General features: G+C 40.9%; 1 protein-coding gene across 6 annotated transcripts; it reads left to right on the top strand.

Moving 5' to 3' along the window:
• Positions 1-41,141: 41,141 nt before the first annotated feature.
• scara5 (scavenger receptor class A, member 5 (putative)) lies at positions 41,142-141,933 on the top strand. Of its 6 annotated transcripts, none has more exons than XM_060850463.1 (11): positions 41,142-41,226; positions 64,191-64,284; positions 76,977-77,196; positions 77,562-77,704; positions 85,775-85,906; positions 104,772-105,446; positions 107,811-107,891; positions 108,725-108,829; positions 112,105-112,158; positions 119,013-119,204; positions 140,269-141,933. In XM_060850463.1, the coding sequence occupies exons 4-11, from the start codon at positions 77,587-77,589 to the stop codon at positions 140,403-140,405; spliced, it is 1,494 nt and encodes a 497-aa protein (XP_060706446.1). In that variant the 5' UTR covers positions 41,142-41,226; positions 64,191-64,284; positions 76,977-77,196; positions 77,562-77,586; the 3' UTR covers positions 140,406-141,933. The 6 variants fall into 6 exon arrangements, with proteins under 6 accessions (XP_060706446.1, XP_060706426.1, XP_060706436.1 ...); XM_060850473.1 differs by lacking the exons at positions 41,142-41,226; positions 64,191-64,284 and adding exons at positions 71,129-71,307; positions 71,553-71,671; XM_060850443.1 differs by lacking the exon at positions 76,977-77,196.
• Positions 141,934-144,179: the final 2,246 nt, after the last annotated feature.

Genomic DNA, 144,179 nt, shown 5'->3' with positions numbered 1-144,179 from the left:
CTGTCCCCTGAATTCTCCTCCACTGACACTTGATCAACTTGGCCCAACTCATTCCCAGCCACCAGGGCTAGCAGTGCCACTTTCTCATTGGACCTGAGCATATGGTGTGAATCTGGCCAGGCCCTGAATACTGTGGGTATGCTTGGAAAACTGGAAGAATCACATGAGAAGTCAACCAAGACCTTTTTTGAGATTGAGAGCAACAAGTTGCTTTTTCCAACACACTTCCAGACCAGTTCCTTGCAAGTGACCAACGGGAGGCTTATTAACATATTTACTGATAATTGTCACCCTCGTTATCACTGAACATCATCTCATTAATTTACAGGTTGCTATTGTAGCTCAACAATGGGAAATCTCAGCATTTAGTTTCCAATGTGGAGGTCAAATTGAGTGCCTGTCCGTGTCATTTGCTCCCTCAGACTACCATCTTGGATACTACCATCAAGGCTTCAGGGGACACCCCATGGGCAGTGCCCACATCCACCACACATCCAAGGATTCTGGCATCCAATGAGTGCTAGTCTCAACATATCAACATGGCACCACACAGATCCACATCAAGTACAGTTCTGCAGTTTAATGCTTACAGAGTAAACATACCACACGTGCTGCAAGTAAATAGTCGTCTCTCATAGTTTAAGGGAAGATGTCCTCACTGAAGTCCATGGCATCAGTCAAGGTGACCCAGCACAGTAAGACCATAAGATCATTTTTGTTTATTCATGGGTGTCACTGGCTAGGCCAGCATTTTATTGCCCTTCCCAGAGGGCGGTTACAAGTCAATCACATTTCTGTGAGCTATATGTAGGCCAGATCAGGTAAGGATGGCAGTTTCCTTCCCAAAGGACATTAATGAACCAGATGGGTTGCTCTGACAATTGACAATGAATTCATTGTCATTGTTAGATTCTTATTTCCAGATTTTTAAAATTCAAATTCCACCATCTGCTGTGGTGGGATTCTAATCTCAGGTCCCTAAAACATTACCTGGATCTCTGGATTAACAGTCCAGCGGTAATACCCCAGGCCATTGCTTCCCCTCTAACACCATAAGAAATAGCGACAGGAGTGGTCTTGAGCATTCAACATGATTGTAGCTGATCCGATACTCCTCAGGCCCACTTTCCTGCCCTTTCCCCATAACCGTCAATTCCTTTACTGAATAAGAATCAATTCATCGCAGCTTTAAATATACACAAGGAATCTACCCCCACAGCTCTCTTTGATATGGAGTTCCAAAGACTCACAACTCTCTGAGATAAGAAACTCCTCCTCATCTCAGTCTTAAATTGGCACCTGTATATTTAATCTGGTCCTATGCTCTCCCATGAAGGGAAAAGTCTCTCAGCATTTACTCTGTCAAGCCCCTTAAGAATCTCCTATGTCTCAATGAGATCCTCTCATTCTTCGAAACTCCAGTGAGCAGTGTCCCAATCTGTTCAGCCTTTATTCATAAGACAACCCCTCTATACTATCCTTGCTTCCTATATCTCCAGTCAGCCTAGATGCTGGCACTTTAGGAGGTATTTTAGTGAACACTTCAATGCCATCCCTCCACACTTGGCCAAGGAGCGGTCACCCCAGATCACTAGCACTACCAGGACTGCTGGGGACCAGGTTCTTGGTCAGCCTTAGGGAGAGAGGAGCCAGTAATGTCATCAAATAGGGACTTCATACACATGCACAGGCATCATCCTTGTGAACTTTATCTGGACTGTCTTTAACAAAATATCTTTCCTTAAATAAGGGGACCAAAACTGTTCATAGTACTCCAGCTGTGGTCTCACTAGCACCTTCTACAGTTGTAATAAGACTTCTCTATTTTTATACTCCAATCCTCTTGAAAATAGGGCCGACATTCAATTAGCTTTCCTGATTACAGACTGCGTGCAGTCCACATCACTTCACTGAGATCCCTGACCAACTCATGTGGGATAATGACAGGAGCCCACTGATGCTTGTGATACATTAGCAATGTTGGTAACCTTGGAAAGATGGAGGCTGGTTCCCAAGGTCAATGTCACCTTACCCATTGCCTGTACATGGTTCAGAAACCACTTACACCTCACCTGGCTCCATGGAACATCCTTTAAGGATAAGGTGGCTTCAGTACCTTCAGCGCTCTCCTCAACCTCTTTCGTCAGGCAGAGGATACAAAAGCTTGAACACATAACAACAGGTTCAAGAACAGCTTCTTCTCTGTTGTCATTCTTTTCTGAATGGATTCTCTAATTTCAAATAATATTAATTTTGATAATGTTGATTTTGCTTTGCACACCTGCTATGCAGCCATATTCTTATATACCTTGCTCTGTCTAAGCGCCCTATAATCTGTGTGTCCTTGTTTGCATTGATCTGCTTATACTGCTTGCAAAACAAAGCTTTTTATTGTAATTAGGTAGATGTCACTACAATAAAACAAATCAAATCAAAATGTTGCATTTGCCGCTACTCAAAGACTAAAGCACACAGATGACAGTAAAGGACAGAATGTATATTTACAAAGTGAAATCTTATTTACAATGAAATGTTGTCTGTACCACCGATGCGCTCTCAAAAGATCTGCTTTCTTTCCCTTCCACTACATCCCAGTTCAGATTCAGCTTCTTCAGAGACTAGAGGCCCTGGAGGTTTGGTCAGCTGACCTGGGAACATCTTTGTCCAAATGGCTGAGAAATGCTGACTCTCTCCTTCTAGAAACAAGTGCTCTTTCCTCAGGGTGGAGCTGAATGACCCAGCCATATCTAGGTTGTTCTGGGAGGACAGTTTGGAGTCCTTTGCTTCTTGATCGTACTGACTGCCTACTGGCACTGCCTGTCTGCTTCCAGAGAAGGGGCACCTCGAGTGAGGTCAAGCTCCCTTGACCTTGCCACCCTGTCATTGATACTGAAGACCATTGACCAGGGCGATGGAAGGTAGGTCCATTCATACATTCAGCAGACTCGGAGACTGCTGGATCTGACTCTCCACGGCAACCATCAACTTGTCCATGGGGGTGGGTGGATGCTCGCTTCCTGAGGCAGTAAGGTTCCAGCCAAGTATCTGCCATCTTGTAGCCTTTGTGTCAGGTTGCCCAGACCTCTGGATAAACCTGCCGCTGCTCTGGTGTCTGCTGGTACATTTGTATGGAGTCCTCCTCAATGCTGACACAGCAGGCACCTCTCTTGCCAGGGGCTGAGCAAGTGCCTGGTCCCCGACAGTCCTCACAGTGCCAGTGATCTGGGGTGTTCCCTCCTTGTCCAGCTGTGGAGGCATGACACTAAAACATCTCGGGAGGTGCCAGAATATGGGCTGATTGGGAGATGCAGGAGGCAGCCTTGCTGCTGCTTTCTCTGAAGCATCTCTTCTTTTGAGGTGGAGGAGGGAACATTTTGTGGGGCAGTCACCTTCACTGCAGCCTCATTAGACATTCTGTTTGTACCCACAAAAGAATGCATCGCAACCAAGGTTATAAGTTGTGGCATGTTAGGAAAAGATTCACAGTGAGAGAGTTGTACAACAATGAACTATGCTTCTCGATTAGTTGTAGGACGTAGATCTCCACTGGAGGGATCCAGGTCTTCTCAGTGAACAAGGATCCTTTCCTCTTACAGAATGAGGAGCTGACTATTGGGAAAGCAGCCACCCCTGGACTTTGGGTCTGTAATGGGCTGTTTTCTCTTGTAATGAGAGAAAGGGAGAGGTTGCATGAGATGAAAGTGGATGGCACAATTATTAGCACTAGTACAGTTGGATGAAACATGGTGTGGCACCCCAATTGAATGATTAAATGGCACTAAGGCCGTGCAGGGTCAGTGATGTGGGGATATTGGGTGATGAGAGTGAGGAAGTTAAAATGCCACAAAGGTGTCAGTTCCATGCTTTACTTCTCATTGGGGAGTCAAGGGTTAAACATTCCACTCCCAAAGGAGTTACTGCAATATCAACTGGAAGCCTGTACTCTTACAACACAGACAGAACATCTCAGTAAGGGGGAGGCTGACTGTCTCTCAGAGCTGAGACTACTGGAGCCACATTTGTGGATTCCCCCTGTAGTCCCAGACAGAGATATTTGCCCTTTCCAGACAAGACTGATAACGTTGGCCACAACCCTGTTAAACCGCCTCCTGCTCCCATTGTCTTACTTCCCCTCCATATTAGCATTGGTATGTGAATTCACCATTTAGAGCATACAAAACCCTTCTACCCTAATCTTTTCCCATCAACGGGGCGGCACGGTGGCACAGTGGTTAGCACTGCTGCCTCACAGCGCCTGAGACCCAGGTTCAATTCCTGACTCAGGCGACTGACTGTGTGGAGTTTGCACGTTCTCCCCGTGTCTGTGTGGGTTTCCTCCGGGTGCTCCGGTTTCCTCCCACAGTCCAAAGATGTGCGGGTCAGGTGAATTGACCATGCTAAATTGCCCGTAGTGTTAGGTAAGGGGTAAATGTTGGGGTATGGGTGGGTTGCGCTTCGGCGGATCGGTGTGGACTTGTTGGGCCGAAGGGCCTGTTTCCACACTGTAAGTAATCTAATCTAATCTAACACATAATCATGAAGAATACGATAAACAGTTTCTGTAATCCATTCACAAGTTATCACAGGACATCGACATTCATTGGGTTTTGTAAATTCATAATTATCTAACTTAAACGATGTGATGACAATCGTCCATGTGACTGGTAAACCTTTTGTTTAATTCCTAGAAAATATACTGTCTCTGTGTGTAGGGCAGGGATTCATGATGAAGTGTCACCACAAGTAGACACATGGCTACTTTGGGGACATTTTGAATCACTCGCCGGCTGTCTGATAATAATGCTACTGCTGTTGTACAGAAACTTTGTGTCATCTGGATTTGTGGAACAAAATATACATCAACAAGAGTGAGTGACGAAAGATGTTGCATGGAGCAATGAACGTGGTATAGCATGATTCTTGATGGGAAGTGGGTGCAGTACAGAGACAGAGTATGAGGTAGCAGAGAGCAAATAGTGGAATTTACCCTGGCAGTGTTGCAAAGGTCATGGATGCTCTGCGGTAGTGCTAGCTGTTTCTCCATGGACACTACATTAACCGGGTTGGTGACCTTACACCAGCTGGCAGTATCTGGTGGCATAACTTCTTCTAGCAGTCCTCCAGGAAGAGAATGGCCCTCCTCTGTAATGATCAATCCACTAAGACCTCAAGGTCCCTGTCCACAAAGCTGGGCATCAATTTCCCCTTGTCTGCCATTGTGTCTAAGAGAGAGTGTGCTATCTAGCAGGCTTTCTCCAGACTTGTCCTGGTGTGCAATGACACTGGCATCATATTCCTGTGAATGCTAATTTTCCTGACAGTGGCAAGTTCTTCTGGTTACAGCAAGAGGTAGAATCAGGCTAGCATCAGCAGAGAGGGGCAACATCAGGATGGGGTAGGTAGTTAATGCGACAAGTTTGGGATGGATTATGTAAGAGGCTTTGCAGAGAGAAACCCGCCATGAAACCTGGTGAAAATGTCACTTTGTCAAAATATGTTAAGACTCAGCCCATCATGTTGCAGAAAATTCTCCTGAACACAATCTTGGGACACGATTTTTAACATCCAGTCCTATCCTTTATTGAGTCAAATCTATGTTATCATCACAGCATCTCAATTTCACGTGGCAATTTGCACCAGTGACCCAGCAGTTTTAATTAGGGCTAAGATGAGGTGAATTATTTTTCTCTCTCAGAAGGATGTGGAACTCCATGCCTCGAAGGCAGTGAAAGCAGAGTTATTGAGTACTTATAAAGCAGAGGTACTAAGATTTTTGTTAAGCAAGAATATCAAAGGCTATCAGAAATAGGTGGGAATATGGAATTTGAAGCAGATAACTGCAGAGCAGATTGAGAGGTGAAATGACCTACTTGCATTCTTATTTCATAACTTTGCATTTCCTTATCCAAGTCATTAATAAAGGGGAAAGGTGAGATCTCAGAGGAGCACTCTGGGGAGTTCTACTTGTCACATCCTGCCAATCTGAGCACATACCCTTTATGTCTTTCAACCAACTTCCAACTTGTGTATTTAATATTTTGTTCGCAACCTTATTGAAGGCCTTTTGAAAACCCATTTGGCAACATCATAGAGTCTCTTTTGGCCACATTGTTAGTAACAACCAGAAAAAAATCAAATACGTTAGTTAGATTTGACTAAATTTTAACAATGCTTTGCTGTCTTTCTGAATAAAAAAGTTGTTCAATCAGTCTATCCCTTATATCATATATTAGTAGCTTCCCTAAAATTGACATTAAGCTGACAGACCTGAAGTTATCTGGTTTCTCTCTCCCACCCTTAATAACAAAGATCCACAGACTTATGAGCCAGCAACCACCCTTCAGTTAATACTAATTTCTGAAAATTCTTACCTGGTACAAATTTGCCAAGGGTGAAGACTCAGGGTGTTGCCAAGACAACACCCACACTCGTGATACTTCTGTGGCTTGCTTCAGTTACGATTTATGTAACCACAGAAAGATCTGTAATTTAATAACTCTTACATCTCTTCTAAGATTGGCAAGGAAAATAAGAAGCGCTTTCTTTCTTGTTGTGTACTGACACTGCACACACAATGAATCCTCGAGGAGCACAAGGCCAGGGAATTGTTTTAGGAAAAAAATATTGATTGTGAGAAGAGCCAGGGGGTCTTTTATGTTTATTTAATAAACAGGACTTCAGTATAGCATCTTCTACACCCCTTCAATAGTCTAACTCAGGTTCAGACTTTGGTGCTGTAATCTGGAGTAGGGGTTTGATTCACAGGTTCATGACTTGGAGTGAGAGTGCTACCATCTAATGCAAGCTGGTCATTCAAGCCTCACATTCTGCTTAATCCTCCTGAATGAAACAGTGGAGAGTAATAAAAATGCATTTGTACTCATGGCTATTGTAGTCAGCATTCCAAAGGAGCCCATGTGGCCTACGTTACTCCTTTGCCATATGTTTTTAAGATAACCAATCTTGTAAAGCAGACATTGTATAATTCTATTTTACATTGCACATATACCCATTTCCTAACCCAGTTAGGGCTGAACTTCCAGCAGATTATGCTACCTAAGAGTTGCTCAAAAAGTGCCTGTGCGCATGATCAGGCTGTTCTGAACTGCATTGTATATGAGACTTACATTATCAGCATGTCTACATTTCAGTATGTGAACTCCAGTGGGACATAATACTATGAAATAATAAAATGACTAGAAAACCTTGTTAGGCTGCTATGTTATACTGGAGTGATATAATTTAATTAATAGATGTTGAAGACAGGGCATTCAAATTGGATTGTGATTCAGTTGTTGTCTACTTTGATCTTTCACTATGATTTGCAACGTAAAAGAGCCCAAGATCAGGTTAAGATTTACAAGAATCTGATTTACATCACCCCATCACTACTGCTTAACTTGTGAAGTATTTGACATATTTCATTATATTAATGGCATTAAACAAAGTAAGTTGTTGCAGTGGTAGTTTCATTCAATGTTTCCCCACGGCAGATGTATTGGCAGGTTGCAATCGGGTGTGGGGGTTTATGGAACCTGCAAGAGCGGGGACATTGCCATTGCGGTGAACGAATTAAGTGGGAGCTGAAAGTTCGATTTCCCGAGTGGTGGATTGAGGTTTCAAGATTTAGCTAGTGGCTTGTTTACGCCTGATGCTGGTCAATCTCGGGTTTGTTCTTGTCACATACTTGTATGCAATTATTACTTATTACCAGGAAACTAGGTGCTATCTTCAGTAACCAGTGGTACACAAGAATCTTGAGGAGGCTGTTAACGCTGATTTAAAGTTGGATTTGTGCCAGTTGTATTTTAGGTTAGCTGTTGTTTGTGCTGGACTTGGAGGGGAGGGGGAGAATGGCAACATGTGTGGAGGCTCAGGACCAGCTACATGTGGGTCATGTGAAATGAGGTTGGGTCATCGAGATGTAGAAGAGGGAAAGGCTGACCATCCTGGGTGTGGCATGTGCAGACTTAGTTGTGGACGACAGAAAGAGATGATGCCAAACTAGATTAAAGCCCCACTAACTACACCAGCAACCCCTACATAGCCGTACACAAGAATCCTGTTTTTTATCAGTTTAGGTGTAACCTTGTACAAGTTCCACTTTCCCCCAGAAATAAACCCAATGATTCAGGAATCTAAAAACCGCCCTCCAGCACCAACTCTTCAGCCACACATTCATCGGCTCGTTTATTCTCCTCACTGGCATTTGCCACTTTTGAGGAATTCGAAAATTATAACCTTTTGAAGTCCTGTTTTTCAATCTGCTACCAAGTTCCCTAAATTCTTGTTAGATCCCTTTTCCTACTGATATTGTTGGTATTAATATGAACCATGACCTCTGACTGTTCGCCCTCCCTCTTCAGAATGTCCTACAGCCACTTGGTGCCCTCCCCAGGGAGGCACAGATTACCTTGGAGTCATGTCTGAGTTCACAGAATTGTCTGTGTGTACCCCTCACTATTGAGTTTCTGAGCACAATTGCGCTTTCTTGCTTTCTCCTCCTTCTTTTGTACATCTGGGTTCTGGCTGCTCTCTGCAGATAATCCATCACTCTCATTGTTTTCCAACATGGAATAACCCATTCTTGAGTGAGATGCACTGTGTTGCCTTCCTGTCTATCTCCTGTCTTATCCCATCACCTTCTCTCTCTCTGGCCTTCTTTAAGCTTTTATCCTTGTAACTCCCAGCCCTGCAAATGCACTGCAGTGTCTCCAGCCAATGCTCAGGCTCCAAAATCCAGCTAGTCAAACCGACAGCACGTCCTGCAGTTTTGGCCATGCAGAGTTCTAGCAGCATCTAAGCCTTCTTCAGGCCCAGCAACACACCTGCCGTACCTTAACTCAAATTACTCTGAAACAAAATTTAATCCAAGGAGAAAATTGTTTAAATTTCTTATTAACTCTGATATTGACTGACGACCAACAGAAAGCCGAAATTTTGTGGCCTTACTGAGAAATCAGCTCCATCTTCTCTGTTCATAAATTCATAAGTGGAAGGCCCAGAGAGTCATGGCCTCTCTTTAACCACAGCTGCAGAATGTACTCCCATGTAGGCCTGACTCCTCATTCACAATACTGTGACTGCAACTTCCTTTCTGAGCTACTGACCGTCATAACTTGGAAATAGATTACTATTTATTCAGTGGCACTTTGTCAAAATCCTGGAACTCTATCCCTAATGACATTGTGGGTCTACCAACACCACGTGGACTGCGGGAGCTCCCTATTTCCTTCTCAAAGACAACTTGGGGATGGGCAATATATGATGGCCCAGCTAACAATGCTCACATCCCATGAATGAATTTCTAAAAAGGAGTTAATAATCTCTCTGCTCAGTATTTCTACAGTTCGAGTTTATGGACACGCACATTCTCATAACAACTTCAATCTTTTTTTGCACCGGTCAATTGCTGGAATCATTCTAAAGTTCTCAAACACTCACTATCACTGGGAACTTGGGGGCAAGGGGAGAGAAATGCTCAAAGGCAATTGGGGTTGCCCTGGCTTAGCAATGCCAACATTCCATAAGTAAATGAAAATATTGAAAGCTGTTGCCAGTCAGCCACAGAAGCCTCAATGCCAGCAGTGGACAGTACCAAAAGTTGAGGCTGATCAGGATGTAGTCAGCCAGGGAAAGCACCGTAGAAGACACGCCCTGGTATTTTGCAGCAGAGTTTTGGCCATGATTTGGAGCATCTCGTTTGGTTTTGCAATCTCCCTCAGAACCCATCAGCAGTATCATCAATTGATAACGGGTTTCACCAATAAGGAGTAGGCAACCAGCCTAATCCCCTTGTCTAGTCTTTACAGATTAGGCAACAGCACCTCCTCCACGATAATCCTCAACACTGGCACCCCTCAAGACTGTGTACTCAGCCCCTTACTATACCCCTTGTGCACTCAGGACTGTGTGGCCAAATTTTGTCCTCACTCTATTTGCAAGTTTGCAGCCCACATGATTGTCATAGGCTGGATCTCAAACAATGATAAGACGTCATCAAAACAAAAGAGCTGGTTATTGACTTCAGGAAGCAAGGTGGGGGGGACACTGCTGTCTGCATCAATGGTGCTGAGGTGGAGAGGGTCGAGAGCGTCAAATTCCTGGGAGTGATGATCACCAAAAATTTCTCCTGATCCAGCCGTGTTGATGGGACAGTCAAGAAAATACAACAATGCCTTTACTTCCTCAGGAAGTGAAGGAAATTTGACCTGTTCATAAAGACTCTGGCCAACGTTTATAGATGCACCATAGGAAGCATTCTATATGGATGCATCATGGCTTGGTATGGCAACAGTTGGCCCAGGACTGTGAGACACTCCAGAGAGCTGTGAACATAGCCCAGTCCATCACACGAGCCAATCTTCCATCCACTGGTGCCATCTATGCTTCTCGCTGCCTCAGAAGGGCAGCCAACATCATCAAAGACCCCACCCAAGCTGGTTATAGCCTCTTCCATTGGGCAGAAGATACAAAAGCTTGAACATACAAATCAACAGATTCAAGAGTAGCTTCTTTCAGCTGTTATTAGACTTTTAAATGGACATCTCAAATTTTAAAGTTAATATTGATCTGGCTCTTTGCTGACCTTCTCTGCAGCCATAACATTGTATTCCTCATTCTGTTATGTTCCCCTTACGCACTTTGTATGGTATGATCTGCCTGCACTGAAAGCAAAACAAAACATTTCACTGTACTTCAGTACATGTGACAATAATAAATCATATCAATATTACGGCAGTTCAAGCACACACCCACTCTGCTTTAGAAATCTAGAGCAATTCTGTCTTCAGCACGCACTTAGGCAGAGAGTTCCAAATTTTCAGCACTCTCCTTGTGATAACATTCCCTTTCAGATCTCTTCTGAAACTTCATCCTACTTCTTGCTATAAATCTATTCCCATATGGTTATGGATTCTGCAACCCAGGAGAACAAGACCTTTCTACTCCCACCACCAACCCCCTCCCGCCACCATCTCCACCACTACTATCTAAACCTATCGTAATGTTACATACTTTGGACCAATGGCATTGGCTTTGTTAATAACAAATGGCTGGACTTTGGTTTGGGATTGACATCATGATCAGGTACGTGTCCCTAGACCCTGCTATGTTGACAATAGTCAACAGATACACAGTCTTTTTCAGGATGGTCTATGATGTCCAGAGGGAACACTTGCCATCCAATTGGGACTGTGGGTTGACTCCCAACCCTGGAAGGCCATTAGGAGACCAGTCCAGAAGTGAAACTACTGCAGCCTGCCCAATCAGGCACAGGAGATAGAGTGAGCAAGAAAGATTGAGAGAGATAGTGGCCCAAGATGGAGACATATTCGCAGCACTTTTAAAACTTTTGAGATTAAAAATTACCAGAGCTGCCAGAACGACACTGTGGAGGAAAACTACCACGATAGGCCAGCCTGTAGGAAAAACAGTCTGATCACTTGTGAGTTGGCAGTAGGGGGAGGCCTGAGGAAAGGTGGTATTAAAAGAAGGTGATGTTGAGTACTGATCTTCAGTCTGCCATTGACAGGCAGTCTCCCTTCACTGTTTATTTCTTAGTCACTGCAGTGGTGCCTGGCCAGGAGGAGGAGTACTTTCTGGTGGGTAAATTCCAGTCACTGTAGGAGAGGTGTCTTTCTGGGCTGCTTAATTAGTTTGCTGCTGCCTGTGGGTGAGTAATCATTGTGTTTTTGATCCACCCTGTCTGTAACTGCCCTGGAGGCAAGAAGATGCTGACAAATCAGCACATGGAGTCATAGTTGTACTTTCACAGTAATTCTACCTTTGGTCTCAGCTGTATTGAGTTTTGAAAATCCAGCCCAATATCTCCATCACATTAAGTGTGTATTGCATTCTCCAGGCTCTTTGACTGTTTGGAGTCATTAGCCAAGGATTTCTATCGTAAAGTGAAGCATTTATTATCTACATCTCAACAAGGATTAGTATCGACGAGAGAAAAAAAAGTGGAGAAAGAAAGAATTACTGACAGACGGGTTTAACAGGAAAATAGTAGCCTAAAAAATTACCTACTTGCCCTTCCTTGTTTTTTAGCAAAAACCAAAAACTAATCACAGATAACTGAAGCTAAACAGACACATGGAATAGTATAAGTATGCTTCTTGTGTAGGTTTGTCCCATATATGTTTAAATTAATTTTAGCCATTTTCTAATCTCGTCAGAGATGTTATTATGCATATTTAGGGCAGGCAAGACTTGAACCCAGGCTGTCTGGCTCAGAGAAGGGATACTACCTCTGCTTTATGAGGTCCACTAAAATTTATTTTGTCGTGGGATGTGATTATTGCTTTAAGTCAAGGAGTTAAGTGCATGCCTCACATGTTGGTGTGGCCAGACCCTCTCAAAACATTTCAAGAAAGTAGCCCAGACCCAAACTTTGCTAGTTGCTTTAAGCAGGTGGACAGTGGATATTCCAGAAGTGATGCAGCTGGTCAGACTACTTAGATTTAAACAAAACAGAATTTATTTACAAGATTATCAAATGAAACACAAGCAAAAGAGAACATAATGCCGAATGATTTAGCCTATCCAAAAACATAACAGATTATCCCAAACTTAATGATGCTGATCCAAATACTTGCAACAATCCCCATAAACACCCCTTGGCACAAAAGGTTAAGTCAAACACAAGGTCTTACAAGAGGGTTGGTGGCTGAGGGGTGACCTTATGGAGGTTTATAAAAGCACGAGGGGCATGGATAGGATAAATAGACAAGTTTTTTCCCTGGGATGGGGAAAGATTTAAAAGGGACCTAAGGAGCAACCTTTTCACGTAGATGGTGGTGTACATTTAGAACAAGCTGCCAGAGGGAGTGTTGGAAGCTGGTACTGTTGCAACATTTAAAAGTTATCTGGATGGATATATGAATAGGAAGGGTTTAGAAGGATAGGGGCCAAGTGCTGGCAAAAAGGACTAGATTAATGTAGGATATCTGGTCAGCATGGACAGGTTGGACTGCAGGGTCTGTTTCCGTGTTGTATGGCTGTATGACTTTATGAAATGGGTGATGCCTTAGCGTTAAACTGCGGTATCTAGTTTTAGGTTCTCCCACAGTACGAAACATCATTTCCACTGCCATCCAGTCAAGTCCCCTCAGGATCTTGTATGTTTCTAAACTTGAGGGCATACAGATCTAGCCTGGCTATTTTTCCTCATCAGTTAATCTGCTCACTTAGATATTAATCTAATAAACCTTCTCTGAACTACTTATAGTACATTAACATCCTTCCTTGTATGGTGACCAGTATTATACATAGTACTCTGGGTGCAATCTCACCAATGCTTTATATAAGTGAAGCTTAAACCCCTTACTCTTGCATTTAATTTCCTCGCTGTAAAACACAGTGTTCTATTGGTTTTCCTGATTATTTGCTGTACCTGCAGATAAACATTTGGCAATTGAAGCACTAGACCCCTCTGATCTTTTGGCATCTCAGTTCTCTGCGATATCACTATTTTGGTAATGTGGCTTTTAAAGAAATTCTTCCTACCAAACTGGACAATTTCACATTTTGCCACAATATACTCCATTTGCCAGATCTTCGCTAATTCAGTTAACCAATCTATATCCCTTTGCAGGCTCTTTATATTTTCTTTACAATTAACTTTCCAACCTATCTTTGGAACGTCAGCAAATTGAGCTACCATACCTTTGGTCTATTCATCTAAATAATTTACATAAATTATAAAGAGTTGACGCTCCCAGTACCAACCCCTTTGGCGCACCACTCATGATATCCTGTTGGCCTGCAAAAGATCCAGTTTATTCCTATTCCCTGTTTCTTGTTAGTGAGCCAATCTTTTATCCATGTCAATATGCTACTTCCCAACATTATAAGTTTTTAATTTTTGTAATAATCTTTGATGTGGCACCTTATCCAATACCTTCTGGAAACCTATGTAAAATACATTTCTGGTTCTCCTTTACCCACAGCACAAATTACTTCTTCAAAAAATATTCCAATAAATTAGTTAACATTATTTCCCTTTGACAAAGTCATTTGGCTCTGCTTGAATACCTGAAATGTATCCAAATGCTGGGCCCCAGCCACTGCCATGCTCCATCCTGCTGCTGCCTCTATGGCTCCAGTTTCACAAACGCCCGAGGCTTGCGCTAAGCAGTAGACCTCAGAGAAATAAATGCAACTTCAAGCTAGGACTGTGAGAAGCATTAGGTAAATTTTGTTCAAGTGCACTAGTGGAAGAGAAGGATGGGGCAGAAGGAGCTGATCAGATTGTCTTGATCTTAGTGGCAAAGATGTCTGTGAGGTCCTCACGCTGATCATTGGAGGTGAGCATGGAGGCGACAGCGAGAGTTTTAAGAATACAGTTTGCAGTTACAGTTTGAAGCAACAGTGGGCTATCTATGCATTCTACGGTATTACTGAAAGAACACTTAGTTTTAACAGATGAGAGCAGGATCTCAAGAGTGTTTTATGTGGCTCAACTAGATCTGGTGGTAGATGGTTAAACAATTTCAAGACCATAGCTGTTCAAATCTGCATTCTTGGGACTAAGATAGCATAGATGGTGACTGTACTGGTAGGTAGCCAGGGGAAATTAAAGTTTCAAAAGTGGAGAGGGAATAGACTAGATCAGTAGTTCAGAAATGTTTTAGCAAATGGAGAGCCAAAGGCTGGGGATTTTGAAAGTGTAGATGTAACACAAGATCTAAATCTAGATCTAAATCTAAGTATAAAATAATGAGGGACATGGATAGGGTAAATAGACAAGGCCTTTTCCCTGGGGTGGGGAAGTCCAGAACTTGAGGGCATAGATGAGGGTGAGAGGGGAAAAATTTAAAAAGGACCTAAGGGGCAACATTTTCACACAGAGGTTGGTACGTGTATAAATGAGCGGCCTGAGGAAGTAGAGAAGCTAATACAATTGCAACATTAAAAAGGCATCTGCTTGGGTGTATAATAGCAAGGATTTAGAGGGATGTGGGCCAAATGCTGGCAAATGGGTGTAGGTTAGGTTGGGATATCTGGTCAGAATGGACGAGTTGGACCGAAGGGTCTGTTTCCATGCTGTACATCTCTATGATTCTATAACTCTACATGATCATTTTTTCCTGCAGTCAATGTGGGTAGAAGGCTGGTTTGAAGTGAAGGAGGGAGATGGTTGTGAGCGTTACAAGGAAGTCATCAGATACACTCTTTTCTGCAACTAATCTGATGGGACATTAGCAAAGCTAAAAGGAAATTGACCGATGGAGGTTGAATGATGCAGAACAGTCATATTCCAATTGATCTCTTTCTGTCATTATGTTCCTAAGATAGTCAATTGCTTTGAGTCCAGTTACTTTCATAATTTCACCATTTTAGAGATATTTTTGTAAGATGTAAAAGTCTGATGCCAGACCATTAAAAAAAAACACACAGGCAATTAAAACCACTCAGGAAGACATAAAATCATGGAATGTTATAGCAGAAAGGAGGCTATTTACATTGAATTCTTTTGCACAGCTCTCTATTTTCTTACCCAATCCATAAATTCTTTACATTTTATCTTCTTCAGATTTTGTTCATTCTCTCTTAACAGCTTGTATCACTGTTTAAGTTTGGGAATTCCATGCCTCCATCTCTTCTTACATCTCAGTAAGAAGCAAATGGATTGTATTAGAAATTATTTACACTCTCTCAGTGGCCTATTGGATTCGGAACCTATGCAGTGAACCATTTATTTTTCTCTTTCTTTCACTAGAGTTCAGAGAAGTAAGGGATGATTTGATTGAAATGTATAAGATCATGAACATACACTGAAAGAATGCTTACTCTTTGGGTGAGTCCACAACCAAGAGATATTTTAAAATTAGGGATCACAGTTTTATCACCAAGACGAGGAGAAATTCTTTCTGTCAGAGGATTGTATGTGTTTCGAACTCTGCCTCAGAAGGCAGTGGAGGTGAGGCCATTGGTTGTTTTTAAGGTGGAGGTGGTTAGATTATTGCTAGGTAGGATATCAAGTCATAGAGGTAAAACAATGATTGCAGATGCTGGAAACCAGATTCTGGATTAGTGGTGCTGGAAGAGCACAGCAGTTCAGGCAGCATCCGAGGAGCAGCAAAATCGACGTTTCGGGCAAAAGCCCTTCATAAAGGAATAAAGGCAGTGAGCCTGAAACGTGGAGAGATAAGTTAGAGGAGGGTGGGGGCGGGGAGAAAGTAGCATAGAGTACAATGGATGAGTGCGGGAGGGGATGAAGGTGATAGGTCAGGGAGGAGAGGGTGGAGTGGATAGGTGGAAAAGGAGATAGGCAGGTAGGACAAGTCCAGACAAGTCATGGGGACAGTGCTGAGCTGGAAGTTTGGAACTGGGGTGAGGTGGGGGAAGGGGAAATGAGGAAACTGTTGAAGTCCACATTGATGCCCTGGGGTTGAAGTATTCCAAGGCATAGGATGAGGCATTCTTCCTCCAGGTATCTGGTGATGAGGGAGTGGCAGTGAAGGAGGCCCAGGACCTCCATGTCCTCAGCAGCGTGGGAGGGGGAGTTGAAATGTTGGGCCATGGGGTGGTGTGGTTGATTGGTGCGGGTGTCCCGGAGATGTTCCCTAAAGCGCTCTGCTAGGAGGTGCCCAGTCTCCTCAGTGTAGAGGAGACCGCAGCGGGATCAACGGAGACAATAAATGATATTAGTAGATGTGCAGGTAAAACTTTGATGGATGTGGAAGGCTCCTTTAGGGCCTTGGATAGAGGTGAGGGAGGAGGTGTGGGTGCAGGTTTTACAGTTCCTGTGGTGACAGGGGAAGGTGCCAGGATGGGAGGGTGGGTTGTTGGGGGGCGTGGACCTGACCAGGTAGTCACGGGGGGAACGGTCTTTGCGGAACATGGAAAGGGGTGGAGAGAGAAATATATCCCAGGTGGTGGGGTCTTTTTGGAGGTGGTGAAAATGTCGGCGGATGATTTGGTTTATGCGAAGGTTTGTAGGGTGGAAGTTGAGCACCGGGGCGTTCTGTCCTTGTTACGGTTGGAGGGGTGGGATCTGAGGGTGGGGGTATGGGATGTGGACGAGATGTGTTGGAGGGCATCTTTAACCACGTGGGAAGGGAAATTGCGGTCTCTAAAGAAGGAGGCCATGTGGTGTGTTCTGTGGTGGAACTGGTCCTCCTGGGAGCAGATACAGTGGAGGTGGAGGAATTGGGAATATGGGATGGCATTTTTACAAGAGGTAGGGTGGGAAGAGGTGTAATCCAGGTAGCTGTGAGTGTCGGTAGGTTTGTAAAAAATGTCAGTGTCAAGTCGGTCGTCATTAATGGAGATGGAGAGGTCCAGGAAGGGGAGGGAGGTGTCAGAGATTGTCCAGGTAAATTTAAGGACAGGGTGAAATGTGTCAAGTCATAGAGTCACACATCATGGAAACTGACACTTCAGGTCAACTTGTTCCCGCTGACCAGATATTATAAGCTGATCTAGTCCCATTTGTCAGCATTTGACCCACATCCTTCTAAACCTTTCCTATTCAAGCACCCATCCAAATGCCTTTTAAATGATGTAACTGTACCCATCTCCACCTAGTCCTCTGGCAGCTCATTAGATGGGAAAATGGAATTTGAAACAGAAACAAATTAACCATGATCTTATGTTTATGGCCTCCTCTCTGCTGTAACTTTTGATTATTTTATATTTTCCTGAGTGATCCTAATTGCCCATGAGTTTTTAAGTTTGTTGCATAATAGTAATATATACAGGGCACAATGGCTAGTTAGACATAATTACAAAGATTAGAATGGGGCTGGAAAAGCACAGCAGGTCAGGCAGCATCCGAGGAGCAGGAGGATTGACGTTTCAGACAAAAGCCCTTCATCAGGAATGAGGTTGGGAGCATAGCGGGGGGGCGGGGGGGGGGGGGGGGGGGGGGTGTGGAGAGGTAAATGGGAGGGGGATGAGGCAGGATGAAGGTAGCTGAAAGCACGATAGCTGGATGGAGGTGGGGGAGAAAGCGATAGGTTGAAGAGGATGGTGGAGTGGACAGGCGGGAAGGAAGATTGACAGGCGAGACAGGTCATGAGGACAGTGCTGAGCTGGAAGGTTGAAACTGGGGTAAGGTAGGGCGAGGGGAAATGAGGAAACAGGTGAAGTCCACATTGATGCAATGGGTTGAAGGATCCCGAGGCAGAAGATGAGGCATTCTTCCTCCAGGTATCGGGGAGTGAGGGAGTGGCGATGGAGGAGGCCCAGGACCTGCATGACCTCAGCAGCATGGGATTAGGAGTTGAAATTATAGGCCACGGGGAGGTGATGTTGATTGGTGCAGGTGTCATGGCGATGTTCTCTGAAGCGCTCTGCGAGGAGGAGTCCGGTCTCCCCAATGTAGAGGAGACCGCATTGGGAGCAACAGATACAGTAAATGACATATGTGAAGTGCAGGTGAAACCTTAATGGATGTGGAAGGCTTCTTTGGAGCCTTGGATGGAGGTGAGGAGGGAGGATCTGCAGTACCCACTTTTTCGCATAACTATAAAGATTACCAGGAGTCAAATGTCCCCAGTGGGACCTCATGCTAGACTACTTTTCTCCATCCAAAGTGACATCATTAGATTGGGTGGACTGTAATATGGTTTCAATATTAACTCTTTCGGTGCCACTACCTTTGCAACATAATTGTTCCTACTTAAGCATTTTGGAATACAGCTAGATTTTAATTAACCACAATTTCATCCCAAGTCTCTGACTTTACAAATTCAGGCAACCTGGAGGTTTAACACGATTTTTCAAGAATGCATTTTTTAAATTCTGGCCTGGAATGTTGGTAGGTCTTTGGCTTGAGGAGTTTCGACCCCTGCATTCATGGGAACACAGAAACCAGCAGCAGACCATTTGACCCAGCTCTGCCTTTTAACATGATCCTGGCTGATCCTTTATCTCAATATCATATTCCTACATACTCTTCACATCCCTTGATGCCTTTAATATCCAAAAATGTTTCTAGCTCTTTTGTGAATAGACTCAGTGATCCAGCGTCCACAGCCTTCTGTGGTACCAAATTCCATAAAGCGATTATCCTTTGATGAAGAAATAGCTTACCCCAGACTCTGTGATCCCTGGTTCTAGACTCTCTAACGAGGAAAACATCCTCCCTAAGTCTAAACCATCCATCCCTGTTGGAATTTTATGCAAATCTATCAGATCCCCTCTCAATTTTGTAAACTCTAGTGAATACTGGCATTGTTGAACCAATCTCTCCTCATGTGACAGTCCTGTCATTGCCTGTTTCAATTTAGTGAAGCATTGCTGTCCTTCCACGAAGGAATCTATACCCTCTCTTAGGTAGGCCGACCAAAACTACACACAATGTCTCGGTGTGCTCTCATGAAGGCTCTGTATAACTGCAGTGCGACATCCCTACTTTTGAATTGAAGTCTTCTCAAAATGAAGGCCAACAGATCATTCTTTGGAGATCATTTTTGGTGTTGGACTGGGGTGTACAAAATTAAAAATCACACAACACCAAGTTATAGTCCAACAGGTTTAATTGGAAGCACATTCCGAAAGCTAGTGTGCTTCCAGTTAAACCTGTTATACTATAACTTGGTGTTGTGTGATTTTTAACATATCATTTGCATTTCTAATTGCTTGCAGCACCAGCTTGCTACTTTCATTAACAGGTGTACAAGAAAACTCAGATCCTTTTATATGCTCACCTCCCAATATATCATCATTTAAATAATATCCAGCCTTTCTGTTTTGTACCCTGAAATGCATAATTTCACAGTTAGCCATGTTATATTGCATCTGCCATGTGTTTGCAACACTCAATCTGCCTTGATGCCCTGGAGCCTCTTTATGACTCACAATCTCACCAAGTTGTTGCTTAACACGAAATGTGTGACATTTTCTATTTTGTTTGGAAGAATAAAAAGGTAATTTATGACTTAAATAGCAGGAAACTTCAGAGTGCTTCAGTGCAGAGGGATCTGGGTATCCCTGTGCATGAAGCACAAAAAACTAGTATGCAGGGACAGCAGGAAGTAAGGAGGTTAAATGGAATTTTGGCGTTTATAGATAAGAAACAGATGTACGAGCATAGAAGTGTTGCTTTAACACTACAGGGCAGAGTGAGACAGCACCTGGAGTTTTGCCAACAATTTTAGTCCCCTTACCTGAAAAAGAATGTAATGTAATAGAGGCATTTCAGAGGAGATTCATTCAACCAATTTCAGAGATGAGGGGTTTGGGTTATGAAGAGAGCTCGACCAATTTTAGGAGACATTGAATTCTGCTCTCTGGTGTTTCGAAGAATAAGAGTAGATCAAATTGAGGTATTTAAAATTCAAAAGGAAAATGAAAAGGCAAATATGAAAAGAATGTTCCCTCACATGGGGCAATCTAGAATGAAATGTCATAGTTTGGAGACAAGATGTAGCAGATTTAAAACAGAGATGAAGAGAAATTACTTCTCACAAAGAATTTGTGGAATTCATTACCTATGAGTGTGGGGAATGCTGGGACATTGATTATATTTAAGGAGGAGATAGCAAGATTTTCAGTTAGTAATGGGTTGAAGGGCTATGGAAAATGGGCAGGAAAGTGGAGTTAAAGCCCAGATGAGATCAGCCATGATTGTATTGAATGGCAGAGCAGGCCCGAGAAGCTGAATTACCTACTTTTATTCTTCATTCTTATGTCCTTATGGTCTTGGTCCCCTAGGACTTCTGAAGAATTACTTGTATCTTCTTTAGTGAATACAAAAATAAAATATGTGTTCCATTCTTCTGCCATTTCTTTGCTTCTCATTATAATTTCCCCACATTTCTGGTTGTAAGGGACTTACATTTGTCTTCATTTCCCACTTTTCTCTTCACATATATATTGAAGATTTTGCAGTCAGTTTTTTCTGTTCCCTGTAAGTTTACTTTGACAGTCCATGCTCAATCTTTTGTCCTAGTTTTTTTGAGGTGCTCCAAGTCCTCAGGCGTGCTGTTGCTTTGGGCAGTTTTATTTGTCTCGTCTAGGGATTTTGTAGTATATCTAATTAGTTCTGTAAACCACTATTGAGTGACCACTGCTCTTTTAGTTTTGTACTCACCCCCACAGAGTTTCAAAATTCCAATCTAATATTTTTATAAGGTTGAGCATTTTATAATTCTTGACCTATTTACTGCCTAGAGTCATGGTGAGTGCAGGGATGGAATACGATATCATGCTTGGGGCATTCCTATACAAGTACACTTAAACTGTTTAATATGGTCCTTCTCCTCATAGAACATAGAACATAGAAGGATACAGCGCAGTACAGGCCCTTCGGCCCTCGATGTTGCGCCGACCGAATCCTACCTAGCCTATACTAGCCAAATAACTTCCAAATGCCTATCCAATGCCCGCTTAAATGACCATAAAGAAGGAGAGTTCACCACTGATACGGGCAGGGCATTCCATGAACTCACAACCCGCTGTGTGAAGAATCTACCCTAACATCTGTCCTATACCTACCACCCCTTAATTTAAAGCTATGTCCCCTAGTAATACCTGACTCCATTAGCGGTAAAAGGTTCTTAGTATCTACCCTATCTAAACCCCTAATCATCTTATACACTTCTATCAGATCTCCCTAAACCTTCTCTTCTCCAATGAGAACAGCCCAAGTGCCTCAGCCTTTCCTCATAAGATTTTCTACCATTCCAGGCAACATCCTGGTAAACCTCCTCTGCACTCGTTCTAAAGCTTCCACATCCTTCCTATAGTATGGTGACCAAAACTGACACAATACTCCAGATGAGGCCGCACCAGAGTCTTATACAACTGCAACATGACCTCAGGACTCCGGAACTCAATTCCTCTGCCAATAAAGCCCAGTACACCATATGCCTTCCTCACAGCACTATTTACCTGGGTGGCAACTTTCAGAGATCTGTGTACATGGACACCAAGATCCCTCTGCTCATCCACACTACCAAGTAGCCTACCATTAGTCCAGTAATCCATCATCTTGTTATTCCTACCAAAGTGAACGACTTCGCACTTAGCTACATTGAATTCCATTTGCCACATTTCCGCCCAGCTCTGCAACTTATCTATATCCCGCTGTAACTTACCACTTCCTTCCTCACTATCCACAACTCCACCGACTTTTGTGTCATCCGCAAACTTGCTTACCCAGCTTTCAAGTCCTTCCTCTAGATCATTTATAAAGATAACAAAAAGCAATGGTCCCAAAACAGATCCTTGTGGTACACCGCTAGTAACTGCGCTCCAAGATGAACATAATCCATCACTACTACCCTCTGTCTCCTTCCAGCCAGCCAATTCCTAATCCAAACCTCTAATGTATCCTCAATGCCATACCTCCGAAGTTTTAGCATTAGCCTACCATGGGGAACCTTATCGAACGCCTTACTAAAATCCATATAACACAACATCTACTGCTTTACCCTCATCCACTTCCTTGGTCACCTTCTCAAAGAACTCAATAAGGTTTGTGAGGCACGACCTGCCCTTCACAAAACCATGCTGGCTATCCCTGATCACGTTATTCCTACCCAGATGTTCATAAATCTTATCCCTTACCATTCTCTCCAAGACTTTGCCCACCACTGAAGTCAGACTCACTGGCCTATAGTTGCTAGGGCTATCCCTACTCCCTTTCTTGAACAATGGGACCACATCGCTATCCTCCAGTCCTCGGTACTATTCCTGTTGACAACGACGACATAAAAATCCAGGCCAATGGCTCTGCTATCTCCTCCCTAGCACCGCAAAATTCTTTTTAATCTGCTTAACTCCACTGCACCCATCACCTTACTCATAACATTATCAGGAAAAGATTGGAGAAAAGATTGACACAATAGAGTTTAACAGGAAAAATAACAGCTTAAATAATTTGTGTGTTGGACTTCCTCATTTTTAAACAAAATGCAAAAGTAAGTTACAGTAAATTGAAACAGGACAGCATGAGACACACCACATAAAATAGTTCCACTGTCTTGTTTGGGGGTCCCCAAGGATAATATTGGATTCCATCCTCGCGCTAAATTGGTTCATTCAGAATTAAGTATTTCGGTTTCATTGCATTGAGGTTCTAGAAATGTCTCAGGTTTTTCTCGCAAATGTTATTAATGTAGCAGCAATTCTATTAAGTGAAGGACTGACAAATACCTTTGATTCAGAATAGCATACATTGTTCTGTTTTCTAATAATAAAAAAAAGAACTATTGCCCTTGACGATGCTGAAGGATGCAATAGAGATTTTTCCAGGATACAGTGATTTAGGCAAAGAAATGTGAGCGTTTATTTTTTGGAAAATAAGGCTGCAAAGATGTAACAATGAGCACATCAGTTTACATTTAATGCACTTTGCACTCATGGATCAGTTCTAAAATTGTGCTTTCTTCTAGGTTTGGGAGAAGATTTGTAGCTCGGGTGCTCGTTGTTGTGGTTCTGTTTGCCGAGCTGGGAATTTGTGTTGCAGATGTTTCGTCCCCTGTCTAGGTGACATCCTCAGTGCTTGGGAGCCTCCTGTGAAGCGCCTCTGTGATGTTTCCTCCGGCATTTATAGTGATTTGTACCTGCCGCTTCCGGTTGTCAGTTCCAGCTGTCCGCTGCAGTGGCCGGTGGCCACTTCACAGGAGGCTCCCAAGCACTGAGGATGTCACCTAGACAGGGGACAAAACGTCTGCAACACAAATTTCCAGCGCGGCGAACAGACCCACAACATTGTGCTTTCTGTGAAGGTTCCCTTGCCAGTAGTTACATGATTTTCATACTGGCAAGGGGTTATGTTATTAAAAGAGACCAACCTAGCTGCTAGGTAATCTGCCTGCATTTTTAAGGGTGGGAAGTGCACAGCGTACTTCTCAAAACTTGTTTACCTGATTGCAATATAGGCTATATTTCTTCCCCGATGTCAATACTTCTGTGGTCAGTAGAAGGCTGAGCAGTGCACACGAATATCCTGTGGTGCAGACTGTCTTCTGTTCCTAAAGGTAGCTTGTTCTTCTTCAAGGGAATAGACATTCAATTATCAGAGACTGCTGGACATTATTGCTTCAGTTGAAACAAGGAAGTTGCTGCATTACGGCAGATGTAGTGTTCCAGAGTCACAGACATGGCGTTGGAAGCATGAAGATGAACAGGAGGAGAGTTGGCCTGATTCCCTGAGGGACCATGGACCATTCTCAGTGAGAGACTAGGGAAATTAATTCGCAGAGTCTGGCCTTGAGAATTGGGCAGCACTGCTAGAAGAGGCCAATAACCTCATGGGTGGTCAATGGCAGTGAATGTAACTTCACACAACATCTCCTAACCATCTTCCCTCCAGCTTCTCAAATTCCTCAAAGCATCACTTCCTGTCACTCACCCATTAGCACACCCTGGCCCTCAAGGTGCAGGACTAGCATTTAGATACTCCACCTCATTATGCCACATTCCTCTCACTGCGTGCACATACCTTGTGTTAGTCAACTTTCGCAGGTACATTATCTAAACACACTGCTTCACAATCAATGACATGCTTGCAAGGACAAAGGTGGATACAGTAATAGTGAGCTTTAGGCACAGAAGGATACAGGGAAACCAACACTTCCTGATCCCTCCGGAGGAATTGGTTCTCTGTGGCACGAAGTCAACAGCAATTGAATCTATGTCATCTTACATCTCCGAGATTGTTGAGAATGCTTCATGCTCCTTCTTGCCTGACAGTTGTTTCTTTCCCTACAAGTTGGCACAATAAACAAGCTACCTGCTCATTTTGCTGTACATATAATCCCTGAGCCCAACCCGCCCATTCTAAGTTCCTGCTTCCAGAACACAGCAACTGCCATCTGTCTTATGGCTGTGGGTTCCAACCACTGGCAACTGTTTGTTGGGGTAGTGAGCTGCCATTGATTGACCCATGTATGCTGAGACTACAGGTTTCTCTAGTGATCAGTGGTAGACAATAGATCTCAAAAGAGACACTTGCCAAACATCATAATGCATATTTTATTGCATAATAATAACAGGTACAATTAACATTATCTATTTAGCCATAATTATGACTATTAGGAGCTAGCTTTGTCACATTTTTCACTACTGGAACTTTGTAAAACAACTAATTTGATTTCCCACCCAAAGGTTGTGTGTCATCACTAGACATGATTCAGATGCTGGTGGGTCTGGTGCAGGCAGCAGCGAGGTGATGGTAAAGATGAATTAGCCCAGTGGTGGAAGATGGCACCCAAGGATTGATGACTTGGACGTTAGTTACATCCAGAGTAGACAGTGGTGAAGTGGCAGTAGGGGTTCTGAGCTGGCTGAGAACTTGAATGTAGATGGATTTCTCTTTAAGTTATATCTCCTTATTTTCAGTTTATTCTTAAAACTATCAAAACGGCTCTGTATCATGGTGACGAATGAAAGCTTTTCACTATATTTTGTTGAATTTCGCACCGTAAAATATACGTGAGAAGAAAATCATTCAAAATGATTGGTTGGAGCTAATGCTACTTCAATATCAACTCAATCAAAATGGCAGAAATGGGTACTGCAGATGCTGGGGATCAGAGTCAAGGTTAGAGTGGTGCTGGAAAAGCAAAACAAGTCAGGCAGAATCCAAAGAACAGGAAAATCAATGGTTCAGCCAAAAGCCCTTCATCAGGAATGAGGCTGGGAGCCTTAGGGGTGGAGAGATAAATGGAAGGGGGGATGGGGCTGGGGAGAAGGTTGCTGAGAGTACAATAGTTGGATAGAGGTGGGGTGAAGGTAATAGATTGGAGAGGAGGGTGAAGTGGATAGGTGGGAAGGAAGATGGACAAGTGGGACAGGTCATGAGGATGGTGCTGAGTTAGAAGGCTGGAACTGGGATAAGGTGGGGGTAAGGGAAATGAGGAAACTGGGGAAGTCCACATTGATGCCATGGGGTTGAAGGGTCCCGAGGCGGAAGATGAGGCGTTAGAGGGAGCCCAGGACCTGGATGTCCTCGGCAGAGTGGGAGGGGGAGTTGAAAAGTTGGGCCACAGGGCGGTGGTGTTGATTGGTGCGGGTGTCACGGAGATGTTCTCTGAAGTGCTCTGCGAGAAGGCGTCCAGTCTCCCCAAAGTAAGGGAGACCGCATCGGGAGCAATAGATGCAATAAATGACATATATGGAAGTGCAGGCGAAACTCTGATGGATAGGGAAGGCTTCTTTGGAACCATGAACGGCGATGATGGGGGAGGTGTGGGCCCAGATTTTGCACATCCTTTAGTGGTAGGGGAAGGTGCTGGGAGGGAAGGGTGGATGGATGGGGGGTGATGTACTTGACCAGGTAGTCACAGAGGGAATGTTCTTTGTGGAAAGTGGATTGGGGTGGGGAGGGAAATATATCCCTGGTGGTGGGGTCCATTTGGAGGTGTCGGAAATGTCGGCGGATGATGTGATTTATGTGGCGATTGGTGGAGTGAAGGGGTGGGATTCGAGGATAGAGATGCAGGACATGGATGAGATGTGTTGGAGGGCATCTTCAACCATGTGGGAGGGGAAATTACGGTCTTTAAAGAAGGAGGCCATCTGGTGTGTTCTGCGGTGGAACTGGTCCTCCTGGAAGCAGATGCAGCGGAGGCGGAGGAATTGGGAATACGGGATAGCATTTTTGCAGAAGATAGGGTGGGAGGAGGTCAATCAAAACAATTACTTTGTACAACACCAGCAGCCCCAGGAGAAGGCAAGGGCTGCTGCTCTGTTGAAATGGTCCATGATCTAAAGATATGTGAAGTTTTTTCAATTTCAAACATGTACTTTATTCGTAAAAAGTCTTGACATACAAATGCATAGTCACTAAAGCAGTACAGTTCTGTATATTCTTTGCATATGGAGAACGAATAAACTCCAGGTATTTCTTACTTACATAAGATACTATTTACATATAATGGAGGCACTGGGAGGGTTCGATAACTGAACAGACCCTCGTTGTACTTTAGCAGAAAGACCTCAGACAGTGGTCTTTCCCCACTGCGTCTTGGCAGCAGCTGCTCCAAGCTATAGTCCGTCCTTCAGCACATACTCCTGGACCTTGGAATTTGCCAGTCTGCCAAACTCAGTTGAAGTCAACTCCTTGTTCTGGCAGACCAACAAGTTTCAGGTAGACCAAAGAGCATCTTTTAACAAGTTGATGGTCTTCCAGGCACAGTCGATGTTTGTCTCATTATGTGTCCTAGGGAACAGCACATATAGCACAAAGTCCTACATCATGGAGCTGCTAGGTGCAAACTTCAACAAAAACCACAACATCTGTAAAGGCACATTACAGCAGGAGATGTGTGACCATTTCTACATCTCCTGCCTCCCACAAAATCCCAGTTTCTGCCTTAACTTGGCAATATGCTCCTCTCAAGTTTTTGCACATGTCCTAGCCATATTCCCAGCATCTTCAGCTAATTTCTCCTGATGGTAAAGGGAAGAAAGAACTGGTCTGTCCAGTTGCCAAAGAACATGGCCTTGCTCTTGCCTCAATATGTCTTGGCTCCCGAGGCCAGTTTGAACTGGTCATGGGTTTGCGCACTGACACCGGATCTGAGCAGAATACTGAGATGTCATCCATGTACAGGGATCTGCAGGCCTCCTCTGTGTGGAATAGTTACCCCACTCAGGCTCACATCCTTCCTGATGGTCTCACCAAAATCCTCTGTACAGCACAAGCACGACAGGAGAGAGTGGGTTGGCCTGCCCAAATTGGATCTGATCAGGAAGCTCTCTGATTCCCACCCATTGATTGAGACTGAAATAATGATGTTGGTGTAGAGCAGTCAGATCCAATTTAGGATTCCCTCCCCACAGCCCATTTTAGAGACCACATCCCACATGTAGGTGTGTGATTTCCTGTCAAAGGCCTCCTCCTGGTCCAGGCAGATGAGTCAGGCATCCACCTGCCCCATCCTGCATATAAGTTGTCCTGCCCCATACAGCACAGATTTGGTTGGGGTAAAACACCGATCCCAAAGCAGACCTGACCCATTTGGCAATGACCCGACAAGATTTTGTAATCTGCATTCAGCAATGAAATTGGTCACCAATTTCTAATTTCCTCCCTCTCCCCCTTCCGCTTGAAGATGAGGGTGATGATACCTTTACTCATGGATTTATACAAGCTACCTGCCAGAAGCACACTGTCAAACATGTCCAGCTGGCCAATCAAGTTCCACAGAGCTGAATGTAACTTGGCTGGTAAGCCAACACCTCTGGACGTTTTATTCTGTTCTAAGGGCTCGAGGGCCTTGGTCAGCTCCTCCAGAGATAATGGCTGGTCCAGCCACTCCTGCATGTTGTTGTGTAAGATCTCCATGATAGAGGACAGGAACGACTGAGAGGCCACACTGACTGTGGGTTTTGTGTCATACAATCTGACATACAAGGATTTGCCAATCGTCAGGATGATGTTACCGAGCCATCTTCTTCCTTCATGCTGCTGAGGACAGAACTCTCCCTGTGCATCTTGTGGAAGAAGAAATGTGAGCACATCTCATCCTGTTCCACGGGACCAGAGCATTATCTCGGAGGCCTCCAAGGCGAAGAACGAGGCTTGCTGGCTCTTCACCTCTTGATGATCCTCCATGACATTGACTCCCCATTGTTTGCAGCAGAAATGAGTTACGTATGTTTTTCTGGATTTTGGACAGTTTTCCCATCTCTCTCTTGCCTTCTGAATACCTTTGAAGATAAAGAACCTTTTGATTTTCCTCTTGACTGTTTCGTACCAGTCTGCTGGAGACTGAAAGAGGGGCCTCACTGTCCTCCAAACTGTGTGATCTCTTTTGAGTTCCTCGATGTGTTCCGGGGTCAACAGTTTCTCATTCAGTTTTCATGTTCCCTTGTTGGCCTGCTGTGTAGATGACAGTTGGCCAACAGGAGGCAGTGGTTGGAAAAGAACACCAGTTTGACCTTGGTGGATCAGACCGAGAACATTGGGGAATACAAACAGGAAGTAAATCCTCTAGTGGACAGAGCTGGCTAGCTGTGATCAGGTGTAGCTACATTTCGCTTCATCTGTGTAGTTTGGCAATCTTAACCATTTCCATCAAGCATCCAGTTTCCTGTCAACCCCTCCAGACCATCCATCTGCATTGATGATGCATGCGACATCTCCAGCCTGGATGTTTCCAGCATCAGTGCAGCCTGCTGTAGAATGTCGGACACTCACTCATTACCAGTGGAATGTACTCATTAATTAGTCTCTGTACATATTGTCTAGTCTGAGGAAGTGCCTACCAACTACCTCCTTAACTTCGGAGTTGATGAAGTTGCCCCTCGCAGCAGAATACCCAGGCTGGAGGAACAGCCACATTTTTTCCTGATCAAATTGAAGGCCCTGGGTCCACTTGACCATTTCCTATTGCTGCTGAGATGCTGTACTCCTACAGAAACAGGAGGTCCACATTGTTGTTGACCAGGTAAGCCAACATGGAAACACATCATGCAGTAGATTAAACGCTACACAAGTTAATTCTAAAACCTCTTTCGAACTCTTATAGAATTATCCATCGAACCATAGTCTGTTCAGCCGCAGTGTTGTCACCAGGGGAGTCCCTGCATCCCTGTCGGGTGGGCGAACTGTTGGACACACTCAGTGTTTTCAGGGTGAGGATGAAGCCAGGAAAGTCAGATTCAGAGCCTGACAGAAGGGCTGAAGTGCTCTGCTCCTGACTCAGAGCGTTACTGCTCCCAGTTACCCAGTGCTGTCGAGTAATGGGTACCCCTTGGTTCCAGACAGCTGGAGGTTGGGTTTCACCAGGTCCCTTGGAACATCCAACATTGCCACATTGGGATGGGGGAATGTTCCTCTCTTTCTCCCCTGTGGTATTGTGCCTCTTTTCTCACTGATGGGCCTTTCTTGTGCACATCTTCATTGTCAGAGGAGCTGCTGCTATGTCCATTGTCCAATTGCTTCTTTCTGATTTTTTTGTGTGTCAGCGGGGGTCTGACACAATTTCCTTTTCTGTTGTTTCTCACTGATATTCATTCCTCACTCTCTTTCATTTCCACCTCCTCCACTGACTCTGCCTGCCTGGACCCTGCAGAGGGTGACATTGCAGTCCTCCGCCATGTACCTTGACTTCCCGCGGATTCGGCACACTACAGACTGCCCCATGTATGTCAGGTGGCCATGGCTCCCTCCCATCAGGAAGCTGACGGTGGGTGGAGGATGTTCCCTTCGGTGTCCACCATTAGGGTTACCTTGACCTGCCTTTTGCTAGTCCCAATTCCAAAGGGATCTACTACATTGGTACTGCCTCCTTCAAGCCGTATATACCTTCCTGAGAAGGTCAAGATGTCTGCTGCCAGGTTTTGGGGTTGTACGTATGGATTCTAACATCCTAGTTCCTTTGTACAGGGAGGGTCCAAAGTAACTGACACTCCCCGCCACACCCTCACCCCACCACATCTATCCCCCATCCTTCAATGTGCCAGTGCAGTGCTGAAAACAGGACGGAAAGGGGACCCAGATCTCTTTTCTCCTCAAATACATTCAGGAGATGCTCACATTGCTTCATGTTCCTGCAGGTCACATCAAAGTAGCCCCCATTGGGGAAATCCTACAAATCGAAAATATCTACTGCTATGAACCCACAGCAATCCACGAAGACTCTCTTCACGAAGTAGGTCTGGTCGACCAACAATCCTCCCTCCACTGTCTTCACAGTCACCCTCATTGTATTGCAAACCCCGGCCTGGAATTTGGGTGCTCGCAGAGGCCATAGTTCTGATTGGCTGGAGTTATGCCGAAGTCAGCACAAAGATTCAGCAATTGCAGCTCAGCTCCACCAATGATCCTCCAATTTCCACTAGCAGTCATGATCCAGCAATGACCTCATGATCTTCTGATGATGATGAAGGGTCTCAACACAGATCCATCCTGGGAGAACCACCTTCCTGATCATGGTCTCTCCCTTGTCAGAAAAGACTCTGATAAGAATAGACACTACACTATATCTTACCCAAAAGGCTCAGTCCAAATATGTGTGGAAGTCACATCAATAAAACCATGTGATATTGTTACAGTATCACTTCTCTTAGCATACCCAGGGGACAGTCAGGTGAGCACCTTTATCGACATGTTACACTATGGGGGCAGTGTCCAAAGAAACTGACACTCCTCACCACACCTTCACCCCACCACCTCAACCCCCCTTCAATCAGTGCAGTCTTTGGCTTTTTGAGAAACAGAGTGGTTGATGATGATGACTTCTGAGTTTATGTTCCACAACTCAGTCATATTACCTGTTGGTCTGTACATATTAGAGACACGGATAATAGATAGCACTCATCACAATTCCCAAGAGAAATTTCACCAGCCATGTCTTTGAAAAATCCTGCTAATCCAGTTCATCCACCTTCTTCTGAATGCTTCATGCATTAAAGTTTAAAGTCTTTAGGCTTGCTTCTCTGTCATTTTAATCTTTCTAACTTTCCTTTTTTCTGTGGCCCTCTTTACTTCTTGCCCTTGATTACTTGCACACTTGATCTCTCACTTAGAGCCAAGTGACAACATTGGATTGATGTACTGATATTGCTCAAATACTTTAGGTTTATCCACATTTGGACTGCAGTCATCCAAGAAAGCAGTTCACCACCATTTTCTCAAGGGCATATAGGCAAATACAGTTTTTCAATAAACGCAGGCCTTGCCATCAACACACATCTGATGAATGAATAGTGAAAAAAATTACAAACTAAAATAAAATATTTTAAAACAAAGTTTTTTCCAATTGGATGAGAATATAATCTGTAGCTGTTACAATATTTTTTTTCTCTCTTCTGAAACAAGGGCACGACAATTGTCTCAATGCTGGGAATGTTAATAAAGTGGCATCGCCATGTTTTTTTTTGTTGTTCATGCATCATTCACAATCCTTGTCCTATTTATTTTGAAAGGAAACAATTCCCCAAGCAGTTTAACAACTTGGGCATCTATTTATAAAGAAACAATGAGATGAACCTTTGACCATAAAGCAGTGTTGCCTATTTATTTAAGTCTGGCATCTGTGCATTTGTTGGGTAAAGGGATGTGTTTTCAGAAAACTCACATGGCATATTCCTTCAAAGAAATGATTAATCTCAGACTGACCACACTCATCATCAATAGCAATTGTTTCAATCCAATTCTACTGGAAACCGTGAGCAAACCTGGCCATAGCTTTAATAAAGATCATTTAGAATATTTCTAAAAAATGCTGCGAATGTACATATATACTAATAACTGCAAATGAAGCCTTACCATAGAGTCATAGAAATGTACAGCATGGAAACAGTCCCTTTGGTCTAACCAGTCCATGCTGACCAGATATCCTAATTTAATTTGGTCCCATTTGCCAGCTGTTGGACAATGTTCCTCTAAACCCTTCCTATTCATATGCGCATCCAGATTCCTTTTAATTACTGTAATTGTACCAGCCTCCACCACTTCCTCTGGCAGCTCATTCCCATACACACATCACTCTCTGTGCGCAAAAGTTGCCCCTTAGGTCCCTTTTAAATGTTTCCCTTCTTACCTTAAACCTATGCCCTCTAGTTCTGGAATCCCCCACCCCAGGGAAAATACTTGTCTATTTCCTCTATACCCCTCATGATTTTATAAACCTCACTAAGGTCACCCCTAAACGTATTCACTCATCTTTGCAACAATCTTTTTCATTTAACGTAGATTATATAAACTATTGTCACCTTTTGAGTTATTATGTTAACTACATTTAATGCACGTAAATGTGAGAATTTAAAGATTTGCAGTGTCCTGTAAGTTCAATTTTAAAGTGTTTGTTGGAGTAGGCACTTTTGATGTGTTTTTTGTTTTCACTGCAACACATTGCAGTTCCCTGCAAATAATTTTAAAAGCGTGTTTTCAAATGGTTCTGGATGGGTCACATGGCAGACCAGTTTAAATAGAAAAGTACGGTTCTTTTAGTAAGGAGCTTTTGGGTTTAAACTGTCGGTATGGATTTGTTTTTATTACACCATGTCAATCTAGTACATTAATAACAAAGAGTCAAAAAAAATATTCCCAATGAATGAGTTTAACAGAGAGAAGCAAACTACTTTCAAACATAAAGGTTTGCTTTTTCTTTAATTAAAACTGCATGGAGTTGTCAATTCAGCTGTGCAAAGAATATAAAATCAATGAATCACAGACTTGTACTTCACTCATAACATTAGTTGATGGTATAACTTATAGGTCACAAAGAATATGATAATTATTTTTAAAAAGCAGTTCAGCAGCAGAAGCTGCAATTTGCACGATGCATTTAACAATCAATTAAAATTCTGTATACTAAATATTAAGAGGTAACTATGGATCCGAAATGTGGCATACATGCTGTGAAAATGTGTTAATGTTTTGGACATTGTACAAGGTTTGGCCATACAACATAAGATCAAATATTTGTTTAATGTTGCTGTTACAAAGGAAGATTCAATAGTGGAAAATCAGAATCAAGGGTGAGCTAACATTGAATTTACAATACAGTAACAGATCCATCAATGGTGTTTGTCACCACTTACAGTCCACAAAAAGCCTCCTCCCACTTCACTTCATTTCATCGAATACTATCAGTAAATCTGGTGTCTGTCAGTAGCCAGGAATAAGCTTTTTGTCAATGGATGTTGAGCATGAGAAACCCACCTTTAAACTCTGTGAATGTGCATCATATTAAACTTGTCAGGACTGTTAAAACAGAGAATTGATCAAAACAAGGCTAACTGGTCAGTTGCTATTTCCAAAAACATATCTCAAAGTTAAGTTACAGGGTGTGTTGGTCAGACCCATGATGCTTTGTCGTAGCAAGAGGCAACCTTCTATGAAAATCAGTGGAAACTTGTCATGCTTGAAGGTGGCAGAAGAAGCTGATGCTATTTCAGCAGACCACAGATTGAAGCAGATGTTAATTGAATTTTCAAATTAAGTTTCTTCAAAAATTCTTATATCATCATGTAATACTGATTGACAATAATCCATTGTAACTCTTATAGGGAAAAAGACATTCCCCTACTCCCCAAAACTACAGGTACCCTCATGTTTATCCTGCCCACTGTGAATGCTACTGTGGCAAGGCTCAAATTCCAGTGCTGCTGGCAACATAAGATTCAGAAACTTCATAAAATAATTCAAGAATTTTGTGAGTTAGTGTTCAGCCAAACATTTCACAATTTAGCACAATTTAACTGAAGTCAAACATTTCCATTCACGAAAAATGTTGTATCCTCACCACCAATTCCATCTCTTCTCCAGTGGATGTCTCAGGTTGAGTCAGATTATTTGGAAGAACAGTGTTCTATTCAAACCTGCAATCCTTTCCCATGAAAAGTCCTCCTTACTTCTACCTCTGAGATATCATTCATCCCAATTCCTACTTCAGTCCTTCTATTCCTGAACCTCTTATTATCTCTATATAATCTTCAGACTCACACAACACTAGGTTATAGTCCGATAGATTTATTTAGAAGTACAAGCTTTCAGAGCGTTGCTCCTTCATCAGGTAGCTAGTGGGGCAGGATCATAGGACACAGAATTTTATAACAAAATATCATAGTGTCATACAACTGTAATGATATATTGAACAAACCTAGATTGCTATTAAGTCTTTCATCTTTTAGAATGGATTGTAGGTTATGATTCATTAATATATAAATCCCAGAACTTCTTTCAAGTCACATTCCTGAGATAACTTAAGGTTTTATCAGAAAAGGTGACATCTCAGCTCAGACAATGCATTAAAGGTGTGAGGTTAGTGTCCGTATGTATTCCAATATTGAGTCAGACTGGTTCTAGAACATAGAACATAGAAAAGTACAGCACAGAACAGGCCCTTTGGCCCACGATGTTGTGCCAAGGTTTAATCCTAATGTAAAATATAGTAACCTATGCACCCCTTAACTCACTGCTGTCCATGTGCATGTCTAGCAGTCGCTTAAATGTCCCTAATGACTCTACTTCCACCACCACCGCTGGTAACGCATTCCATGCATTCACAACTCTCTGCATAAAGAACCTACCTCTGACGTCTCCTTTATAACTTCCTCCTAATATCTTCAAACTATGACTCCTCGTACCAGTCAATCCTGCTCTGGGGAAAGGTCTCTGGCTATTGGTTCTATCTATTCCACTCATTATTTTGTACACCTCCAGAGAGAAAGGTCCGAGCTTATTCAACCTTTCTTCATTAGGTAAGCTCTCCAGTCCAGGCAGCATCCTGGTAAACCTTTGCCTCTGTATCTTTCCTATAATAGGGCGACCAGAACTGGACACAAGTGTGGTCTCACCAGGGACTTGTAGAGCTGTAGCAAAACCTCGCAGCTCTTAAACTCGATCCCCCTGTTAATGAAAGCCAAAACATCATAAGCTTTCTTAATAACCCGATCTATAAGGGACCTATGTACTTGAACACCAAGATCCCTCTGTTCCTCCACACTGCCAAGAATCCTGTCTTTAATCCTATATTCAGCATTCGAGTTTGACCTTCCAAAATGCATCACTTCGCATTTATCCGAGTTGAACTCCATTTGCCATTTCTCAGCCCAGCTCTGCATCCTGTGTATGTCTCGCTGCAGCCTGCAGTAGCCCTCTATACTATCGATGACACTGCCAACCTTTGTGTCATCTGCAAATTTACTAACCCACTTCTCATCCAAGTAATTTATAAAAACTATAACGAGCAGAGGCCTAAGGATAGAATGTTGATTCTAGCACATCAACTTCATCAATCTTGATCTGTTTCCAAAGTAGGAATTTATGAAATGTCACATGGATGGACTGCCTACAGATTGTGTGGGTTTTGAACAAAATAGAATGTATCTGCAATTACAATTCTGCAAATGCAAATTCCCCCATAGACCTATAAGTAAGTGTGTGAGCGTACATGTGCGTGTGCCTGAGTGTGAGAGAGAGAGATAGAGACAAAGACTGAGAGAGTATGTGTTTGTGTGTGCGTGTGTGTTCGCGTGTGTGTGAGAAAGAGAGAGTTTGAGTATGAGTGCATGTGCTTGATAGAGTGGGTAAATCATAGAATCTTAGAATCCCTGCTGTGTGGAAACAGGCCCTTCGACCCAACAAGTCCACACCAACCCTCCAAAGAGTAACCCACCCAAACCCATTCCCCTACCCTATTACTCTACATTTACCCTGACTAACGCACCTATCCTCTGCATCCTGAACACTGTGGGCAATTTGGCATGGCCAATTCACCTAACCTGCACGTCTTTGGATTTGTGTGTGAGTGTGATGGAGTATATGCCTGTGAGAGTGTATGCGCATGGTGTGAATGTGGAGGTGGTGTGTGTGTCTGTGCATATATATGTAGGAGTTTGTGTGTATGTGTACGTGTGTGAGTGTGTATATGTAGGTGTTTGTGTATGTGTACATGTGTGTATGTATATGTAGGAGTTTGTGTTTATGTGTACGTGTGTGTGTAAGAGTTTGTGTGTGTGTGTGTGAGTGTATGGTGTCATGAGGTCACCTGTAGTGTGACATGAATCCAAGATCCTGGTTGAGGCCATCCCCATGGGTATTGAACTTGGATGTCGGCTTCTGCTTGGCCACTCTGTGTTGTTGCATATCCGAAGTCCACCTTGGAGGACTGTCATCTGAAGGTCCGAGACCGAGTGTCCCTGACCGCTGAAGTGTTCCCCGACTGGGAGGGTACATCCCTGTCCGGTGAATGGCGGTGTCCATTCATCTGTTGTAGCATCTGTTTGGTCTTGCCAATACACCATGCCTTGGGGCATCCTTCCCTGCAGCGTATGTGATAGACAACGTTAACCGAGTCACATCAGTACCTGCCGCGTACATGGTGTGTGGTGTCCATACATGTAATGGTGGTATCCATGACGACGCTCTGACACATCTTGCAGTGGTTACCATGATAGGGTTAGACGGAATTGTGGTCGATGTTGTCCTGAAGGCTGGGGTGTTTGCTGTGAACAATGATCTGTTTGAGGTTTGGTGGTTGTTTAAAGGCGAGAAGTGGAGGCATAGGGAAGGTCTTGGTGAGGTGCACATCTTCATCGATAATGTGTTGCAGGCTGCGAAGAACATGGTATAGTTTCTCCACTCCCGGGAAGTACTGGACAATGAAAGGTACCGTATTGGTCACATCACATGTGTGTCTCCTGAGGAGGTCATTACGGTTTCTCACTGTGGCATGTCGGAACTGGCGATCAATGAGTTGAGTATTGTATTCTATTCTTATGATGGTGTCCTTCAGCACCTTTAGATGTCTGTCACGTTCCTGCTAATCTGAACAGACTATGTATATGCTTAGGGCCTGTCAATAGGAGATGGCTATTTTAAAATGTTTAGGGTGGAAGCTCGAAAAGTGCAGCATTGCGAGGTTATCCAAGGGTTTACGGTAGATTGTGGTGCTGAGTTGCCCATCCTTCATTGAGGTGTGGATGTCTAAGAATGTCTAAGAGTAGTCCATGGCAAGTCTGATGGTGGGATGAAACTTGTTGATAGTTGTTTCAGTAATTCCTCACCATGGGCCCAGAGGAAGAAAATGTAGTCAATATATCTGGTGTATAGTGTCGGTTGGGTGTCCTGTGCAGCAAAGAAGTCTTGTTCAGAATTGTGCATGAAAACATTGGCATATTGGGGTGCAAATTGGTCCCCAGGGCTGTTCTTTGTGTCTGGATGAAGATCTGGTTAACAAAGGTGAAAAGGTTGTAGTCGAGGATGAAGCAGACGAGTTGTAGGATTGTACTTGGAGATTGACAGTTATCGGTATTGAGTACTGAGACTGTTGCAGTGATTCCATCATTGTGGGAGATGCTGGTGTAGAGTCCGGAAACATCCATTGTGACAAGGAATGTTCCTGGTTCATCTAGTCCATGGGTTCTGAGTTTCTGTAAGAAATCTGTAGTGTCGCGACAGAAGCTGGGGGTCTCCCATACAATGGGTTCTAAGATGCCTTCGACATAGCCAGAGATATCCTCACCCAGGATCCTGTTGTATGACCTGATGGGACGTCCAGGTATGTTGGCTTTTTGTATTTTAGAAGGCAGTAGAAATCTGCTATGCAAGAGATACGTGGGATCACAATGCATAGGGAACTCTGAAGGACTGGATCAAAGATCTTGATCAATCTGTTTAGTTCATAGGTGTGTTCTTCGGTCGGATTGGTTAGTAGTTGCCATGTGACTTGGTCAATGTTGTCTATCTCATATACCACAGGCAAGAATGCCTTGAGGCATGGTACATTGGTGAGACCAAGCAGAGGCTGCGGCAACAGACGAATGAACACCGCGCAACAATCACCGGACAGGGGTGTTCCTTCCTAGTTGGAGAACACTCCAGTGGTCCGGGACATTCGGCCTCAGATCTTCGGGTGACTATCCTCCAAGGCAGACTTCGGGATACACAACAACGCAGAGTGGCCAAGCAGAGGCTGATAGCCAAGTTCGGTACCCATGGGGATTGCCTCAACTGGGACCTTAGGTCAATTCACACTACAGGTGACCCCACTACGCTACACACACATACACATACATACACACACTCTCTCTCTCTCTCTCTCTCTGTGTCCCTCAATGCACGCACACACACATATAGGTCTTTGGGGGAAATTGCATTTGTAGAATTGTATTTGCAGATACATTCTATTTTGTTCAAAAACTACACAATCCGTAGGCAGTCAATCCATGTGTCATTTTTTAAATTCCTACTTTGGAAACAGAACCAATCCAACTCAAGATTAGAATGCAAACAGACTCTAACCTCACACCTTTAATGCATTGTCTGAGCTGTGATGTCACTTTTTTTTATAAAACCTTAAGTTATCTTAGAAAAGTGACTTGAAAGAAGTTTTGGGTTTTACATAATAATGAATCAAAACCTGCAACCCATTCTAAAAGTTGAAAGACTTAGCAGCAATCTAGGTTTGTTCAATATGTTGTTTCAGTTGTATGATCTTTTGCTATAAAATTCTGTGTCCTATGATCCTGTTCCAAAGCTCTCTGACAAAGGAGCAGTACTCCAAAAGTTTGTACTTCCAAATAAATCTGTTGGAATATAACCTGGTGTCATGTGATTTTTCATTTTGTCTCTCCGTGGATGCTGTCTGACCCATGCAAAACTTGCGCCCACACCACCTCCCTTACTTCTCTCCAAGGCCCCAAGGGATCCTTCCATATCCGCCACAAATTCACCTGCACCTCCACACACATCATCTATTGCATCCGCTGCACCCGGTGTGGCCTCCTCTATATTGGGGAGACGGGCCGCCTACTTGCAGGACGCTCCAGGGAACACTCTGGGACGCCCGGACCAACCAACCCAACCATCCCGTGGCTCAACACTTTAACTCTCCCTCCCACTCCACCGAAGACGTGCAGGTCCTTGGACTCCTCCATCGCCAGAACATAACAACACGACGGTTGAAGGAAGAGCACCTCATCTTCCGCCTGGGAGCCCTCCAACCACAAGGGATGAACTCAGATTTCTCCAGCTTCCTCATTTCCCCTGCCCCCACCTTGTCTCAGTCAATTCCCTTGAACTCAGCACCGCCCTCCTAACCTGCAATCCTCTTCCTGACCTCTCCGCCCCCACCCCACTCCGGCCTATCACCCTCACCTCGACCTCCTTCCACCTATCACATCTCCATCGCCCCCCCTCCCCCAAGTCCCTCCTCCCTACCTTTTATCTTAGCCTGCCTGGCACCCTCTCCTCATTCCTGATGAAGGGCTCTGGCCCGAAACGTCGAATTTCCTGTTCCTTGGATTCTGCCTGACCTGCTGTGCTTTAACCAGCAACACATTTTCAGCTCTGATCTCCAGCATCTGCAGACCTCACTTTTTACCCCACGGTGATCTCCAACAAGTTTTATGTTTCTCAGTCTCTCCCTTTGTGTGAGGTGTGGTGATCACTGCCTGTTGTCTCTCTCTAATGAGAGAACAGCCCTATGGCTTGGTAAAATTATGGTGATTTTTTAATTCCTTGTTCTTATATTGTACATGATGTTTTTGTTACCACACTGCAGTGAAATAGAGAACATTGCGTTCTACTTCAGGAACTATTTAAAAAACTGCTTTACAATGTCAAATATTTTAATTGCAAAACAAATGGATATTCATCATCCCTCCAGCATTCTGAAGAATGTCATCTGAAAATATTTGCCTCTCATCAGTATGTCTAGGTCATTTTGCATATTGATCGGTCTTGAAGAAGTTATTGGGGCCTTGTGTCCTTCATTCTATACTTTCCTTGAGGACATCTCCAGTTGATCATTCTCAGGGTGTGGGGAATGCTGATACAACAGGCAGTTGCAAATACACAGGCAACTCGTTTATATCTAGTTGCTCAAAGAAAGTGATGCTTGGCCTTTTCAGGGTTTAAACAGAACTGAATGTAAAGTCCTGCCCTTTGGCAAGGCAAACCAGGGCAGCACTGATACAGTTAATAGTAGGGCCCTGGGAAGTGTTGCCGAGCAACGAGAGCTCAGGGTGCAAATGCAAAGTTCCTTGAAGGTGGAATCACAGGTAGACAGGGTCGTGAAGAAGGTGTATGGTACACGTGTCTTAATTGGTCATAGTAGGAGTTGGGACTTTATGTTGCAGCCATACTGGATATTAGTGAGGCCACTTCCAGAATACTGCATACAATTCTGCTCATCCTTCTATAGGTAGGATGTTGTTAAACTTGAGTGAATGCAGGAAACATTTACAAAGATGTTGCCAGGAGAGGTAGGTTTGAGGTACAGGGAGAGGCTAAAAAGCTGGGGCTATTTTCCCTGGAGTGTTGGAGGCTGAAGGGAGACCTTATAGAGGTTGATAAAATCATGAGGGGCATGGATAAAGTGAAAATCCAAGGTCTTTTTTCCTAGCGTGGCAAGTCCAAAACTAGAGGCCATACGTTTTATGTGAGAGGGGAAAGATTTTAAGTGGACCTGAAGGGTAACTTCTTCATACCAAGGGTGGTGGGTGCATGGAATGAGCTGCCAGAGGAGGTGGTGGAAGCTGGTGCAAATACAGGTAGTTCTTCTATAACGTGATCGTTGTGTTCTTGTGCAACCCTGTGTTATTGAAAAATCATTCTTCCGTAACAGTGCGTAATGTGTTGGCAGAGTAATCACATTACAATGACATCCTTAATGCCTTGTCTATCACAACCTCTAGACCTTCCAATTTTCCATTAATGCTGTTGAATGTCATTTATAAACGATATAGACCAGTCAAATTTTTCTTCCATTCTGCAGTGTTGTAAAGTTGCCATAGTTCCAGACCAACCATCAGGCTCCCCTCTAGTGGCAGTTTCAACTGAAGTTCGCCACACCTCAGGTAAGAGAGACTGAAAAGGTAAATCCTTTATGGTAACTTTAGCTGGAATTGAACCCCTACTGCTGGCATCACACTGCATTACAAACTAGACATCCAGCCAACTGACCCCAGTGAGCTGATAGTACCATACACTTACTGAATTTTGTCTGCCCTTATTCAGCTCATTTCCAGATTTTATTTCGTCTTTATTCTATTCCCTTGGGTCTGAGTCTGGCAGAGAACTGTATTGTAAAGCTGAAGTATATGGAGAGTCTAACTGAATTAGAGCTGGTTCATTTTGGAATGCAGTGAAACAAAAGCACAGCTGTTCAATTGCCAACTTTCATTCTTGTTTCTGTGATTTCTAAGAATGAGAGGAAAAGGAAGAATGTTGTTGTCTCTGATTAAAAATGTGCCAGATATTTTCTTGTATGTTATCAGCATGAGTTGCGTATAGTGTTGGCTTCAGTCAGTGGCAGTTGGCCCTTCTGCTCCTCTTCTGGAGACCAATAAGCGCAGGTTATCATCACGTTTTTCAGAATTATTATACAGGGACACCTACTGGAAGATTTCAGGTGTGGCAGGCACAGGCTTAGCTGTGTTTCTGTTGTTCCACTCCCTCTTGTGACTTAGAAGGTTGTAGGTTCAAAACTAACACTTGGATTGACTTGACCTTGACACATCTAAGATCCTTAAGAGCTGCTTTTTTACAGCTGGTCAATAAAAGGATAAGGATTATGGAGGAAAAGCACTGCAGAGCCCTTCGGCACACAGAATGTGTTTAATATAACAGATATCAGATTAGGAGGGAAATGGTGATGGCAGTTAATTGATTATGGGTGAAGCAGGGGAGTGGCTAGGATTAAGGGAGAGAACTGTTTGCTTGGAAAAGTCAATAAGTTATTTGCATGAAGAAAATCAGGTGCCTTATTTATTGTTTGACCAACCTATTACAATCATAGAGTCATAGAGATGTACAGCATGGAAATAGACCCTTCGGTCCAACCTGTCCATCCCACCAGATATCCCAACCCAATCTAGTCTCACCTGCCAGCACCCGGCCCATATCCCTCCAAACCCTTCCTATTCATATACCCATCCAAATGCCTCTTAAATGTTGCAATTGTACCAGCCTCCACCACATCCTCTGGCAGCTCATTCCATACACATACCACCCTCTGCGTGAAAACGTTGCCCCTTAGGTCTCTTTTATATCTTTCCCCTCTCACCCCCTAAACCTATGCTCTCTAGTTCTGAACTCCCCAGCCCCAGGGAAAAGACTTTGTCTATTTATCCTATCCATAACCCTCATAATTTTGTAAACCTCTATAAGGTCACCCCTTAGCCTCTGAAGCTCCAGGGAACACAGCCCCAGCCTGTTCAGCCTCTCCCTGTAGCTCAGATCCTCCAACCCTGGCAACATCCTTGTAAATCCTTTCTGAACCCTTTCAGGTTTCACAACATCTTTCCGATAGGAAGGAGACCAGAATTGCACACAATATTCCAACAGTGGCCGAACCAATGTCCTGTACAATCGCAACATGACCTCCCAACACCTGTACTCAATACTCTGACCAATAAAGGAAAGCATGCCAAACACCTTCTTCACTATCCTATCTACCTGCGACTGCACTTTCAAGGAGCTATGAGCCTGCACTCCAAGGTCTCTTTGTTCAGCAACACTCTCTAGGACCTTACAATTAAGTGCAAAGTCCTGCTAAGATTTGCTTTCCCAAAATGCAGCACCTCACATTTATCTGAATTAAACTCCATCTGCCACTTCTCAGCCCATTGGCCCATCTGGTCTAGATCCTGTGGTAATGTGAGGTAACCCTCTTCGCTGTCCACTATACCTCCAATTTTGGTGTCATCTGCAAACTTACTAATTGTACCTCTTATGCTCCCATCCAAATCATTTATGTAAATGACAAAAAGTAGAGGACCCAGCACTGATCCTTGTGGCACACCACCTGTCACAGGCCTCCAGTCTGAAAAACAACCCTCCACCACCAACTTTGAGCCAGTTCTGTATCCAAATGGCTAGTTCTCCCTGTATTCCATGAGATCTAACCTTGCTAATCAGTCTCCCATGGGGAACCTTGTCGAATGCTTTACTGAAGTCCATATAGATCACATCTACTGCTCTACCCTCATCAATCCTCTTTGTTACTTCTTCAAAAAACTCAATCAAGTTTGTGAGACATGATTTCCCCTGCACAAAGCCATGTTGACTATCCCAAGTCAGTCCTTGCCTTTCCAAATACTTTTGATTGATTGATTGTCACATGAACTGAAGTGTGGTGAAAAGCTTGTTTATGAGAAGCACAGACAGATCATAGTAACAAGGATATGCAAATCAAAAAGCTTAGAGGCATTCAGGTTACATTGCTTATTGAAACTAGAAAGTCCATTCATCAGTCTAATAACAGCAGGAAAGAAACTGTTCCTGAACCTTCTGGTGTGTGCGTCCAGGCTTCTGTATCCACTGTTTCAAATTGGAAATCCTCCCCAGAACTTATTCCCAAGCTTCTCCCTCAAGTTGCCTCCTCTTCCCTCGCACCCTTGCATTGATGCTAGGTGATCTCCCACATTCTGGTTCTGGGACTTACAATCTTGGGACTGTTTCCATCCCAGTAGCCAGCAGTTCTGCCAAATGTGAGACGGAAATCTCACCTCCAACTAATCCACCTCCCAAGTGGCTATGGTAAGTATCCCCATTTGTTAAATTCTGCCTTGGGACCTCAGTAAAACAATTAATGCTGACACGTCAGTGCAGCACTGTTGGAGCACTGAGGGGAAAAGGTGGAAAGATAGTATGCTTAGGAGGAGCAATAAAGGTCACTTTGGTATCTGAGTCAATATATGTGTCTCTCAATAACAGTAATAGGTCATCTGATCATTTTCACACAATACAACAGTGAAACTCTTCAAAAATACTTCTTATGAGGGGTTGCTGGACTCAAAATGTTAATTCTGTTTTTCTCTCCACATATGTGGGTGGCACGGTGGCTTAGTGGTTAGCACTGCTGCTTCACAGCACCAGGTTTGATTCCAGCCTTGGGCGACTGTCTGTGTGGAGTTTGTGTGTTCTCTGTGTGTGTGTTTCCTCCGGTGCTCTGGTTTCCTCCCCCAGTCCAAAGATGTGCAGGTTAGATGAATTGGTCATGCTAAATTGCCCATAGTGCCAGGTGCATTAGTCACAGGGAAATGGGTCTGGGTGAGCTACTCTTCGGAGGGGTCGGTGTGGACTGGTTGAGCCGAAGGGCCTGTTTCCACACTGTAGGGAATCTAATCTTTACTGGCTGAGCTTTTCCAGCCCTTCCTATTTTGTTCATTTCAGATCTCCCGCAACTCCAGCTCTTTGTTTTATCAAAACATACTTATTTGGTTGTAAATCACTTGGAAATATCTAGTGGAGTTTCCTTTATGTTGCTTGTTTCACATTTTACATATGAGACTCCCTGCAAAGAGGTGACCTGCTATTAGCTAATGTCAAGGCTCAGATATATAACATTAGACATTTACAGAGCCTGACCCAAATTAAGAGTTCACTGAGCAGAATATTTATTGTGGCATTTTATTCTCAGCAGCAGAACAGCAACATGATCATCATTTCCACTTTCTTGCTTTTTGATGATTTCCATTCAACTTCAATTAAAATGTAACGCACACAGGAAACACTTACTATCATGATGCGGATTCGATATTCAGTGCTGAAACCAGCCATCAGCTGCCAATGCAGCAGTAATGCATAGACTAGAACATCCTGGGTAAATAGAGAGACCACAACATTGTACTGATTGCTACTTTCTACCCAGCAGAACCCCCACAACCACCCGCACCCCCCCCCCCCCCCGCCCCCAACTTATCTCTCTACCTGGATGCTCCCTGCCTCCATTCCTGTTCCTTGGATGCTGCCTGACCTGCTGTGCTTTTCCAGCACCACTCTAATCACAACATTCCTGCCTAACTCCATTGCCACTTACATAAGTCTTATTGAGAGAACCAAGATGGCAAAGGTGACAAACTTAGATTTCACTTCTAAATATTTTGCATTATTTTCATTTTTCTCATGTATGTGTCATAGTTCTTTGTTGAGCCTAGCTTAGCCAGGGAACTGAAAGTACTGGCATGCCTCATTGTTGGCTCACATTGATGTTTACAGTCATGTTAGGAACATTTATTTCTTGCAAAAGAAACAATGTGGTGTTTTTGTGTTCACTTCTCAGTGAAGGTTCATGTTAGTTGTCATATTGTAATTGCCAAATTGTAGGACGTGGCTAAACTTGCAATATCAACTCTTCCGTCCCCTCAACCATGCATTGTAAAGGATGGACTCATATATTCTTTACACCAAACAAGGAGGCCATTTGACACATTGTATCCATACTGGTCAATAAAGATCTAATTACAGTATACTAATCCCATTTTCCAGCTTTTGGTCCAAACTGCTTATACGTTTCCAGAATATTTGGCTCAGCCCCACTTTCAGGCAGTGAGCTGTAGACTTCCATCACACTGTAGTTAAAAAACATACTCTTCAACTCTTGTTTCAGCCTTCTTTCAACCTTATTGGTTGGTTACTGACCCCTCTATTAATTAAAAACATACTTTCCTATCCATCCTATCTATACCCCTTCTTATCTCACACACGCCTCGACCATATCCTCTCTTAACCTTTGATTTTCAAAATAAGATAACACCAGTCTATTCAATCTTGCTTCATAGCTTAAACCCTCCAGCCCAGGCCACACCATAGCAAAGATGGCAAAGTTCAAATTCACGTTGTTTGAAATCAGTCTCTGCATGGATAATTGAAATTATGAAAACTCTAAGCCATGTAAGTTCTCTGTCAGCCAACACAATGAGGCAGATACAAGTGGACAGTATTGGCATTGATGTTTTAACCTTTCAATTTTTTACATTGACTGATTGTTTTAAGCACTCTTCACTACATCCAGAGCACCAGCCCCTCTTGACTTAATTCGCCTAACTAAACGTCTAACTCCACGTCTTTTGCTCTCTTCCGTGTCTCTGACTCTGTCCACACTCACTCCCTCGTGACTGACACACCCTGAGCCTCGAGCTTTCATTCTCCTGCTCCCCGCCCTCAGGCTGGGAAGTTCATCACGGAAACTACTGATCTCAGACACGCAATGAGAACTGACACACGCCACCCTTAAACAAATAAGCATGAGCTACATGTCAGCAGATTTTTGTGTAGCATTGATTTTTATTGAAAGTACAACATCATTAAAACAGATTTAAAGATTATGAGGTGAACTTTGTGAAAGATTAGCTCAGTGTCAATCTTGATGAGTTCCACCCACAGTTTCGCTTTGTGAGCCCAGCGGGATTAATGATGTTATTCTCTAAAGCTCGCATCATTATCTCTGCATCTGGCTTCCATGGCACCCTGTTTGTCTTACCTTCCCTCTCACCACAGGCCAGAGTACATCCCATTGGATCCTCCCACTATTCCTGGAACCATTTTTAAAGCCCAGTCATCTATCAGATCTCATGCTTCCAGCAGAGTTGCCCTGCAACATGCAGTTCGAGGGACAGGAAGAAAGAAAGAATGCTTCTCAGGGGAAATAAGGTGCATTACAAATGCATTCATAAAGTTATTCCTATTTAAGAACCAATCTATAAAGGTTACCTATCTTTAGTGTCATCCCATATTAGAACCCTGTCTAAGGCAGTATTACTTTCCCCTGATGCCAGTGTAGAATACAGCTTAACGATGCCAACCATCAGGCTGCCCTGTCCCCCTGTTGAAGCCAGAGTGGTTGTGAAGAAACTTTCAGAAACTGATGTCATTCAGGACACTATTGTGACACTATAATGAAGTAAGAACCATTAATTGTCTCATAGTAAAGAACTTATAAGCAACAGTGATCACAACCAGATAGAATTTCACATGCAGCTTGAGGATAAGAAGTGTGGGTCACAGACTAGTGACTTAAATTTAACCAGCAGCAAAAGGGATGAAGACTAAAGTGAACTGTAAAAGTTTATTAAGAGGGAGGACAGTCAGTTATCAGTGGCAGATATTTAAGGAGATCTTTTTAACTTTCAGCATAGATACATTTGATTAAGGTACATTTTGTGAGAAGGATGTACCACCCAATGTGAGAGTTGAAAAATGTGGTGCTGTAAAAACACAGCAGGCTAGGCAGCATCCGAGGAGCAGGAGAATCGACGTTTCGGGCATAAACCCTTCTTCAGGAATGAGGCTGGTGTGCCAAGCAGGCTGAGATAAAAGGTAGGGGGGAGGGAATTTGGGGGAAGGGCACTGGGAATATGATAGCTGGAAGGAGGTGAGGGTGAATGTGATAGGTCAGAGAGGGGGTGGGGCGGAGAGGTCGGGAAGGAGATCACAGGTCAAGAGGGCGGTGCTGAATCTGAGGGTTGGGACTGAGATAAGGTGGGGGGGAGGGGAAATGAGGAAGCTGGAGAAATCTACATTCATCCCGTGTGGTTGGAGGGTTCCTAGGCGGAAGATGAGACGCTCTTCCTCCAGGCGTCGTGTGGCCAGGGTCTGGTGATGGAGGAGGCCAAGGACCTGCATGTCATTGGCGGAGTGGGGGGGGAGATAAAGTGTTCAGCCACGAGGTGGTTGGGTTAGTTGGTGCAGGTGTCCCAGAGGTGTTCCCCGAAATGTTCCGCAAGTAGGCGGCCTGTCTCCCCAATGTAGAGGAGATCACATCGGGTGCAGCGGATACAGTAAATGCGAGCTCAGGATGTTAAGGATGGATTGTATCAAATTGAAAGAAACACCGTCAACTGCTGTGATGATGAGAGGTAAGTTAGAAACCAGCAAAACATGACTAAAACAAATGGATAAATTAGAACATGACAGAAAGTGAGCTGGAAATATAAAAACAGATAGTAAGAGTTGCTCAATTAGTTTAAGAGAAAAGAGTAAACAGGATGATTGTTGATCACTTAAAAGGTGAGACTAGAGTATCAATCCTGTGAAACAAATTAATGAGAGAAGTGACGTACAGTATTTTATGTCTTTCTTCACTCTACAGGGTACACATAATATCCCAAGAATACTTGAAAATCTGGGGATAAAAAGGAGGAAGGAAATTAAAATATTTGTGCCAATTGGGAAAGGGTAGTGGGAAAACTAATAATATTAAAGGCTAATAGGCTGTATGACAGCGTGATAGCCTGTATGCTAGTCTATTGAAAGAGTTGCCCATAGACTAATAGTTGCAGTGGTTGTGATCTTCAAAATTTCCTTAGATTTGGGAAGATCGTAAATGCATCACTTGGAGACAGCAGGGACACAGAAAGCACTATACTATAGGCCAGTTCACTAAACATCTGAGATGGGGAAAATTCTATTAAGGAGGTAATAATTTTAGCCATTTTAAAATTATTATACATTCAGAATTAACACAGTTTTTTGAAAGAGAAATTGTTTCAGTAATTTGTTAGCATCCTTTGATGAAGTAATAAGCGAAGTGGATACAAGCAACCTGTAAGTCTAGTGCACTTTTATAATGTGCCATATTAATGGTTACTTCACAACATAAAGCTGATTATATAGGCAGTAACATATGAGCATGGGTGAAAGCATGGGTGGAAGCACAGAATAGGGCTAAATGAGTAATTTTCAATTACAGTTGGCAAACTGTAACAATTGGATTGTCACAGGAGTCATTGTTGGGTCCTCAATTACTTATGATTCACATAAATGAATTTGATGGTGGAATAGAGTGTATGACTGTTAAATTTGTTTATGTCAGAAAGATAGGCAAGATAAGAAAGTACATTGTTAAGCAAACATAAAGAGCATATAAATTGATTTAGATATGTCAAGTAGAGAAGAAAAGATAGCAGGTGAAATAAAATGTTGGAAAATATAATCTTTGTTTATTATGGCAGTTCAGATAGAAAAGTAATATGTTATGTGATTGGAGAGCTACAACAGAACTCTAATGTAGAGAGAGATTTGGATGCCCTGGTATATGATATACACATAGTTAATATATAGGCACAGCAAGTGCATAAATGGGCAATGAAAGGTTGGTATTTTATTGCAAGAGAAATTAAGTATGAAAGAAGGAAGGCATTGCTACAGCTATCCAGGCCTCAGTATATCTGCATTTTGGGCACTGCATACAGTTTTACTCCCTTTACTTAGGAAAGGATACAAATTCATCAAAATTTCTCAGAGAAGGTTGACGTGACTGATTTCTGTAATGAAGGAGTTAGCTTAAGGGGAATTGTACAGCAGGCTGGGATGGTATCCATTGGGGTTTAGTGAACTTACTAGTTTCTGCTTTCAACGTTTTAAAAAACCTTTTCCATCTTAAGTATTTTGAGCCAATTTTCCAGTGACCTGCATCTTTGTAATGAGGCAGCTACAGTGCAGAGACAACAAAACACAAATAGAAATTAGGGAACAAGTTCCTCTATCACTTGCACTATATTCATTTGGGACTTTGGCATGGCTCCATTATTGCTTTGCCAAGAACAGAGAGAGTCGAGAGTGTGTTGCTGAAAAAGCACAGCAGGTCAGGCAGCATCCAAGGAACAGGAGAATCGATGTTTTGGGCAGAGGCATTTAATCAGGAATGAGGCTTGTGGGCTGGGGGCTGAGAGATAAATGGAAAGGGGGGTGAGATGCTGCCTGACCTGCTATGCTTTTCCAGCACCACACTCTCGACTCTGATCTCCAGCATCTGCAGTCCTCACTTTCTCCAAGAACAGAGAGACCTAAATTTCAGGATCCTGATGGACTTGACAGCACAGATACTAAGGGAGGTTTCCCCTGTGGGAGTCTAAAATGAAGGGAAACAGTTCTAATATTCAGTGCTTCTTCTCAGTTAAAACTGAGATGAGGTGATTGTTTTTTTCTCAAAGGATTAGTTGACTAGAACGGTCTCCTCAGAGATCAATAGTGGCTATGCCATTGAATATATTCACAATGGAGTTAGACAGATTTTTGATGATCAAGGGTTCTTGAGGGAGCTGGCAAGAAGGGTTTGTTGAAGCCACAGTCAGATGGGTCTGATCTAATCAAATGGAAGTTTGTGGGCCTGAATGATGTATTCTTGCTCCTAAAGCTTACATTTTGTATTCTTGCATTGTCCCCATCAGTTACCATCACTTCAGTTCATAGTTTTTGTCTTTCTTAAGTCCCATAACTTATCTATTAGCATGTTTGTACACCGTATTAAATCCATAAGGTTATCATCTTTGTAAAAGATTTACATTCCCCTCTGCTGTTGGTATTTTGACATCTTCTTACACTGTACAAATAGAGAAAATATTTCCCTATTATCTGTAATAGCCTTGCTGCATTTGTTCCTAAAGTTAAATTCACACAGCACCAGGTTATAGTCCAACAGGTTTATTTGGAAGCACTAGCCTTCGGAGAGCTGCTCCTCCACCTGATGAAGGAGCGGCGCTGTGAAAGCTAGTGCTTCCAAATAATACCGTTGGACCATAACCTGGTGTTGTGTGACTTTTAACTTTGTCTACCCAGTCCAACACTGGCACCTCCAAATCATTTGACCCTAAAGAATTTGTATTCCTCTTTACCTCTCTCTTTCTCTTAAAATGTTTACAGAAATCATTCAAGTCAACTTTAATACATTTGACTTGCTTGTTTTGAAAATGTCATTAGAGAGGGGATAGCAGCAATGACATGACATCAAGGTATCTTGATTATAAGGGGGTTAAAGAAATTGGTGCTTCTCATGAACTCACGGAACACTATTTCCTCCCCATAGATTCTGTGCTTCTAGCTTAAGAACTGTTGTTCAATCTGATGATAATTTTCTGTGGGCAATGAAAATATTTTTAAATGAATCATTTTAGGAGTAATGAATCACTTTACTGTGAAACCAACAGCACCTCATTTTTGAGTCGAAGTGCCATTGGTGGGAAAACTGACATTTAGTTGGAAAATCAGAATTGGCATTGATTTAAATGAACGGACAGTTATGGGAATTTGGGTCTCTCTGTTTTTGGCAAAGCAACAACACAGCTGTGCCAAAGTTGCAAAAGAACATAATGTGAGTAATAGTGGAATGTATTGCCTAATTTCTTCTTTTGCTGTCTAAGGATCTCTGCATTGTAGCTGCCTCATTACAATGATGCAGGTCACTGGATAATTGGGTTAAAAATGTTTAGGATAGGAAAGGTTGTTGAATATGTTGAAAGCAGAATCATGGCTGATATAGGTAATGAAAGTACACAGGCTGTGCCAATATGGTTCACAGATTTAATAAAATGGGACCTGTTGCATGGATGAAAAATGACTAAACTATAAGTTGTGCAAAGGAAATCAAAAACAAATTCTGATTACAGAAATAAGTAAAATCATGTAAATTATGATCAATCAAAATTTAAACAGAAGAGAATAAAATTCCCAAAAAACATGATCCTAAGGCAATATTGGCATTTATTTATTACAGGACAAAGTAAGTCTTACTGCAATTGTACAGGGTCTTTGTGAGACCACACCTGGAACATTGTTTTAGTTAAGAAGACCAAAACTGAACACAATATAGAGTAGCCACAGAGGGAGTGCAGTGAAGGTTGACCAGACTAATTCAAGGGATGAGGGTTTGCTATGTAGGAAAGATTGAGCTAACTGGGCTTTTATTCGCTGTAATTCAGAATAACATGAGGGGATCTGATTAAAATGTATGAAATTCTGTCAGAGCTGGACAGACTGGATTTAAGAATGATGTTTCCCCTGATTGGGGGAATCTAGAACAAGCGCTCAACATATCAGGGTGTACATCAAGACCCCAAAATCCTGAAGAAGTTACTTCAGTGAAACATACTCAGAAAGTTTAAGCTTTTCATGCGCAAATCCCTGATCTTCAGGACCATTTGCAAAACTCTTCAACTCCGAGGTAAGGTCAGAGGCCTTGGACAGATCCGATGTACTTCCCAAGGAAAGGTTCAATGGAAACCTCCTCATCTAACTCCTAGGTAATGACACAACTGACCCCCATCACTTGCATTGCCTTTCCTCACCCCATCACCTCAACAACCAGATTAATATCTGTCCGCTTGATACCTCCAACTATTCCACAATCCATCCTGACCTAATTACTACCGTGGACACGCTGTTACCCCTCCCCGATCAGACCTGGCTCCACCTGCGCTCAAGTCAACTAACCTGTGGCTGGACTGGATTAAGTCCCACTCACTCCTACCCAACAACACTCTTGTCCTGAACTGGCTCCAGAATAAAGCTCCTCCCAACATAGACTAATCCTTGGTTCATTCACCCACTCACCACCTACCAACCTCACCCAACTCTTTTACCCATCCCTATAACACATACTTGACACCCTATTCGCATGCCACCTCACCCATTCACACATTCATTCACCCACCATTTTCCTATTTACTAATAGTCATCCAGTTACTCATTCACTAATGTTCACATTGGACATTTCTATTTACTTAATGGCAGCTTGTGCTGTTGACAGATGGCATTTGGCGAGTTTCCTCTAAGACACAGGACACTGCTAGAACTCTTCATCCGATGCTATAGACTTTGTTTCTAAAGGAGCCAGATTTGGAATACCCAACTAGGAATGTGCAGTGCTGCTGGATCAGGCAAAATTTGAATTAGAATGGCAGTCGGAAGATATTACCAGGCAATCCAGGCCAGAAATGGACAAGTGATCCAGAATCTCTTACTGATACATCAGGACATAACCTCAAAACCCCTTGGTGCAACTGGTGCAATCCCAGTGGTGGGAACTCCCCTGGGCATTAGCTTGGGCTTTTGCATTACTAGATACTAGTTACATTACTTTGACAACATCAGCTCCCTCTGATTTTCAACTGCTTCGTCAATAACCTTCCTTCCATCATAAAGTCAAAAATCAGCATATTTGCTGACAACTTGAACATGTCCAGCACCATTCATGACTCCTCAGATACTGAAGAAGCTTGCATACAATTGTATTAAGACATGAGCAGCTTCTAGGCTTAGGCTAAAAAGTGGCAAGTGACCCTCATGCCTCACTTGTGTCAGACAGTGGCCGTCTCTAACAAGAGAGAATCAAAATATCGCCTCTTGATGTTTAATGGCATTACCATTGCTGAACCCTTACTATCCTTAAAATGGGTGCAACATAATCAAACCCCTACTCCAATGATTTTATTTTTCCTGTAATGTATCATTTCTTGCTTGTTGTCTTGACAGGTTTCCTTTAACTTCTTTTTGTGAGTTTAATTAATTTAATAAACATTAACTCTCCTTTTCCATCACTCTGTTCTACTATTATTGACTATTCCCATTAGTCCTTGAGCAGGTGGTGATGAGCTACCTTCTTGAACTGCTGTTATCCATTTGCCATAGGTCAACCAGTAATGCTATTTGGAAGGCAATTCCAGAATGTTGATGTAGCAAAACTGAAGGAACGGTGATATATTTCCAAGTCAAGATGATGAGAGGCTTGGTGGGAACCACCATTGGTTGATGATGCTCCCAATAGTCTGTTGCCCTTGACCTTTTGAATGGAAGTGTCTTGGGTTCAGAAGATGCTGTCTAAGGAATATTGGTGATTTTTTGCAGTACATCTTGTAGATAGTACACGTTACTGCTACTGAGCATCGGTGATGGAGAGAATGGATGCTTGTAGATGCTTGTGCCAGTCAAGTGGTCTGCTTTGTCCTGGATGGTGTCAAACTTCTTGGTTGTTGCTGGAGCTACACCCATCTAGCCATGTGGGTATTCCATCACATTCCCGACTTGTGCATTGTAGATGATGGAAAGGCTTTGGGGAATCAGAAGTTATTTGCTGCAGAATTCCTAGCCTCTGACCTGCTCTTCAGCCACTGCATTTAAATGGTTAGTCTAGTTTAGTTTCTTGTCAATAGTTACCCCAGGATGTTGATATTGGGGGATTCAGTTATGATAATACATTGAATGTCAAGGGCAACAGTTAGATTGTCTCTTAATGGAGATGGTCATTGCTTTGTATTTGTATAGTGCAAATGTTACTTGCCACTTTTCAGCCCAAGCCTGGATAATGTTCAGGTTTAGCTGCATTTGGACATAAACAAGTTCACTATCTGAGGGGAGAATTGTGCTAAACATTGTGCAATCATCAGGGCACAGTCCTATTTCTGACTTCATGATGCAGGGAAGGTCATTGATGAAGCATCTGGTTGGGCCTAGGACATGAAAATATAAAGTAACTCTTAGAGTATTCATGCTTACCTACCTTGGCTGCCCAATACAGAGGACCATTTCCAAATAATTCTTGTTTGACCCCATCAGGGAGACATTCTTACATTGCAATATAAGCTTAAATAACAAGATCCACCTTTTATAACAGAATAATACATAAGCACAAACATAGGCAGATAGATTTCAACATTCAACATTGTGCAATTGCCTTGGGACTGGACTAATAATCTAGTAAATATGGGTCCAAATCCCAACATCTGAATTCAGTTTTTTAACAAAGGTGAATTCTTTACACACATCACCTGGTCTGCATGAGAATGTTCAATCTAGCCCCCAACGTAGGTATTAATTTCTGTTCTGTGCTTGCCTGCCTAATTAAATAAATTGTGACAGTGAATTGCGGGGTTGGCAAGGGCAGGACCAGAAAATCTGGCTCCTATTTGAAAAGAGAAGTCTTTCCCGTGGTAGTTTCTGGTTAAATTCCTGCAAACTGCTTGTGTGTGTTACTGCATGCAGTCATTAATCTATTTAAAACAAATTGTGTTTACGCCTATGTTGAAGCACTTCACAAAAGAATTTTCATGCAAGCACAATTATAATCAAAAGAAATCAAGGGCTAAATACTTGTTCTGGTTGGCTTGCAGGCTCAGGGATATGATGCACGATTACCTTGCCCTCAAATGAGGTGATACAGGTTGTAAAGAAACTTCCCTATGAGTGTGGCATGTAGCCCAGTGCTAAACACGCTGCTGGGAGGCTGCATATTCAGGAAGAGGCCCAGGTTTGGGAGAGGATTGCATGAGTTAAAGCTAGCCCAAACATTTTAAAACAACCTTTTGCCTCTTAAAGGGGAACAGAGTGCATTCTGGCTTATTTTGGATGTTGGAGTGGTTTCTGTCAATGTTTCTCACACAGAAAAAAGTGGAACATTGAAATAGTAAGCCAGAGGGAAAGCTCCCAGATTCTGTGAAACAGTGCTAGGAGTATTAGTGATAAAGATAGAAAAGAGACGAATTGCCACATTTCCATAGTAAGGCAGAACCCATCCAGGCATCCACTGTGAAGGGGATGGGAGCTGATTGTCACACAAGCCGATGTAAGGATTTTATATAAGGAGGTGGCCGCAAAGCCGCATAAACTTTAATGATTTTACATGAATGGGTAATATCAGAAACTCCAACTTGAATAACATATCCTACTAACTGAATCTCCAATGCCCTAGATAGTTCAATGCACCAAAGACTCAGTACTCACATGCCAACAATCTCTAATAATCAGAACTCATGCCTAATATTTAAATAATCTGTCTCAAAACACACGTAGTATGACTTCAAACCTCACACCCACATCTCACAGTTTCTACACACAACTAGTTAGTCAACTCCAACAGACTCATCACCCAAACACATTGCAACACACTCATTGGCAGACTTCCTTATCTCCTGCAGGACAGGTTAGAAATAATAGGAAGGGGCAATAGAGACTCAGCAGGGGACAGATGCAGCAATATTTGCTAAGCCCCCTGGTAGACATAGTGCTTTTAATCTATTTCAAGCTGGGTTGTTGAAATGATCCAGGATTCTGGTGTGTTCCTGCCTGATGCACCAACTAAAATTGCTCATCTTGCAATTTGGCTTCATGTACACCTGACTTGTAGTGCCTTGCTTTTCATCTTAGCCTTCATTCTCTTACTTCAACCCATCCCTTAAGTATTTGTGCTTTCAAATACCTAAAACTGTTTCCTGATTATCCAATGTATTCTCATACTGAAGGGCATGAATGAGAATGCATGTTTGATGAAGAAAACCACCATTCATGCTGACAGCCACCAGCTCAGCTATTGATGTACTTTGGGAGAAAAGACAAGTATGAAATCTGCAGAAAGTGAATTACTGTGACAGATCCCTAAAAGGTAAGGTTGCAGGTGCATTCTTTTATGAGAGACACAAATTGAAACTTGAGTGGCATACAGGACAATACTGATGCTCGGTACAATGACTGACCCGCCAAAGATTCTGTTGTCTGTTAAGGAGAATGGTTTGGCCTCAACTTGGCACACACCTTCACTTTGTTAATCATGACACTGAAGCAATGAAATGTTACATGGTTGACTGGATTCTTCACTCACCATACAAAGCAAACATGAACTTGGAGAATTCGAAAGGTATTTATTTTAGCTGTGTACTTGCTGAAGAAAATATGTGCATTATTTGCTCAGTTATTGTGGTAATGTGAAGTTTACACTGTTTACACCTTCTACCTATGTTCACCTCTGCCTTCCTCACCAACAACACCCCCTGTCACCCAAAACCCTTCCCCACCCCCTCTTTATCTGCTGCGCCTGTCACCCCCACCCCCAGTCCTGAAGAGGTTTTTACACAAGGTAAGATCACATAGAGTTATTTTATAAGCTTATATAGAGGATTGGTGAACCAACAGATAGCAGAGGGTCAGGATAAAAGGGTCATTTTCTGGTTAGAGCTGAAAATGTGTTGCTGGAAAAGCGCAGCAGGTCAGGCAGCATCCAAGGAGCAGGAGAATCGATGTTTCGGGCATAAGCCCTTCTTCAGGAATGAGGAAAGTGTGTCCAGCAGGCTAAGATAAAAGATAGGGAGGAGGAACTTGGGGAAGGGGCGTTGGAAATGCGATAGGTGGAAGGAGGTGAAGGTGAGGGTGATAGGCCGTAGTGGGGGTAGGGGCGGAGAGGTCAGGAAGAAGATTGCAGGTTAGGAAGGTGGTGCTGAGTTCGAGGGTTGGAACTAAGACAAAGTGGGGGGAGGGGAAATGAGGAAACTAGAGAAATCTGAGTTCATCCCTTGTGGTTGGAGGGTTCCTAGGTGGAAGATGAGGTGCTCTTCCTCCAGCCGTCGTGTTGCTATGGTCTGGTGATGGAGGAGTCCAAGGACCTGCATGTCCTTGGTGGAGTGGGAGGGGCAGTTGAAGTGTTGAGCCACGCGGTGGTTGGGTTGGTTGGTCCAGGTGTCCCAGAGGTGTTCTCTGAAACGTTCCGCAAGTAGGTGGCTTGTCTCCCCAATATAGAGGAGGCCACATCGGGTGCAGCGGATGTAGTAAATGATGTGTGTGGTGGTGCAGGTGAATTTGTGGTGGATATAGAAGGATCCCTTGGGACCTTGGAGGGAAGTAGGGGAGGAGGTGTGGGCTCAAGTTTTGCATTTCTTGTGGTTGCAGGGGAAGGTGCCAGGAGTGCACGTTGGGTTGGTGGGGGGTGTGGACCTGATGAGGGTGTCACAGAGGGAGCAGTCTTTTCGGAACACTAATAGGGGAGGGAAGGGAAATATATCCCTGGTGGTGGGGTCCGTTTGGAGGTGGCGGAAATGATGACGGATGATGCAATGTATATGGAAGTTGGTGGGGTGGTAGTACCTAGTAGGTTTTCACAGAGTTCAATCCTCGGGCCCATTCTATATGACTTGGATACACAATAGAAGATACAATAGCCAAATTTACAGATAACACTAAAATAAATGGGAAAGTAAACTGCAATAAAGAAATGAGAAATGTACAAACAGATATGGATGGTTTAGGGGAATGGGCAAACATTTGGCAGCTGGAGTTTAACGTGGATAAGTGTGAACTTTTTCATTTTATTTAGAAGAATAAAGGGGCAATTTATTATCTAAATAGAAATGTCAGAGTACTTTGGTGCAGATGGATCTGGATATCTTGGACAAGAATTATAGAAAACTAGAATATAGGTACAAGAGATAATAACTATTGTTGCAACTGTATAAGGCATCAGTAAGAACACATCTGGACTATTGTGTACAAATTTGGTCCTCCATTACTTGAGGAGGAATGGAGATACTTTGGAGGCAATTCAGGGAAGATTCATTAGATTAATTTCAAAGATAATGGATTTGTCTTAGAAAAGAGATTGAACAGTTTAAGCTGATATTCTCTAGAATTTAGAAGGATGAGAGGAGATCTAATTGAGGTATATAAGATGCTAAAAGGATTCACAAAGCAGACTTACAGAAGATGTTTCCTCGTATGAGCCAATCGAGAATGAGAGGTCATAGTTTTAGGATGGGGGTAGCAAGTTTAAAACAGAGATGAAGAGAAATTATTTCTCTCCAAGGATTGTGTATCTGTGAAATTCACTGCTGTAGAGTGTGATGGACATTGCCTAAATTTAAGGAGGTGATAGGCAAAGTTTTTAATTAGTAATGATTTGAAGGGTTATGGAGAATGGGCAGGAAAGCAAGTTGAAAACAAGATGTGATTACCCATGATTGTTTCAATGGTGAAGCAGGCCTGAGGGCTGAATTGCCTTACTCCTGCTCCTAGTTCTTGCCTTCTTATAATCTTGTATGAAGATTGTGATTATTGCCCATAATTGCAGCATGCAGCCTGTGCTAATCATAATTATAATGTTTGGTGTCTTCAGTTCTGAGCAGTGAATACAAAGTTTTGATAATACAACGTTAAGCAAACCTGCCCCTCTAAAAAGAGAAGTGTATTTTGACAGGAACGGCTGCTGCAAGGTCATGCTAAGAGTGAGACTGACCTGGAAAAGATACAAGAATGGTACAGCATAGTAGAGATCAGATTCCAAGGTTCTCCCATGTGGTACATGGTGTAGGGGGGTGGACTGGAAGAAAGAGGTCCACTTCTGCAGAAGGCCAAGAGACCCTCCACACAGATACTGCAAAGGCTGTGGGAGCATATATTTGTTGTAGTCAGTCAGTACTCTTGCTCTGAGGACCTGGTTGATAATTTCACAAAAGTCTGTGATGTCGTCAATGTGTGCCTCTTAAAATGACATTATCTTATCACTAAACCATCATCACAGAATCACTGAATTGTTATTGTACAGAAGGACGCCAATTCAGCCCCATCATATCTGTACTGGCTACCCAAATGAGCAATTCCATTGTTACCACTGTCCCACCTTCTCCCATATACTTCCCATACAGTCTTCCTTTTTAGACAACTGTCATTTTGAATGTCTCAGTGGAAACTGATTCCAACAGACCTTCAAGCAGTGCATTCCAGACCTCAGCTACTTGCTGTGTGAAAAGACATTTTCATGACGATTTTGCTTCTTTGCCAATTATTTTAAATCTGTGCCTTCTCGTTCTCAATTTTTTCATGTGAGAACAATTTTCCCGATCTATCTGGATCCCTCATGATTTTAAATAGCTCTATCAAACCTCTTTAGTTCTTTTTATTCCAACAAAAAAAATCCTAATTTCTCCTAATGACTCTTTTTTGCATTTTCTCTGAGGTCTTCATATCCTTCCAAACGTACTGAATTGGATGGGATACTCAAGTTGAGGCTGAATACAAGTCTAACATAACTCTATTTGTCTATTAATAAAGCTTAGCATACTGTGTACTCAATGCTCTGTCAATCTGTTCTTCTACTTTTAATGAGACAATAGGCAATAGACAATAGGTGCAGGAGTAGGCCATTCTGCCCTTCGAGCCTGCACCACCATTCAATATGATCATGGCTGATCATCCTTAATCAGTGTCCTGTTCCTGCCTTATTTCCATAACCTTGATTTCACTATCCTTAAGAGCTCTTTCTTAAATGAATCCAGAGACTGGGCCTCCACTGCCCTCCGGGGCAGAGCATTCCACATAGCCACCACCCTCTGGGTGAAGAAGTTTCTCCTCATCTCTGTCCTAAATGGTCTACCCTGCATTTTTAAGCTGTGTCCTCTGGTTCGGCACTCACCCATCAGTGGAAACATGTTTCTTGCCTCCAGAGTGTCCAATCCTTTAATAATCTCATATGTCTCAATCATAATCCCTCTCAGTCTTCTAAACTCAAGGGTATACAAGCCCAGTCGCTCCAGTCTTTCAGTGTAAGGTAATCCCGCCATTCCAGGAATTGACCTCGTGAACCTACGCTGCACTCCCTCAATAGCCAGAATGCCTTTCCTCAAATTTGGAGACCAGAACTGCACACAGTACTCCAGGTGTGGTCTCACCAGGGCCCTGTATAGCTGCAGAAGAACCTATGCACATACATACCCAGATTCTTCTGCCCTGGCAAACCACTTGCAATTGTAACCTTTTTTTTATTGTGTCTCCAAGATCTGCCTACCAGATGTATCAGTTTACATTTCTCTGCATTGAATTTCAACTGAGTGTGCAATGAATTGTGCTAACAACCAAATCAGGATTATCAGGGGACTGTGCAGTGTGGTGCGCTTGCCTATACTGGAAGTTACATGAAATTGGTTGTGGATTCTCTTGGAAGATTAATTTTTGTTAATTATTGCTCATTCAAGGATTTTATTTGTTCTTAAATTGAAGTAATTATTGAAGCCATTCAGATTTGTATGTATTCCATCATTTTGATAATATCATCTTCAATCAAAACAATGGAGTAGAATATTGTACTTACTTGCCCAGCTTCAGTCTCAGTTTTTAACTTTGAGACAATGCTGTTTCTCAAAAGCTGACACTTCCAAGAAGTCTAAACTTTCTGTTCTATACGATCCATCTCTGACAATTAATCTGTTGGGAAGTAATATAACTTCTTCAATTTCTTTGCAATGCGCTGATTAATCTTACCTAAAGATAGTTTAAATCTGTGTCATTTCAAACTTGCTTTTAATCTGTAATTCTCTAAACTTGTATTCTTGTATTTAGTAACGTTGCTTTAAATTGAATAACTGTGGAGCCTGTTAGACTCTACCACAGCAATATTGCAGTATTTCCTTCATTTGTCATGATTTATAACTGCTTTTATATAAAACCATATTGTACTCTTCAATAAAGCTTTAAATTTAATTGGAGGCTATTCTGTGGTAACTTACTGTTTTTTAAATCAGTTTATTTCAAATGTTGTATTTTCACTTTTCCTTTCGGAATTTCTAACTTTATCCCCTTGAGCTTTTATTTTTGCTTTTTAGAGCACTAAATGTTGCTGGTTTTTCTCTATTTTTGACAGTCTCACTCCAGCACTTCTTACCACCTTCCAAATGAGGTTTTGTCTTTCAAGTGGTGAGATTGCCTGTCTGCTAGTTCTATGGCTGCTATTTCCTTTCTCTGTCAATAATTGCATTTCAGCTGGTAAGTAACTGTCTTCGTAAAAGCAGTAAACTCTTAAAGCAGTAAACTCACTTAATTGATTTTAAAATCTTTTCTTCTGGGTCTTCTAGATTTCTTCTTCTCAAGGTCTAAGTCAATTTGTATCACTGCAACCATGTGGTATTTGTGCAGATGACTGCTCTCGTGCCTCTGATATTGGCAGCTCAATGTCTGGATAAGGATTATTTTGGGATAATTCACTGCCACCATCCTCTTTTGCCATTATTTTGCTTTTGCCTATCGGGTGATTAGTGGTACAGCATACAGTACCATAGAGTATCTACAGAAGAGACAGGGATCACTTTTTCAATCAATCTGTTTGGATGTGCTATGATACACTTCTATGGCTATCTTGGGGGAGACTGGTTAGCAAGGTTAGATCTCATGGAATACAGGGAGAATTAGCCATTTGGAGACAGAACTGGCTCAAAGATGAAAGACAGAGGTTGGTGGGTGAAGGGTTGTTTTTCAGACTGGAGGCCTGAGTCCAGTGAAGTGCCACAAGGATCGGTGCTGGGTCCACTATTTTTCATCATTTATATAAATAACTTGAATGTGAGCATAAGAGGTATAGTTAGTAAATTTGCAGATGACATCAAAATTGAAAGCGTAGTGGATAGCGAAGTAGGTTATCGCAGATTACACTGGGATCTTGACCAGATGAGCCAGTGGGTTGAGAGGTGGCAGATGGAGTTTAATTTAGATAAATGTAAGTTGCTGCATTTTGGGAAAGCAAATCTTATCAGGACTTATACACTTAATGGTAAGGTCCTAGGGAGTGTTGCTGAACAAAGAGACCTTGGAGCGCAAGTTCATAGCTCCTTGAAAATAGAGTCGCAGGCAGATAGGATAGTGAAGAAGGTGTTTGGTATGCTTTCCTTTATTGGTCAGAATATTGAGTACAGGAGTTGGGAGGTCATGTTGCGGCTGTACAGGACATTGGTTAGACCACTATTGGAATATTGTGTGCAATTCTGGTCTTTTTCCTATGGGAAAGATGTTGTGAAATGTGAAAGGGTTCACAAAAATTTACAAGGATGTTGCCAGGGTTGGAGGATTTGAGCTATAGAGAAAGGTTGAATAGGCTGAGGCTGTTTTCCCTGGAGCGTCGGAGGCTGAGGGGTGACTTTATAGAAGTTTATAAAATCATGAAGGGCATGAATAGGATAAATAGACAAAGGCTTTTCCCTGGGGTGGGGGAGTCCAGAACTAGAGGGCATAGGTTTAGGGTGAGAGGGAGAAGATATAAAAGAGACCTAAGGGGCAACTTTTTCACTCAGAGAGTGGTACATGTATGGCATGAGCTTCCAGAGGAAGTGGTGGAGGTTAGTTTAATTGCAACATTTAAAAGGCATCTGGATAGGTACATGAATAGTAAGGATTTGGAGGGGTATGGGTCGGGTGCTGGCAGGTGGGCCTAGATTGGGTTGGGATATCTAGTCGGCATGGACAGGTTGGACCGAAGGGTTGTTTCCATGCTGTACATCTCTATGACTCTATGACTACCACTGCACAACCAAATACTCTTTCTTGGATAACAATAATGATTATCACATGATAACAATCTACACAGTTACATTTAGTCAGGCAGAATATGAGGAGTTTCGGGAGCTGGTTCAGATACATCTGCCCCCTCTGAAAGTGAGAGCAAAACTCCTTGTCTCCACCCACAGACTGTGTTTGACCTCTTTAGAATACATAGAGCCATTGAACATTAACCCCTTCCAGACCATTACCTTATACCACAATTTATTCTAGATTAATAGCAACTACAAATCACAAATCTAATATATTTGGACATTAAGCCTATTGGGAAATTCTGTTGATATGATCAAAAACTAGTGGTTGTGCTGAGCAGATTGTGGGACAAGACCATGCCATGCAGCAGGAAATTAACAATAAAGTTTCCAAACAGAATCAGAATTGTGGTGCAATACTTGAGCAACCCAGCCTGAATAGCATTAAATTCCATTGGGCTTAGTAGGTTTACAGAAAACACATTGGTCATAGAACCGCAGGGTTGATCCAGTGTGAGCAAAAAGACAAGTGCAGATGGTGTTATATTTTTGTTGACTGCGTGCTTTTTTTTGTGTCTCCAGGGATGCATCTTCTGAGAAATTACATGATCCACTATAGTTTCCTTTGTTCTCTTTGCCATTTTGCCCTCCTCTCGTCTTGCATTTGAGACCTTAATCCAACATTCCAGATGAAGAGGGGCGAAGATGTCATTTCCTTTTTTTCCTCTCTCATATGTGCTCATTCATACACAACAGAAGCTGAAGAATCTTCTGTCTTTTGGGAAGGAATAAAAGGAAATGGTGTTTCAGCTTGCTGGCGTGATTTTCTGGTTAATTACAGTGTGATGCTTTTGAACATGTGTAGACCCCTTTCATGAACAAAACCTCAACGCAGTGAAGTTGAATTAGAGTCAAAGCAGGCAACAAAAGTTTGCTTTTGCTTCACACCAGGCAATCTAGTACCTGCTGCCTAAGAGATGATAACATGGTGAAATTCATTCATTCCATGGCTAAAGGGCAAGCGCTCGGATTATAGATTCTATCAACATCAGATTTTCCAGATGTAGTTTAAAAGGTCTGTCTTCAATTAAATGTGATACAATTGACAACAACTTTACTGCTCTGTCCAGAAAGGAATTTCATCTGAAAAGAGGTATCTAGCTGCAGTTGCTAGATTTCTTCTCAACAGTCATTGTTTGCCTTGTGTGATTTAGAAAGAGAACAGTCGTGAGTATTCGAAGCTGCAACTGCAATTGTTGATTCATGAAGCACTCCGCTGAAGCTGCCCTCTAGAATACAACATTAAAGGTAAGAGCCTTCATTCAAACTGGTTTAAAAAAAACCTAGGGAAACAATATGGACTTGTTTGGAGTGAAAACAAAATGGATTAATGCAACAAAAGAGTTAAATAAAATCAGTAACTGCAAACCTTGGCTTGTCATTTCTCTTTTCAGTACATAAACCAGCTGCTGCCTTTCTCCCTAACCACATACACATATTGATCCAATTAAAGTGTACTTATACTACCACCATTATATTGGTATGCGCATGGATTGGATTAAATCAGCTTTAAGTGAAAATTCTCTCGTACTGGAATGAACTTAGAAAATGTTCACAGGTACAAAAATTCAGGTGTCACTGCTGTTTTCTATAATTCTCACTGTTAAATCACAGAAGAGTTAAACCTCTTGACTAGGTTAATTTTAATAGTAACGAGTAAAAGTTTATTTTAGAATGCTAACAAGTGGGTAGAAAGAATTAACAAACTGATTTGGCATGTTTAGTTCCACTTTAAGTATTTCTAACCCATAATCAACTACGCATTACCAAACATTAGTGAAAAGCCATCTTACCAAAATTAAATTCAAATTGCTATTAATGAGAAGCTTGTAAAGAATTTCACTGATGTGCAATCAAAACAAAATGTTTTTGACTCCAGTTTAGACTTGGCAAGTTCTATCAGTTCTCTTCATAGACAAAAGTATTTAAAATATATTACACCAGTATCAGTAAATGAATAGTATATGAGAATTTTTTATCAAGACATTTAAGGGTAGCAAATCTCAGTGATAAATCACAGTACATAGAAGCAAGTGTTGACAAGGAAGCACAGTAGGCACCAATGGTGAGATTAATTGAGGTTGTTAATATATGTGAAAGCAGCAAGCTATACAAACATAACGTAAGGCTGAACATTAGAAAACACACTTCGGGTTGTTGTGACTGAGATGGCCCATACATCCGACAATGTCAATACTGCCCTTTATTTCCAATGACTTTTGATTTCTCCAAGGGTGAAGGTATATTCAGAATATGTCTACATTGACTATGTGAAAAAAAATGGAAGATTATTAAATGTTTGCACACTTTGTGAGATAAAAGGCATTTATTGTCCTTAATAGCTGTAACACCTGACTTTGAAAGTGACTATGGAGCCTCTGTGCTGATCATATCACAGGAGTATGACCTGAGTGTGAGAGATTTCACTTGAATTAGACCGAGGCAAAACGAGTATATTTGGGAATTTGATTCAAAGTGGGGAATTTGCTGCATAGGGTAGAGAAGTGCTTCAAATAAGGTTTACTGCAAGAAGAAAAGTGTGCTGAGTGAGGAACTTGGTAAAAGGTGGGAAGAGGTATTTTCTTCCCACAACACTTATGTTCAGGATTTGATTTCCAATCTTTTGCCAATGTAAACCTTTTGCAGTTGCAACCAGTACTAATTTGCATTCTCTAATTAGCACATATCGGTGATGGCGAAGCAAGTGATGTGTTGCAATTGCAGAATATGGGAGCTTCTGGACCTTGGTGTGATTCAGTGCAAATGCGTTTTCAGTAAATGCTCGTGGCTGAAGAAATTTCAGCTCGGACTTATTGAACTGGAGGCTAAGCTGCAGGTACTGTGGTACATCAGCGAATGGAGTTAGTTCCTGAACAATTTATTCTAGGGAGCAGTCACACCCCTTAGGGTAGGGTCTTTTGATTTGCTTCGTGGTCATGGGTAGGAGTACATGTGTTCAAGTGAGGCAGTTAAGGCCACCAGAAGGCAGAAATTTAGGTGTCTCAAATTTTGCAATTATCCAGCAGGTTTGAGGTTTGGATGAGGGTGAGGGTGAGGGGGTGGATGAGTGAACTGACCATGGGAAATGGCCAAGGAAGCTACTCAAGAGGGGGAAGTAAGAAGTATGTAATGGCACATAAGGGATTGTACGGGACAGGGAATTGACACTACTCACTGCAGCTTTGAGTGGAAACTTAGACAGCAGTTTGTCTATTGTCAGTGTTTGGGATATCTGCTTAGAGTTGGAGAAGAACTCACAGTGAGAAGGGGATGATCCATGGTCATGGTCCACACTGGTACCAATGACAAAGCTAGATACATTTATACAGCCGTGGAGTTATACAGCTCAGAAACAGACCTTTGGTCCAATTTGTCCACACCAATCAGATTTCTTAAACTGATCTTGTTCCACTTGCCAGCATTTGCACCGCATTCCTTTAAACCCTTCCTATTCACACACACATCCAGAAGCCTTCTAAATATTGTCATTGTACAAGCCTCCAACACTTCCTCTGGCAGCTCGTTCCATATACACACCACCCTCTGTATGAAGAAGTTGTCCCTCAGGTACCTTTTAAATCCTTCCCGTCTCACCTTAATTCTATGTCCTCTACTTTTGCAGTCCCTTAACCTGGGAAATAGATCTTGACTGTTCACCCTATCTGTGCCCCTCATGATTTTATAAACCTTTGTAAAGTCACCCTTCAGTCTCCAACACTGTAGAGAATAATACAGTGGTCAGCCTCTCCGCAAGCTCAAACCCTCCAATCCTGGCAACCCTAGGAAAGAGACTTTGCTAAGGGAGTCTGAGAAGTTAGGTGTTGAATTAAAAAACAGCACCTCACAAAGCTAAGAATCTCTGAATTGCTAACTGAGTCACATGCAAATTAGGATAAATTAAATAATATTAGAGAAGTGCTGCGTCCACTGCTTTTTGTCATTTATATAAATGATTTAGATGTGAACATAGGAGGTATAGTTAGTAAGTTTTCAGACGATACCAAAATTGGAGGTGTATTGGACAGCGTAGAAGGTTACCTCAGAATACAATGGGATTTTGATCAGATGGGACAATGGGCTGAGGAGTGGCAGATGGAGTTTAATTTAGATAAATGTGAGGTGTTGCATTTTGGAAAGGCAAATCAGGGTAGGACTTATTCACTTAATGGTAAGGTCCTGGGGAGTATTGCTGAACAAAGAGACCTTGGTGGGCAGGTCCATAGTTCCTAAGAGGCAACTTTTTCATACAGAGGGTGGTGTGTGTATAGAATGAGCTGCCAGGGAAAATGGTGGAAGCTAGTACAATTACAATATTTAAAAGGGATCTGGATGGATATGTGAATAGGAAGAGTTTGGGGGATATGGGCCAAATGTTGACAAATGGAACTAGTTTTATATAGGATATCTGGTTGGTAGGGATGAGTTGGACCGAAGGTCTGTTTCCTTGCTGCATATCTCTATGACTCTATAATTCTAAGTGAAAGAATGGCTCAAAGACTGGTATGAGAGAGTAGATTCCTATTTGTAGGGTATTGGCATTAATACCAGGGAAAATGGGAGCTGTACCAGAGGGATTGTCTACTTTTGGAAGAAATTGAGCACTGCAGATGCTGGCGATCAGAGTCATAGAGTGTGATGCTGGAAAAGCACAGCTGGTCAGGCAGCATTCAAGGAGCAGGAGAATCAACGTTTCAACATCAGCTCTTCATCAGGAAAAGTCTACATCAGACTGTGTGCTGGCTCTGATGTTTTTGTGAGCTGCATGACTAGGGAAAATAGAGAAGGTTTTAAACTAAATGCGGGGTTGGGGTGAAAGATCAAGTTTGGGTAAATAGAACATAGAACATAGAACATAGAAAAATACAACGCAGTACAGGCCCTTTGGCCCTCGATGTTGCGCCGACCCAAGCCCATCTAACCTACAGTAGCCCACTATCCTCCGTATGTCTATCCAATGCCCATTTAAATGCCCATAAAGAGGGAGAGTCCACCACTGCTACTGGCAGGGCATTCCATGAACTCACGACTCACTGAGTAAAGAATCTACCCCTAACATCTGTCCTATACCTAACCCTTAATTTAAAGCTATGCCCCCTCGTAATAGCTGATTCCATACGTGGAAAAAAGGTTCTCATGGTCAACCCTATCTAAACCCCTAATCATCTTGTACACCACTATCAAGTCACCCCTAAACCTTCTTTTCTCCAATGAAAACAGCACCAAGTGCCTCAGCCTTTACTCATATGATCTTCCTATCATACCAGGGACCATCCTGGTAAACCTCCTCTGCACCCATTCCAGTGCCTCCACATCCTTCCTATAGTATGGTGACCAAAACTGCACACAATACTCCAGATGCGGCCGCACCAGAGTCTTATACAACTGCAACATGACCTCAGGACTCTGGAACTCAATTCCTCTACCAATAAAAACCAGTACGCCATATGCCTTCATCACAGCACTATTTACCTGGGTGGCAACTTTCAGAGATCTGTGTACATGGACACCAAGATCCCTCTGCTCATCCACACCAACAAGTATCCGACCATTAGCCCAGTGCTCCATCTTCTTGTTACTCTTACCAAAGTGAATCACTTCACACTTAGCTATATTGAACTCCATTTGCCACCTTTCTGCCCAGCTCTGCAGCTTATCTATATCCCGCTGTAACCTGCCACATCCTTCCTCACTGTCAACAACTCCACCGACTTTCGTATCATCCGCAAACTTGCTCACCCAACCTTCTAGCCCCTCCTCCAGGTCATTTATAAAATTGACAAACAGCAATGGTCCCAAAACAGATCCTTGCAGAACACCGCTAGTAACTGCACTCCAAGATGAACCTTTACCATCAATTACTACCCTCTGTCTTCTTCCAGCCAGCCAATTCCTAATCCAAACCTCCAACTCACCCTCAATGCCATACCTCCGTATTTTTTGCAGTAGCCTACCATGGGGAACCTTATCAAACGCCTTACTAAAATCCATATACACCATATCTACCGCTTTACCCTCGTCCATCTCCTTAGTCACCTTCTCAAAGAATTCAATAAGGTTTGTGAGGCACGACCTGCCCTTCACAAAACCATGCTGACTATCCTTGATCACTTTATTCCTATCCAGATGTTCGTAAATCCTATCCCTTACAAGATATCAACAAATCAAAGGATAGGGTTTAGATAGGAGACTAAAATATCAAAATGGAAGATGAAGATCAGAGAATGGCAGTGAGAAAGAAAAACCTAAGAATGTATGAACAGTCAAGGTGATAAAAATTAACTATAAGTTATAACCATTGGTTCCGGAGGTCACGGTGTAGAATCTGTTCAGACGGAGATGAGGAAAAATAGGGGAAAGAAATTATTTATGGGAACATCTACAAATTCCCAACCAATAACCACAATGTCGGCAGAAGTATGGAAGAAGAAATAATGTGTACTTGTGATAAAGGGATAGTAATAATTATAGATAATTTTATAAACATATAAACAGGAAAATTCAGATTGGCAATAGTAGCCTTGATGCAGAGTTCTTAGAATAATTTCAGGAACGTTTCTTAGAATACTACAGACTGGAACAGATCCAAGAGCAAGATCTGATATTGAGAAATATGTCACAACTTAAAAATAGGTGACTGTGTGAATATGAAGAATTAGCAAGCTGACATGAACAGGAACATTCAGCAAAGTGATAGATCAATACAGAAGCAGTCACAGACATTTAATGGGATGTTTTAGAATACTCAGAATAAGTACATTTCTGCTATAAAGAAAGGTTTCTAGGGGAGGATCCAACATCCACAGTTAACTCAGAAAGTTAAGGAAAGCAACATACTCAAGGAAAAAAACATATAATTACGCAGAGAGGAAAGCATGTCAGATTACTGGTCAGAATATAGAGAATAGCAGAAAGTGACTGAATCAGAACAGATAAACTAAAGTGTGAGATAGGGTAGCTAGGAACATAAAAACAAATAGGAAGAAATTCTACATGTATCTAAAAACAAGAGCGAATAAAGTTGGTTCTCTAAAGAGTGAGTCGGGGAGTTGAAGTGCATCATAAAAAAAGTTGTAAATGCAATGATTAAATATTTTGCTTCTGTCTTCATTATAGAGTCCAAAAACATTCTAGTAATACCTGTAAATGAGCAAGTTGAAGGAAGAAGGAGACTTGATGAAATTATAATCATTAGGGAAGCAGTGATTCTGTTTTCCTTCATCTCCGAAAAGGCAAGATGGTACATTATGGCAAATAAGTAATACTAATTCATGTGGATACTAAACTATGTATGTCTGATTTCACACTTGGTTGCTATCACCATCTGTGAACAAATTTATGAAACATATTGTACAAATCATAAATGATATTTCATGAACAGATCTACTGTCAATCAACAGCAACAGTTTGAACCTCACCTAATAGAATTTTTTTACGATTGACGGCTGCTGTCACAGCTGTTATAATTCTATTTCATAATCCCTGACTTTGAAGTGTTAAGAAAGAAAAATAATAAATAACAGGTGGTGGAAGTTACCACTGTCAAGTAGAGAGGGAAGAAAAAGCTAAATTATGTAACAATTAGACACAATGAAAGCTACTCCAATGACGAGAACATAATCACTAAAAAATAATCAAGTAAACAGCAACAGTGACTTTTATAGACACTGGATAAACTATGAGGTTAACTTTACAGTCTGTGTTAATATTATGCTCTGTTTTTGCCAGCAGTGGTTTTTGGTGCCAGCATTCCAGTAACAGAGAATGCAGCAGCATTTTATTATGAACATACCTGAATTTAATAACATTTTAATTGACTTTTGCCATGTTTACAAAATATTGATGATGAATGTCATCAGCTAGAAGCATCAATGCCCATCCCCACATCCGTTTTCAAACAGCAGACATTTTAACATTCGCAATAATAACAACTTCTTGAGTTACAGAACTCTTGGAACACAGGGCTGATGCAGATTCCGTCTCCTCCCTTCAAGCTTTTCCACCTCCCATTATCTCACAATTTCCTTTCTGGGAAAGTATTTTGGATTAAGAACAGGACCGTTCTAGTGACAACATTGATACAATGTTGTTGTAGAATCATGTACTGTATTTAATGAGAGACCATGTTCTTGTCACTTTCTGGAAATGCTCAAAAGTTAAAATAATGTGAAGCACCTAATGGTTTTAACATATACTGTATTTCAATGTAAATGACGCAACATTGCTTTAACTGTAACTGCAAAGAGAAAACACCAAAGATTCTTTAACACAAAGGTAAGTCATTTTAACTTCATTATAATTGATTTTTTGGACTTATATAAATTTAGTGAAAACCAAAATCAGTGTTTGAGCTTTGATTGTTGCTTTAAAATTATATAAAAATATTATATTAAAATAGTCTTTCTATGTTAAAAAAAGTTATAATAAAAATAAAGTACAGTGAGGATTTTGCACATTAGTAACAACAAAAATACAATGATTTCTATGATGGGATTCTTCCATAATCTTGTACTTTCCAGCAGGGAAGTCTTAATTGTAGGGACCAAGCATTGGGGATTGGACTGCAGCATTGTAGCCTGCAGTCACGGAGAATGTGGCTCCCTGCAGGAATCAGGGAATCCTGGAATCACTCTAGTGGGTAAATATACCACATGTGGTGGCATTGAGCCATTCAAACCAGAGGTAAGAATTCCTTTGGATATTATGCGTAGTGACATTTAAATGATGTCTGTGAAGTTTTCTCTGCTAGCTTTTGCAGACTCTGTTTGAAAAGAGAATATTTTTAGGTTCACTGCAGACACAGAATGCAAGATTTTTTCACAAACACGTTTAAAATGTCACTGAACTAGTGACCAGAGGAATTTGTAACCTTCCTGGAATTTTCAAGGTATGATCCTTGTATTTGTCTGGTTGATGCTAGATGGATGGCAGTAACTTTTGTCACATTTTACCCCGGGCTAGGAAAAATAATTTCCGAAATTAAAACGGAAAATAGTGGCAACAATTAACCAGTGGAAAGAGAGGTATAAAATTAACCTTTCAGGTGGCTGACACATTATTACAACTGGAAAATGTTATAAGTGACCAGCTGTTCATAAAAAAATCAGCTAGTCAAAAAGAACAAGTTATGGAAAGAAGAGGCCCGAAATTGTAAAGAGGCAACAACTGATAAATTAACAACTCTGTTGATCGTGAAAACTAAAAGGAGTTGATGTTGGCAAAATTAGAAAATTCTGTCCATTGGAAGTTGAAATGATCACTGGATAGTCAAGAGAGAGGATAGGATAGGATTTAAAGAGAAGACAACTTCTAGTCTCTTGTGTATACCCCCATTGCTCGCCATACCTTCAGCTGTCTAGGCCCCTAACTTTGAAATTGCATCTCTGAAACTGTTTATCACTCCATCTGTTTCTTCATTTAAGTTACTCCTTAGTGTTTGTCTCTGACCATCATGTATACTGATATCTCTTATGCAGTTTGGTTATCACGGTTACAAGACAGAAGGATGCAATTTGGCTTGTTATGTTCCTGTTGGCTCTTTGCAAGAGCAACTCACATTAGCCCTGCTATTATTTTTCAATTCAGATAATTATCAGAGCAGTTGATTGTGTTCCCACTACATTCTGAGGCAATGTATTCCTGATCCTACTCATTTACTGCTTAAACAAGTTTTCCTCACGTAATAAAAATTGTTGAATTTAACAGAATTTTTGTCACAAGAAAGTATTCCTTTTTTTCAAGTATGATTAGTGCACAATTTCCTTTCATATATTAAGCATGAAGCAAAACTATAAATATGTTTTTTTAGACTCAGAATATCTAATGTGCATGGCTGCTCCACTTGGGATTTTTATTTTGAACAAAATAATGAATGGCCTAATGAACCAAGAAGAAATGGTATTTCTGACCAGTGTCCAACATCCTATCATATTCCTGTCTTTAAACACATAAAATCTTTAAACTATTAATTAACACAGATGCTATTATCTCACTGTGCCGTTTGAGAAATTGAGAACATCTCAAACTCCCAGCAAAATTGGCAAGGCCACTCTTGATTGTCCAAAAAGAAAGTATGCAAATTCCTACATTGCCAGGAACTGGCAGTTCAACTTTGTGTTTTCACAACTAAAAGGGAAACCATCTATATCATAGCTTCAGCAACTGCTTGTTCACCAGGATATTGCAGAATCCAAGGCTGAATTTGAAGAAAGTTTGAATACCTGATCAAGAGTAAATTTTCCTTTGCATTACCCATGGCAGTAATACAGACCTCTTATTTATTCATTAATGGGGTATAGTGTTGCTGGCAAGGCCAGAATTTGTTCCCCATCCCTGATTGTCCTTGAGAAGGTGGTGGTGAGCAGTCTTCTTGAACTGCAGCAGTTCATGTCTTCTAGGTGCACCCACATGCTGTTGGGAAGGGAGTTACTTTTACATATCACACTCTTATGCCACTCAAGTGACAGGTTCAAAATAAATAATCGTAAGAGCTGCCCATAGGTGAAAGACACAAAATGGCTGACAAGGGGATAAGCAGTGTTAAAAAGCCTGCTCCAGTATTTAGACACAAAATAGCTGACAAGTGACAAACAGAGTTAGAAGCCTGCTCCAGCATTTAAGTAAAACACAATTGTACTTTTGAGCAGGGATTACTGGGGGCCCAGTGAAAGGGGGCCTTACACAAACAACAACCAGAGGTAGTTCGATAAGAGAGTTTCCAAAGACAGATAGTTTGAAGTTTTCTAATAAACATTGAGGAAGGAGATGAAATTTCTACAATAACAACCAAAACCTGCAACCCATTCTAAAAGATGAAAGACTTAACAATAATCCACAGTTGTTCAATATATCATTTCAGCTGCATGACACTGTAATCTTTTGCTATAAATTCTGTGTCTTATGATCTTATTCTCCACAACCACCTGATGAAGGAGCAGAGCTCCGAAAGCTAGTATTTCCAAATAGACCTGTTGGACTATAACCTGGTGTTGTGTGATTTTTAATTTTATCCACGCCAGTCTAACACCGGCACCTCTAAATCATGTATCGACTGAGGCTCTTTTCATTTCTCGACTTTGGCATTAAAATCTGCTGTTTATCCTGTGGTAGAACCCTCTCTGTCTTGTGCTGTTTACCTGTCTGTTCATTAGCTAACATGGCCAGAAAACACTGAACAAAATCATACAGGGGTCTGAGCATTGTGGGTCATGGTGAGATTTGTGGCAGGATCAGACAGGAACTCTGGCCAGGCCCATCTCGACATCAAGAACTCCTTGCTTCATCTTTTATACTTTTGACAAGGGCTGTGGTGAGTTTCTCACTAGTCAGTGACATGTTGCCAATTCATGGTGATTATTGCTTGTTAAATCCCTTGTTAATGGAGCAATTGACCTCATTAATATTCAGCTTTCTGAGTTGCCAATTGCACGAAACAAGCTGGAAAATGAGAAAACCTGACATGGAGGTCAGAATGTGTACCTGGAAAATTCAGCTCTCCGCTTGCTCCAAGCAGCCTTCATGTTGCATATAACTAACCTACATTGTGGAGCACAACGCAACACACACACACACACACACACACACACACACACACACACACACACACACACACACACACACACACACACACACCAGCTGCATGCACACTTTGTCCATGTACATTCATATCTGGTATTTGCCAATCCGTTGCCACCCTCACACACTTGCAGATCACTCAGGAAGTACAGACTCACGAAGCAGGCTACACCTGGAACTAGCAGGGACCCATCTCACGGATTAGACCGGGCTTCTCGATGACTCACTTAGCGCTTACTCACTTTGCGCCTATCTGGATGTTCATACAATTCATTCCTTGCCTTACTATTCCAATTAGTTCAGTCTGAAAAGCAGGCAGCTTACCTTGCTGGGCAGCAGTCCTCAGGCAAGGGGGAATTCATCTTTCTCTCTTGCAGTATGCTAAGTTGATCTCACACCTACATTGTGCGCCAGTGGTTTACCTGGCAAACACACTGTCTGTTCAGCAAGTAAGCAGCAATGTCTTAGGGTCCACAAAGGTACCTGCCAGACAAGGCAGTAAGTCAAGGGCAGCTTCTGACACCTGTCCAGGTTACTGGCCAGGGTCAGGCAATCGGTTGGAGTGCTCCACGGGAGTCCATGCTCTACAGTCTGAGCAGTGGATGTTGGTCATTCCTGTGAACAGTTCAGGCTAACATGGTCAGGGTGCAGTACAGCCACTCCTCAGGGATCTCCAGACTTCTTGTCCAGAACTGGCCAGTTAAGTTACTCCAGGGAATGGGCCGTGGTCCATCTCTTGGATCTATCCAGAGAAAGTAAGGGAAAGAGGATTTGAGAGTGCACAGAGCTGCCACAGAAAGGAGACTCATTGAGTTAGTCTTCAGAAGTGTGGGCTACAGTGTCAGTCTGGGAATGGAGAATGACAATTGTGATGATGGGGTCAAGCGTATCGGCCAGGGGCAATATGCTCCACCTTGGGCAGGAGACTGGTCACATGGGAAGGAGTTTGTCCACAATCAAGAGTAGCTTTACCTCAAGATCAGGGTGGGAGGGGCAGTCTGTACTTAGCATGGTCACCTCATTTTCCAGGGGCTAGCTAGGAAAGGTAGGCAGACTCATGTAGACAGGTTGGGAAGGGCTCTGGGGAGGTGTGAAGCTGATGAAGTTTATGGGAAGGAGATCTGGGCATTTGGCAGGGCTCACAAACACATTGAGGCTGCACATTGTTCTCAGCCCAGGGCTCACTGAGCTGCGAACCAAAAGTGCACAACAGGGAGAGAAATGGCTGCATCCACACTCAGGGTGGGGAGGGTAAGTAACTCGATCTGTGAGGAAGGAGACTGCAGGGCCCACTGATATTGGACTTGCAAAAGGAAAATTGCACACAGACCCATACAATGTATAGCACATAGATCTATGGGATTCCCACTCTCTGGCCATCATAATACGTTGATCACTGTTTGCATTACACATCTCCAGACATCAGTGACCAACTCATTCACTGCAACACTTTTCAACATAGGGAGCATGAAATAATAGGGATGTTTTACAAGGATGGCTTAAGGTGTCACCAGCACTCAGAGCCTCTGTGTGCGTCTTGTTCCTCTTACTTCCGGAAGAAACAGCAGTCTCTCAGTACAGACATCAATCCATGGGACATTGTCTGTGATCGTGAAGTGATATCTCATGGTGAAACAATGACTTGGCTACACAGGACACAAAGAATCAGATGTAATGTGAAGTCAGTGATGTCTATAAAAAAAAGTCCAAAATGATATATTGTGCATTCAACCATGCAACCAAAGTGCCCTCAATAAGTTTTTTTTTATCTTCTTTCTTCCACTACACCTTAGTGTACTCATTATTTCTGCAGCTGGGCTGGAGGGAGCATGCTCTGTAGTGGAACCTGGAATCGAGAAGGGTGGTGCTGGAAAAGCACAGCAGGTCAGGCAGCATCTGAGGAGCAGGAGAGTCGACGTTTCGGGCATAAACCCTTCATCAGGAACGTGGAGAGTGTGAGGGGGTGGGTTAGGGGGCAAGGTTGGTGGGAAGGTGATAGGTGGATGCAGGTGGGGGTAATTGTGATTGGTTGATGGGGAGTGTGGAGTGGATAGGTAGGAAGGAAGATGGACAGGTCAGGAGGTAGTGCTGAGTTGGAGGTTTGAATCTGGGATGGGGGGGGAAGGGAGATTTAGAAACTGGCAAAATCAACATTGATGGCATGTGGTTGAAGAGTCCCAAGGTGAAAGATAAGGTGTTCTTCCTCTAGTTGGTGGATGGCTTGGAATTGGCAGTGGAGGAGGCCTAGGATTTGCATATCCTTAGGGGAGTAGGAGGAGGAGTTGAAGTGGTTGGCCAGAAGGCAGTGGAGCTGTTGGTGTCTGTGTCCCAGTGTTGTTCCCTAAAATGCTCCTCTCTCCTCCATGTAGAGGGGACCAAACTGAGAGCAATAGATGCAGGAGATGAGGTGGGTGGATGTGAAGGAAAATCTGACTTCTCCAACATCTGCGGACCTCACTCCTAATGGAACCTGGAGGTCCTGATGATTCTGAATGTTTGGTCAGGCAACCCAAGGGAGGCTTGAGTCTACATGGGAGTGATTTGCTGAGGATCTTCTTGTCAAATTGCAAAGGTCAGAAGGAGGAACAGGTAACATGGAGGTGGAGTATTCTTTAAAAATCATTTCTTCATTCATACTTTTTGTCATCCCTCCTAACCTTTTTTTCTTGTTATTTTTAAACCCACATCTACAAAGTTTTCTCTATATAATATGAATGCTGTTCATTGGGTTTTTAACCTGTCAAGCAATGCACATATAAATAAAGGGTTGATTTTTTTTTCTTTTGCTAAGAAAATGAATGAGCATTAGATGTATGCAGTATGAATAATATTAACAGAATCTGATTTATTGCAATTATTTCTGATTAAATTAAAGTAGCTAACAGGTTATTGATACAAAATCAAAAGCAAAATCTTACTTCTGTAACTGAGTGGCTGAACTGTGCTTATCATAGGTGAAGTCTTCAGTGCTCAGAATAAATGGAGAACAAAGATCTGCCTCTCATCGCAAATGAGTTTCAGGAAAATGGATCAATGTATGAAGAATCACTTGAGTTTGATGGAAGGAATCTCTCAAAGCTGAACCTTTGTGAAGAAAGTACGTATAACTGTCCATAAAGAGAACTGGAAATTGAGAGCAAAGGATCTCTGTTTTCATAGAAGGATTCACGATTTTCCGTTCCTTTATATTTGCTGCTGTTTGGATTATTATTCTATGATTAAAATTTCGAAGCTCAAAGTAATTTTCATAAATGTGGATAGCTGAATGACTTCTTAAGTTTGCTGTTTCTTGAATGTTAAATCCTGTTCTAGAATTGTTTAAGCCCTGTTACTAATGAATCTAGCCTCAACATATTCCTTCAGTTACGATCTTCCGAAGTTTTAAGTAAATCTATTCTTTGAATGTGGACACCATTGACAAAGGGATCATTTATGCATTTATTGCCTTTCAGTTAGCCCTACTGTCAGTTCAGCGTGCAATCATCTTGCTATGGAACTACTGCTGATTTCTGCATTGGTGTTGCAAGCAGATTGGTGTTGCAAGCAGATTGGTGTTGCAAGCAGATTGGTGTTGCAAGCAGACTGTAACAGCACTGGTGTTACAGAGAGAGGCATGTGCAGCAACTGCAGTTTTCCTAAAAGGTTATGATGTAATAAACAGTAACTGTGGTTACCAAATGCAGCAGCTACAAGAAAGTGTGAGGTGTCTTTTATGGAAGAATTTAGGGCATTTAAGTAGAAATTTCTTCAACTGTGGTGAAAGAGCCAACCACCTTACATCTCACCTGTTGGTTCCCTATCTGTTGCCAACATTTCTAGATGGTCTCATTCGTATTTTACTCTAATGACAGCACCAATAAGAAAGCGAGTAAGTACACCCAGGAAATTCACCTTTCAATTCTCTTTCTGGGCTGTAGTGTGGTGATTTTACATTCTAAATGATGCAACTGTGGCATAACATATTTTGAGGAAATTCTCGAATTCCACCACAAATATATCAAACACCAGTGTATTACAATGGAAGCACATCTTGGTGTGGTCTGGAGTCAGCATTGATCTGTTGATCAAAGAAGGTTAGTTATCATCGGCAGCAGTTTAATTTTCACCAAATGTATCCAATGGATTGTTTCACCATGCCTGAGAAAAGGTATAAAATATTTCTGTGCTGGTAACTACCTATTTCTGTTAAAAAAAACTACACACTTTAAAACAAAACCATAAATGTAACTTGGAATTATAAATAATAGATCATCACTCATAAATCCAGTGAGGTATTCCAAAGAAATGTCTTTATCCAGAGAGTGTTGACTGTTGCAACGTGGAGTAGCTAGAAAGTATTATAAGTATTTAAGGCAGAGATATAGTCCATTTGGCCAATCAGGTCGAGTCTAGCATTTATACTTCAGGTTACAAGTTCAATTCTGATCACTGTGCATTATGTTGTAGCTGGTAAGTTTATTTTCTTTCCTGTTTGGGATCTACAAGGCTTGGTTGAACTAGGTATACTGGAGGAAAACTACTTGGTAATCTAATGGGAATGGGCACTTGTCTTAAATAGGTAGATAGGATAGTGAAGAAGGTGTTTGGTATGCTTTCCTTTATTGGTCAGAGTATTGATTACAGGAGTTGGGAAGTCATGTTGCGGCTGTACAGGACATTGGTTAGGCCACTGTTGGAATGTTGCATGCAATTCTGGTCTCCTTCATATCGGAAAGATATTGTGAAACTTGAAAGGGTTCAGAAAAGATTTACAAGGATGTTGCCAGGGTTGAAGGATCTGAGCTACAGGGAGAGGCTGAACAGGCTGGGGCTGTTTTCCCTGGACTGTCAGAGTCTGAGGGGTGACCTTATAGAGGTTATAAATTATGAGGGACATGGATAGGATAAATAGGCAAAGTCTTTTCCCTGTGGTTGGGGAGTCCAGAACTAGAGGTCATAGCTTTAGGGTGAGAGGAGAAAGATATAAAAGAGACCTAAGGGGCAACTTTTTCACGCAGAGGGTGGTACGTGTATGGAATGAGCTGCCAGAGGATGTGGTGGAAGCTGGTACCATTGCAAGATTTAAGAGGCATTTGGATGGGTATATGAATAGGAAGGGTTTGGAGGGATATGGGCCGGGTGCTAGCAGGTGGGACTAGATTGGGTTGGGATATCTGGTTGACATGGATGAGTTGGACTGAAGGGTCTGTTTCCATGCTGTACATCTCTATGACTCTAAGATGTAGTTTATTGCATTATCGCAAACGTGTATAAATTATATTAATAAAATGGACCTCATTTCAGACATGATGAGTAAGACCCAGATGTATTCCTCAAGATCTAAACTGTTGTCCCCCCATCATCATGGTGCTTAAAGCATTCCTCAGCATTTCAGATTTTTATGTCCTATACAGTAACTCCCCCAAAGGTCTCACTTCTCAACTTCAGCTGATTTGAACATTCCACAGAATGCATTCTCTTCAGTCTTGGAAGCTTGGTAGGTGTAGGTCTCTCCAGTGAAGATTATTGATTATGAACCTGCTCCTGACAGTCCTCTACACTGGAAGATGTTTTATCTCTTGATGGTGTCCTTTACTGAGGACACTTTCCTGCTGAAACAGGCAATCGCTCCATTGTAGTGTCTGGAGGATCTCATGAATTTCCCTCATGGAGAACAGCTGTCCTAATGAAACAGCCAAAACTTCTTTCAAGCATCCAGGATCTCTGAGCAAGGCAATTTTCTCTTCTTGATAACATCTGAGATCTGTGAAATAAATCATCTAGTGATTTCCATGGAGTTGTGAACACCATGTGCTCAATCTACGTGAACAGATTTTTATTCTCAACCTTCTGAAGTAGGGAGTCTACACTTCAACTTGTTGCTTAACTTGGGCAGTTTTATTTAATCTTGGTGACTGCAGTAATCTTGAAACCAAAATGTTTGCTTCACCAGTTATACTACTTGAAGATTGCTTCTTGCTTGGCAAGATCTTTGTCACTGGTACTGAATTCTATCTTACAATCGGACACAAGCAAACGATGGATGTTGAGGATTCTCGTCATGGAAGTCAGTGCAGGTACCTGCCAATTTCAGCTTACCCCTCACTGAAAAGAGCTTCATGTTTGTCACCACTCAACATGCTCAGCACGCTCCATGGCCATCGGACATATGCACCACATGTCTATGGATATTGACATCTGAAATGTGCCAGCTTCTAAGAAGCTATTGGCTCAACTTCAATCCACCTACAGTACAGTAAAAGAAAATGCACGTACATTTCATTGCTGCACCTCGGACTCCACATTGCTCTTATGGACACACATCCAGCTCATGGACTGGACCCGGTGGCATCTCTGGACTGTTCACCCGCTCTCTTAGCATTCAGTCACTTTGAGCCTACCTGGAATCTCACAGAATCCCTCCTAGTCTTGACTTACCTTGCACCTTGCACCTCAGTCAGTGATATCAGGCTGACAGTTGTTGAACTGCATTGCCACTTAGTGAAAACACAAAGCCAAGACGTTTATCATAGATATTAGGAATTCCCATAAATTCACAGGCGATAGCCTTCAGTCAGGGGCTATGTCAAAAGAAGCCTCTGATATCAGTTCAGGGACCTGGACACGGTCAGTCAGTCACTTGAGATTGTCAGAATCTGGGTCTTCTACTCATGAGTGATAAGGGGCTAAATGTCAGGCTGAGCATCATCTGTCATGATTGTTTCTGCCTTACTGTTGGTTGTTTTCCTACTGGAATGAGAGAAAAAGCAAGTTTTAAAAGAGATGAAAATGTGTGTCATAGCTGTTATTTTTAATGTAGGTATAGGGGTGGTTCCTGAGTTGGTAATGCAGAGGGCTTGCAGTGTTAGTGGTGCCAGGGACTGAGGTAAGTGAAAGTGAGCAAGGGAAGATATTGCAGGCAATGGTGAGAGGGATAGAGCATGAGCATTGGTGGGAGTGGCTAGCTACAGCAGTAGAGTGAGTTTGAGGTATTGGAGAGAAGTTGGTGACACTTATGCTGACAGAGTGGAGAAGGTCATTACCCTTCCTCTTAAAGTGCTGTGCATTCCTCCAGCCAGCTGAAACTGCTGTGACTTGGGTGGCGTCCTTGGACCAGTTTCACGTGGTCTGGTGTCACGGACTTTTCTACTCATACTGGGGCAAGAGGACATCCTGTCTATCCATAGTCAGGATCTTCATGACCCTGCCTATAAAGCAAGGTGCAAACTTACACTTTTATGTCATGTTCAGGGTACGAGTCAGGGTAACTCTGGTCCAACAGAGCTTATCAGAGTACACAATGGCCTTTTAAAGATGGTCCCTTGCCTGGGATGCTGCTACATTCCATGATATCCCTGCAGTGGCAAGTTGTTCTGGGTACAATGAGTGGTAGAATGGGGCTAGAATTGGACGAGAGGGAGAAGCCATATTATAGGGTAAATAGTTAATGAGATAAGATTTAGTATGGTACATAGGGAGAACTTGCAGAGTGAAACCCTCCATGAAACTTGATTAGACTGAAACTTAGACAAAAAAAACATAAAATTCGGCCTATTGTTTTCTGCCAGCCACGAACATGTATTTTCTGCAATGACCTTATGAAATTCTGAAATTCAAATACACCATGTCTGCAGGCATCCCTTTATCCACAGCACATTGATCTTTAAAAGGACCCCAATAAATTAGCTAAACAGGACTCTTCCTGATTACCTAGAGTTTTTAAATGCACAATTATAGTCTCTTTAATGATTGATTCTAAAACCTTCCCCATGACACATGTCATGCTAACTGGCCTATAGTTTATACTTTGCTGCCTCTCTCCCTTCTTCAGAGTCTATACGTTCTACCTTCCAATCCGAATCCTATCTCACTGCTTTAGTTTCTCACTTTTGCCTTAGGAGTTTTATACCTCAAGAACTGAATGGATACTGTTGATCACCTGTGATTAATCCTCTTAGGATTAATCCGTGACTGCTTCACGCACCATTTGAATGGCATTTTCTGGAATCAGATCTTCCTTACACTATACCAAATTAGATAAAGACTTACAAATAACTCCTAAAACAACACATTCCTTTTGAACTGTGACTTCAAATTTCCATAATTTCATATTTTTACACAAATCTGTAGAAATGATTAATGGAATTAGAAAGTCCTGAAGACTGAAATCTTTTGTTAACTCTTGTTCTTTCAAGAGGGCCATTCGTTTAGGGTGGCACAGTGGCTCAGTGGTTAGCACTGCAGCCTCACAGCACCAGCGTTCCTGGGTTCAATCACAGCCACGGGTGACTGTCTGTATGGAGTTTGCACGTTCTCCCTGTGTCTGTGTGGTTTCCTCCGGGTGCTCTGGTTTCCTCCCACAGTCCAAAAATGTGCAGGTCAGGAGAATTGGTCACATTAAATTACCCATAGTGTTAGGTGCATTAATCAGAGGGAAGTGGGTCTGGCTGGGTTACTCTTCGGAGTGTCAATGTGGACTTGTTGGGCCTGTTTCCACACTGTAGGGAATCAAATCTAATCACAATTGCCAAAAGCTTTTGCTACCTTTTCAAAAGTATCTGATGCTTCTTTAATACCTTAGTGAGCTCTCATATGTCAACTTTACCTTCAACTATATATAGAATTGGCAGCTCACTTTCTGCATGAACAGCCTTCTTAAAGCTGTGACTGAAGAAATCTTCTGATCTCCACATCTGCCAGGGAGGGAGCTAAATGGAGTCAGTGGCACCATTTGCCACCATGTTATGATATGAATTCTCACCCTTGCTCAAGGCGTATGAGCTATGTGGTAGGTTTGCTGCCACTATCCTTTTTCCAGGCAGGGGTCTACAGTGCTTACAGTGAGGATTGCAAATGCTGGAGATTAGAGTCAAGATTGTGGTGCTGGAAAAGTACAGCAGGTCACGCAGCATTCGAGGAGCAGGAGAATCGATGTTTCATGCAAAAGCCTTGAAGGGCTTTTCCCTGAAATGTCGATTCTCCTGCTCCTTGGATACTGTCTGGATATGCTGTACTTTTCTAGCACCATACTCTCAACTCTAACAAGAAGAAGCACCTGTCTTCAATGACATGTGATTTATTTTATTATCAGAACTATTAAGAAGTTACAGTTATGTGATAGCATTTACAGAGAATATGAGGAAAACCCAAATGATAGTCCTTACTCTATCCAGATCCCAAACAATTCACCCAACAATTCTATTTAACAACATGATATTGGGTGTTGTGTAAGGCAAACCTTAGACCCTGTTCAGATTGTTGTATCTTTTTACAGCATTCCAAATGAGCACTCTCCTCATCTATCCCCATCAACATATCCACCTATTCCTTTGTTCTTCAAGCATGCAGTTCCTGTGTGTCCTTCAGAATCTCATATGAGGCTGGAGCAATGCTTTCACTCACCTCCAATTGTGTACCTGCTTACCCTCCACTATTCTCAAACTACAATTCTAAAACCTGTCCTCGCTTTTAAATCTTCTATTTTAACTGTCCTGAGTTGGAGGGAAAGTGGTATTCTTGCTTTAAAATCAAAATGCCATTCAATGCTAGTATTTTCAAGGCTCCTTGGCACCATTGCGGTCTTCAGGAACACCGTGAAAAATTCAACTCTTATTCCATGAGGAATATATGCCTCCTCATGCTTCCTATCATAACACAATGCCTCGCACGATTGACATTGAACTTCATTTGTGAATTTCATTACCTTTCTATGAGTTTATTCATGTTTTCCTGTATTTCATCAAAGTCCTCCTCTGTAATAACTGTACAGCTCACTTTGATGTCATATTCAACTGAAAGTTTTACTTCCAGTTCCCAAGTCCAAATTGTTCACCAAGATGGTGATCAGTTGTTCACCAATATGATCAGTTGTGCCAGCACTGGCCTGATGAAATATCACTCGCCAACGATTGCTTATCTGAGTAATTGAAGTGAATAAAATAGGTACATTAAATGTGAAGCTAGGAAAATAAGTGAGGAGGAAAGAAGAGAATGTTATGCTGATAAAATTACATTAAAATGATGTAAGGAGGTTTGTGTGTAACATAAATATTGGTACAAACCAGTTGGGCCGTAAATTCTATCTATTTCTATATTATACCTGATGCAGTCTGCTTTTAATGCAAAGTCACTTAAAGTTAATTATCGGATAGTTTCATTTTTCAATACTAAACTATCATTTTCAACATTATTTAATGTACCATAATACAAATTATTGGGTAATTAATGTTTTAGTGCAAAGACAAAGCTTTGAATTATCAGGAGCAGATTGTTCCCAGTGTAAGGTGTCTCTACAGCAATTTCATTGTGTTCTCCTGGTCTCTGTCTATTTATATCTATATAACTTTGGATATAAAATGCTTGAAATAACCTGACAAAAGCACAATATAAATAATTTTGTCTATATAACTTAATTTGGAGAACCCAAATTAGGATTTCGAACATAATTGGCATTATGTTATTTTTCTAATTGTTTGTGACTGCTTTCAAGAAAGTACAAAAAAAGGACACACTGGCTGTGAATGCAGACTGTTTTAAACACTTGGATGTGTGATTAACCAATTCTCAAACAATGATGTTTCTCAAACTAATTAGGGTTGTGGGAAAGATGCTGTCTTTTTTCTTAATGGCTAATATGCCATATTCAACAACTTGGCTATGCATGGTTGTCTGGAAAACATTTGATGCAAGTTCAGCAGAATAAACTGAATAAAATGGCACAAACAGATGTTTTCATCATTGCTCCAGAGTTTCCAATGATGTCCTTCTGAAATAATAGAAGCTGGAAATAATGAAATCTCTGCTTAGAATTTACCCTTTGCACTCATTCTTGTAAACATTGCCACAAAATAAATTTTTACATTAAAATCTTCAATTTGTTGAACCTATTGCAAATGCAAACTTTATAAAATGTAAATATACATTTTTCTTCACAATGCATAGTAGGAATATCTCTGGATGCTTACAGACGTATATGCGCTGCCACGCATTGGACAAAGAAAGAGGCTTTATCTGCATGAACGTAAAATTTGCATGTTTAAGATTCATTCTGTAATGGTAACATTAAAGGGATATTTATGTTGATAATTTCACATTGCTAACAGGATTTGTGCAATACTTTTGAAAGTGTTTCAATGTGTAATAGTTGTGGCTAGTCAAAACCATTGACCGTTTATTTAATTTTGTTAAGGACCAACTGGAAGGCGAGGGGCCGCAAGCAATTTTTGCAACCACTGGAACTCAATGGCAGGAATGAAGTGTGCGATAGTAGTCCTGTATCTCCTGGTTTTCCTCATTTGTATTGGAATTATCATTGTTGCAGGTAACATCTTCTTTTCACAGTGCAGTTCTTTCCCTGTTGTCGTAAGTGGCAGGTACTATATACAAGCATTGAATCATTGATAAAATCTCAGCTCAGCCATAAGTCAGATGCTTTCCTCACTTATCCATGAGGTGCTTAGGTAATGCAGAAAGGTAATTTTTAACATAATTCTCATGTACAATGTTATGACTCAGCCCTGGGCGAGATTTCCCAAGTTATTGTGGCACCAGAGGGATTACTTGAAATCATCAATTTCCCAGGAGAGAGGAAATGAATTTTGCTCCATCTCTCCACTTCCTACTTCTTCTGTTGCCTCTAGTTTTCACAAAAAGTTAATTCACAATGAATTCCATCTCCTAGATACCTTTCTCCTAGACTGAAATTCATTTATGTTTTAGAAGGGGCCAATTTCCCAAGTTAACCAGGGAGAGCGCTTATTAATTATGAAATGTGAGAAAAAATAATAATACTACATGCAAACATACAGATTAGAAATGTAAAATGAGTCCAAAGAAAAATAAGATAATATATATGGATCAGTTTCTATGGATTATTCATGAAGTGAACGTTATGCTTGTGGCCATTGCAGTGTATGTTACTAGGAACATTTGTGTTGGTAGCTGAACAGTCAATTTCAAGATTCTTGGCTCTGTAAATTAATTGAAATTCCATTGGCATGGTTCCTTTAGACAGAGTATGTACAGTAGCACTTAGAGTAAGAGTCTATTCCCTTTCTTTACCTGTGGTGTAGAGGTGTTTAATAGCTGCTGCCAAAGCTATGACCTTAACAGCACACTAGCCTACACACACTAGGATGGCTGGTCACTAATGCACAGACCACGGCTGAAGCTCTCTAGCGAGAGGAAAGCGCAAATATATGTCTCGCACATACTTTTTCTTTAAACCATCATGTTCACAGTCTGAGATATTCAGACGGGATTGCAGTTCAGTTTATCATGCCTGCTATCCTTTTGAAATTCTTTGATACTTGTAGGTGTGACATTCCAGAGTTTCTAGGCAAAAGTGAGGACTGCGGGTGTTGGAGATTAGAGTCGAGAGTGAAAAGCACAGCAGGTCAGGCAATGTCTGAGGAGCAGGAGAATCATCGTTTCAGGCATAAGCCCTTCATCAGGAAACATTCCAGAGATTCTATCCAGTCAGCTGTTGGATTTATAATTGCAGTTATTTGGCTGTATCAGTGCACCTTTAAAAAATACATTGGCCTTAAAGTTTAATATGTCTATAAGTAATCCAGAATTATGATCCATGGTCACAGAAATATAGATGAATTCATATAAATTCTAGAATTTATAAAATTTAGAACAGATTTCATTTGAAACATAAATTTCACAACATATCAAATTTGATAATGGCATTGAATATGCAGTAAGTAAATAAACAATGGTAACAAAAATAGAAATCGCTTGAAAAGCTCACTAGGTCTGGCAACATCAGTGGAGAGAAATCAGAGTTAACGTTTCGGGTCAAGTGACCCTTCCTTAGAACACTTTCTCAGATCAGTTTTTCCAGAGATTTCTACTTTTGTCTCTGATTTACAGTATCCATAGTTCTTTCAGTTTTTAAATGAAAGATGGTATTTATGTTTTGTAAATATCTTGACGTTAACACATATTGATGCCTTCAAGTTTAGTTAAGGCCGCTGTAATCTGATCTGTTGATTTACACTGAAATTGAGTGTTCAGCAAAGCCAAGGCAGCAGGATGACATGCATATTAGGCTAGGCATCAGACTGCCAAACTCATTACAACAAGATTAACAGTGGTCTCATGTGACAAAGGGTCAGCAGTTGATGTCGCATAACTACAGTATAAAACCCCATTTAAAATTCCTAGATAGTCCACTGAACATACTGAAATGCTAATAGATTATTTTTCATTCTGTTCATGTTAAGAAAGAATGCATGCCATAACTAAGAATTTGTTGTGAAGATTAAAAACAATGTTCCCACCTTTGCAAATACTTACTATTTTACCCTTATAAGAAAGTCAGCCAACATGTTAATTTCATCTGCAATTTTGCAGTGTCCTATCCAGGTTTGAAGCTGTTACCTGTACAGTAATAGCATTGCTATAGATACACAACAGCAAAGCTTTCTTTCTGAGGAAACAGCTGCTACTTATTTGTTTGTCATCCCGCAGTATGTGTACATTAGAGAAAGTTGTATTTTTATGAGCCTGTATTCATTTGAAGTTCCTCTCTCCCACTGATGAGACCCTTTAGTTATAGTTCAATTTAGGTTCAGAGAACAGCAAGATGAATGTAGAGGTCAATAATCATAATCAGCACCAGTGAAGCTGTCCTAAGTTTGCACGTATTCCATCTACAGATTGAACCAAAATCAGAGGTTATATAAACTTTTAGGTGTTTATAAAAATATTCCAGTTTCATTCACGGGTATCAGGGATGCTAACTTTGATTTTAGTTACTGCAACAGATTGTAATGGCAGGAACGAAAATGATTGAAGCAATGATCCCTATTTCTAACTTGTCAAAATATTCTCTATCATGGCTACTTTTTTATCTCTAATAAGGAAATTATTACTTACCATGGATGAACATTCTAAATTAGTAACTCATCCTGAAAAATAATTACAACAAATGCAATTGCAATAGGTCTCACATGTTCATAAATCTCACTCATTTCCATGATTGGACACTTGTCAATTCAGCTTTGATAGTGGAAATAGTTACCATCTTAGTTTTTATCTCCCATTTTCCAGTAAGGTTAGAGTCATAGAGTCATAGAGATGTACAGCATGGAAACAGACCCTTCAGTCCAACCCGTCCATACCGACTAGATATCCCAACCCAATCTAGTCCCACTTGCCAGCACCCGGCCCATATCCCTCCAAACCCTTCCTATTCATATACCCATCCAAATGCCTTTTAAATGTTACAATTGTACTAGCCTCCATCACTTCCTCTGGCAGCTCATTCCATGCACATACCACTCTCTGTGTGAAAAAGCTGCCCTTTAGTTCTCTTTTATATCTTTCCCCTCTAAACTTATGCCCTCTAGTTCTGGACTCCCTGACTCCAGGGAAAAAACTTTGTCTATTTATCTTATCCATGTCCTTCATAATTTTGTAAACCTCTATAAGGCCTCCGACACTCCAGGGAAAACAGCCTCAGCCTGTTCAGCCTCTCCCCATAGCTCAAATCCCCCAACCCTAGCAACATTCTTGTAGATCTTTTCTGAACCCTTTCAAGTTTCACAACATCTTTCCAATAGAAAGGAGACCAGAATTGCATGCAATATTCCAACAGTGGCCTAACCAATGTTCTGTACAGCTGCAACATGACCTCCCAACTCCTGTACTCAATACTCGATCAATAAAGCATACCAAACGCCGCCTTCACTATCCTGTCTACCTGCGACTCCACTTTCAAGGAGCTATGAACCTGCACTCCAAGGTCTCTTTGTTCAGTAACACTCCCAAGGACCTTACCATTAAATGTATAAGTCCTGCTAAGATTTGCTTTCCCAAAATGCAGCACCTCACATTCTTCTAAATTAAACTCCATCTGCCACTTCTCAGCCCATTGGCCCATCTGATCAAGATCCTGTTGTAATCTGAGGTAACCTTCTTTGCTGTCTACTACACTTCCAATTTTGGTGTCATTTGCAAACTTACTAACTGTACCTCTTATGCTCACATCCAAATCATTTACATAAATGATGCAAAGTAGTGGACTCTGCACCGATCCTTGTGGCACTCCACTGGTCACAGGCCTCCAGTCTGAAAAACAACCCTCCACCACCACCATCTGTTTTCTACCTTTGAGCCAGTTCTGTATACAAACAGTTAGTTCTCCCTGTAATCCATGAGATCTAACCTTGCTAACCAATCTCCTATGGGTAACCTTGTTGAATGCCTTAATGAAGTCCATATAGATCACATCTACAGCTCTGCCCTCATCAGTCATCTTTGTTACTTTTTCAAAAAACTCAATCAAGTTTGAGACATGATTTCCCACACACAAAGCCACGTTGACTATCCCTAATCAGTCCTTGCCTTTCCAAATAAATGTACATCTTGTCCCTCAGGATTCCCTCCAACAACTTGCCCACCACCGACGTCAGGCTCACTGGTCTATAGTTCCCTGGCTTGCCCTTACCACCCTTCTTAAACAGTGACACCATGTTAGCTAACCTCTAACTCATTTGAAGGATACCTGCATGCAGCCACGCTAACCACACCAAACATTCACTGCACAGAGCAGCGAAGGCCAAAACTACAACTTGCTAGCATCAATTAAATCTAACCTGCCCACTGTGTAAACTTGTCTGCATCTATTAAATGGGAAATATAGAAAGGCTGCCTCAGACACTGGCAAATGTACAGCGAGGCAGGAACTAAATCTGACATGAGAAACACTGAGAATTGGCTCAAAATGCTCTACAGTTGACTCCACTGTTTTCAGATGCTACATTGGAGGCATTGCTAGAGGCATTTATGATAAATGCCCTGTACCTGCTGGGGGTCAAGAGTCTCTCCAAATATACATTCAGAGACATTGGGAGCAGACAGCTGGAGACACCAATCCCATATGTCAAGCTTGAAGACCTGGAATTAATGGTCTATATTCAAAGGTTCACATGAATGGTCAAGGTCCGTGAATGCATTTTCAAAGAGCATAACCCACCAATTGCACCATTATTCTGATCAATTCACCACATCTACAGCCCACATCCACTAACAATCAATCAGAGCTCCTACATTGATCACTACACCATATCATCAACACTGCTGAAAGATTTACATCATCTTACAACTTTCAAACTTAGCAATTGCGTCAGTCAGACAGATTGCTTGATTCTAACTAATGTACTGTCCTGTCTCTTGCTGAATAATACATCATCAGAAACAGTAGGAGATGACTAGAGGGGACAGATGAGGCTGAATGTTCTAACCTCATGGAAGATAAAGCTGATCATTGTTGGGATACTCAATAGCCATGGGTAATGCAGGGCCTGAGACTTTGATAAATATAGTATGGCTCATCCAATCCTTCTTCTGAGACATCACTATCCAATTAACTTTCATTTTCTTTGTTTTATAAATTGTGGATGGTGTAAGTATATAGTCTTTTTTATTGCCCCACCCCAAAAACTAGCAGTCTTGTGTTGAAGAAGGTGTGTCACCTTTGGTTTGGACAATATGATGGTAATGTTGAACAAGTCAGTTCCCAGAATGACAGCTGACTTTTTGTTTACTGTGATCAGTCACTGAAAACATTCATAAAAGGCTACCAATGTACAAAATATAAAAGTTTGTGACCCAAAGGAAAAGCATACACCCTGTATATTATACTATATAATCATCATTTATAACAATCTCATTAAAACCATAACACAAGCAGATAGACACTCAAATCTCAGGGAGAGGTCTCACCAGTCTACACTCTAAAGCTCCTTGTTCAGCTGGCCTGACTGTAGTCAGTTTCTTTATGGAAACTTTATGCCTTTACTGAATGTTATTTTCTTCAGTTAATGTCTCTTTGTGAGATCTTAACAAGTTGTTAACTCAACTAGTACGGAATATGTGCCCCTAAATATGTCTTCAATCAAGAATGGAATCCCTACAGTGTGGAAGCAAGCCATTCAGTCCATCAAGCCTACAGCGACCCTCCAAAGAGCAGCCCACTCAGAGCCACCCCATCCCTGTGACCCTGCATTTCCCATGGGTAACCCACTTAGCCAACACATCTCTGGACACTATGGGCAATTTAGTATAGCCAATCCACTTAACCTGTACATCTTTGGACTGTGGGAAGAAACACTCACAGGCATGAAGAGAACATGCAAACTTCATTCAGACGATGGTGGAATTGAACCTGGGTCCCTGGCATTGTGAGGCAGCAGTACGAACCATTGAACCACCATAACAGCCTTGTAAGATGCATTCTTCCTTGGATAGTTCACCAGCCTTCTCCTTCTGGAGTTTTCTTCTAAGCAAATCAAAATTCCTCCCAGTCCTGCCTCAACTCTGTTAAAGATTGCTTTAAGGACCACTTCTCTCACAATGACCTTTCATAATGCCTGACATCTTTTGGATTGTTCTGATTTTCTACGTTACTTGAGTCCTGTTGCTAGGCAATAGCAGTTTCCTCATAATCTTTTGTTTTTCTAACAAATTGTTCTCCTCAAGGGTTTAAAAACTCCATTAAAATGCAAGTAAACAAAACATATTTTCACAAACCTCCACAGCACTTTTAGAACAAAACAGAAATGAAACTATGAACCATGTTTTCCCACTTCTTAATGTGCAAATGCAAATGCAAATCAAACTTAAAGCTATAATTATTTCTCCATTTTAGAACCCAAGCCATCAAAGAATAATAATATATTATGAATCTTCATGACAACAATAAATGTTGGCTTTTCAAACTATTATGACATCCTATGAATGTATAACTGGACATCCATGTAGCGCTGTGGGTGATCAGCTGCAGCAGAATTATATTCAACCATAATCTGTAAAACTTTAAGTGTGACATATTCCTCACAATACCATTACCATCAAGCCTGGATTAACCTTGGCTCAAGTGAGAGTGTGGGTGAGGGAACATCAGGCAGCACCCAGCATACTAAAAGTGAAGTGCAAACCTGGAAAAGCTACAACACAGGATGATATTCATAAGAAAAAGTAGAATAGCACACAATTTATGGAGTTAAGTGATTCCACAATCAATGGATCTAAGTCAAATCTCTTCAGTGCCACCATGAATGGTGGTGGACAGTAATTGTCAGGAGGAGGAGGCTGCACAAAAACTCCCTGTCATCAGTATGGATAGTGGAAGGGTGGGGGTCAGCAGATCAGCATAAAAGACAAGATTAAAGTATTTTGCTCAATCGTGGCCTTCTCTTGTGGTTTCCAATATCACAGACACTAGTCTTCAGATAGTTCAGTTCTCTCCTCACAATATCAAGAAATGACTGAAAGCATTGGATTCAGCAAAGAATACTTGGTCAAACAGCATGCCATATATAGTATTCAAGACTTGTGTTCCAGAAATCATTGTGCCCTTAACCACGCTGACCCAGTACAATTGTAACTTTAGCATTTACTCAACATTGTCCTAAGTATTTTCTTTCCACAAAAAGCAGCTTGCATGCAACCTGAACAACTTCCACCCCCTAACCAACTCTTGATTGTTAGTGAAATGATGGAAAGTGTCATTGAAAGCAATATCAATAGCACTTGCTCAGCAAAAACTGGCTCGCTGACGTTCAGTTTGGCTTCTGCCAAGGAGAGTCAGCTCCTTACCGATTACAACCTTAGTCCAAACATGAAAAAAAAATTTGCTCACTGAGCTAGAAGGGGTTCATTTTCAGATGTTTTGTCACCATACTAGGAAGCATCATCAACGAGCCTCTGGATGAAGCACTGATGGCATGGTCCGCTTTCTATTTATGTGTTTAGGTTTCCTTCGGTCGATGATGTCACTTCCTGTGATGAAATCATTTCCGTTGGTGCTGCCATTTCCACATCACCACAGGAATGATGTCACCACAGGAAATAACGTCACCAACCACGGAAACTTTAAACACATAAATAGAAAGCGGTCCATGCCATCAGTACTTCATCTGGAAGCTCACAGATGATGTTACCTAGTATGGTGATGGAACATCTAAAAACCCACTACCAGAACCTCAACCTGAGCTACAAATTTTCTCAAAACTCATGAACAAAAAGACAGCACTCAAGAGATGAGGTGCAAATATGCAGTCTTGACATCAAGGCAGCCTTCGACAAAATATGATATCAGGGATAACCAGCAAAATTGAAAACAGTGAGAATCAGAGGGGAAAACTCCTTACTCATTGGATGTGCCCACCACAAAGTAAGATGGTTGTTGAAGATGGAAGGCAATTATCACACACTTGGGACATCACTGCAAGAGTTTTTTAGGGTAGCCTGTCAGTCCAACCATTTTCAGATTCTTTATCAATGACTTTCCCTCCATTGTAAGGTCAGAAATGGGAATATTTGTTGGTGATTGCACAATGTTTAGTAGCGTCTGCAATTCCTCAGATATTGATGCAGTCCATGTCCATATGCAAAAAGATCTGATCAATAGTCAATCTTTGACAGATTAGTGGCAAGTAACATTTGTACCACACAAGTGCTAGGTAATGACCATCTCCAACAAGGGCAATCTAGTCATTTCACCTTGATGTACAACAGCATTATCATAGCTGAATCCCCACCATCAAAATCCTGGGTGATCACTGATCAAAAATTGAACTGGACCAGCCTAATTAATGCTATGGTTGCAAGACCATGTCAAAAGTTAGTATAATAGCAAATATTTCTTCTGATGAGTACCTAAGTCTGTCCATCATCTACAAGGCACATGTCAGGAGAATTGAGGAGCATTGTTAACTATCCTGGATGACTACGGCTGCAACAAAACTTAAGAAGCTTGAGTTGAGCCTCGTTAATAAGCATCCCGACATACCACCTTAAATATTTGCTCCCTCTAGCACTGATGTGTAGCATTACGTACTATCTATAAGCTTCACAATAGCAACTCAGCAAGTGTCCTTTTGCATCATTGTCCAAGCTAGCAAACTCTACCATGCAGAAAGGTAAAATCAAGTGATACATAGAAATACCACCCCTACAAATTCCCATTTAAGCCACATACCATTTTGGTTTGGAAATGTTTTGATATTTCTTTAGTGCTGTTGGGTCAACATTCTGGACATCCCTTCTTAATAGTATTGTTGCCATATGCAGCAGATCAAGAAGGCATCTCATCATCATCATCTCAAGTGCAATTAGCGATAGGCAATAATTGCTTGTCTAACCAGTGACACTCATACCCATGAAAGAATAAAAAAAGAGTCTGGGAATTTATGTGCTGAAATTAGTCCATATGTGTTTATCAAAGAAACTGCAAAACAATCTAATTTCTCTGCCAAGATTCTTTGAAAATGTGAATGCATCATGAACCAAGAGAGAGGATTAATAAAATTTAAGCTTTTATAAATATTGACTATACAGTACACCAGCTATGAAGCACAAGGAAATTGTACAAGGTATGTTTTAGGCGCCAGTGAGATTACTGTGCCCAATTTGTGTGCCCAAGCATAAGGGGGCAATAAATCTCAGAAAGCTGAGATTCATCAAAATACTGATGGTTTACGTATTGTGTCGATATCATCTGCAAGTGATTTTGTTTGGTATTTTATTTCTTAATTTTAAAACAATTGTTGTTCCCTTGATTTTATTTGATAATCTGACCTGGCATCCACATCACTCCAGAATGAATGGATATGGTTGTAATGGCCTCTTCCTGTTCCTTAGAATTACTTCCCTCTTAAGTGCAAACTCCCTTTGGTGAATGAGTACAGCTAGCAAAGCCTAACTATCAATTCTTGTCTCAGAAGTAAGTATGTTCCCTTCTCTTCAGGATATCAAGGATACAGGGTTGAGTCAGCAGGTGCTCACAGGGAGGAATTTGATGACATTGATAATACATACCAACTTTAAAAATATTAGCCAAACAATTCTAAATTGAAGAATATATGGGAGAGCAGCAAAGTTAACACCAATTTTTTTTGGATATATAAATATTGTGTTTTGCAATCAAAAAAGTCGAACATTAAAATAATTGCAAGGCAGCTCAATGAAGTAACTTTTCACCAATTTGAAGAGAAGGGAACATACTTACTTCTGAGACAAGAATTGATAGTTAGGCTTCATAACAATGATGATGCTGACACATTGATATTCCACATTGGATTCGAAATTCTTACCAGCTCTTTGAAACCTTCTCTGCATATTGCTTTGCTAGCTGTACTCATTCACCAAAGGGAGTTTGCACTTAAGAGGTTTGTGCACATTAAGAATTTGTTAACACTAGTGATAGTGGAAGAGCAACATAATGAAACTCAGTGAGTTGCGTCCATTTGCATCTTGCCCTCCCCATATAAACAGTCCTGTTCTTCTCTGGCCATATTCAGATTTATTACTTCAGGGGTCTAATGTCCACCACCCACCCAAGTACTGGGGTCTTAGACCTAACGATCCAGTTATGGGCCAGTTTTTCCTGTCAGGAGATAAGGAGAGATTGAATATGATGGAATAATTCAGAAACACAGAGGGCAGGAAGGGGTAGTAGTTCTGGACGATGAGGTGGGTGTGAAGCCTTGATCGGATATGATGCATGCAATACTGAGAGTTGTCCATCAGTCTTTGTGAGATGAATGTGTAATGGCAGAGCTGTAAATGTGAAGTAGCAGAAGATGATGACACTTACCCTTGCAGACCCCAGATAAATTTCCTCCATTTGTTACAGTTCCAGGCGGGATATCCCCAATCATTAATCTCTTGGGGCACCCCTTCCCTTTTCATATGTTCCTTTGGTTGGTTTCAACAAAGTTAATTTAAAAAACAAGATCTCTTTCCTTATGAATATTTTTCTCCCACACACATAGACACACTCTCCAAAAAAAATTCAAATATGGATCAGCCTCTGAATTGTTTAGAGTCACAGAGATTTACAGCATGGAAACAGGCCCTTCAATCCAAATTGACCATACTGCCCAGTTTTCACTATCAATCTCATCCTATTTGTGGTGTTTGGTCCATATCTCTCCATACCTATTCCATTCATGTAACTATCCAAATGTTTCTTAAAGTTACAAACATGTATTCACCTTCACCACTACCTCTGGCAGTCCATTCCAGACATTCACCACTCTCTGTGTGGAAATATTACCCCATCTAGACTATTTTGTATCTCTCCCCTCTCACCTTAACCCTATGCCCTCTAGTTTTAGACTCCCCTACCATGGGTAAAAACTGTTGGCTCTCTATGTCTCTCATGACTTTATATATCTATAAGATCACCGGCCAGTCTCCCATGCTCGAGGGTAAAATATCCCAGCCTATACAGTCTCTCCTTATAATTCAAACAGCCTGTCCTGGTAGCATCCTAGTAAATCTTTTCTGTACTCTTTCTAGTTTAATAATATTCTTTCTATAATAGGGCGACCAGAATTGCACTCCAAATGTGGCCTTACCAATGTCTCATATAGCTGCAACAAGACATCCCAACTGCTACATTCAAAGCTCTGACTGATGAAAGCAAGCATGTCAAAAGCCTTCTTCACCACCTTGTCTACCTGTGAATCAATTTAAGGGGTTATAGCCTGTGCCCCTTTATTTCTTTGTTCTATAACACTCCCCTACCATTGATGACTGTGGAAGTCCTGCCCTAGTTTGACCTACCAAAATTCCCAGATAACTTTCTCCACTGTCCACTATACCACCAATCTTGGTGACACCTGTTTGCAAAGAGATTGAATTGAAGTTTGCAGCTATTGTGGTGAAGGCTTCTGGTAGTGTTGACATCAGTTGTTCAATACACATTTCCACAATCCTTCATTTTGCAGATTGGTTAAGATGCCATTGTTTCAATTCCTTCCAGTTGTGACTGAGTTCCTCCACTCAGAGGGACAGAAAGTCCTTTCATTACCCTATTTCCAACTTTAACTAATTTGCAGCATGTAGGGTGAAATAGTCCCTTTACCTATAACATCGGGATGACTTGGGGATTCTTTTATAATCTTCACAGTATGTTAATGGACAAACATGAGCTGGTGCACAGAGGAATATTCAATCCCAACAGCACACTCCAATACTGTTAAAACAGGCTTTTTAGCTCCTGTTTTGTGTGTTCTTCAAAGGAAAGAACACAGAATGTTTCTGCAGTATGGGACATAATGCATACAGGGGGGTTTAAGCAGCGAGTTGTCAATGTTGCATTGGTGGCAGAATGGCAGGCTAAGGTCACTTGTTCAAGGTTTTATATGCTAAATCAAAGGAAAAAAGATGTAAATTAAATGACTTTGAGGCTCAAATACAACATAGAAGAGATGATATGCTGCACAGAGACATGGCAACAATGTTAGATACACATCCAAGATACTTTAGGATGTCAAATAATTACATTTCATATTCCCCCTAGAGACTGAGAGGCACATATCAAAAAACTCATGAGTTCATAATTTCATCAAATGTTTTCAAAATACAGACCAAGATAATGATGGTCTTTCTACTTCTGATGAATAATAAGACTTCTCAAAATTGAAGTCGAGATGTAAATGATAAATAAACAACACTACTGAATATTTACACTGTTAAAATAATGAGCTGACTTTCCTTCTCCATTTCAACTCTTAGCCCATCCAACTACATTGCTGTTTTCTGCTTTTCATCATACCTTAGAAAGCAATGTAGGATGTTGTTCTGAAATTTAGTTTCATAGCAACCCTTTGTTGTAATTTGAGACATTTTAACAGTTAAAGATGCTTTATGATTGCAAATTGTTGTTGTTGTTGCCATTGAGATGATTACATTTGTGCTTCTGATTGCCAGAGCCTAGTCCCTTTAGGCTGCCCTAAGAGTTTTGCAGACAATACATTTCCAGGAACCATGAAAACTATTTTAGTGTCTTAAATCTATAGGATTTGCTAAAAATAAGTCTGCAATAAATATGAGAAGTGGAAATAGTGGCAAGAGAACAGGTTCAGCAACTATATCTAATGTGTGCAAGTTATGAGAGCCTAACCCTAACTCTAATCCTATTATAGGAATACACATCTCATCTCAATGCCGTGATAAATCTAGACAATATGAGATTCACAGGGACCAGGTGTAACAGTTTACACTTTGACCATTACATGAATGCACTAGCATTTCACAGGTTGAGAAAATTGTCCAAAGATATAATTTCATGCCCTAATATAGTAAACTGTGTGGCACAATAATATCTTTTCTCATGCAAAAACAAAATGTTGTTATTGGAAATCTGAAACAAAAACCAAATATGTTACAAATCACCAGGAAGTGAACCTGTGGAGAGAAAAAGCAGAGTCAATATTTAAAGTCATGTTTTAGAGATGCTGGTGTTGGACTGGGGTGTACAAAGTTAAAAATCACACAACACCAGATTATAGTCCAACAGGTTTAATTGGAAGCACACTAGCTTTCGGAGCGTCGCTCCTTCATCAGGTGATAGTGGAGGGCTCAATCCTAACACAGAGTTTATAGCCAAAATTTACATTGTGATTTAACTGAAATTATACATTGAAAAATTGATTGTCTGTTAAGCCTTTCATCTATTAGAATACAGTGATAGTTTCACTTCTTTCATGTGTAAATCACAAAACCTTTTTTTTAAAAAAGTTGCATTCTCGTGTTAGCTGTTAACAATGGTGATGGTTAGACAATATGTGGAAGGTGTTGGCCCCCACTATCACTTGATGAAGGAGCATCGCTCTGAAAGCTAGTGTGCTTCCTATTAAACCTGTTGGACTATAACCTGGTGTTGTGTGATTTTTAACTAAAGTCATGTTGTTATTGACCTGAAGTAGTAATTTGCTCTGTTTTACCTTCCAAAGACAGTGGTTAACATGGTGAGCATTTTCAGCAATCCTTATTTTTATCTAAATTATGTTTTTGAAGTTTGCTAATGTTAACAGATTTGGTACCAGGTTGAAAAGCAAAACTGTAATCATTTGCAGATGATTTGCTTCTTTTAGAAGATAAATTAGAAGTTGTACAAAAAGAAGCAAAGTGCATATGTTAATGATCAGAGGTAAAAATGCAAAATAAAAATAGATGAACCTACAGATCGAAAGTGTAGAGAAATTGAGTTGGCAGTGCACTGTGAGTGTGAAAATAAGTTAAGTAGCAAAGTGTGTTAACAACAATTTGTGGAGATGGCGTCATAGTGGCATTGTCACTGATCTAGTAATCCAGGACACAGACTAATGAGTTTAAATCCCATCAGAGCAGGCGGTGAAATTCAAAATTTAATCAATAAATCTAGAATTAAAAGTAAGTATAATGGCACCTGCAGTCCTTACCTGGTCTGGCCTACATAAGAGCTGAAAATGTGTTGCTGGAAAAGCGCAGCAGGTCAGGCAGCATCCAAGGAGCAGGAGATTCGATGTTTCGGGGTTTCCGGAAGAAGGTCTTATGCCCGAAACGTCGAATCTCCTGTTCTTTGGATGCTGCCTGACCTGCTGCGCTTTTCCAGCAACACATTTTCAGCTCTGATCTCCAGCATCTGCAGTCCTCACTTTCTCCTCAAAGATTTTGGCCTACATAACAGCCCAGATCCACAGTTAACACATTTGACTTTTAACCATCTTAAAAAAAAGGCTAAGGAAGCCACTTAGTTCAAGGCCAATTAGGAATGGCCACCACACACCGGTCTTGCTTGTGATATTGCCTGAAAGCATAAGAAAAAAAATATTCAGCCAATTATTAGAATGGGCTCTCTCTCTGGGTATCTACTGGGGTATTATCTAGCCTAAACTAAGTTACGATGCACACTAAGTGGCATGATTGAAAGCAAGAGGTTACAAGGAAAAAACTTAGCCTGGGGAGGGATAAAACATTACCTTTACTGTATGATCATGCACTTTGGATTAAAAACAACAAAGTCAAAGTATTTTCCAAAAGTTTGGCAAACTAGGATCTGTGGTGGAACAGAGCTACCAATTCACACAAGTTGTTAAAATCTAGTGGATAAATACAAATTGTAATTATAAAAGATAATGGAATTTTGGTCTTCATCAGTAGAGACCTGGATTGCAAAGTTGTGGAAGAAATGTTACGTTGGTGTCAGACATGAGGAAGATATACTAGGGGTATTGAATAGGTGTAGTGCACACTGAATGGGAGTCCAGGGGTTAAATGGTGTGGTAGAAATCATAGCAAGCATAACCAATGGCAATAGAGTGGTAAATGGTCTCTTAAGATTATAGTTTATTCACTAAATCTTCTAAAGGAAATCAGTCATCAAGATTTGTATTATTTTGATGTCATTTAAATATCCCTTAAATTTAAGTTGCTCTACCTTTCCAAACAATTCAATCCCTTAACCTCTGTATCGTAAATCATTATTTCACCCAGTATTATTTAATTATATTTCTCCTAAACTGAGGAACCTAATACTGTGGTGATGTCATGCAATGAAAGTATGCTCTCAGGGATATATACTGGGAATGAATGTTGTTTCTGGCTTGTAATTTTCTGTCTTGCATTCCAGAGATGGCCTAATCGCAGTGTTTTTGTTACCAGTTGCTCTCAAAATACATTAAAAAATATAGTTTCTCTTTGCTTTGAAAGTTTGTAATCATATTCTTGAAAATTTATGAATCTGCACACTTGGATCCCATTACATTTTTTATTCTTTTTGGCCAAAGCATATTGTACCATTCTTTTTTCTGCATTAAATGGTAGTTAAACATCCCTCGTAGTCTTTGGCTTGTTTTCAGCATTTTGTCACATCTTGCAGTTTGCCATCAACCCCAAACTTGAATATCTCCTTCCACATATATGTCCAGATCATTACTAACATTAGAAAATGTAAGTGATACATGTCCACCAACCTAATTCTGCTGTTTTGTCCAAAGACGTTCTCTCTGGCTAGTAAACATTATCGAAGCAACTGAAATGTGGTGGTTGTTCATTTTGGAACTAGCTTATATTTCAAAGTCTTTCTCCATCCCTTTCTTTGAATAGTCTCAATTTCATACTCATTATTCAGTTTATTTATAATAAAACAAAGAACTGTGCATGCTGGAGATCTGAAACAAACAAAAATAGAAATTTGTGGTTTTGTTTGATTCATTCTATTTTCAATCTTAATTGTCTTTAGTCAAAGCAATACGTCAACAAAGATCTCCGGGTGAACGTCACTTTTTTTGGTTCAGTGTAAGTTGAATTGAGTTTTCTGGAATGGTGTTTTGCCATGAAGCCTCACAAACTTTCTCATCGTCTCTTAAGAAACTCACCTCATGAACTACTTGCTCTATGCTTATGATGTCCTCACATCTGATTCCAGCCCCATCCCACCATTCCTGCAACAACTCAGCATAGCCTGAATTAACCAGCATTCTTGATGTGCTTAAGCCATCTTTAAAAGTACATTGTCATACCTGGACAATCATTGTTAGTCTGAAGTCACTGGGAATGGACATACTAGACAGGGGAAATCCCCACTGTTCTTTGTGGACAGGGACCTGGAGATCCTACTAGATGAGGTAGTGTAGAGGCAGAAATTCCACATCCTCCAGGAGCAGGTCAGGATGCCAGGCCGTATCAGCCTAGTCCAAAGCTGCCACCCAGTTTAGAGTAGCCTCAGCCAGCTGGAGGAATGTTCAGCACAGTAGGAAGAGGTTCAATGACCTTCTCCACTTCACCAGTGTAAGTGCTGCCATTTTCTATCCAATACTTGACACTCACTTCATTTCTGCTACTGTACCCACCTCCCACCAAGGCGTAAGCTCTACGAGTCTCACTATTACCAATGAAATCTTCCCTGACCCACTGTCATCAAGGCAAGCATGGAGCATGTGGTGAGTTGATGTCATTTGCTGTGATTATTTCCTAGCTGTGTTTTGTTGATATCGAGCTTGCTTGATGTGTTTGGGAAGACAGGAAGATGAATATTACTGAGGTGAGTTGGGCCATTAGCAAGACATTTAACAACTTTAATCCCTTTTAATTGTCAACTAACCATTACCTGACAAGAAGCTCACCATGGGACTCAACAAAAGCATGATGCTCTTGCCGTCAATATAGGTCTCACCAGACTTCTTGCACAATTCTTGCCAGAGCCCATGTGGCTCCTAGAACAGTCTGCCCCTTGTATCTGATTAACTTGTTTGAGCTTTTTGAGCAGTTAACAGGGAGGATGGATGAGGGAAACATGCAATACATCGTCTGATTGAATTTTGATTGGGTTTTTAAAACAACCACAACATCCAAAGGATTATAGTATATTGGATCCAAAGTTAGCTTAGGGATAGGAAGCAAGATGTATTTGTGTCTGGAAAGTTGTTCCCAAAGGGGTTTATCAGGTTTCAGTACTAAGCGCCTTGCCTTTTGTTGTGTAAACCAATGATTTAGACTTAAATATCTAAGAACAAGTTTGCAGATGATACAAAATTGATAGTGTAGACGATAGTGAAGAATAAAATGCGAAAGTGTCAGAAGGCACACAGCGTACTTTCCTTGAAGAACAAAGAATAAAGGAAATTACAGCATTTAAAAAGGCCCTTCAGCCCTCTAAGCGCTGATCCAGATCCTCCATGTAAACCTGTCACCTATTTTCTAAGGATCTGTATCCCTCTGATCCCTACTCATTCATGTATCTGTCTAGATACACCTTAAATGATGCTATCATGCCCACCTCTACCACCTCTGCTGGCAACACATCCCAAGCACCCACCACTCTCTGGGTAAAAAAACTTTCCATGCATATCTCCCTTAAACTTTTCCCCACTCACTTTGAACTCATGACCTCTAGTAATTGAGTCCCCCACTTTGGAAAAAAGCTTCTTGCTATCCACCCTGTCTACAGCTCTAATGATTTTGTAGACCTCTATCAGGTCCCCCCTCAACCTCAGTCTTTCCAATGAAGATAATCCTAATCAACTCAACTTCTCTTCATAGCTAGTGCCCTCCACACCAGGCAACAAATTGGTGAACCTCCTCTGCCCCCTCTCCAAAGCATCCACATCCTTTTGGTAATGTGGTTTGCAGAACTGTGTGCAGTATTACAAATGTGGTTAGACCAAATATATAACTGTAACATGACCTGTCAACTCTTGTACTCAATATCCCATCCAGTCAAGGAGAGTATGCCAAATGCCTTCTTGGCCACTCTATCGACCTGTGTTGCCCGCTTCAGGTTACAATGGACCTGAACACCAATGCCTATCTTATATTATAGAATATAAGATCATAAATCTGTTGGAATAATATTAGACACCAATTAGAGAATGGCTCTTGCATTGCATACTATGAAGTATCAGTAATCAACATGTTTCACTTATTAGGATTCTCACCTGGGTCCTTTCAAATAGAAACCCTTCCTTTGACACATTGAATTCGTCATCACATCCTTCTACTGTGATAAGTCATGAAATGTGAAAGTAGAATAAATACTATGGCTAAGGTGAAGAGACAGACAAACCCATTTCAATTGCAACCGAGTTTCTGACCTACTATCGGTCCTATGACAATGTGACTTTTCTGTTAAGATTCTGCTTGTTGGGTTGAACATCCTCTACCGGTGTGGTACAGTTTGTTGACATAATTGAATTATTGTAAATTAGGAAAAGGACTCTTGCAATGAGGCTTTTCCAGTGATTCATTATGAAGAGATTCTTAGCCACAAAATTAAAGAAGTTCTAATGATGATTTTATGTTCAGTTAGATGAACTCAGCTAACAGAGCACTGAGGCTACTGGAGGATAAAATTGTCCTTTCGTGGTCACATGAAATGATTCACAATAACTGAAATGAAAGAAGCTGGACAGATAATGGTGATTGCATGATTCTAAGAATCAAGTGCTCTAACTGGTGTTGATTATTAGGCTCATCTATGAAAACAGCTAATAAGTGAGCCACCAGAAGAGACTAGTGAGACTCTATCCCAGTATAAATCACTACTTTAAAAGTGGAAGCATGTAAGACATGGCAAATAGCTTCACACAATCAAAATGTTTTCTATTACATTGATCAGATGTTTGCAGAAAAAGTTATAATTATCTATTTCTAATCAGAAGCAAATGAGTACTCAACGATCTGTACAATATGTTTCATGAATTTTGCAGAGACCAATATATTTTTAAAACTATTTTGTATAAAAATATGTACTTTAATTCTGGCTTGAAGAGTAAATGAATTGATGAATTGCAAATTGCTCACTTTTATTAAGAGTTTAAAGAAACGCTTATTCAAAAGATATAAGATCAAATGACAGCAACATGTTTAGAAATGACACCTCTTTTGATATATTTCAGTTCCCAGATACCAACCTCCATCTTCTGATTGGAAAATATTAACAGAAAACGTCACAAACTTAGGTGAAGGCTTCAAAGACATGCGTCAAACAATGGAGCAGAAGGCACCCAAGGAAGATGTCATGGATAATATTTTCAAACTGCAGGAGCTTTTCCAGAATCACACAATCCTATTCCTTCAATTGAGTCAGTCTGTCCAGAAACTGGAAAACAAGTTACAGAGTTTTGAGGCACGCATGGATGACATTAATGCATCTGTGAATGATTTAGATGATGATTTACAACAGTTCAGTTCAACAAATAGACAAGAGATATACAATTTGTCTATAAGTATAAACAGTGCACAGGGTATACTGCGACACCAGCAAGCAAACTTGAAACAAATAACATCAAATGTAGGAAATCTTAGCAGGCAGATGAAGGAGGCACGTTGGACACTAAATGCAGTCAATGGCACCTTCACAGAGGATATAAGCATCCACCATGCAAGTCTACTGCAGCTTCAAATACAAGTTGCAAATGTGTCAGAAGATGCAAAAATGTTGAAAGTCATTCAGCAAAATATAGAGAAACAACTGAAAGATGAGGTAGCCATACTCAGCAATGTCACAGAAGACCTGAGACTGAAAGACTGGGAACATTCAATTACCCTGAAAAATCTTACCTTAGTGCAGGGTATGAGAAGTTTGTAATTTAATATTCTTTGAAGTTTGTCTCCCTTTTATTCTTCCATTTTAATCATATCCCAAAGGAAGATAAGTTATAAATGTGATGAAAAATAACAGGGTAAAATGAGGGATATCCTTACTTTACCGTCATTTTGTTGCTTGAAGCATTCTCTTTATTTTGTTTTCTCTTCTTTATTTTGTGCAAATAGCATACCTTTTAGTTGGAATTCTACCTTTAATGATGCATGTTGTATCACTGTGAGAAAGTAATTTGAGGATATGATGCACAGGACCTTCAGGGTTGATTGTGGGGAAACCTTGGAGACAGGCACAGACCTGTCTGGTAAGGAGATCATGCCCTGATGAAAGCAAACAGTAACCTAGAAAGTGCTTTATGCCAACAGGTCAAAATGAACTGGCACAGATAACCATGCCTGCATCATAACCGACAGACTCAAGATTTACTCACTTAAACCAGCAAGCTGTGGACATACAACAACATAGGGTGTGCCGGGCAACTTATCAGCACATTATGATGTTATTTACATTGGGTGGATCATCAACCTTGGCCCCTGATGTGCTGATTGGGAGGGAGATGGGGTGATCTGGAGTCAAGGGCAAGAGATTAGACAAATGTGGGAGGTGACTGGCATTGGGCAAACAGTCAGAGTGTGAAAGTAATTGAGGGGGTTAGGAGGCAATGAGGCGAGAGGGGCCCAATTACTGGGGTAGACAACTGGCAGAGGAGGAGTACATCAAATGAATTCTAACAATATTCAGCATTGCAGTGAAACATGGAGTAGTATTCAGGTTAGTAACTTCAACAAGCCTATCATCTTCATGGCAGGCTCCAATGGTTCCTTTTGAAGATTGTTATTCAAACCATATGTACAGCATATTTCTTGAATTCTGTACAATGGGATTCTCAAACAATATTAGCTCTTCTAGTTGTGAATGCCTCTTGAGAACATTCACTTTTGACACTACTCATTGGCCACTTTGGTTCCTGTGAGGTATACCTATGATGTGAGTGCAGATTCAAATAGTTTCTACATCATTGCTAAAGCATTTTACATGAACTAAATATTTTAAAGTTGCACCATATTTTGTTTTAATTTATAGAACATTTATAATTTTGTTATTATTGAATATAACTCTTTTGTGTTGATACTTTCAAATACTCTTTTATGTTGAATCTTCTTATGTACTCATCATAGTTGGTGAGGATTGTGAGCAGGGAACCACTTTCCTAACTACGTTCATTAAAACGTTTAAAAGCAGCTACTTAATGAACAGGGATAATTCATTATTTGTCTACCTTAAATTGAACTCTGTAGTCTTTATAATACCCTCTTCTACGTTGCACTATTAAGAGCAATAGAAACTTGAAAAGAGGCATGCCTTTAATATGTAGAAATAATTTAAACCACTGGTTTGTGGTTTGTTTGCTCATATATCACATGACCTTAAGGAAACCATGCTGAATTTCACCTATTATACTAACTTGTTCATATATTGTTCCTTTGTGTCTTGTTAGTGACAAACACAGCCAAGTACATGTGCTTTACAAGTAGCAGAATTTCACTTCCTAAAGTTGAGGCCTGACAGCTCACCATTCTCTTGAAACCACAAATATGGCAATAAAACAAACTTAGAAAAGCTTACGGAGATTGCCAAAGTTAAACAGTAAAATGATCTTTGCAAATGGAAGCAGTTCATTTGAAATACAAACTGCATCTCTATGGAATTCCACCAAAAATAATGCATACAACAAAGCATAAATGAATAGATTAACTGATGGCTTATGTGATGGTTATGGAGAGAAAACTATACAATTAGATAATTAAAAGTTTCAACATTAGATTATGCAGGGAAGAATTGTAGAGGTCTGTGTTGGACATTAAGTAATAGTCCATTGATAAGATGAATAAAAACTGCAAGGAAATAGCAGGTGTCATATAGGCCCTACTACAACATCATAATTTCCTCAAAGCTGCCATCAGTTTACAGTGTTTGGTTTTGATCACTTTTAATCTTAACCAAAACATAGAAAAAAAATATCACTTTTTTTGTTGTTTTATTGGGTTACTGATGAAAACATGTCTCTGTTTAGTTGATATGCACTGGCTGCATGTGTGATTTCACTGGTGCTATGCAAACATTTATTTAATAAAAATTTTCATTTCTTAGGACATGATTTTCAACAACTTGTTGAATCTGAGTACTCAATAAACAACAAAAAGTCAAAGTGCAGTGATCTTTGAAACAACTGATCAGGTCAAAACACTTTGAATTCCCTGATGAAATAAGGTAACCTGCATAGGTTGGTTAACTGCAGTTCAATTGCTTTATTGACTATTCAATATTTTAGGGCCTCCTGGGCCAAAAGGTGAAAAGGGTGATGACGGATTGGATGGACTTCCTGGACTCACTGGTGTAGCTGGGAAAAGAGGTGAGTTCAACAAAGGATGCGATGCAAAATATAAATTTGTTGCTGAAAATTGAAGTTTCTCCAGAAGATCTGACCAACTTTTATTAACTGAAAAGATCTTGCAAGTTCCAAAAGCAAATTTTTCTCAACTGATACCAAAAAATAGTTAAAGAAGGAGGATTGTTTGGTACTTCTAATAGTAATTGATAATAGGTGAGCTTCCAAAGGTAGCAAAAGCCTCCACAAACAGGAAATATTATAATCAGTCAATGCATGTTAAATTGATGTAAAATAAATAACCTGATGGTAAATTTGTTAAATGAGAGTTATTCCATAAATCTCTTTGAAATTATTATTTATCAGCCATCATCTTATAAATGGCACAAGAGAACAAATGGCCTACTTCTATTCCTAATTTGTATATTCACATTTTCCCATTTCTTGTAATTAGTTAAATATAGTTTTTAAAGGTGTTAGTGGAAGATAAAATATTCCAATAGAGCTTCTGAAGGTACTTTTGTGCTAGGGCTATGTAACCTTGGGTAAAATTGATCTCTTGTAGTAAAAGTTCTGTGATTCTGTGGGGTGGCTTTAAAGTAGACAAAGCAATGAACACTCAGACAACTTTACTCTATGTTAGCACAACTGACGGGTGGGGTGATAAGCAGGATGGGTGGAGGAGTGTGTGGGAGTAAATTTGTTCTTATATAATTTGTGTCACTCTTCTAGTTTCTTTATTGAAGGATTCAAAATGTGAGAAATTGTATTCCTGTATTCCTCTTTGTGATTTTATCCCATTTTATTTGTGATACGAGAAACACAGTCTCACCAAACAATGCAATTTTGTATTTTAGGTTTACCTGGCTTGACAGGAGCACCTGGAATACCAGGCCTCAAAGGAGATCCAGGAGAACGTGGCCTACCTGGATTTTCTGTCAAAGGACAAAAGGGATCATGGGGTATGTTATTAGCTTTCCACATTCTAAGTAGCCCATCTTAGCACATTAATGTTCTGATTTATTTCAATCTGATATTTAACATGATGAACTCGATGAGACTAAACCCATTCTTCAGGATCTGTGGAAGTGCCTGTGCTGCACAAATCACCCATATTTACAGGTGCAATGTAATGTTACTGCTATGTCTCACTGATTGCTGCCCTTTTCCAAACACTGAGTGGGACCTGTAAAATGCAAGCTCTGTTTGACCTCTCGCATACCATGATGCACAGCCCTATCATGGTCTCCTGAACATCCATCCAGTCAGTGTCTTGATCTTCATTCTCAGAATAGCATTTGATCCCACATTTCTTGGGCATCCAGGATAATAAAATGGCCTTTGTGGACTCCAGTTGTGAATGGCACAGCATACTCCAATATTGTGGTGCCTTCTTCCTGGACTTTACTGCAAGACCCCTAGAGCAGTGCATTGAGGCCCTTATGTTAAGGAGACCTGCGCTCTGTTCCACTATGGCCCTAGGTAGAGTTGTATCTCTGATATGAATCAGTCTGAGGCTTATGTAAAGATGTCATCAGCTATGTTGTAGAGAGTAGTACTCCTTATCTCCCAACAGCCATCCCATTACATTCTGAGGATCTTGAAGAGAGGCAGGAACCTGAGAGTGTATGTACACATCATGGCAACTCCCACGATAGCTGAGACAGACCACTAAAACTCACATCAATGATCTTTCACAAGCTCAACATTCCTAGAATTCAGTTGATGAACCCTGCAAGTTGGTGATAGGACACTCTCAAAGAAAAGTGAGTGCTCTCCATATCATCCTGCACCAGGCTCGGGGTGGGGGGCAGCCAGTGATGTTGGAGAATCCCATTGCCTGAGCTAATTGACCTTCCTCATTGTGGGGAAGAATATAAACTAGAGGGGACTGTGGGGAAAACGTGGTCAGTGACATTCTGGATGTAGTTGTGGGCCAAGGATAGAGAGACATTATGCAGAGTCCGCACTAACTCCTTGAAATGAGCCATTGGTATAACAATTTGTGGTAGATGTAACCCTGACAGAAACCAATCCTTTTGAGTGCAAGTCCCGCTCCAACGTAAGATGTACGTGGCCCTGCACACAAAGTATGCAAGTCATAAGTATCCCTGAGCTCCAAGGTGAAAGATTGATAAGACCTGTTAATTGGTCCAAAAATAGTTCTGATGATGTGGTGAGTCTAGTGGTTTGCCAACTTTTGTGGATCATAGAGTCATAAAGATGTACAGCACAGGAACAGATTTGTCCATGGCGACCAGATATCCGAAACAAATGTCGTCCCATTTGCCAGCATTTAACCTATATCCCTCTTAACCCTTCCTATTCATACACCCATCCAGATGCCTTTTAAATATTGCATTGTACCAGCCTCCACCATTGCCTCTGGCAGCTCATTCCATACATGCACTACCCTCTGCATGAAAAAGGTGCCCCTCAGGTCCTTTTTAAATCTTTCCCCTCTCACCTTAACCTATGCCCTCGAGTTTTGAACTGTCCTACCCTGGGAAAAAGATCTTGACTATTCACCCTATGCATGTGCCCTCATGATTTTATAAACCTCTAAGGTCACCCCTCTACATCTGATGCTCCAGGAAAAATAGCCCCCAGCCTATTCAGCTTCTCCGCATTGTTTTGTGGAAGAGGATAATGTTAATGGATTGGTCAGGGGATGTTGATGAAGGTAGAGTTGATTAAAAGCCCAGAGAACCAAATAGTGAGCTGCTACCACCAGGCAGCCACAGTGCTTTTCATATTCCAAATTATGCCATCTAGTTCCTTGGAGAGGGAAGGGAAATTTGGGAGCTGCATAGAAATGAGGAGCGATAAGCTAATAATAGGTGCACATGCATAGAAATAAGATCGTCACCATTCAATAGCAAGATTCAATCACTTGACATTTAAACCCTCAGGGAATGATTGGAATATTTTTCTCGCATCAAGAATCTGACCTTTTCATTCTTGCCTTATTTTCCCAAATCTCTGTTCCTTAATCACACTACTCAACACAGCAGAAAATTTTGTTATCTTTTATAGTGGGATTTCTATCTGGAGATTCTCTGTCTAACCTCCTTGCAAATCCTGACAAATTTAATCTTTTCATCTGAGCATGAGCTCGTACCCACATTCCTCTGTAATGAACCAGAGAGACTTTTGGCCTCTAGTTGGTCTCTCTTTCGCAGATCCTGGCAGACTAACTTGTCTGAGTTTCTGAGATCTCTTAGGAGCTTGATTAGCTATTCTTTATGTTACAATTATATTCCATTTTTAACAATTAAACGCACAGTTTAAAATATTATTGTTTACATCCTGGCATTCTTAACACCTACCTGGGATTTCGGACAGGACTTGTCTAATTACTGTTATTACAAATGCCGCTGCCATTGTCTCCAAGTGTGAACACCTTACAGCATCTTCTCAGTAAAACACTCTAAATTATCCATTAATAGTTAGTAGTCTGCTCAATGAGGCCCAATGTTGGGCGGGCTTTGGTCGAGGCCTCATGACTTCCATTTTATCCTAAATGAAGTCAGTGTTCCAAAATACGATAATCTTCTAAACTTCAGTATTGTAACATGATAAACTCTCCTATTATCTTCGAGGAGAAAGTGAGGTCTGCAGATGCTGGAGATCAGAGCTGAAAATGTGTTGCTGGAAAAGCGCAGCAGGACAGGCAGCATCCAAAGAGCAGGAGAATCGACATTTAAGGCATGAGCCCTTCTTCATTCCTGAAGAAGGGCTCATGCCCGAAACATCGATTCTCCTGCTCTTTGGATGCTGCCTGACCTGCTGCGCTTTTCCAGCAACACATTTTCAAACTCTCCTATTATGCTTGGGATACTCACTTGAACCCACCCCCTTCCTATTCTACTGGTGCAACTAAGTGCAATTTTTGATTTAGATAAAATATTTTGTGTTTTTTATAACAGTCTCATTTTAAATCCAGTCAATTCTTGGCAATATTCAACACACTTTGTGGCTAGATTAAGCTCTAATTTTATAATAAGTAATAGTTTAGAATAAAGCTTCACTTTGAGCCAAACCAGGCACTAACAAAGTACAAACCAAGAAGAACAAACAAATTTAATAATCTTGGCAGTTTACAAATCTTTCTTTCTGCATTTGCATGTATTTTGATTGTGCACTTATAATTCCAGTATTATGGACAGCAATCGGTTTACAACATGGACATTCTTTTATGTTAATATTTGTGTTTCTTTTGTGATTTGTTTTAAAGGTCGTAGAGGAGAGAGAGGAAGAAAAGGAGAAAAGGGGGAGAAAGGTGATCAAGGTGAGTCACTGAGTGAATCTTTTAAAAAAGGTCAGCAGTAACAAATGCCCATTAGACATGCTGGGATAGAACTTTTAATCTGCTCCTGTAAATTCTATCGGTGAACAAATCAAGATGGTATGAGTTACTGAATAACACTGCATAGCCATACTTGGGTATGTATCACTACATAACTAGCGAATGTTGCAGCTCACAATCAGATCATGTAGTCTATCATGTCTACATTGTTAATTTTCTCACATAGCTCTCCCCAGTTTATTTACTGCAGACAAACTGGCAGTGACACAAAAGATTTTTGTGTAGGCTCAGTAAAAACTTCTACTCTGCTACTTTTGTCACAAAATCATCAACAAAAGTTGCACTTATTTTCTTCTGTTTGAGCTGCAGCAATTTCTTTTTTTTAAAAAACTTTATGCAGAGGATTAGTTTCGTTATATCTAAATTGAGATGTAGAGATTTTTCTTTGCATTTTCCTTGTTTCAAATCTGGACATGGACAATTCTGAAAGGCATTCTATCTTCCATTCCTTGTTGCACTGAAAAAGTGGTGGTTAGCCTTGAACAAAAACCTGTTGAGTCCTTATGGTAGTGGTGCTGCCCTGGTATTTACACAGGAAATTCCAGAACCTTGATCCAACAGTGAAGAAAAGACAGTAATATTTGATTAAATGAGGATGAATTAAGTCTCTGTGGGAAAGTTGGATGTGGTAGTGTTTTCACCGCTATTCTTCTTGTCCCTGTGGTCAGAAAATGTTGGAGTACACTATTTTTGAGTGTTAATTAGCAATTATGTAACTGACTTCACCTTAACTTGTTGCCTGGAATATTTTTAAGATCAACACATGGGCTCATCCTGATCAAAAGCTATTGAAGGAAGCACAACTCATGATATTGAAATAAAATAAAAAAAACGCTTTAAGATATGTGAGGTGGGATTGGTGGTTTTCTTGCCTGAGAGATATTATACAAAGACAAGTATTTCTATTCTCTTCCTAAAAGGTGTATTTATATCGTTCTTTCATTTGGACATCATTTAATGAAGAGAGTTAATCCATGTTCTGTTAGTATTTGTTGAACATCTGTAATGGAAACTGCAAAGGCCTTGACTCAGATAACATTCTGTAAATAGTACTAAATGCTTATGCTCCAGACTAGCCATACCCCAGCCAAACTGCTCCAATACAGCTCCCAAGTACTGTGTGGCAATGTGGTAAATCTAGTATAAGAGAGAGTCATTAAAAACAGTGAGGAAGAAGCTATTCTTGAATCTGCTTGTATGTTTTTTTAAACTTTTGTATCTTCTGCAAAGTAGAAGACGATGGAAGAAAGTATAACCGGGATGGGAGGGATCTTTGATTATGTTGGCTGTTTTGCTGAGGCAGGGGAAGTATGGATGGAGTCAATGGAAGGAAGGCTGGTTCGTGATGGACTGGGCTGCGCTCACAGCTCTCTGTAATTTCTTGTGGGCTTGAGCAGAGTAGTTACCATACCAAGCTGTGGTGCAACTGGATAGGAGGTTTTCTATGGAATATTTATTTTAAAAATGGTAAGAGTCATTGTAGACATGCTGAATTTCTTTAGCCTTCTGAGGAAATAGTCATCGGTGTGCTTTCTTGACCATAGCATCAACATTGGTGGACCAGGACAGATTGTGGTGATATTTATTCCTGGGAACTTGAAGGTCTCAACCATCCCCTGAGCACTAGTCATGCAACTACATCTAAATGCTAGTATCTAGCTCATACCTTTGCATCATATCTTGACTTCTTCTTGTAACTCTTCTCAGTTTTTTTTCTCTCTATTCCAAAGGCAGTCTCCTTTTTTGTTTATGTGCTTAATGGCTAGAAGATCCAGGGTAAACCCCTCCATTGGCTTAGAAGCCACACTCAATTTTATGTTGTTTGTGTAATTAATTGCCTGTAGTCATGGCTCTCTGCACCTCTAATTCACACCAACACAGAACATCCTGCCTCCAAAAGCCACCTGTTAATCTGAGACTTAGCAGTTCTTCGGTCCTCGCAGTCCCACCAAGCAATAACGCGTCCTGTTCACAAAAACTAGGTCAACGGCTGTCCCATCCACTTTAGATCATCAGTAAAATGAAGGACTCATCAACAGAACTAACAACAAAAAAAAAACACTTTCTCAAAAACAGTATGCTAATTAATGCTCAGTTTGGGTTCCACTAGCGTTCCTTAGCTTCTGACCTCATTACAGTCTGGGTCCACAAATAAACAAAAGAGCAGACCTCAGCAGCACGAGGTGAAAGTGAGTGTTCATGACATCAAGGCAGCATTTAACTAAGTGGGAAATCAGGGATCCCAAGCAAAACGTGCATCAGCGGGAACAGGGAGAATTCTGTCCACTGGTTGGAAATATATCTAGCTCATATTATGGTTGCTGGAGGTCAATCATCTCATCCCAGAATGTTGTTACAGAAGTTCATCTCGTCCCAACAATCTTAGTCTTTTTTTCTTCTATTTATTCTTTCTTGGGGTGTTGGTACCTTGGGCAATGCCAGTATTTGTTGAGTAATATGCCAGGTCTTATCAAAGTGCTGTTGAGAAACAATTATATCGCTGAAGGTCTGGAGTCATATATAGGCCAGATTGGATAAGAATTGGAGACATCCTTCCCTGAAAGGCAAGAGTGAACAATAGATCATGGTCACCATTACTGAGATGACATTTCAATTCCAGGTTTATTAATTAAATGTAATTTAGTTTTCACAAGCACACCACAAAACCAAGAGAAACATCAGTAGAAAATCAAACCATCTTCCTTTGAAATTCAATCTCACTTCCATAATCCCCCATTATCAATATCCTGGGATTTGACATTGACCAAAAACGTAACTGAAGCAATTATGAAAGTACAACACTTGCAAGAGCAGGTCAGATGCTAGGAATTCTGTGGTGAGTAACTCTCCTCCTGACTACCCCGAAACATCGGTCATCTACAACACAGAGGTCAGGAGAATGGTGAAATAAACTTCACTTGCCTGGAAAGAAGTAGCCACTAATGATCAAATATTTTGATAACGTTGCCAACCCATTCATCAGCTTAAACATTTGCTCCTTCCACCATCAACACAAAATGTCAGTAGTGTGTCTGTGTGTAATCTACAAGATCCACTGCAGCAACTGAGCAAGATTATTTGACAGCACCACCCAAAAGCATGTGGTTGGTCAAGACAATGACATTGTCTTGCATTTTAAGTGCTTGTCCAGGTGCTTTTTAAATATTATTCCTGATGAAGGGCTTATGCTCGAAACGTCGAATTCTCTATTCCTGAGATGCTGCCTAACCTGCTGTGCTTTGACCAGCAACACATTTGCAGCTTTTTAAATATTGCAAGAATACCTGCTTCCACACCTTCTCAGGCAGTATGTCTCATATTTCTATCACTCTCTAGGTGAGAAAAATGTTTCCTCAGATCTTCTCTTAACCATTTACTCCTCACCTTAAATGTATGCTCTCTGGTCTTAAAACACATCTGCCATAGGGAAAGGACTCTCATGACCTACCCTGTCCATGCCATTCATAACTTAGTAAACCTCAATCAAAGACATGATTTGGAGATGCCGGTGTTGGACTGGGGTGTACAAAGTTAAAAAATCACACAACACCAGATTATAGTCCAACAGGTTTAATTGGAAGCACACTAGCTTTTGGAGCGCTGCTCCTTCATCAGGTGATTGTCCAGATGCTGATCACCTGATGAAGGAGCATCGCTCCGAAAGCTAGTGTGCTTCCAATTAAACCTGTTGGACTATAATCTGGTGTTGTGTGATTTTTAATTCACTCAAAGACCTTACTGAAGTCTATGTAAAGCATATCAACTGCATGACCCTCATCTATATAATTGAGTCACCTTTTAAAAAAACTCAACTAAATTAGTCAGATATGATCTCCCTCTTACAAATCCATGCTTATTACCTGTACTGCTGGACAAATTCCTGAAACTTTTTCCTCACAGCACTGTGGGTTAGACCATTCAATGTGTACTGCAGCAGTCAAAGGTGACAGCTCACCATCAAAGGCAATTGGGGGCAGGCAGCAAATGCTGGCCGAGCCGGCAAAGCCTATATCCTGTGAATGAATAAAAATAAATGCCACTTTAGTTGGATTTGCAATGCAGCATGTGGATTTTTCCATCATGATATCATAAAAAGGGGCCCAGTAGATATGCTTTCACTTGTAAATGAAAGTATTTCTAACAATACCATCTGTTAATCATTAATCACAAGCTGTAAAATACTGCCAGGAACTCCCACATATAGAAAATAATTCACATTTACAATTTAAGATTTCTCATGTGGACATTGAGTATGGATCACATAATATTTGTCTAATAATAAGTTCTAATAATAATGGCATTTAACTGTATGTGAGGAATCAAATTGAAAGTTACACTACTAGTAATGGAAGCTGGGCTATTCTTCCTTCAATATCTTTGATATGCTTGGAAAGATAACAAGTCTGCCTTTACCATTAGTGTCACTCCGTTCAAATTATAGCACATTCAAAGTTTTGTGTATTAAATCTTCTTCATAGACTTCTGATATAATCTAGACTAATACTTTAGTGCAGTACTAAGGCAGGACTGCATTCTCAAAAATATCACACTTCAAATGAGGCAGTCACTGAAGGCTTTATTTGCTGACTCTACTGGATATAATCCCTTGGCTCAAATCAAAGAGGAATATTCTTCCTGCAACACCACCAAAACAGATCCTCATCCTTTACTCATTTGCTTGAGCCAAGCATAAGCACAATTCAAATAATTCTATTGACTTCCTCAAATCACACCAGCCTCTACACTTGCCAGCCTGTTGAGGATAGTGGACAGATTAACAAAACCCAGCCGACCAGGATGAACTATGCAAGCTGGCTCACCACTGGCCATTTACAGCCAGTTAGAGAAGGGCAATAAATGCAGGTTTCACATGCCATACCACTATCCCAAAAATGATTAGAAAAAGGATGTTGTTAACGATGAGGCTCTAGCCCAATTCCAGACACTCCCTCTGCCTCTAGTTCCATCACTGTGGGAGCACAAATACTCAGCCTACCACGTGCACTCACATACCATAATTGCGTTCATGCCCCATGAAGTAAAATTACATTTGAGAATTGATATTTCTTAGGGCCCAAAGGTAATTGGTAAAAGAAGAATAGCGATATGAGGAAAAAAAACATTTTTTGTTGTAAGACCTTTGCATCAGAAATTCAATGCTTGAGAGAGTGGTGGAGGTGCATTAAATTGAAACATTTAAGAGAAAATTAAATGATTATCTGGTAAGGCAGCATGCACAGGCCTCTGGCTGAAGACCAGTGAATGGCACAAAATAAATTGTTCCTTTGAAGAGCTAGTGCAGATGCATTGGGCCAAATGACCTTCTGTTCTGTAGCCATATGTGGTGTCTAACTCTATTTAGTCTCTCAAATCACTGCTGCTTAAGTCTTTTCTTTGTTTGAGTCTATTTACAGCTTGACCTGTACACACAAGACCCTGTTACAGTATCCACTCTATTTCATAATCATGTGAACCAAACTCAGAATACTGGAGAAACTCAGTGGGTTTGGCAGCATTGGTGGAGAGAGAAACAGAGTTAATATTTTGACTCCAGTGTGACCTCTTCATGTGACATTGACATCAGCATTGCATTATTACATGTGCTGATAATGTTAATCCTATTATCCTTTCATAGCTATTCTGCGATTCTCTGATCATATGCTGTAAAAATGGTTTCTTTTGTTGAAAATTACACCCCATTGTCTCCACTGAATTGTTTCAGGTTCAGCAGCTTGCAGTTCCATTCCTGTAAATATTTACACATTGGCAGCCTCTGATGTGGCTCAGACATTGCTGATATAGCTGTGGAGACCATACTGTAATAATTAAAATTGCATGGTAATGTCCACTTCCAACAGAGCTACGCGTTGACATTTTGTTCATTCTCTGGATTCTTTAGTCACAGATCTAGTGTGGCTAATTAGCTACAAAGCCTGTTTTGTTTTATTCTTCAACCTTCTAACCAACACCGATCTGCATTACAAAGTTACCTCCAAGACTCTGCATTTTCGTCTTGACTAATAATTATTTGTGTTAACAACTCCACAAATAGTTCAACGAGATTAGTCAGACTACAAAACTATGCTGCATCTTTGCCCAGCTCATATTTCTCCACATGCACAGTCAATCTGCCTGCTAGGAAAGATTTCACTGGATTTCCTGCACTGATGTTAAATTGATAGGCTATATTTGGTGGTTTCTTCATTCATTGCAATCATTCGTAAATAATGGAACGATATTTCAAATGTTCCAATCCAAACCTGAAGAATAAGACAAACAAGAATACAGGTAGACAATTGTGCGTCTGATATCTAGACTGTGACCAATTGTTGGCTGTTGGATTGGCAGAATTGGAGCTCAACATTCCTGGATATAGGATATTTAGATTGGGGGTGGGGGCAAAAGGAGGAAATAGAAGAGGAAAGAGTTTAACAATATTGATCAAAGAATCACTTCTATCGGGGAGGAGAGACGATATCATGAAAAAGAAATCATAAAATGAGGCCATGTGGGTGGTAAGAGTAAGAAAGCACAAAAGGGGCAAGTGCATTGTTGGTTGTTACTGCATGTGGCTCAACCAATCAGGGTGAGATAAAGGACCTAACATCTAATCAAATTTCCTTGGAGCATTAAAAGCTGTGGGTCTGTTATAACTGGCAGGCAGATACCCCACCAATTCCTGTCATCTGAAAAAATCCTACCTATATCTTGCTGGCTACTCAGTGGGCTTAGTTATCTTGATGGGATATTAATCAATTTGTTAACCTTTTCACTAGGAGAACTTGGACCTATCATAAGACTGGTGAATGGATCAGGACCTCATGAAGGCAGGGTGGAGGTTTTCTATGACCAGCTCTGGGGAACAGTGTGCGATGATAAATGGGACAAACAGGATGCTGAAGTGGTCTGCAGGATGCTCGGTTATAAAGAAGCTTATGAAATTCACACGGCAAATAAATTTGGTCAAGGTAACTATTCTTTTTTTCAGAAAGTGGAAATGTCAGTGAGTGTTTGGTTTCTGTTATCATCAAACAATATGCTGGATTGCCAGTAGTGATTTTCCAATTAAATTTAATCGGAACAAAGGACTTTGGAACAGAAGTGTGCCGTTTGGCCTTTGAACCCACTCTGCCTTTCAATAAGAGAATGCTTGATCGATTGTGGCCTCAATTCCATTTTGCTGTATGCCACCAAACTTCCCCATAACCTTTGACTCTTTGTCAACCAGAAATGATTGGAGATAGACATTCTTGTCTCTCTTTAACACAAAACAAACACAATCTGGGTGAGAGGTGCAATTTGAGGTAAGACAAGTCAAGTTGTTCACACAGGGAGCTAGCATGGACACAATAGGCCATATGGCCACCTTCAGTGCTGTAACAATTTCTAAGAACCATTTAGACCTCTGCCACTTTTCTGGCCTATTGAGATAATCTTGTAGTAGGGAGCAGTGAGATTCCACTTTTCTTTCTACCCTTCCCCACAAACCCTATCTCAATAATCTCCTCCAACCCCACTAATGCCACCATAAGATGAGGAGATAGGACGTCATTTCCAAGTCACACTCACTTGCTCCTAAATGAGGGCCTAATCAAAATAAATACATGTGTGGGCTGTAGCCTTCTGTGACTCATTTCCCGTTCCCTACTTCTATTAGTCCTCTAATGCCCTCACTCCCATCTCATTCTCCACATCTCAGTATTTTATGGCCTCCTCTGTTTTTTATTCTCCATCAGCATTTGTAGATGCATTAATTAACACTAACAACCTTCACGTTGATCTAACTACCGGATTCATGTAGCCTACTCTCACTGTCACTTAAATCCTTTTCCATCACTCCCACTTGACTTCTCAAAGATCATTTTGAAGAGGCTGGAAGATGTATCAACCTTATACTCTACTTGTTTTCTTCCTTTCTTTTATCTACCAACCTTTCTCAATTATTTATATAAAAGAGGCTTTGTTTGATTTCAAGATTCCATTGCTTCTAAAAAAAAACAAACATGAATAAAGATTTATCTTTATATCTCTCTTTTCCTGACTCTTCATCTTGGAGCTATTAGCAATGATAAACTTTACATTTTTCACTGATGAAATCCCACTGATAATTAGAGCACTTTGCAATATACTGATGGGAGCACCATTATTGAATCAGTGTGAATTGATATTTCCCATTTGTGCAATAACTTTCTCCAAAATTAACTTTTTGTCAATGAACGATAAAGCTTCTGTTGCAGCTGGCCTCCCAATTGCAGAACTATCTCCTCCATCAGGTTTGGAGAGGGGATTTGTGTGAGCCAACCACTGGTGCTCTAGAATGGTACAGTGTCAGATTTTATATTTTGCTAATGCTTCAGTAAGGAATCAGTGTGAGGGAGATTTGCTCTCAATAAGTGAGGCCAAGTGAGTTCATCTGGGAATTTGATTCAAAGTGGAATTTTGGTGCAGAGGAGGAAACAGATGCTTTATGTAAGGTTTACTGCAAGAAATAAGATTTCCAGAGTAAGTGGTTAATGGGGAGGATAAAAGGGGAGGATAGAGAAACCTAACTATTGTGGGACCAGGGAAGAGTGGTATCATGAACCACAATGTGGCAAGAACTCAGAAAAAGCAACTGGTTAGTTAGTAGGATTGGTCAGTATTTCTACTCTTTAAAATAAAGTAAGGACTTGAGCTTGTGTTCAGGCCTCTAGTCTTTCTTTATCACTGTTTTAAAATAGCTTGTATTATTGTACGGTTGATATAAGAGAGAAACAAAAAAAAAACAAGTGAGTGCAGAGAGTGGGGAAACTAGAGTAATTAATTAATAAATAAAATGTGATGGTAGTAGGATATATCGTGATATATAAATATGGTGATATATTGCTGCTGCAACATGTGGGAACTGCTGGACACAAACATGATCCAGACCAAACACATCTGTAGTAAGTGTTTGCAGCTCAAGGACCCTTGAAACCAAGCTGTGGAGCTGGAATCTGAGTTGCAGACGTGGTGACGCATCGGGGAGGGGGAAAGTTACCTGAACACTTTCCTACAGGTGATGATCACAGCCCTTAGATTAGGTAATTCAAATTTGTCCTGTAATCTGAGACAGGAGGGTGTGACTGAAGAGGAGACAGGTCTGGTGAATCAATGTAGCACTTAAGAAGCCCCAGCCCCTATAAATATTTAATGGTTAGGTGGTTCATGCAAGCTGAGTGAATGAAAGTTGGGACAGTAGGAAGGATGAGTAGACCAGAGCATCATGGTACAGGAAGCCATTGACGTGGGGGAAGGAAGTAGGAATGTGGTAGTGCTAGGTTTCAAAACAATTTGAGGGATGTATTCTATTCCCTGCAACAATAAACAGGAGTCCCAAGGTCTGTTGTCTGCCTCTTGCTAGGGTTAAGGACATCTCCTCGGGGCTGGAGAAAAACTTGGAATGGATGGGAGGGATGCAGCAACTGTTGTCCACATTAGTAGAAACAACATTGATAGAACTAGAAAAGAGGTTCCACTGAAAGAAGTTGAACAGTTAGTAACTAAATGAAAAAGCATAAACTCCAAGGTAATGATCTCTGGCTTGCAACTTCAGTCTTGGACAAATTGGCATAGGATAAAAAAAGTCAATCAGTTCAATGCCTGGCTTAAAGATTGGTCTGGGTGCATTCATTTCAGTTCATGGGACACTGCCACTAGTACTGGGATAGAAGGGAACTGTTTCATTGGAATGGGCTGCACTTGAATTGAGCTGGGCCAGTGTCCAGACAAAGGGAATAAATAGGCTTACAAAGCAAAATGATGTAGTAGTAATGCAGGGTAGCTTTTTATGAAATGTTACCAAAAGTAGTCTGGAAGGAACAAAGTATGCAACAATAGAAAAAAAACAATAAATTGGGTTAAAGGGGTGAAAATGATAAAAAGGCAAAAGTGATGGTTCTTTACTTAAAAGCATGTAGTATCAAGAACAAAACAAATGAATTAACAATACAAATAGAGGTAAATGGGTATGATCGCATAGCCATTACAGAAACGTGGTTAAAAGGAGATCAAAGTTGTGAACAGGAGTACATGTGTTTTCCAAATGGCAGGCAGGAGTGAATGGGCAGTGGGGTAACTTTGTTCTGGTGAAATGGAATAAGTGCAGTAGCAAGAAATAATCTTAGATTGGAAGATATAGAATCCATGTGGGTGAAGAGAAGAAATAATAAAGGAGAAGATGCTGGGGAGAATAGTCTATATGCCCCCTCAAAGTAGCTTTACTGCAGGACAGAGCTAATCAGGAGTAATCAAAGGAATACAGTGGGCAGTGAAGAAGGTTATCTAAGAGTACAATGGGGTCTTGATCAACTGGGTCAGTGGGCCAAGGAATGACAGATGAAGTTTAGTAGTAAATGCGAGGTCTAGCATTTTGATAAGACAAACCAGAGCAGGACTTACACAGTTAATGGCAAGGCTCTGGGCGGTATGGTCAAGCAGAGAGAATTGGGGCGCAGGTACCTTGTTCCTTGAAAGTAGTGTCACAGGTAGACAGGGCTTGATCCACTTGTCTTCATCAGTTATAGCATTGAGTACAGGAGTTGGGACATCATATACTGCTGTACAAGACATTAGTATGGCCACATTTGGAGTACTGCATACAATTCTGATCACCCTGCTACAGGAAATATGTTTTTTAACTGGAAAGAGTTCAAAAAGATTTACAGGGATGTTACCAAAACTAGAAGGCTGGAATGAAGCAGGCTGAGGGCTGATTTTATAAACGTTATAAAATCGTGAGGGGCATAGATAAGATGAATAGCCAAGTTCTTTTCCCAGGGTCAGGGAGTCCAAAACTAGAGCGCATAGGATTAGGATGAGAGGGGAAAGTTTTAAAAGGAACTCAAGGGGCAACTTTTTCACTCAGGGGGTGGTGTGTATATAGGATGAGTTACCAGAGCAAGTGGTAGAGGCAAGTACAATTACAACATTTAAAAAACATTTGGGCAGGTACATGGTTAGGAAAGATTTAGAGGGATATGGGTCCAACACTGGCAAATGGGACCAAGAAACCTGGTCAGCATGGATGAGTTGGGCTGAAGGATCTGTTTTATGCTGCATGACTTTATGACTCTATGACTAAGGAGATAATGAGGGCATGTTAAAAATGGTAGCATATTAATCATAATTGTCTTTAATGTTCTTGTAGACCAGTAAAATCAAATTGGTTAATCAAACAACGTCTCAGCATATCCTGTCAAGCCATTTATTGAGACACTAGAGTTTCCACCACTGTGTCCTGTAGTTCTAAAGGCTTAACAGCAATTTTACATAAAGGAAATGTATTGTAAAGCATCACCACACTTAAACAAATGGTTGTCAATGGTCAACTTACTCTTTCAACAGTAGAGTCTTATGATAAGTCACTGCTATAAAAACACATTTAAAATAGAAGAAAGCATCTAATAGTGACACTTGAAGTTGTCAAAAGGTTGTATGTTTCCATCTTCTCAGCAGGCTTCTTAAAAGTTTGCAAACTCTGTTTCTTGACCAGTTTTCCAAAGGATTCTAAAATCTTGACTTGACAAAATAGTGTGAGATATAAATATAAAAACTTTCCTTAGGTCTGTCGATGGGAACTCCGAAGTCACAGGACATGTATGGTGGGGGGGGGGGGGGAGGGCAGCAACCTGAGCCAGTTTGTGTGTTGCTGTTTCTAAGTGGGAATTCAAATTTTCAACCCTGCCCTCACTCAGTTTTTCTGATACCCAAAACAATTTCTGACTATCTGACTATTTTTGGGTACAGTAATACCATTCTGTAACATGTCTTGGTCTTGTCTGCCTTTACAGCTCAAGTGGGGGGCATCCAGTCAGCAGTATTCTGGTCACAGTGAGCCAAAAGCTCCAATCGTTTAAGTAAAGATGCAGAATAAAACAAACTCTGTGTACAAAGGATTTGTTGCAAACAAATTTCTAATCTACAGAGTTAAATGTTTTGGGATGCTGATGCATTAAAACGTTGAGAAAGATTAATCATATGTTACTTGACTTTAATAAAAATTATTTATTTATGATCATTTTCAATTTTTCAATAGATTTTAGGCAGAATGGGATCTTTTAGTCATGGAAATGTACAGCTACAAAAGTATTGTATAATAAGGTAATGGTTCTGATAGGGTTAATGTTGGAAACTGCATTAAGCTCCATCCAATCTTATTAAAAGCTCCATGCAGGCTTGGATCGAAGCAATGCAGAACATAATGGAATGTTTGGAGCGAAGTTACCCTCAGGTCCCTTCACAGTCTCTGTGAAAAAGTTTATTTTATTCAAGTAATTTGCATTTGATTACTATGCAATAAACTCCATCCCATTTAAGATAGGAGTCTCTTCAGTAAGACTCAGTTGTTAGCAGCAAACTATCCCAACTGCAGGCTTCTACTGGTTAGTCTGCCAAAACCAAAGCAAGCTATAGGGATCAATTATGCCTGGCTCAGCTCACTGAAAGAGCCACCAGTTAGTCCTACTGCCTTAGTCTTTCCCTTCGAAATTTAACATAACCCTATGAAAATTATCAAGTTGACAACCACCTGATGAAGGAGCAGTGCTTCGAAAGCTAGCGCTTCCAAATAAACCTGTTGGACTATAACCTGATTGTTGTGTGATTTTTTTTAACAGATTGAATAGCTTTACATTCTTAAACATTTCAAAGTTACACACATTTATAAAACAGACAACAGGTAAAATTCATCATTTGTGATGAGCAAGTTGCAGAACACAGATTAAGAGTGGCAATGTGCAGACTTCCTGAGCTTAACAACCACTCTGCTGGTGAAGAATGTTAATCTCTTATCTGACCTGATCACCATGTAGTACCAAATACCCCAACAGAACATAGAAGGAAAAATGTTGAAGCAGTCAACAATACCCTCTTTTCCTAGGTACCTAGGGGCAGATTATCCCATTGTAGATGGAGTCAGGAGCTAGGAGCAATTCCATCTCCACCACCAGCCTACAAGGAAGCGGATTTTCCCAGGATGGTGGTTTTTGTTGGCCAGAAGATGTGTCTGTTGCCTTTGTCAGCAGATAAAAGATAGGAGGTGGGCTGACTCTAAAACAGGCAGACTAAAAGCTCCACATCAATTCCTATGTTACATGTAAGTATCATTTACACCTGTAATGCTTAAGGCCACAATCATCAAACCTCAGAAAAAGAAATTATTGTGCAGACTTGTGAACTAAACTTGTTTCTAAAAGCAAATATGGAAGATCTCTTGTAACTGGCACCAATTTGGTTAGATGTGTGAAAAGACCATTCTGACTGTTTACAATCTTTTATTTGGCAGCTTGTCATATGGTAGATAGCAAAATAGCTAACAGAAAGAATCTGGTTTAATGTTCACTTCTTTCATGAGAAAAAAATTGCTAGACTTCAGCTATTCATATTTCCACATCAAATGATGGTTAAGCAAATGCTCAGGCATTACACTTCAACTGTCCAAATAGAAGTGCAGCAACAAGCTTATTGTTCATCGTGAGCAGCTAATTGTTCTCCTTGTTACACACCACATCACTCAACCTACAAGAACATTCAACAATAGCAGCAGAACATTTGGAAAATACCTTGGTTGTGAAATCTTCCATTCACAGCACTATCATGACTCAATTAAAAAAAGATGCAAAATTTTATGTGAAACATGAAATAGTCGCAACCATTTTACTTGCCTTTGAAAAGTCTTTTGGCTTCCATCACCATTGTTCTTGCTTCCACATAACTAGTAGAAAACTTGAGAGTTTCTGGAACTCAGACTTGTTGCTGCAAGTCACGCCACGATAATGTTACGAGCTTGTTCAAAGGAGTAGGACCACAGAGGACTTGGACCTTCCCTGGTTCTCATGAAAATGATACCTGATGGAAACACAGGTGGGGACTTCCTTGATTGGCTCATTTGTTTGCCACTAATCTCTGTTCCCTTTCATTTCAGGCTGGGCAAATTCCAGCCTGGTAACTAAAAGGACCCATCCTCAGAGACCACTTTTGTCACAACTTATCTTCTGCCTACATATAAACTGCAGTCAGAATAAGTAAACAGTCAAAGTCCATGCCTTAATTACTGAGGGGAGAAAAACACACAATTAATCCTCACAACTGTGTCCAAATTAGTGGCAATAATGGGCTTTGGGCATATGTCTGCTAAGTTCAATATTAAAATTCTCGAAGTTTATTTCATGCGGAACTTTGATTAAATGTACAATTACAAATAATCAATTGATCAGTTCAACCAATAATGTCACCAGATCAATACCTGAGTAGATCTTTGATATTAATATCCATTTCCATATCAAAACAGGTGGCATGGAACTATTAATGATACATTAGCAGGTATTCTAACATCACTATATGGTGTGAATTAAATACTCTGACCACTGGGTTCTAAAAGAAAAATAATACAAGATAAATTAATAATTTTCCAGGATCTAGTTAGGTAAAAGGAAACTGAAGAGAGCCTAAAAAATTCTTTACAATATTTTGCATGCTAAACTGAAATCAGCAATTAATTTGCTTTTTTTTAACTTACAAACTGGAGTACACATTATGCATTTTAATTCGATATTTACTAAGCTACTTTTTCTGAAAAAATATAGCAATTAATAAACTAATGGATCAGACAAAGCATCAGGAAAATGTGTGTAATAATTTTGTATCAATTTGATCCAGATATACAGCTTCAGATGTTTAAAAATGCCTCAAAGTTCCTGCTTCATGTCAGACTCCTATGTAGGTGAGAAGTCAACTTCAAAAATGATGGAAAAGTTACTAGTGTATTGAGCTTACAGGACCTGGTGAGCAAATAGTCAAGGGACGATTTAAATCATCATATTATTGTTTACATGTTAAACATGAGTGCACTTTTGATGTTTAGTATTTCTGTACTTCAGTTGGCAGGACTGATTTAAGAATTATTCCTGATTTTCTTTTGCACGCAGAAGGAAATGGGCACAGTATGTTTTCCTAACACAAAAAAGCTGCAGTATGTTATTCTAATATTTAATTTCAGAGGCAGGAGCTCATTGTGATTCCTGACATATGGGCTCCTTTTATCTTTGCCTGTAATGAGTGTAGTGTGTTTGTTGCACATGGCTGGAATTCATTGTTGAGTTTTCAATGTTATTGCAAGCATTAAAAATGTTGGACAGGATTCTACCTTTGAAATATCAACCCCTTTTGGGAGGTTTGAGGTGTAAAAATCTGGATCACAATCAAGCACTCAGAAATTGATCAGATGTCTTAATTCCAAAAACCATTAGTTTTCACAATTGCCTCTTTTTAACCTGGTCCAGTCCATGCATATTGGGGAGAAGGAGCAATATTTGGGCATGGCCAAAATCTTGCTTTAATTTTCCTAATAAATGTCTCAAATTCAATTTTTAAAAATGTAAGTATCAGAATGAGCATTGCAGAACGATTGGATAATAAATACAAGAAGGAGATAATATTTCGCCTAAAAGCATCTTTCTCTGACATTCCCAGGACAGTGACTTTTGGAATTTTGCTCAGTGCCACTTCATGGAAGAGGTTTTCTGACATCATAAGATAAATATTGAACAAATTAACCTTTGCACTGTAAAAAATTTGGGTAGCAAAGTGGTTAGCACTGCTGCCTCTCAGCACCAGGAACCTGGGTTCAATTTCAGCCTCAGGTGACTGTCTGTGTGGAGTTTGCACTTAAAGTGAGGACTGTAGATGCTGGAGAGTCTGAGTTGAAAAGAGGTGTCGCTGGAAAAGCACAGCAAGTCAGGTAGCATCGGAGGAGCAGGAGAGTCGATGTTTCAGGCCAAAATGTCAACTCTCCTTTTCCTCCAATGCTGCCTGACCCTCTGTGCTTTTCCATTGTCACCTGTTCCAATTTACTTTCTCCCCATGTCTGTGTAGGTTTCCGCCCACAATCCAAAGATGTGCAGGTTTGGTGGATTGGCCATACTAAATTGCCCAGAGTGTCCAGGAACATGTGGATTGGATGGATTGACCACGAGAAATGCAAGGCTATGGGGACAGGATGGTCTGGGTGGGATGAATAGCCTGCTTCCACACAGTAGGGATTCTAAGAAGGATTTCTGAACAGGAAATATTCTCTTCCTGTATTGTTGAGAGTAAGAAGATAAAGAAATGAAAGAGGCTTGATCAGAAAAAGCTTAGAGGAATACATCACAAAAGATATTTGTTTTCAATTCAGTGATCTATACTTGGTAGAACATACATATTTAAAATTCTTGCAGTGATTTTCCTGTCCATTGATGCTGCATATGGCTGTATTCATCTGTCAATGGAAGTTAAGGAGCAATTATGACAACTACTGAGTTTTAGCCCATTTCAATGAGGACTATAACATTACTTGTAGCAGTGAACATACCCACTGCCTTGAATGTTTTTGCCATTGGATCTTCCTAGGTTGGTACTTAGGCCTTGTCTTTTTCACTGATGTGGTTGAGGATAGGAATAAAGCCATAGTCATAGAGTTGTACAGCATGGAAATAGACCATTTGGTCCAACTTGTCCATGCCGACCAGATATCCTAAATTAATCTAGTCCCATTTGTCAGCATTTGGCCCACATCCCTCTAAACCCTTCCTATTCATGTATCCATCCAGATGCCTTTTAAGAGTTGTAATTATACCAGCCTCCACCACTTCCCCTGGTAGCTCATTCCATACCTGCACCACCCTTTGCATGAAAATGTTGTCTCTTAGATCAACATTTCTTATATTTTTCCCCTTTCACCTTAAACCTATGCCCTCTAGCTTTGGACCGCTTACCCTGTGAAAAAGACCTTGATTATTTCACACTATCCATGCCCCTCACGATGCTGTAAATCTCTCAAGTTCACCCCTGAAATTCTGATACTCAACAGAAAATAGCCCCAGCCTATTCAACCTCTCCCTATAACTCAAACCCTCCAACCCCAGCAACATTCTTGTCAATCTTTTCTGAACCATTTCAAGTTTAACAACATCTTTCTTATAAGAGTGATACCAGAATTGCATGTAATATTCCAAACGGGGCCTAACCAATATGCTGTACAGCTGCAAAATGATATCCCAACTCCTATACTCAATACACTGACCAATAAAGGCAAACACCTTTCTCACTTCCTTGTCTACCTGTGACCCCACATTCAAGGAACTGTGAAACTGCAACTCAAGAATGTTGCTTTTGTTTGGCATCACTCCCAAGATCCTACCATTACATGTATAAGTCCAGTCCTTGACAAAATGCAACACCTCACATTTACCTACATTAAACTCCATCTGTCACTCCTCAGCCCAGCTGATCAAGATCCTGTTGTACGCTGAGATAACATTCTTCACTGTCCATTAGACCACTAATTTTGGTGTAATCTGCAAACTTACTAACCGTTCCTCCTATATTCATGTCCAAATCATTTATACAAATGACGAAAGGCAGTAGATCCAGCACCAATCTTTGTGGCACACCAGTGGTCACAGGCCTCTGTTCTGAAAAACAACCCTCCGACATCACTCTCTGTTTCCAACCTTTCAAGTAAAATTTTGTATTGAAATGGCTAGCTATCTCTGGATTCCATGTGATGTAACCTTGCCATCAAGTCTATTTGTCGAGCTTCCTCAATAGGGTTAGACTTAGTTGTTTAATTATCCATGACCATTCACAACTGGATACTTCAAAAGTTTGAGCAGCGTAATCGACGTTTCGGGCAAAAGCCCTTCATCAGGAATAAAGGCAGTGAGTCTGAAGTGTGGAGAGATAAGCTAGGGGAGGGTGGGGGTGGGGATAAAGTAGCATAGAGTTGAATTCTGATACAATAGATTAAAATATTTAAATAAAGTTTATCATTAAGCCATTTTGAATCAAGAAGAAAATACCACACATTTGCAGTTAAGATGTAGAAACTGGCTTAGTACAAAAGCTTAAACTGGCATATCTCTCTCTTTACTATTACCATCAGGCCAGATTATTGACCCTGGTTAAATGTAGAGGGCAGGAGGCTGTGCCTGTTTATTTTAATCTATTGAATCAGAATTCAACTTACATAAAAGATTATGCTGCATCAGTTGTTTCTTCCAGAATCACTCCAAATGTACTTTCGCTTTCTACAGCAATATAATTTAATGATTCTGTTAACAATAACACTGGGAGGCTAAAATAATCCCATGAGATATAAATGTGCAATATGTTACAGGGGTACAGGTTGTAGGTCATTTATGAACTCACATTCCGGTTGCATAACAGAAATTTTATAAATTTTAATTCACAGAAAAGTATGGATTGCAGCCAAATTTCCAATTTTGGCCAGCGAGAGATTGCAATTTATTTAATCTACATTTTAAGAATTTGTATTATAAGGATTTTCAGATCTGGAACACAAAAAACTTAACTATCATCATTCATTTTTGTTCACGCGGTATCCTTGAAGTGCAATATTCATACAGATGCTCTATCTCCACACACTAATATTTCAGTTCTTTACCAAGGGGAAATACTGAGTTGCAAGGCATTTTTGAGCAGCAATTTTCAGTCAATCCATGTCACAGAAGCAACACGTGAAAAAGACTGTCAATTGGTGATTAAATATTTTCAGAGATTGCTATCCAGTTCTGATAGGACTAGTCAAATGCATATAACTTAGAAATATGGAGCTTATTCAAGGAAAAACTCCTGTGTGTCCTAGATAAGTATGTACCTGTCAGGCATGGAGGAAGCTGTAGAGCGCGGGAGCCGTGGTTTATGAAGGAAGTAGAATCTCTGGTCAAGAGGAAGAAGAAGGCTTATGTTAGGATGAGATGTGAAGGCTCAGTTAGGACACTTGAGGGTTACAAGGTAGCAAGGAAAGACCTAAAGAGAGAGCTCAGAAAAGCCAGGAGGAGACATGAGAAGTTGTTGGCGGATAGGATCAGGGTAAACCCTAAGGCTTTCTATAGGTATTTAAGGAATAAAAGAATGACGAGAGTAAGATGAGGGCCAATCATGGAGAGTAGTGTGTGGAGTCAGAGGAGATAGGGGAAACACTAAATTAATATTTTTTGACAGTATTCACTCTAGAAAATGACAATGTTGTCGAGGAGAATACTGAGATATGGGCTACTAGACTAGGTGGGATTGAGGTTCACAAGGAAGAGGTATTAGAAATCCTGCAGATTGTGAAAATAGATAAGTCCCCTTGGCTGGATGGGATTTATCCTAGGATCCTCTGGGAAGCCAGGGAGGAGATTGCCAAGCCTTTGGCATTGATCTTTAAATTGTCATTGTCGACAGGAATAGTGCCAGAAGACTGGCGGATAGAAAATGTGGTTCCCCTGTTCAAGAAGGAGAGTTCAAGAAGACAACCCTGGTAATTATAGACCAGTGAGTAAAGTGTTGGAAAGGGTTATAAGAGATAGGATTTATTATCATCTAGAAAATAATAATTTGATTAGGGATAGTCAGCACGGTTTTGTGAAGGGCAGGTTGTGATTCACAAACCTTATTGAGTTCTTTGAGAAGTGACCAAACAGGTAGATGAGAGTAAACCGGTTGATGTGGTGTATATGGATTTCAGCAAGGCATTCGATAAGGTTCCCCACAGTAGGCTATTGTACAAAATGCGGAGGAATGGGATTGTGGGAGATATAGCAGTTTGGATCAGTAATTGGCTTGCTGAAAGAAGACAGAGGGTGGTGGTTGATGGAAAACGTTCATCCTGGAGTCCAGTTACTAGTGGTGTACTGCAAGGGTCAGTGTTGGGTCCACTGCTGTTCGTCACTTTTATAAACGACCTGGATGAGGGTGTAGAAGGGTGGGGTAGTAAATTTGCAGACCATACTAAGGTCGGTGGAGTTGTGGATAGTGACGAAGGATGTTATGGGTTACAAAGAGACATAGATAAGCTGCAGAGCTGGGCTGAGATGTGACAAATGGCGTTTAATGTGGACACGTGTGAGGTTATTTACTTTGGTCGGAGTAACCGGAATGCAAAGTATTGGGCTAATGGTCAGATTCTTGGTAGTGTAGATGAGCGGAGAGACCTCGGTGTTCATGTACACAGATCCTTGAAAGTTGCCACCCAGGTTGACAGGGTTGTTAAGAAGGAAAACAGTGTTTTAGCTTTATTAATAGAGGGATCGAGTTCCGGAACCATGAGGTTATGCTGCAGCTGTACAAAACTCTGGTGTGGCCGCACTTAAGCATTGTGCACTGTTCTGGTCACCGCATTATAAGAAGGATGTGGAAGCTTTGGAAAGGGTGCAGAGGAGATTTACTAGGATGTTACCTGGTATGAGGAAAGGCTGAGGGACTTGAGGCTGTTTTTGTTAGAGAGAAGAAGGTTGAGAGGTGACTTAATAGAGACATGTAAGATAATCAGAGTGTTAGATAGGGTGGACAGGGAGACCCTTTTTCCAAGTATGGTGACAGCGAGCACGAGGGGGCATAGCTTTAAATTGAGGGGTGATAGATATAGGACAGATGTCAGAGGTAGTTTCTTTACTCAGAGAGTAGTAAGGGTATGGAATGCTTTGCCTGCAACGGTATTAGATTTGCCAACTTTAAGTGCATTTAAGTTGTCATTGGACAAGCACATGGACGTACATGGAATAGTGTAGGTGAGATGGGCTTCAGATTGGTGTGACAGGTTGGCACAACATCGAGGGCTGAAAGGCCTGTACTGCGCTGTAATGTTCTATATTCTGTGTTCTAAGTACTCATCCATTGCCTGCATTAAATGAGAGGAAACCTGAAAGAAGAAAAATGTGTTAAATTAGTGCCTGATTGGTGATCAACTTTGTTTGTTTATACATCTTGCAGAAGAGAACTTGGCATTAAAATAAAAGGATTTGGATGCAATTAATTGCCATGAATGTTTATAACTCATATCTTCTGTTTTTTTGTAAATGTAACCCATGTGGGCAAATGTGATGAGTTATTTAGCACATAACTCTTAGTTGGATGAAAGAAAATTATTAATGTATTTCTTCTACATAAAGAACAAATTGTATTTGCAAAGAAAAACCAGTTCTGTAACATTTGTTTTTACATTTGCTATCAATTAGAATATGCTACAAAGAGGGAAACAATATTTTTAAGTGTATGTTACAAATATTTAGCTCAATACCATTTACTTGAAACAAAAAAAACCAAGGTATATTACAAGTGAGTTATTTTAAAACTGACAAAAACAATGTGCATCTCTTAGAAAAAATGATATCCATTAGTTACACAGATGGCTTCGTCAGGGTGAGAGGCTACATATTTGTTGGCTGCAGGACTTTTGCAGAAATTGTGATTAAAGACAGATGTTTGTAGTTAATTGAGACTTTGAAGATGTTTCCAAACACCATGAACCATCCTACATAAATATCTTAGTAGTTTTGCCATGACTTATTAAGAATGATTGTCCATGTTGCTGATGGGGGGTCTCACACCCAAGCAGCACACAGCAGGCTATAGTGGGCATGTGTCCCAAAACTTCCCATCAATTTCCCACATGTGCCCACAGGCTAGGCTGCCTATCAGCAAAATAAATTCCTGCTCTCAGTGCTTAGTGACTCTGTCTTTAGTGTTAGCTGTGGCTGTTCTCTTGACTATGAGTCATCTGGTTGTCGATTCAAATCCCAGTGCTTACTTCCTTGTTTTTTAGGTCTGGATCAAATTGTGTGTGTTGATGCTTTTTCAAGTAATAAACATGTTTGTTGGCTAAAAATTGCTTCCATTTTGTTCAAGGCAGCCTGACTAGGTGAAAAAAAAGACAAAGAGTGTCAGGTGGTTAGATCAGAATGGCAGGATCCAAGCTGTTCTTGATACTTTTGCCTAAATCTCAATGACTGGAACTACAGCCCACTTCAGGGATTGGAGAGTACTGCGATAAATATCAGGCTGCTGCCTAATTTTGCAGCTTCCCTCAAGTTAGTGGATCCTGGAAGTTCAGGAACAAGATGCAGAAGAAGGTAGTGCCAGAGTTCAGTGGGTAGTCCAGGGAAAAGAACAGATGGATTCCCAGAGTCACTGGGGAGAAAGAATAGAAGAGTGAGAGGGCTGATGGGAGGTGCGACAAGGTGTAGATTGAAAGCAGGGCACTTAGGTATGTACAGGTTTAAAATCAGGGATCAGAGATCTCATTGCTAAGGGGAAGTTAAGGACTGAAGTGGTGGCAGTCATCAGGGTCCTTTAATATGTTGTTAGGTACTCAGCAGGGCTGCTTCTCTGATTGCACAGACTGACAGACTCAGGGTAAATCAATGCTGGAGGGAAGTCCTCCAGCAGGGGCTTTACCACATTTCCTGCTTTTGGCAAAAACTGCAACATTTACTTAAAGCGTGGTAAAGAACACCTTTTTTTTGTCCTTGCCCAATATGAACACGGACTCACTTTTAAACTGCCATTTGGAGGCCACAGTTGGCCACATAGTGCCCATGTTTAAAGACCAATGTTCGCTAACTTCCACCCCAGTGTCTCAGTGAAAGATGATCAACTGGAGGATACAGGATCCATATGAACTGAGTCACACAAGTACAGTGCCTTTTTAAAGTGGGCAACAAGAAGGTTGGATGTAGAAATTAACTACTGAGGTACTTCCGAATAATTGAAAGTCTGCTAAAAATCCAAATGCCATTTTATTTTTCCTTTGTTGTATTATAGTTTCTTAATTTTGACTGTTGTAAAGGTAATTCATGTAGGAGTTTTACATTGCAGTCAGGACTGCTTCTAGATGAATGTCTTTCAAATCCAATAAAGGAAATAAATTATTTAGAGCTGGTAAATGACTTGAGGAGAACAACTGGCCTAGAAAAAAACAAATTAATAAAAGACAGACCACAACGTAGTTAGGTTCAACATTGGAAAAGAAAAAAGCCACGCTGAGGTTTAATCCAGGGCAGGGTTTTTCAGTTCTTCTGATGAAGAGCTTTTGCCCAAAACATTGATTCTCCTGCTCCTTGGATGCTGCCTGACTTGCTGTGCTTTTCCAGCATCACACTCTCTATTTTAACTTCCAGCATCTGCAGTCCTCACTTTCATCCTTTGCAGTTCTTCTGTTTTAAGGAAGGTCACTGGACCTGAAATCTTAACTCCAATTTCTCTCCACATATGCTGCCAGACCTGCTGAGTTTCCCCAACACAGGGTGGTTTAGCACTGCAAAATTTTTTTAAAAACCTACCTTCAATTCTTTCACCTCTGAATATAATGGAAGGAGGTGGTGTTCTTTACCCATGCTTGAAGCAGAGTATTTCCAAAGCAAGAAAACTGGTAAAACACCGGCTTGGGATCCTCCTTCAGCATTGATTTATCTTGAGACAGTTAACCAACCCACAGGAAACAGGTTAGTCACTGAAAGATTTTAAAGAGGATGAATACCTGCATTGTAATTTAAATTTTAATACCCGAAGACTGAGTTTCTTGTGCCTATGGAATCTTGGCAGTTGAGGGGAGTTGTGAAAGACTTTGAGACATTGTTGATGGCCAGAAGGAGCAGGAGTGCCTCTCCCTGCCCACCAAGCTCACCTCCATAAAAGCAGGCACCATTGATCGTCCAATTTTTAACCCATGCACCCATACACCAACTCTTGGTGCATCAAATTTAGCTCTGCCTTGCTCTACTTCAGAACTACATTTACGATCTGACTGTTGGAAAGAATGCAATCTTGTGACTCCAGACAAGTTTTCAGTGAGATGACTTCAAATATAGAATTCATGGATAAAAACTGAAATTAAAACTGAATTGATTCATGGCATATTTCATTTTCCCATCGAATCAATTTGCCCATTCAGTCAGATTAACCAAAATAGAAGCAAGACAGTCTGTTTCCATGCTGTACACCTTATGACTCTATGTAACTGCTCAAACCTGCCTCGCCATTCAATGAGATCATTGCTGATCTGCCCCAGCCCTCAGCTGCTTTTTCATACTAAGTCATCATAGCCCTCCTTATTTCCAACATCTACCTACCTCCTCATTATGTATTTTCAGTGCTTCAATCCCCCAAACTCTCTGTGTACACATAGCCAGACATTTGTTACCCTCTGAGAAGAAATTCCTTCCCATGTTTTTTCACGAGTCTCCCATTATTCTTCTAAACACTAATAAATAAAATGCCAGCCGATATATCCGTTATTGATAAGTCAATCTCTTCATCTCAGGAAACCGCTTAGTGAATCTCTTTTGAACAGTCTCCAGTGCCATTATATCCTTTCTTAAGCATGGGAACCAAACATAGTACACCAAGTGTAGACTCACCAACAATCTATACAGTTGGAACAATGTTCCTCTATTTTGAACTCCAAATTCCAAAGCCAAAAATTCCTTTTGTCTTCCTAATTATTTGTTGCATCTGCTTTCTAACTTTTAGTGTTTCAAGCACAAGAACGTACAGATCCATATGTGCTACACTTTTTTGGAGACTTTAACTAATAGTTTGCCTTTGATTTTTCCAACCAAAGTACATGACTTTACACTTTCCTGTCTTAAACTCCACCTATTAAGTTTTTACCCACACACTCAGTATATTTATATCTCATTGCAGATTCCTTATGCCCTCATTGCAAAATACCCTCACACATACTTATGTATAAGCAGCAAATTTGGATACATTACACTCTGCCCCCTCCCCTCCAAGTCAGTAATATAGGCAGCAAATAAGTAAGTGCCATGGACTGATCCTTGTGGCACGCCACTAATTTAATCTGCAAGATTCATTAATCTGATTTCTGTCATCTATGTCTTAACCAATTCTCAAACCATGCTAGTAATTACCCCATATATCATGAACTACTATCTCGTGCAATAACTTTTTATGTGGCACCTTAAAGAAAGCCTGCTGGAAATCCAAATACAATACATTTGCCCATTTGGCTTCATCAATTTTGTTTGTTATATCCTCAAAGAACTTGAGCAAGTTTGTAAAACATGATTTTTTTTTTCACAAAATCATATTGACTGATTGCATAAACCATTTCTAAATGTCCTGCTATTTCTACCTTTATAATGGATTCTAGCATTTTCCCAATGATAGATGTGAGGTTAACTGGCTTATTTATGCCTGCTTTGTGTCTCCTGCCCTCCTTGATTGGAGGATCACATTGGCAGTTTTCCAGTCACCTCGAGCCCTCCCAGAATTTAGTGAGAACTGGAATATTTTGACCAATGTCTCCATCATCTCCATAGCCACTTGCTGTAAAACAAGTGCAGACTATCAGGTCCTGATGGAAGAAAGTGAGGGCTGCAAATACAGGTGCTAGAGATCAGAGTTGAGAATGTGGTGCTGGAAATGCACAGCCAGTCAGGCAGCATCCGAGGAGCAGGAGAATTGACATTTTGGGCATAAGCCCTTCATCAGGAATGAGGCTTGTGGGCTAAGGAGGCTGAGAGATAAATGGGAGGTGGGGTGGGCCGGGGGTGGGGGACTGAGACTGGGAGGGTAGGTAGCTGAGAGTGCGATAGGTAGCTGAAGGTGGGGGTAAAGGTGGTAGTTCGGAGAGGAGGGTGGAGCGGCTGGATGGGAAGGAAGATGGACAGGTCAAGAAGCAGTGCCAAGTTGGAAGGTTGGATCTCGGATAAGGTAGGGGGGAGGGGAAATGAGGAAACTGGTGAAATCCATATTAATGCCATGTAGTTGGAGGGTCCCAAGGCAGAAGAAGAGGCGTTCTTCCTTCAGGTGGTGGGTGGTAAGGGTTTGGCAATGGAAGAGACCCAGGACTCCATGTCCTTGGGGGAGTGGGAGGGGAGTTAAAGTGTTCAGCCTTGGGTTGGTGGGGTTAATTCGTGTGTGTGTCCTGGAGGTGTTCTGTGAAGCATTCCACAAGTAGGTGTCCTGTCTCCCCAAAGTAGAGGAGACCGCATCAGGAGCAAAGGATACACTAAATGATATGGATGAAAGTGCGGGTTAATCTCTGACGGATGTGGAAAGCTCCTTTGGGGCCTTAGACAGAGGTGAGGGTGGAGGTATTGGTGTAGGTTTTGCAATTCTTGCTGGGAGGGCAGGGTGGGTTGATTGGGGTAGTGGACCTGACAAGAGAGTCATGGAGGGAATGGTCTTTATGGAATGCAGATAGGGTTGGGGATGGAAATATATCACTGGTGGTGGGGTCTGTTTGTAGGTGGTGGAAATAGTGGAGGATGATATGATGTATCCAGTGGTTGGTGGGGTTGAAGGTGAGGATCGGGGGTGTTCTGTCCTTGTTTCAGTTAGAGGGATGGGTTTGGAGGGTGGAAGTCCTGATAACTTGTCTGCCATGATTTCAGTTAATTTGTTAAATATATTGTTCCTTGTATTACAGAATGCTATAAAATATTTCCTCTCAATAGCACATCTGATATCTGATATCCCTGGAATGTTTACAGTGTCTTCTGCCATGAAGTCTGATGCAAAATATATGTTTAACTTATCTGCCATTTCTTGTTCCAACACTCACTTTATCTGTTCTGTTTCTTTTTATACACTATTAGAAGGTCTTGCTGTTTGTTTTTAATTTCTTGTTAATTTAGTTTCAGTATTAATTTTCTCCCTTTCTGTTAGCTTTTTAGTCATCCACTGCCGGTTTCTAAAAAAAAAACATTCTAATTCTCTTGGCTACCAACAGTTTTCACCACTTTATATGCCTTAATTTTTGATTGGATATTCTCTATGGTCACATTTGTTAACCATTGATCCTCACTGAGTCCTTTTATGACCAAACTATAGTTTATTGTGCATTGTATTGATAGTTGTATTCCATTCAAAGTCCCTCGAGAAAGTCAGCACAAAAAATGGCACACTCCTGCAGAATATCCTTAGGTTCATGACAGTTTTCATGGCAAAGATTCGTCAGACACTCAGAGTTAAATGATCTGGTTAGTTCTGGTATAGCTGAAATAACAGCAGTAAAATTGTTTAATTCACAATCCTGGTTCTAACCTGCATTTAGTTTTCTGCCCTGCTTCTGGGGGATGGCAAAGTGGTTCAGTGGTTAGCACTGTTGCCTCACAGCACCAGGGTCCCAGGTTTGATTCCAGCCTCGGGCGACTGTCTGTGCAGAGTTTACACATTCTCCCCGTGTCTGCGTGGATGTGCTCCGGTTTCCTCCCACAATCCAAAGATGTGCAGGTCAGGTGAATTGGCCATGCTAAATTGTCCACAGTGTTAGGTGCATTAGTCAGGGGGAGATGGGACTGGGTGGGTTAGTCTTCAGAGGGTCAGTGTGGACTGGTTAGGCCGAAGGGCCTGTTTCCACACTGTATAGAATCTAATCTTCATGTAAAGCTCCTAGTAAATGTGTCCTGTGCTGCAATTTTTTTTGTGTGTCTGGCCATATTGATTTGTATGTTACTTCCATTATCTTAGAACTACTTCCAAGTCAAGGGTTTCTCATGATCAAATAAATTAAAATTGATCTCCTTAAAATTGATGCAAACACTTAAAAATCATTTTTAAATGCTCTTAAAAACACTGCAAGATTATATGCAAAATGTAGAGAAATACAAATGTTTGGTTTTGATCTACTTTTGGGTTCACTGTCAACTCAATTCAATTAACTAAACCCAGTTCCAATCATATACTTTTAAGCTCTTCCTTCGCATGCACTCAACTCACAACATTGTTCTTGTCAGTCCATTTTACTCTTTGAAAAATAATCAAGGATGCTCACCAGAAAGCATGAAGTTCTGAAATCTAAGTTTGTGTCAAAGCTAATATGACAGAAACTGCACAAAATATGCCATTTCTTAAAATGCTAAAAGGAGCACATTTTGGACAACTTTCAACAAATTCACTTCAGTGTTTATCATATTCTGGACAAATATGCTAGTATCTGAAATCTGGCACACAAAGTTATATTTGCTGTTCCAGGCAACGATCAACAGTTTGAGTCAGAAACAATCACATTAAATGTCATGGACACATCAACAGATAACAAACCTGAATACAGGCAGTAAATTTAAAATAAATTTGAAAGATATAATTTCATCATCAAAGCTGTTCACCCTCAAATATCAAGTCATTTTGATTTACTTTAGGTCTGCAAAGATAATTTTTACTTTAAGTATTCTTAAATGAAAACAGGTTGATTAAGAGGCTTGTGTTGATTGTTTACAGGTACTGGTCATATCTGGATGGATGACGTTGCTTGTACAGGAGCTGAGGAGACTATTCTTCAATGCAAATTCTCAGGATGGGGAAAAACTAACTGTGGGCATGCAGAGGATGCAGGAGTAGTCTGCAAGATTGACTGATTTGGAAAGGGAATCATTGATCATTTAAACATTTTCATTTTAAATGGTATTTGTTTCGGCTTTGATTTCTCTTTTATTGTTAAAAACCCTGTTAAAGGTAAACCCATTTTTCATAATTTAATCATTTATTTCACATTATCTATGAAAAGCAGTTATATTCAAGAAATACTATGTGTGAAAAAGACCATTATTATTAATAGTTATATTGTTTGATAATCACAATTCTTTGCACTGAAGAATATGGACCCAAATTTTATTGTACTTGTTACTGGCATGACTTTGAAAAGCAGCAATAGAAGAATACATTATTACTGTCATTTGTTCCTTCCATTAAGTTGGTGTTGAATTACTAGCTATATGTTAGAATGATCTGGGGTATATTGGCATTCCAAGATGTTCAAACAAAACCTGCATTTGATATACGAATATTTATTTTTCCAAGATGGCATCTCAAATATTCCATTCATTAACTGGTTTGACATAAGAATTATATCCTCACCCAGAGTTCATTGCAATTTTGTCTAAGGATTAACCACTTTGAGTGATGCAGTGCTGCAATATGCAAAGCCTGCAACATAACTTACAACAAAGGAATGAACTGAATTGTGCTAGTAGCTTCTCACATAGCATGTTTCTAACTAAAGGATATTAGAACATAGGACATAGGATTGCAGACTAAGTTATTGACCCCTCAAGATTCTACCTCCATTCAACTGGAACACAGCTGATCTGCACAGCAATCATAATTATCTGCCTTTATTCCAGGGAATGGATTTTACAAGATGCCGAAGTAGAAGCCCAGGGGAAAAACAGCTGGCCTTCAGCGAGTTAACAGTCAATTGGCTTGAAATAGACTGTCAGTGGAGTTTCCATGCTTCAGAGATATGAAGTTCCACTTAAAATGCAGCCAGCTAATCAGATGCCAAATGTCTTCCATGACTAGCAGGGGCACCAGGCACTGAGGTCATTCTCAATGCTTCATTCATGATCAACAGACACTCGCAACTGGGTGTGGCACTTGCAGTATGAGGGGCCATAAAGTGACGGACAGTGGTAACACATTAGGAGCCATTCTATGGACCCAGGGGCATGTTAGATGGTGCCCTTCCCCTGCCCATCCCAACCTATATAGGGAAGCCTATGAGCTTAGGATGAGGTGGCCTCTCTTGTTGTTTGTAATCTCATCACTTAAGGGTCTTAATCAGCCCACTGGTAGCTGGCTGCTGAATGTCTCTTCCTCCACTGCTAAAACCACAGGAGGGGCAGGGACAATTGGGTTGCAGTGGGCAGGCTGGCAAACTTTAAACATCTTTAAACAATCTTTACACTGGTAGGGCAATGCAAAGTCCAGAACTATACTTCTGTTAATTCTAAGAAACAAATATTGATCTCAATCTTTGAAAGCTTAATTGACACAAGATCCACAGACTTATGGGAGATTGTTACTAGTTTCCTCATGAAGTTCTCTCAGATTATATTAAAGAATTGTTTGGCTTTAATTTTAAGGTTATTCACTTTTGTTCTGGATTCTCCTATCAGTAAAAATAATTTGGATTAAAAAAATTATCACTCTCATGTTCAGATGCTGTGATCATGAAGCATAATTATCCTGAGTTTGGACAAGTTGAGACAGACAGCACATAAGCTTCAGATGAGTTGTTCACCTCAATGATTATGTGTGTGCAGTCCATCCAAAACATGCTTCTGACTGACTGCAACTTAACAGAGAACTTAGGAATGTGTGATAAAGGCAACTCACTCTCTTAAAGGAGAAGTGCTTTCATGATGCAGCAGCAGATGCTGGAACTGGAACAGAAAGTGTTGGAGATAAGATAGGAAGCTTCAAATGGAGAAACCTGAAGCTCTATCTTCATAAAACAATCCCTCCGTATCTAGGATTGGCCTAGTTAACCTTCTCTGGGCTGTCTCTAATGACAGTATATTTTTCCTTCAAAAAAGGGCCCAAAACTGTTCACAGTATTTCAGCTATGATCTGATTAATGCCTCAAAAAAATTCCGCAAGACTTTCCTACTTTTATAGTCCATTCCCTTTGAAATAAAGGCAGACATTCTTGCTGAATTTATATGGTAGCTTTTCTTCATGAGGATTTGTAAATCCTTCTGTGCTGTACATTTTTGCAGACGTTCTCCATTTAAAAAGAATATTTAGTTCCTCTACTCTTTCTGCTAAAGTGTATAACTTCACATTTTCACACATTATGTTCCATCCGTTAAAATTTTGACCATGTCCTTAACCTGCACATATCCCTCCTTGGACTCCTTCTATCATACTTAACATTTGTTTTCAAACCTATTTTTGTGTCACTCACAAAGTTGACTATTATATATTCATGTTTTTCATGTATATCATGAATATATATTGCATATAATTGTGGTTCCAGCACTTACCACTAAGACACTCTTCGAGTTGCATCTTGCCATCCTGAAAATGCACCCCCCTTATCCTAACTCTCTGTCTTCTACTAATTAGTCTGTCAGTCTATCTATCTATCTTAATGTACTTCCTCTAACACCATAGACTTTTGTCTTATTAAATTGTCTAAAGCATGGTATCTTATCAACTGCCTTCTGAAAATTTGTCAGGCTTAATTCCTCTATATGAAGCCATGCTGTCTCAGCTTGATCATATTATATGTTTTAAGATGCTTTCTATTTTATTGTTAATGACAGAATCTAACAATTTCCCAATGACAGACATTAAGTTAACTGACCTATAATTCTTGGTTTTGTCTCGTCTTTTTACATTGGCAGTTTTCTAATCTTCCGGAATGCAGAGTCCAAGGACTTTTGGATGATTTCTACCATTGCATCCACTATCTCTGCAGCTACTTCCTTTAATATTCAAGAATGCATCCCATCCAGTCCAGGGGACTTACCAGTCTTTAACCCCATTAATTTCCCTAGTCCCTTTTCTCTTGTGTTAGTTACTGTATTTGTTTCATCTCTTCCTTTTACCCTTTGACTATTTATAATTTTGAAATACTATTAGTATCTTATACAGTGGAAACTGATGTAATGCATATATTCTACTCCTCTGCCATTTCCTGGTTCTCAATTATTATTTCTTTGGTTTTGTTGGGTAATGGCAGAGCAAGCATGAAGAGTTAAGTGACCTGCACCTGCTGAAAATGTGTTGCTGGTTAAAGCACAGCAGGTCAGGCAGCATCCAAGGAATAGGAAATTCGACGTTTCGGGCATAAGCCCTTCATCAGGACCTGCACCTGCACCAATTTTCTATGTTGCCTTCTCGAAGAGCCTAGTGTAATTTTGGTTGCTCTCTTCTTTTATGTGTAAAGAAGCTCCTGCTGAGCATCTTAATAATATTTGCAAATTGACCCTTGAAATGTTACTCCTTCCTCTTTATTACTTTTTGGTCATCTTTTGTTGGGTTTTAAAGTTTACCCAATCCTGTATCTTACCACGAATCCTTGATGTTTTGCATTGTTTTTCTTTCAATTTAATACTATCTTTAATTTCCCTGGTTAAATGTGGATGTGGTATGGGGGGGGCGGGGGGTTGGAAAGAAAGGGATGACGTTACCACAGGGGAACAGAAGGGTCTCAGGACAAATCCTCCGTATGAAGTGGGGCCAGGTAGGCAGAAAGGTCAATTTCTGGGTCCGCCCATTAGCTTAGTGACTGGTATAAACTGATACTTGATCACTTTGCTGCTCCACAGTTCTTTTTCTTTAATATTCATTCATATGATATGGGTGTTACTATTATTAAATACCATCAATTTTGCTGGAGGAGG

The sequence above is a fragment of the Hemiscyllium ocellatum genome, chromosome 3, assembly GCF_020745735.1.
Source record: "Hemiscyllium ocellatum isolate sHemOce1 chromosome 3, sHemOce1.pat.X.cur, whole genome shotgun sequence".
NCBI lineage: Eukaryota > Metazoa > Chordata > Chondrichthyes > Orectolobiformes > Hemiscylliidae > Hemiscyllium > Hemiscyllium ocellatum.
Note: the sequence above shows the minus strand (reverse complement) of the source record. Positions and strands in the feature narration are given on the sequence as shown.

What these genes read in the sequence shown, in the direction of transcription:
- scara5 (XM_060850443.1), top strand. Translation starts at nt 77,587, where the DNA reads ATGGAGAACAAAGATCTGCCTCTCATCGCAAATGAGTTTCAGGAAAAT. An exon ending in AGGACAAAAGGGATCATGGG is followed by an intron (nt 108,830 to 112,104) that starts GTATGTTATTAG and finishes TTTGTTTTAAAG; the next exon opens with GTCGTAGAGGAGAGAGAGGA. An exon ending in GGCAAATAAATTTGGTCAAG is followed by an intron (nt 119,205 to 140,268) that starts GTAACTATTCTT and finishes GATTGTTTACAG; the next exon opens with GTACTGGTCATATCTGGATG.